The sequence below is a fragment of the Pholcus phalangioides genome, unplaced genomic scaffold (assembly GCF_987345545.1).
Source record: "Pholcus phalangioides strain wild (caught in Gottingen) unplaced genomic scaffold, Ppha-v1.0 ptg000007l_1, whole genome shotgun sequence".
Classification (NCBI taxonomy): domain Eukaryota; kingdom Metazoa; phylum Arthropoda; class Arachnida; order Araneae; family Pholcidae; genus Pholcus; species Pholcus phalangioides.
The window spans coordinates 53874928-54019106 of NW_028301600.1; the positions used below are offsets into that span (position 1 = coordinate 53874928).

General features: G+C 35.2%; 2 protein-coding genes across 2 annotated transcripts; both read right to left on the minus strand.

The window, feature by feature from the left end:
• Positions 1-4666: 4666 nt before the first annotated feature.
• Positions 4667-59637, minus strand: LOC149085494 (Y+L amino acid transporter 2-like). Its single transcript, XM_089233525.1, has 11 exons — positions 58668-59637; positions 31175-31300; positions 25675-25768; positions 18380-18424; positions 17623-17746; positions 15352-15455; positions 14539-14635; positions 7562-7711; positions 7142-7226; positions 6548-6640; positions 4667-6410 (listed from the first exon to the last, which is right to left on the minus strand). Exons 1-11 carry the CDS (start codon positions 59188-59190, stop codon positions 6349-6351), a joined length of 1503 nt encoding a protein of 500 aa, XP_089089651.1. The 5' UTR covers positions 59191-59637; the 3' UTR covers positions 4667-6348.
• Positions 59638-74654: 15017 nt separating this feature from the next.
• On the minus strand, positions 74655-88734 carry LOC149085495 (uncharacterized). Its single transcript, XM_089233526.1, has 7 exons — positions 87979-88734; positions 87770-87830; positions 83324-83396; positions 82732-82927; positions 79069-79239; positions 76767-76909; positions 74655-76409 (listed from the first exon to the last, which is right to left on the minus strand). Exons 1-7 carry the CDS (start codon positions 88669-88671, stop codon positions 76205-76207), a joined length of 1542 nt encoding a protein of 513 aa, XP_089089652.1. The 5' UTR covers positions 88672-88734; the 3' UTR covers positions 74655-76204.
• Positions 88735-144179: the final 55445 nt, after the last annotated feature.

The following is a 144179-nucleotide window of genomic DNA, read 5'->3' on the forward strand; positions in this document are numbered from 1 at the left end:
AATATGGCCAATTTCTAAGTCTTTAGGCTGGAATCTAATCAGCCACTCAGTGGGAGGAGGGGAGCATGCATAAAGATATTGCAGAGGGCCACAAAATGCCAAAGCCCATTCGTAGTTATAATACCATTGGTTTGTTTTTCAGTTACTTATTACCTAAAAACGAACTTTCATAGCATAATAACACATAACACCATTGCTGCTATGGTAATCTTGTAAGGGTAGTGAGAGCTCGGACTCAGCCACTTGTTGAAATACTGTGTGAGAGAGAGAGAGAGAGAGAGAGAGATTTTGTGTGATATTCACATTTATTAATTTCCACGTACCAAAAACAATCAATGAGACGCAGTTGAGCCTAAAAAACACCGATATGCTATATTTGTGACCAGTTTTAGAAAAAGGTGTACTTGCTCTGAGGTCAGGAAATAAAAAAAAGGAATAAGGGAATTTGAAGCCATGGTAACTTGTTCGTATGTGTAGATGTCCAAACAATTGCTGCATTGATGAAATAAAAATAAAATAACGAGGTTTCCAAATGTGGTTTTTCCGTGTTATTTTTTTACGTGTCTATAGAATAGGTCTCAGTGTTTTACTTCCTCAATACTGACGGGGTTTGCGACATTTATCGACAGGTAAAAAAAATAATGAAGCCAATTCTCTAAATGACCAAAACAAACGATGGCACCAAAGACCCAAAAAGCCATTTTTTTACATTGCCTTAGCATAAATAAATAAAAAGAGGAAAGTTATCGTCACAAGGAACGGAATAAGAAGGATCGATTCCACGTTCGTATTTCGGAAAAAATATAATCTGACAGGTAACAATTTAATCTTCATGACACGCACCACTTGATGTAGAAAATTTTTTTTTTTTTTTCAGTTTTTAAATAGAAATGAATGACTTGACAATGTTTACATCTTTTTTTCTTTTCCTCTGAGTTATAAAAACCAATGAAAAAATAAATAATTTTTGAAAGAAAAACTGACATTGTGTGTACATAGAAATAAGGTTTGTATATTTTCGATTATACTCAACTTATATTATTATTATAAAATAAAGGTTACGTAAATAGAGACTTTGAAGAAAATTTCCTGATTAAAGGTGATTTGTATAACTTTACGAAGATTAAGAGAAAACAATAGCTATATATATAATGAAGTTATTATACATGTAAATGGCTTACAATAACAGACGTGTTCAGAAAGGAATGCAATTTTAATTGAGGGAAAAATCGAAAAACTATCTATTCTTATATGTGTTACTGCTAAAGCTCCAAATTGACCATTTCGCGAATTGGCCGGCCTACTTGAATATCCGAATTTCGGGCTTTCGCCAGCTCCTATATATCGATCCGTATGATTCGGGGTCATCACCACGTTGGCGTATTTTTTGTGGTAATTACGGCCATTTGTAATTATGGTTAGCCATGACAACCTAACGATCAAAGGAATCGGAATAGTGATCTTTTAGGGATCGATATATAGGGATATATAGGAATATATAGAGGGGCCGGCGAAAGCCCGAAATTCGGACACATTGGTCGTACCAATTAGGCCGGCGAACTGGCCAATTTCGGGCTTTGGCAGTCAATATATACAACCTGCCCACAAAGTTCTTGCCTAGTTCTTACCCAAGTCATAATTTCTTCTAAATCATAGATTATATTTTCAATTGCTAAAATGTTTCAAATGAACTTAATATTCATGTTATTGTACTTTTTCACGTAGACAAACTAATTTTGTTACCAAGTTACCAAATCAAAATTTTAAAATTTTCTTCCTAGTTCCTATAATTATATTAGGAAAAGTTTGGTCTTTCAGAAACATGCAAGACAAAAGTAGTTCAATTACCATATTACAACTGAACAACAAAATACACTGCTCAAAACAATTAGGGGAGCACATGGTTTTAACAAAATTACGCAAAGATGTATACCGATAAGTAACATAAAATGAATCATCCATAATTTAAAGCCTAGCAAGAAACGGAAGAAGAAAACTTCATATGCAAATCAAAGTTCATGACGTCAAAAACCAGAAAAAGGAGATAAGGGCAGAAATCGGGATGTTGCAGAAACGTCTGTTTTACTGCCGTAACTGTGAAATTCGATTGCGCAGTATTTTTTTTTGAGACAGGGTGACTTGGGGATGTCTCAACAACGTGATTTACAGGAATCCATGGCATGGCTTGTTATAGGCAGACACATCCGGGCAAACACAATGTAGTGTCGCGGACGCTGTTGAAGTCGCCAGAAGTGTTGTTGCAAGGCTGTGGAATCGATTCCAAGAAACAGGAAATGTTAGACGTCGACCAGGGCAAGGTCGGCCACGCGCCACTACAGCAACTGATGACCGGTATATACGGTTAACAGCCCGTCGAAACAGAACAGAGAATGCTACGCAGCTGCAAAGACGGTTGCTCTTGGCAACAGGACGAAGGGTGTCCAGCCAAACAGTACGTAATCGGCTTCATGAGGGAGGGCTCTATGCACGTAGGCCAATGGTCTGCATTCCGTTGACCCCACGCCACCGTGCGGCCCGAAGAAGATGGGCTGCTGAACATCGAGATTGGGAGCAACATGATTGGAGCCAAGTGCTGTTTACAGACGAGTCCCGATTCAGTCTGGAGTGTGACACCCGACGTGTTCTGGTATGGAGGGACAGGGGCACTCGAAATAACCGCGCATTCGTTCGTGAAAGGTCACAATACAGACGAGCTGGTTGGATGGTATGGGGTGGAATCATCATAGGCGGGCGTACGGACCTGCATATCATTCGGAATGGCACTTTGACGGCCCGAAGGTATGCCTCGCGAGCACCGTTATTACTCAACATCAGAAGAAGAGCTTCCGTGGAATTGCAACCTCCCCTCCCACCCTTTGGAAACTCATTATACTTTTTTCCTTCCAAAATTTTAAATAAAAAATAATTTTATTTCCCAAAAAAAAAAAAAAAAAGACTAAACATACCTGTGCTATAGAGAAAGACGTCCTCTCCACTTGTCAATGCAATATATAAGGAAAACTGACTGTATGGAGAGACATTGATGTATGAAAAATTCATCCTCAATTTCGAGGGCAGAGATGAATTTTCCTTTCCTAAACATGAATATCTCTTCATATTGCCAGTTTTTCGTATATATTGTATATTGACAAGTAGGGGGGACATCTTTCTCTACATATACGTCGCCATCTGGTGGCCTTGATGTCATTTGCGAGCTATCAGCGGAATGTTGCCACTGTCCATCGCACGAAGCCATTCACCATATCGCACTTTATAGTGAAAACCTCGTACAAACATCAAAAACTCTGTTTTGGCGCAGTTTGACCTAATTGGTCCTTGCGCCAATAAATAGAAAATCCAATCCAGCATCAAAAACTTCCAACTTTACAGGAAGAGGAAAAAAAAGGATGAAAAGTCCCAATAACAGACAAAAGGGGTGCATTTTTTTCTCTATACAGGATGATTCTAAATGGTGATGGGACAAAATTTAAAAGGTGATATAAGACATCTAAACAAGCCCCTAAACAAGCATTTTTTCATTCATAGAATGTGATGTGCGGTCGAATCGCAATAGGAAAGGAAGAGTAAAGAGTACACATCAGCGCTTCATCAAAAATAAATGCACTTATTTTTCCGACAGATTTGCTGCGATACATTTGCTCTACCAACATAGGTATAATATAACTAACCACGTACCTAACCACGTGACGAATGGGTACTTTTACGAGTGGAAAGACGAAATTCTTTGTTATTCCAATATTCACTCCTTGGTTGGATCACTTGAATGCTTAAAAAATCTTCCGAAACGACAAAGTACCAATGTGTTATTGAAAGCAATTACAGATTTATCAAAGGTGGCAACAATACCTTGCATATGAATGACTCATTTTGCATTTTTTTCGAATAAATATTAATTTTTAGTCAATTAAATTTTTTTTATTGAAAAAAAACTATTTCACTCTTCGCTCGATATTTTGTTTCTAAAAGAGTACGTTCTTTGCCTTTTTTTTAATGACTAGAAATGCAAATTCATGCAAATTAGAATCTTCACCATCATTGTGCTTCATTTCAAATGAACATAATTACGATTGATATTTTTAAAATTGATTATTTGGAATTCTTAGACTAAATATGATTTTAGCGTCAATTAGCTATATTTTTCACGCCCTGTTTTCGGAATGTAAAATGTCCAACTCATGCACTTTCAAAAAATAATTTGATGAAAAATACTTTTGTAAACATTTAATAAAATTTTGCACCATTTTTGCGTTTGCTGTGAGTTTTTGACTTTTCAATATTCTCCTAGTATTGTTATAATTTGTTATAATTTTTGTGCTAATAGTACAGTTTTATTGCGTAGTACATCGGGAGCTAATTTTGTGCTGTAAAAAGTTCCCTCCCGAATTTTCAGTACGTTCATGAATCAATGCCGAGCAAATTATAATTACATATTTTTTGCGATAAAGCGTGGATTTATATATTATAGGTATTATTGTAGTACAATTTGTGCTAAAGGTGTTAGATACTAAATATTAAGTGTGAAAAAATGATGTTCATGGATGATTAAAAATTATTATATGAAAGAATTACTAGTTATTTTTTTCATATGTAATCAACCAATATTGACACCATGATGTAAAAAAGCATCAATAATTAAAAAAGAAAATTCTAACACAACACACAAAAATTTATTTCTTAAAACTTCACCGGCGACAAAAAAAAATTACATTTCAAAAAATATAATTGATTATATTTCATTTCAAAATCAGTCGGGTATGTATATGTTATAACAATACACTTACGCAATAATGCATTTGTTGTACATAAAAAAACACATTAATTCAGTCTTTGCAAAGAGAAGAGAGAGAGAAAAAAGAAGCAACAAATAAACAAAGAATAATTCGTACAGTCATTGAAGCTCATGCGAGATCTTGTCATATATATTCGATCGAATATGAGTTCATTGTAAAACTACTAAGCTCTTCTCACCACAACAATGTAATATCATAGTAGGAACAAATATAAAGTCGCTACGTAAAATTGTCAACAAATAGCAAAAAATAAAGATTAGATACGTAAGGAAGGATGTGAATATATGTCTTTTAAAACAAACAAATTCATTTGCATGCCTCTAATTCTTCAAAACAAATAAGCTGCCGATATTTCCTATTGTTTAACCTTTAACATAGAATCACCGTGGTGCAATAAACGTGTATCTCACGTGGTGTTAAATTATAATGAAATCTATATTCCGCAGCTACCAAAAAGACCGAAAAATGCTCAAGGCTTTCATGTTAATTTTAAAGATATTTATAATTTTTTTAATTTTATATGCTGTTAACCCTGCATGAGTGAAATTAAATATTTTTAAAATTGAACACAGACATACATTTTATTAAAAAAAAAAGAGAGAAAATGAAACCAAAAGTATTCATAATGTAAAAATAAGCGAATCAAGCTCTCACTCTCAGTGTAAAAATGAAGCATAAAAATAACAGAAGAGAGACAATAATATAAGCTTTCTATCAAGTTTTCTAATAAGTGTAAACACTATACATCATTAATAAAAATATTCATACTGATTGGAATATGACCTATCCAGGCAAAAGAATACAAATTAAAATAAAATCGAATGAGTTTTACTGATCCCATAATATATTATGCTTTATTTATAAATTTTGTAAAGACACGCGGTGAAGACCCTCATAGTAACAATCATTCTTCATCGCTATTTAGCATTAAAAACAATTATTTTTGTTTATTAGATTTTATACTTGTTTATGTTCTTTATATTCAGACTTGTTCAAAATAAGTGTTTAGCAACAGATGTTGAAAATTATTGCAATACTGATTGGTCTAGGAGATGTGTCTTAATAGCAGTGTTTTCTTAAAAAAATGGCTATATATTCCCATATTAGTAGGTAAGTAGCAATGTATAAAAAACATGACACATATTGATCATCTAATGTATACACATACAATAGACCGTTTGAGCACAAAAAGATTTTCCTCGAAAATTAAAAAAAAAACAAACAAAAATTTTTTAGAGCATGTAAAAATGTAAGTGTAATAAGAAAAATTGTAATTTGAACGATTTTTGAAAAATCACTCATGTAATTAATCTTATATGTACACGCAATTGGATGAAAGATGGGAAGAACCGCAGATTCATACTATTGTATTGTTTTTCTAAATGGGTAGAACTGATAATAACAATGCAGTTCCGTAGGACTGCTGCTAAAGCTTTGTAAAAAAAATGTTTGTGAATTGGAACGCATGTGGTGACAAAACATGTGTCTGTATAGTTTGCAAAGCAAAGGCACTGTATCCATGTATTAGTGGAATCAGCTAAGACGACTTCTCTGCAGCAACAACTACGAAAAGTTTCTGGAGAAACACTGTCATTCCATCTAAATTGGAGAAAAAAAAAATGTCATTCAAAATTTTAAGTATTGTATATAATTGATACATGATAGTTTTCACAGACGATTTATCGTACTGAAATGTCAAAATTAAAAGTAATTTTTAGTGAATGAATAACACTTACTAATAGCTTTAAGAACAGGTTTAGGTTTCCTTTCCCAATATACGAAAATGAAATAAACGGGAACACCAGTTAATACGATTAGAGCTCCAAATCCTGAAACAAAACGATCAATTAGTTATTCCAATATTATTAATGCAGTGTTAGCTTATCGAAATAGTGTGTTATTTCAGGCTCGATTTAATTTTCCCTCTGGCATTGCGAGATACCTCGCTCTCCTAAAAGCCTTCTATTTTAGCAATGGCAAGTCCAGATATTTTGTAAACCCGATTTCTCAATGTGAAACAAATTTTCTCTTCCCCTTTACTTTGCACCTAATGAAAATTGAAAGAAACCTTTCTTCATAAAAGACGTTATTTTACAGGGACGTTTAGTGATTTCTGCTATGTCACACACATTTAATGGGTTAAAGAACAAATCAATTATTTCAATCATCATGGTGATATAGTGGCTCTGTAAATCTACGAGTGCAACGAAACACTCGATAACACTATGTTGAAAACTACGGTATCACTATGAACAACGAAGTTTTGTTAGCGTACAAAAGAGCTCTACTTGTCGATAATAGTCAGATAGTGATATATAGCAATGACTTACCTGTCGATACGGGATCCGCTAACATTGGCATGACTGTTATGAAAACCGAAGCTAATAAGTATATAATAGGGAATATCAAATTGACCTGAAAAATGAAAGAATGGTGATGAGTCTGAGAAATTTTGCACAAGCAGAAAATTTTCGTTATGAATAAAATAAATTCATTTAGATGGTGATAGAAAATGACGGGTCAAATGATTTAGCAAAGGCATATTTAAAACTGTTTAATAAGCTGTTTAATAATATTACTGTAAGTACAATATTTTAATTCATTATAGTTGGCGTCAGATTAGGCATGAAGTTGATAATACCATCAATCATATCGAATATTAAATAGTAACATTATTATGAAATAGATTTATTCAACAATTTGTTGAGTGGGAATAAATATGAAAAAAACCATAAATGCAGTTAATTTACTTTGATTGGCCTTGGAAGATTGGGCTGTTTCCAGCGAAGATAGGGCAGACAAAGCACAGCCAAACCTATTGCCAACCAAGTAGCGAATCCCACATAGTTTATCAACGCATAAATGTCAGTTGAGAACAGATAGAGGATCGAAAGAATAGCCTGTAAAAAAAATGTATAACATTTTCATAACAAACTGTTAAACACCTACAGTAAAGAAACTACTTTTTAACAAAAAACAAACATTTTGGTCCGGGCATGTATGTACGGATTTCATAACTTTAATCAAGACCATAATTTTTGCTAAATAAAGACATATATGAGTTGTGGCTCCAGAAATATAATAGTTTTGTAATGCATTAATACTTTTTTGGAAAAAGTACATTTCAGTCAAGTAGTTTTAACGGAAAAAGTTCTTATTTAGGCCTATGTTACGGTAAATGTGAAAAATGCGGTTATTATACATACTTACGAAGCATTTTGGTAAGTTTGATAAATTTCCCTAAATTTATCACTTTTACCGGCAATTATGCATAGTACCCAAGCGTTGTTGGTAACATGATGAATCGTACTAAATTTGTCACATTTGCCGGTTATTATACCTAATCGCCATTTCGTATTGGTAAATATGATAAATAATCGGTCTCGTTGCTGTGATAAGATTGAGATGCCCGTATATTAATGAGCCAGAACCTGAACCGGACGTGATGAACTCTGATTCAACGAATTTTTTCGAAGATCCAGAAGTAACTCCTATTACCGATAACAGTGATCTCTCATTTGGCAAATTTCACGATCATACCCCGATATAATGAACTCTCATCTAACAAATTCTTTGATTTGACGATTTTTTACAAGTTTATGTGTGTATACAATAAGACACCAATGTAACAAACCTCTATTTGACGAATTCTACAATCGGTCCTCGATATAACGAACTCCTATTCAACAAATTTTATGATTTTCCTTATATTCCCGATATAAGGAACTGTCATTCAACGAATTATGCGATCATACTCCGATATAACGCACTCTCGTTCAACAAATTCTTTGATTTAACGATTTTTTTACAAGTTCATGTGCGTATGTAATCATGTTCCAATATAACAAACTTCTATTTGACGAATTATACAATCGGACCCCTATATAACGAACTCCTATTTAAGAACAGCGGGAAATAGTAAAAATTTAAACGTTATATCTATAAAAAAGTTAACATAATCGACATAGGAATGGAGGCTGAACCACGAAAATACGTGTACTAAGCGCAAAACGTTCTAAAAGGCAACGTCACAAAGAGGTCAACTATGATAAGGGAAGGGTGGGTGATAAATAAGGGGAGAGCCACTCAACTCATGTTTTCGTCTTTACTACCTAAATGTTGAAAATATGTTGACTATTTTCAAAATACCTCGATTTAACGAATCAGACAAAACTACAATTTTTATTCCCAAAATATTTTGGAACCAATTTTTACAAAATAATATTTTTATTCCAAAGTGCCCCCTGGTGGACGGTAAAATGGCCTGGGCTACGAGTATAATATAGGATCCTATGGGTTCGTTTGAGTCGGGGGGCGATGAGAGAAAAATATTTCTGAAGAAGGGGACGGTGGAACAAAAAAAAAGTTTGGGAAACTATGCCTTAGTCGATAAAAATCATTATATATGTTTACATTATTTGTTATAGGATTTTGTTTAATCGGGGTCCAATTATATTTATCAAATATACTGGACTCATTTTGAAAATTTTCCATCTTTATTAAATTCACCAATTACACCAGGGTATTATGCATAATAACCGGTAAAAGTCACACACACACACACACACACACACACACACACACACACACACACACACACACATATATATATATATATATATATATATATATATATATATATATATATATATATATATATATATATATATATAAATTTCAAATTCAGTAGAATCTCGATAATTTGGCGTTGTTTTGGCGGGTTTTCTTGGCTTAGAAGAGGAGAACATGTCACTGCGCAGAAGTTTATACAGTGAAACTTCGAAATACAGAACAGCATCGATTATCAGAAACAATTGAGGACTGGAGGTGTTCGTATAATTGATTATTCGGATAACCGATTATTCACGGAATAAAATTGTACCAGTGTCGTAGGAGTAATATGAAACAAAGAAACAGTGATATTAAACATAAAACTGTATATATTTTTGTATCACTTTGGGGAATATATTCCTTATATCATTTAGGGAAAGCACTAGCGGAATTTCTACATGGCACGCAAATTTGAATTTGCCAACTGGAACGCTTTTTGGTACCGATGTTTCAGTTGATCGGTATTCGGATAATCGATGCTCTACTGCAGCGGTTCCCAACCTTTTTCAGTCCGCGTACAGCTGGCCTGGTTCCTGCGTACTCCTATCCTCGAATCCTTCAGGCATCCCTCCTCAATCTGTTTCACCCATTATAGATTCCGAAAACTTCTAATAAAAAGCACACTTTCAATGAAATTAAGTGGTCTATTTTTTCGTAATATAGTTTTTATTTTTGAAGTAAGCAAAAAAATTAATACAAAGATTAGAGAAAAGAAAAATTAATGTGATATTTGGGACTGTATATTGAATTACAAAGTTTTGAAAAATTAGGCTCAAAAGAGGATAAATACAATCTCAAATCCGGAGCTGCATTCAATTTGCTTCTATATTTATTTTTTATATAAGTACACGAAGAAAACGCCCGTTCAACAAGCTTTGTGCTAGCAAACGGCAACAAAAACATTATGGTTTTTCTAGAAAGTTCAGTATATTCGTCACCGCGACGAGCCCAAAAACTGACTAGGTTCACCATTCCGCCATTGAAGAGATTCTTCAGAGTGGTAGCTGATGCGAGCTCTAGCAATCTCTCCTCTTCTGGAAAAAAGAATGAAGCCGGTTCAAAATACCCTCCTTTGAGAGACTTAGATATACAGTTACATCGGACATCAACCCAGGTCTGTCAAAGGATGACTTACTGCTACCCCCGAGGGGATTGGTTGAAGCGTAAAAAAGGCTTCCATCACACTCCGGAGCCTCAGACACCTGCATGGGCAACGCCCCTCCTAGCATCTGATTCCTCAGACCATTCCATCAGGGTAACCAAGTGGGTCTCTGCTAACCTCTCGGCTGGACCGGCTTAGATATACACCGATCACCCACATTTCCGGCTCTGAAAAATATTTTTCAAATGAGGATTTTTTAATCCTTCCGAGTGCCTCAATTATCTTATCACTGACTGTGTTAAATTTAGCTCGGCTTGTCGCAAGAAGTGTTTCAAACACTTCAGGCAGTTCTTTTTTGATGGACTTGGCCCATGAATTCAATTTTGTCGACAGCTTGAAAAATGCTACAATTTTTTTTTTGAAGCAGAGGATTGAGTTTATATACACTGAAGAGCCAAAAAAAACTGGTACCCCTGCCTAATATCGTGTAGGGCCCCCGCGAGCCCGCAGAAGTGCCGCAACACGACGTGGCATGGACTCGACTAATATCTGAAGTAGTGCTGAAGGTAATTGACACAATGAATCCTGCAGGGTTGTTCATAAATCCGTAGGAGTAAGAGGGGGTGGAGATCTCTTCTGAACAGCACGTTGCAAGGCATTCCAGGTATGTTCAATAATGTTCATGTCTGGGGATTTAGGGGGCCAGCGGAAGTGTCTAAAGTCAGGAGAGTGTTCCTGGAGCCACTTTGTAGCAATTCTGGACGTGTGGGGTGTCGCATTGTCCTGCTGAAATTGTCCAAGTCCGTCGGAATGCACGATGGACATGAATGGGTGCAGGTGATCAGACAGGATGCTTACGTACCTGTCACCTGTTAGAGTCGTATCTAGACGTATCAGGGGTCCCATATCACGCCAACTGCACACGCCCCATACCATCACAGAGCCTCCACCAGCTTGAACAGTCCCCTGTTGACATGTAGGGTCCATGGATTCATGAGGTTGTCTCCATACCCGTACACGTTCATCAGCTCGAAGCAATTGGAACCAAGGCTCGTCAGACCAGGCAACGTGTTTCCAGTCCTCAACAGTCCAATGTCGGTGTTGTCGGGCCCAGGCGAGGTGTAAAGCTTTGTGTTGCGCAGTCATCAAGGGTACACGAGTGGACCTTTGGCTCCGAAAGCCAATATCGATGATGTTTCGTTGAATGGTTCGCACGCTGACACTTGTTGACGGCCCAGCATTGAAATCTGCAGCAATTTGCGGAAGGGTGGCACGTCTGTCACGTTTAATGATTCTCGCCAGTCATCGTTGGTCCCGTTCTTGCAGCATGATCTTTTTCCGGCCGCAGCGATGTCGTAGATTTAATTTTTTACCGGATTCCCGATATTCACGGTACACTCGTGAAATGGTCGTACGTGAAAATCCAAATTTCATCGCTACCTCGGAGATGCTATGTCCCATCTCTCGTGCGCCGACTATAACACCACGTTCAAACTCACTTAAATCTCGATAACCTGCCATTGTAGCAGCAGTAACCGATCTAACAACTACGCCAGACACTTGTTGTGTTATATAGGCGTTTCCGTCCGCAGCGCCGTACTCTGATTGGTTCCATATCTCTTTATTTGCATACGCATGCCTGTACCAGTTTTTTTGGCTCTTCAGTTTATATTAATCTGGTGGAAAATATCACTCAGGTATGCAAGGCTTTGTAGCCATTCAAAATCCAGTCAACTTCCGCTTCCGCACGGATCCAGTTTTTAGCCACTTATCCATAGCGTAAATCACGTGAATAGTAGGTAGTTGGCAGAAACATTGACGTAAAGAAGGATTGTAGGAATAACACGCACACGCCTCAATGCTAACGCCCACAAAAAAAGTTAAACACAACACGAATTAATTAATTTTTTGTTTTTTATGCACCGCCCGGCATGCGTGAAGAATCAAATCTAAAACACCAAGGAAGAGTGAGTCGCGAGGAAAGAGAGCGCCAATCCTGATCGGAGGTGAGGCGCGAGCGGGAGGAGGCAGACCAATCCTTCCAGCGGGCGCAACCAACGCCATCTATAGCTAGAACTGTAGTTATAGGAGGTGTTGACACAACCCCCCCTCTTTCATCGAAGATTTTATTAATAGGGAGGTCAATATATTACAACTGACAATATTAGTAAAAACCTCTACCTAGTTTTTAAAATTCTTTTTAATCGTTTTTAATTATTTTGTTCTTTTTCTAGCTGGGTGGCCGCCATTACAATTTTCTTTTCGCGTACCCTTTAACGGCCTCTCTCGTACCCCCTGGGTTAAGCGTAACCCCGGTTGGAAACCGCTGCTCTACTGTAACGATATTCTGTGGAAAAAATAAAAATATCGTTGTAGACGGATTATCGTTATAACGAGAGGCAGCAGTATAGACATTTCCAAAAGAAACTTGAAAAAATATCGTTGTAGAGGGATTTATAGTTATATCGAGTATCGTTCTAGCGAGGTTTCACTGTATTATTTAGATGGGCTTTTTCAATTGACTTCCAGTAATCCGGCGATTTCGGCGAGTCTTCTGTATTTATCAAATTAACCAGGTACGTTTGGGTAGCATATGTTACGGTAGGTAACGGTATATAGCCAACGGTGTATAAAACATATAAAGAGTATGTTGCGGTAAATGGGTAAATGGGATAAATGCGGTCATTATGCATAGTACCCAAGCGTCGTTGGTAAATTTGATCGATTTCCCTAACTTTATCACTTTTACTGGCTGTTATGCATAATACCCAGCGTTCCGTCATTGGTAAACATGATAAATCGTACTATATGATATAGGCCTGCTAAACATGATAACTCACACACGTATTGTATTATTATATAGGGGTAAAATCACAAAATTTGCTATCATTATATCGGCCTCCGACTATATTCAACATACTAAACTCATTTGGAATTTTTTTCATATTTATCAAATTCACCAATTACGCTTAGATATTATGAATAGTAGATAAAGGCGATAAATTTCAAGTATTTATCAAATTTACCAAGGTCAGGATTTTTGGCAGTTGTTTAAAAAAAAATTCATCACGGTTTCCCGTGCTACATTCATGTCAGCCTCCCATGTGCGGGAGGGGCGGGGGAGGGGGGGTTGTGAAAAAAATAGGTGACATATTCGGAAAAATTTAAAGAAAACTATATCTATATACAGGGTGCATAGCAGACACAGGGGGTATGACATTTTATACTTCCAATTGGAAGCATACCTCTAGACTTAACGGTTCGCCAGTAAAATGTCATTCCCCGTTTGCTTGCACCCCGTATAAAAAGGGGAGTGTCCGTTTGTATGTGTGTGTGCTTGTGTAATTCATACACAGATTTATTCTGATCTTGATGAAATTGTCATAATTGACCTGCAAAAGAAGAGGGAGGCTACATAAGATTTCCTCCCCGTAGGGTTACCAGATTCGAAAACTGAGAAAGAACGACTGCGCGTGCAACCTTAGTGACGTCACTTTCCCAATTTGCACAACAGATGGCGCCACTATTCCGACAGATAAAACCCGCGGCCACAACAATAATTTTTCCCGACTAAAACAGAACCACAAAAAAAAAATCTGTTGATTTTGACGGATATTGGTGAATGGAAAAAAACCAGAAAAACACTCATGTTAATGAAGATATATGTTTCAAAATAGGGAAAAAAAGAACAGTAATTCCGGAAAAGGCAGACAAAAGGGGGAACTTCCGAAACGTAGGAGGACGCTTGAAATGACATCAAAAAGGAGGACATGTCCTCGTACAGGAGGACGTCTGGTAACCCTACCCTCACGCTGTCCACACTCAGGGCGTTTATATTAGAACGTTGTGCCCACGACACTCATCTTGCATACACGTCACCCATCTTAGGTTCACGTCACCCGTAAAGCTCCGGCAACGCCGGGTACTTCAGCCGCTTGTTTACCGATAACAATGAAACTGGAAATGATTAAAATGTATTTTCTGCAAAGAAATTTAAATGTCGAAAGGTATTACCATAAATATGACAGCCGGCGCCGGAGTAAGGTGAGACACTTGAATCATACACAAGACTGATGGCATCTGCCCTTGCTGAGCACCAGCGTAAAACAACCTAAAAAAGTTCCATTTTAATTAGTAAATTTCAATATTTTGAATACATAAATTATGTATGCAGGATACATAATTAACATCTCGCGCAGCATTTTACTGGTGAACAGTTGATCTTAGAGACATACTTCCAATTAGGAAAAGTATCCAAATAACGTATGGATCTTAGGTACGACATTCATATGACAAGGGGTTGTATAGTTATTAAAAAAATAATAACTCTTTATACAGACACCCTGTGCTTTTTAACCCAATTAGAAAGTTGTTTCGTTGTCTCTACTGAGGCGAACCAAAAAAAAAAAAAAAAAATTCACGCGTATTGAGTGCAATATTCGCTGAGATACTTGAATTTAAATTGGAGAAAAGTTGGGGGAAAAAAACAGCATAAATGAAGGAAAAACACGTTTTAACCTCATTAATGCAACATAATGCGCACAGGCTTTTAGCAACATATTTGAACGGTAAAATTCGATTCTCGCTAGGTTACCAATAAAGTGCCTCGATAAAGGAAAAAACAGAGAGGTGTAATACATTTCTTCCATCTATTCTTGGCCGAGATATCTCACTCTTGTACGGGAAGAGGTGAAAGAGAAGCCTAATAACACTTTTTTTCTAAACATTTCCATATACAGTATATGTTTAAGCACCGTAATGATTTTATTAGAAGCAATGATCCCAATTAAAATCAAGCAATAATACGTTGCATGTGGATAACTTTACCTAGAAGACGTGAAAAGTATTCCATTGACCCCACCAAAAGTTGACATGGCCACAAAAACAGGCACTATCCACGCCATAACTCCATAGAGACGGTCAGCGAACGTCTGAAAAGATATTCATAAAGAAGTTCTTTTAAATTTATAACTTAATCTTAATTAAAACTTCATTCATAAATATAAAACTTCATTCATAAATATAAAACTTCATTCATAAATATAAAACTTCATTCATAAATATAAAACTTCATTCATAAATATAAAACATAATATTTATTCTATATATTGAATATATGATTTGAATTCAAAACGAGTCTAACGCGAAACCGTGATAAGGCAATTATTTCGCATAAACTTAATTTCAAGTTGCGCAGTCAATTAGAAAAAAAAAAAAATTGAATCGTTGAACATGCGCAAGAAAGAAATACAGTAGAATGAACTTCGTGTTAAGTGTATAAATTACCATAGTTATTGATCAATTGTTACATTACAACGAAATCAGACGTATGTTTTTGCGTGAAACGTCGTTAACGCTGTAATATGGTCAGGGCATTAACTTTCGGCTGAGCAGATCTCGAGTTGAACCCCACGCTAGGGCCGCCCTTACCAGACGCAGAGCCCGGTGCAAAAATAATAGCGGTTCTTCTTAGCCCCGATTTTTTTCTTCTGTGAGAAAGGTGGAATCGCAAAAATTCAGAAAATGAAAATCATAAAAATTCAGAATAAATGAGAAAAAATAATTCCAGAATGCGAAAAAATTCAGAATAAAAGAAAGAAATAATTCTCTAGAATTGGGGAAAATTTAGAATAAATGAAAGAAATAGTTTCAGATTGATGGAAATTTAGAATAAATGAAAGAAATACTTTCAGAATTGATGAAAATTTTCAGAATTCCACAACTGATAAAAATTTTCAGAGTTCCACAGTTGATTGAAAATTTTAAGAATTCCACAATGCGTAAAAATTGTGTGAATTCCATAATAGATGCATTTATTAAAAAAACTGTTCCAGATATGGTGAAAAATTAAGAATTTATGAAAGATACAATTCCAGAATTTTTTCTCCTTCTAGATAAAAATCAGCGATCCAGAATTATTTTTTTCCAGATGAAAATGCAGAGTTCCAGAATTGATGAAAGTTCAGAATTTATGAAAAAGATATTGTTACCGTAAAAATGCGAGGCTCCCCAAACACGGGGCCCGGTACGACCGCACCTGTCGCGTGCCCGTAAGTGCGGTTCTGCCCCTCACAGAGCGTTGATGACTATGGTGTGTGTGCTCCACCCAGCAGTCGAAGGCTTTGTACGCACTACAGTTTTTCGTTAATGTTCCAGGCTCTGGTCAGGGTCGTATCTACACCATCATGGTGCCTCCGAGAAAAGTGTTGTCTCAGGTTTTTCTTACCAGCCTAACAATTTGCACACTTAGTATCGGAAACCATAGTGCAAAATCACATTATGGGGGAGGGGAGGCTGTGCACCTAACACCCCTAGGCCGTTTCTAGATAGGGCCCATGCATTCAGAGTCACCCTCACGAGACGCAAAACTAACAGCGAGGACACTTTCGAAGGAAGAGTAACGTTCGATATTTTGTTGTTATTTAGATTTTCATAAACAATTTAATTGTTGAAGCGCAGACATCTTGTTTTACGATTAAAAAATATACTTATACTGTAGATACATATATAATCTATTTTTTCTCCGTTCTATATTACCATGTATTACACTGGGCCCCTCTTAAGCGCGGGGTCCAGTGTGACCGCATCTGTCGTACACCCCTATGTAAGAGCTCTGTGTGCGCTAAGGTAGCCCTGCCTCTAGTTCGACAACTCGGTCCAAATCTTGGTGGGATGCATAGGTCACTGCCCGGAAGCATGGAATGCATTAGGAGCCCTCGTGATAATGACTGTAGTATAATTTTGTACAATAATTTCTGAGAGTGAGTATGTAAATTGATAGGTAGAAACTTCGAGCTAGGTAGGGTCTCCAGAACATCATTTTGCTCGGAGGCCCATGGTACTATACGGCTCCTAGTAGACTTGACGATACGTCCTAGATACTACGTAATATAAGCCTTTTAAGAGGTATTGACCTGGATCAACTGCATCTGAAAGTCATCCACATTTGAACGTCTGATTTCGAATGGCTATGTTTTCATACTTTTCAAAGTTTGCACACTACCCAGCAACTAGTTACTATAATAGATGAAAATGTTTGCTCCAATTATTAAAATGATTAATTATCTTAACAAAATTTAATTTAAAAAAATTCTTTACCACAGCAACAGCTTCTGCACCAAGTACTTCAGGAACGGACAATGTAGTATGGAACGCAACTACAGTCAACGTGTACACAACGGTTACCAAAATGCAAGATATGAAAATAGCTTTTGGCAAGTTTCTGAAATAGTAAAATGCGATCAAAATATTTCATAACTATGGTATTTTAGGTATTTTATGATAAAATGATATTTCTTATGAAATATAATATTAGTGCTTTGAGTGGCCACTTTGTTATGACCACCAAACAGGCCTTCGGCTTCCGTAGCTGTGGTGTATGGGAAACAGTGCATTCAAAGATCATTTAAGACGATCATTGATTGAAACTTGTGGTAATTTGCTGCACTATTAGTTCTCTTTTATAAGTCTCTCTCCGTTTCTCTTGACTATTCACTAGTCGGTGACGACCACAAGTTGCACGTTGAGACCTGACAGTCCAGTTTTTAACCACTTTAACAACAGCTGCTCTTAATTATTTCACAAATTCGACCGTTTCGCTGATACTCGCTCCATGGCTTCAAGCTCTTACAGCCATCCCGCGTTCTAAGTCCGTCAAATCCCGTTTTTCTCCATATCTTCACTAACAATTCACCTATACTACTATCTCAGGAACTAAGCTTTCCTTTTCATACTAGCCTAGCCCTCTAGTGGCAACAGTGTGATGCCATAGCTCATTTGCTCAAAATTGGTGGTCATAATAAAATGGCCACTCATTGTATAGCACAATGAAACCATATAGGAGTTTCACGCTTACCTGTGCGGATCTTTTAACTCTTCAATTACGAAATTTAGGTAGTTCCTGAGAGAAAAAGACAAAAATATGTATAAGAATATCAAGAAATAAGTATTTCATGAAATTTTTCAACATCTAAATTCATGTAATTTGTTTTAAACACCACTCAAATAGCACACTGCTGCCAACTACTAACGAGCATGAATGAATGCACACTAGAACTCTGCCACCGGACTTAGCCGGTGCCGAGATTTCTTCCAGCCCAGCATCACAAACGAGAAGCGTCTCATTCGACGATCTTAAGGCAAAAGTTTTTCTAACGAAAAGTGTTAAGTTTTTTTTGGATAGACTGCCCATATTTCACCGAGAAAAATACAGCAAATAGAGATGAAAATTCGCGTCATCGTTAATTATTGCCAAAAAAGCTGCCAAACGTTGTAAAACCTGCCAGTTTTGATAAAACTGCTGGAAAATTTCCAACTGACGGGTAATAACGGCTACTATAAAGCAGTGAAATAAAATGTATTTTACGAAAAAAATATTGAACAGAAATATATGTGTCATTTATAGTCATGACCCGTATTTTACGGGACATCCAAATACAAATACAAATACAAATACAACGCCACAACAGGCAAATTGCCCAACGAGGCGGCTGACCTAAGAACATCATGGATCCCCGAGCCATTTTTTGGAGGCCCTACCTACTACTACTACACCACACCCCCTTCCCGCGCCCGCACCCCCCCTTCCCCACGGAACCCCCAACGAATCGGTGCATGCGGGAATGTGCGTGTACGTGTAGTGAAACCTGACGTGAAGTTAAGTACTTCACGGAGATCGAATTTGTAAACATAACTGAAATTGTGGCTGAAGATAATTTTTATTACTTATACGTTATATATATATGTATTAAAATAACTATGACTATAAATACATAATTATTACTGTATATTATCACAAAAAATGCCAGAATTTCCTCGTTAATGATGGAAGAAACACACCACCTATTTCGTCAGAAAAAAAAAAAAAAATGACACATTCACTTTAGTTGATGAGACTGATGTCAATGTCACTGAGTTATTCAATTTTATGAATTCTATTGACCCACATATTGAATTCACCTATGAAATGGAAAAAAATAATATACTGCCTTTTCTCGACGTGCTCATTAAAAAGACAGACACTGAATTTCATACATCTGTGTACCGTAAGCCATTCGCTATCTCCATGCCACCTCATGCAAAATCCTTTCATCCTCCCAATCAGAAACTTTCGGCATTTTCTTCTTTTGTTCATCGAGCAAAAAAACTTTGCAGTGATTCAGCCTCCCTCCAGAATGAACTCAATATCCTTCGTGACATCGCTTCTAATCGGGGTTTTTCACCTTCTATCATCGACAAGGTCCTCAGAAAAATGACCCAGACATGCACCACGAACCTGCTCCCAGCTGACTCAAAACAGTTTTCTAATACCGTTGTTCTTCCATTCGTTTCTTCAAGTTTCATGATCTCTTCTATCTTCAAGAAATTTGACTTCCATACAATATTCCAGCCAACAAATATACTCACCTTTTCCCATCTGAAAGATCCTATCCCACCCTCCAAAGAATCTGGTATCTACTTCATCCCATGCAAGAATTGTGAAAATGGATATATTGGCCAAACTAGAAGAAATCTAAATATTCGAGTTCTCGAACACCGAAAGCATGTTGAGAAGGGACGGACGGATAATTCGGCTATTGCCCAACACTGCTGGCAACATTCACATCATTTTGATTTTGACAAAGCATTTGTTTTTAAAAAAGCAACACACAATTCGGAATTGAATTTTCTCGAGGGATATTTCATCAGAACATGCCAGAATTTCCTCGTTAATGATGGAAGAAACACACCACCTATTTCGTCAGCTTGGACAGGCTTTATTAACCTCAGTCGTGAAAAAACTTTCAACACTTTACAACAGATGGCTCCCCAATTCGCATCCAAAGACCACTCGGACGCAGCAAATACAAAGGCGAACTCTTCGGACGACCAGACGTAAACATCACTCTTCATTCGTGTGAGTTCTGACCACGAGGTCCTGATGACGGCTCTCCATTGAAGAGCCGAAACGCGTCGACCATTCGACCAGTGTGATTTATTTGTCTTAAAAACGTGGTAATTTTTGTGTAAATATATTACTGTATAATATTATTTTATAAGTGATAATAGGCCTATGGCCATTCATCTCACATGTTGGTAATATTGAAGTTTTCTTTTCGTGAAATACAATTTAATTCTTTACGATTTGCAATAGACCTCTTTTTCTATTTGGGAATTTCTTCAGCGATTCCAGTGACAGTTGAAACTTTTTTGGTGAGAATTGGCAGTGTGCTGTATTTTTTGGTATTTAGAAACCCCGCGTTTCCGTATTTTTCTCAATGAAATACGGTCAGCCTATTTATAGTGATAATTATCATAAAATAATTAGTATGAAAAAATTCAAGGTATGGAAATAATCTTCATCCTCATTTCAACAAAGAATAAAAAATCAAGTAGGTGTGATTGAAAAACTGGAGAGCCAAAAAATACGGGTCATATGGTCACCTTATCTGCAGATGTTGAAGTAGTGTTTAGCATTTAATTTTCTAAAGAATTAAAAAAGAATAAAGCTGAGAAATATATATATATGCGGTGCTCTCTCGTGCAGGCAGTTTTATGCATGAAGACCATTGATTAGCATTCTGATATCAAGGACTGATGTGAGATATACCATTTCTCTCAAGACCCGGGACATCTATCTCCTGATGATACCAACCACTGGATTTGGAGAAAAGTTGGGGAAACAACTCAAACACAAAATGGCCGCGAAAAGCTTATCAGATAATTGGTAAGTTAATTGGTAGTCTTTGAGAACCCTGGCGCCGAACCCTGCTTTGAAAGCCGAGGGAAACAGTATATTAATATAGAGAGAAGTATAAAAATAACATAAGGAGTTTTCAATGGTTAGAACCAAAACAAATTTTTAAAAGCTTATTTTTAACGAGGACTTGTCCAATCTTATCGTTGGTGCCGTGTTTTGAGGCGACTCGTGCTCTGTGCGACCAAATTCTTCTACGTTCTTCACTCGGACAAATTTTTCTTGGGATATTTTTTCGATAACAGAGAAATCTTGTGAGATTTGTGTATCCTCCATCCCGTATCAAAAGCAGAATTTTTACGGTTCACAACTCTTAATTTAATTTTGAATACCAAATGCCATTGAAGACTTTCCGCTGCAAGGCAGCATGATCCCTAGGCACATTGAAGTGCCACACGACACACCATTGAAAATTACAGGCTTAATTGGTAATTTTAATGCAATGTTATTCTCAAAATGTCCTGTGGCATATCTATCCGGTTAATCTCGTAGCACCCTCAGATGCAGCGGCACACTTATTTGTAAATCCTTGGGCTAGACGCTTATTGACTATAATTAGTTGGATGTCCCAGTTTTCACCTCACACAATGAACTACAGTTGGCGTTTTAAATTCGAATTTCGGACGTAGAAATAATTTGACTTACAGAAATTATGTCGGCGAGTGGCTATGCACACATATACAGTATAGCGGAAAAAGATTAGGAAAGAAAATACTTGGCAATATAGGAATTTACAATTGAAAACGCGAACTAAAAAGTTCGTGTGTTCAATTGTAATCAGGTAAAACTGATAATTACTGACAATTATAATATCATCTCATAAGGGCCGGTCCTTTAATATCGAAGTGAACAATAGAAAAGGATTTGGTCGCTCAGAGCACGACGATATTTATTTTGGTCGCACAGAGCTCGTTGTTTCCTTGGTCAATCAGAGCACGGTCGCACAGAGCACGCAACCTTTCGTTACACTATAGTTATTTTCTCAACCGTTAGTCTTAGAAATAAAAAAAAAAAATTCAAAATTTGTCACACTCTATCCCAGAAGCCTAAAAATTACAAAATTTATTTTTTTGTACGGTCACACACACACACACACACACTGGGTGAAACTCGTGAAAAAAATTTCATTCTCTGAATTTGAAGCATTTCATTTTGTTGTGAGAAATGGGAATCATCTACAAAATAATTTTAGAGACAAATAATTTTGACTAATTTAATTTATTCATCAGGAGCTACCATTCTAACAACTAATTATGTTGTCATTCTGTGAAATCTTAAGAAAATAATATTAAATATATATTGGATATATGAATTTTTATACGGTCCCGTAAAACTTGACCGGAATAATTCATATTCTAATGAAAAAAAAACGAAATTTAACACAAGCAGTGGTGAAAGAATGAGTTTTTTAGTCCACGTGGTACATCGGTTATTTTTACTGGAAATTATAATTTTACTTATAAGAGACCGTAAAAAATTAAATTTCATAACTTTATCAAAAATTTGTTTTTGTGACTTGAACGGCTTTTAGGAGGATAAGAGTGAGCACGTTGTATATTGAAGCCCCGAACACTTTTAATTAAAAACTTAATCACATCCGGAATTAATTAACCAAAACTATTGGTTGAAATCGTTAGAAATCAGATTTAGAAAGAACGTACAGTGTCAGTAGATAACTACGGACGGAAAAGCTGTATACATAATGTGCACTCCTCAAAAAAATAAATAGAAAAATTATTGTTGCATAAGAAATGTTAGAGAGTACACCGAAGTTCTGAACCCTCACCCTCCCCAGGGAATTTTTTCTACAATAATTATATATAGTAAATTTAAGATATTATTATTTCTAGTTATTTATTTATTTTTCTCGCGAAGAGTGTCTGCTATTTAGAGTAATTTAGAGACATAACCATCGCCTAAATAGACAGCAACGGCAGTCTGCCTGTCTGTAATTACCATTTTTGTGGAATGCACACACAGACGTCAGGCAGTTTTTTTTTATGTCTAGTGTCTGAACCATTTGTAAAAACGATTCGGAAGCAATTTATCAAAGGCCAATCCGTTTTGTTTCCTTTAACGGGTAATCTTCCTGCAACGTCTAGCGTTCGTCTTATATAATTTCCTCATGACAAATGATCGACTGCATTCAACTTATTATTGTACAGAGGTAATTTTTACCTTTTATGATTATTTTGGTTGTGTTTTTTCCCCCAATTTTCCCGCTATGGATTTTCCATATGTTTAGCATTTGCTAGAAATGATTTCGGAATAAGACTCATACACTGAAGTGCCAGAAAAACCGGTACACCTAACTAATATATTTTAGGTTCCTTTCAAGCACTCAAAACTGCTGCAATACGACGTGGCATGGACTCCACTAATGTGTGAAGGTATCCTGAAGGCAATTCACACATGATTCTCTCAGGACAGTTCACAATTCCATAACGATGCGAGGTGATTTTGTACAGCACGTTGCGAGATATCCTATATGTGCTCAATAATGTTCACGTCTAAGGATTTAGGTGACCAACGGAGGATGCTGAAGTCAGAAGAGAGTACACTGAAGCCACTCGGTAGCAACTTTCGACGTGCGTGGTGTCGCATTGTCCTATTGTATTTGTCCAAGCCCATCGGAATGCATATAGGACATAAATGGGTGTAAGTGATCGGAAAGAATGTTTTTACATATTGGTCACCATTCAGAGTCGTGTGTAGTCTTATCAGGGTCCCGTATCATGCCGACTACATACGTCCCATACCATGACAGATCCTCTACCAGCTCGAACAGACTCCTGTTGACATGCGGGGTCGGTGGTTATATTTCTCCGTACCCGTACACGTCCATCAGCCCGATGCAACTGAGAACGCGACTCGTTACATCGGGCAACGTGTTTCCAGTCGTCAACAGTCAAATGGCGCTGCTGGCGAGCCCAAGCGAGGCGTATAGTTTTGTGTGGGCTTTCGGCTCCGAAATGGTACAAAAACTTTCAGAAAGAATAGGTAAGTTAGAAAGAAAGGCATATCTACAGAAAAACTCCGAGGGGAACTTGAGCTAATCGGGATCGAGTTATAGTAATTCTGATGATAATTTGTGCTGAAATTCAGCTAACGACGCGACTGTTTTACGTTAATGCGTGCATTAACGTAAAACAGTTCGTTAGTTGAGGTATTACTGTATTTACATCTGGTTACCTTTGCTCACGGGTACATGCAATGCATCGAAAAATTAAAGGTTTTTTTGTGTAAATTATTTCATCCCACACATTCATAGTCTCGTTGTTACAGAAAAAAAAAAAATTATAAATTTTTCTGCCAATTTTTTTTATGACCGCACGGGTGGCTGCGTGACACTACAGCCACTCATATCTGACTGCGGTTGCTGCGTTTATGCAAAATAATACTTCTCTACACGTGACTAAAAAAAAACGTCTTAGCTGGTAAGTAATGGACGAAATAAAACGATATATACATCCTCAACTTCAACAATGATTCATTCACCAATAATGCTCCGGCTGTGTTGTAGGGCAGGGTTTTTCACCGGTGCCGTGAGAGAAACGTAGGTGTGTCACAAAAATTTCTAAAGAAAATCAACTGAATTATTGTTTAAAGAAGTCCAAATATAACAGGTAAAAATTTCACAAGTGTACAAACCAAAATAACACTCTTATGTACGTCTTATACGAGTAAGATATACATATAACAAGCTGGTGGTATATTTCAAATGACTTGCACTCAGTAATACTAAAGAGAACCACCCTACAGTCAGGTTTTTTGACTCTGTGACTTTCATTTATTTGGCCCCTTCTCCATAGAAAGAATATAAAAGAACACAGAAAACACACCGTAAAAAACTGATCTGGAGGGGATCGTGAAAGATTGGTTGCTCTCACAGCCGAAGAACCTGAATGAAAAGGACACATACGTACTGACAAGTCAGTTACTTTTGACTGATACGTATATTCCATCGCAGAAACTGCCATCACATTTCAATTCGATCAGTCTATATTTGAATTTCAAGAGTTTATTCCTTCTTTTATTCAGTTTTCTTCCGAAAAAAATTGAAAGGAAGTTAGAAAAAATAATCATAAATATCTAAGATTAGGATGAAAATTCTAAGAACTAATTAATCTCATAGAGAAAAAGAGATTAAAGAAATTGAACTTATCTGTGCGTGTGTGTGATTGCCCTAATTCTTGAAGAAAGAAATTATCGCTTGTATCTCGAAGTCGTTAACAAGATGAAAACTAGAATTACCCTTCAAATATTGACGCTCACAATCAGATTATAATTCGTTTTGAATATAAAATATACGGCTCTTGTTTGTTTTTTACGACAATTGTATAGACATGAAACTACAAATATATTCAATTCATTGTAATAATAATAATAAATTAATTATTTCTTTAAATAATTACCATCCATTATAAGCGAATAAACCAGCATAGAATGACAACGCTATTCTTGTGACATCACCCTGGGAACCTTCAAAAGTGAAATGTTCAGTGTGACCTGGAAATAACAAGATAATGCCTTTTAATCAGATAAAATAAAAGATGATCCATTCCTGAGAGGCTTAACTAAATATTTGAAGGGTTTAATATAGCTTAACCTAAACCGGAAATTCCTTGGTATAAAAAAAGTACGATTGAAAAACCATTACCCTAGAAACTCGATAGCAAATCTAAATACCATATTTCTTGGCTTACCGTCAGACGGCATACGTTTTTTAAAAACATAATTTTTGATTCTGCGGCGCTTACACTCATGCGACACTTACGCTAATATGAACAAAAGAGGGCGATTATATGACCTATATTTTACGGGTCCTTCCAGTAACTTTGGTCGTCTAGACTTTTCATAAAATGTTCCGTTTTTTCCTTGTTTTCAACAAGGTGAACTTGAATTTTTGAAATCAACAGTTAAGATTATTTTCATGACTTGAGAATTGATATTTTTGGCAATTTTTTGGATGTAATTGGCAACTTCACTTGCTTTTGACATTTTTTGCGATAATTGGCGTATCACGTATGGATCCCGATTTCCCGTATGTTTATGAAGGAAATATAGTCAGATAAGCAGACATTTACCGTGCTGTGTATATTGATACTTTTCTACAGGAACACCTTTCGCGGGCAGGATGGAACCCTTTTGCATTCGGCCCACGGGCCGGAAGTTGTGCCCCACGATCTAAACAAATCAAATATCGTTCTTCATGAGAGTGGGCATCATAATACAATATATATAGAGAGAGATCTTATTTTTCTCTCATGGTTACATGTTTATAAGTCTCCCTCCCTCATATTTTTGAAGATACTGTATATATTCAGTGCCCCATTCCCCGTTGATAGCTAACAACGGCATCCTTGAATTTTTCCGTTTGTGAAATGCCTGCTGATATCACTGACGAATATTTATCCTCGGTGGCATCTTGAGCAGACTACTCTGTCTCCGGGGTATCGTTTATATAAAAAAAGTCTTTTCTGTCAGCGGTTGAATAATTAAATAAATAAAACATATATGCATTAAATACAAACAGTATATCAAAAAAGAGGAGAAAAAAAAAAACCAAGTTTACAGTTAAAGCAATTATCCATCAGACCCAGATTTCTATCCCAACACCAAAGAACAAGAAACAGCACAAAGAAGAGAGTCTTGAAAAGAGATAAAAGAAAGGGAGAAAGCAAGAATATATACCCGATCTGTTTAAAGACTGTTATGTCTAAGAATGCGATAGAACGTCCAAGAAAGAAATTATCTTACAGAACTAGAATTGCTGGTTGAAAATTATATAATCATTCAAAGTTAGTATATGTGGGCATACAATGTGTTTTTCTTCTATAACTTCTTGTCTGATTGGATTTCCAACTTACTCCTAAAGTACGGACGCCGACAGTTGACCACATCTGTTTGCGATGAAAGCGGGAGATCAAACCAATTTTTGGCGATGGTGCCAATAATCATTTTTATCATCTGTAGTTTTATTCTCCAATTACCAGATTGGACAACGGAACGTCAACTGGTAAAACTCTTACCGTAAGAGGGCCTGTTTTGTTGAAGGGAGAATTCTCCAGAGTTGTTAGTACACGATTTTGGTGTTTGATATTTTAAGGCTGTTCGTCTAAATGAAGGCTACTACGAGCGCAAACAAGTCGCGTATATGCGATTATTCTACTCTCTCGCTTTCGACGTGTGTGTATTCGCGTATATTCAATTCCAGAATGATCGTCCACTGGTAGTGATTACGAGCGATAAACAAGTCAAGTGCATTCGTCCGTAGGCACAAGACTGAAGATTTAATATTTTTCTGTACATTTTTCCCCAATGCACAGAAAGTGAGCGAGCCTCTTCTTATGCAAACGACGTCAAGCGAAGAAAATTGGGGGAACTGCAAGGGCGACGAGTGACTAACCCCACAGCAATGGGATTTTAAGCGTCTTGCTGCTTCTGCCCAGGTGTAGTGTGGTTTTTAGTTTAGTGATTATAAGAAGCTACAAAGTTTGTGTTTCCTCCGAGCCGTATCCGAACAAAAATTTTGTGGGATATGAAAGGCACGAATTATTGCCATTCTTGTAATATTCAGTGAAAACTGAGTTTACATATTATGGATTTATAATTACACCGAAGTTGCGATACTTTATATTTTCTGATGACATACTCTAATAATGTAATTGTCTAGTTCGTATTCACAAAAATTCTCGCTCCTATTTCTGCACAGTACGAAGTACAGTCACGACTGAATAGCGTATTTAGAGTCAACCTTATTGGCCTCTAGTCGTCCAACTAAACGTCTGCTGTAATCGTTCATATTTTTTGTCACGTGTAGTCGTCTTCAGTGGACGACCAACCTAAACAATTTTATAGGATGCCAAATCAGCCGTGAAAACGCTGAACGAGAAAGATCGGATGAGCAGAGCAAACCTGGTTCTTGAGAGCGCTATACCTGAAAAAGGAATAGAATCGTGCGATGTATCTTGATTCTCATCCGTTGAGGACCATATCATGATTAGAACAAACAAAATTACGTCAAACAAAAAGGTAACCAATTTGGGACCCAAAACAGGATGAATGACATATCTAGATACCAAGTCGGGGCTGGGGGGGGGGGGGGTCGCGCCCGCGGTGCTGTCCTGGCTTTGTCGAGCGGTGGTGTGCCCTGGGATTGGGGGCTTGAGTGTGGGGGTGTGGTTGTGCTGCTTGGGGGGTTGGCGCGATGTTGACCCGAACCAGGTGTGCTTTCCCGGTCGGCTTGCAGGTTTGAGTTTTTCCGGCGCGCCCACGATCTTACGATCAATGACTTTATATCGCAAAAGTGACAGAGCCTGGGCGTGCTCGGTTCTATATTATACTATACTATTTAGATACCAATATCACATCCTCTCCTTATTTTACTGAGTACGGTAACCCAGGTCAATAAGATACTCGCCTGAAGTGCCAAAGGATGTTTAGAGGTTTCGAGTTCGATTCCCGAATTGTCCTTGTCAGAAGCTTTCCCGACGCGAAAGGTATAACAAAAACGGTGACGAAATTACCACAGAAAAAGATTACTATCGCACAGTCCTCATCCTCCAAAACAAATCATGGCCCGCCGCACAAGCAGGTGGTCCAAGAAGACGTGGGTCATGCTGGAAAATGTGCGTGTACCGAATGTGTTGTGAACCTAACGTGAAGTTTATTTCTGTGTAATGTTTATTATAGAGAGTGCTGCCATCTTCCATAAATTTTTTCTAACTGTGAGTGAAGTGTAATGATTGAATAATTATACCGTTAAAGGCCTGTTGCTCTCTTCGGAGAGACCTTTTTAACGGGGAGATCAGTTCGCATTCACACCTCGAAGTTGGGAACCACAGAAAACCAATTTCAGCCGACCACAACTGTGGCGCCGGTGGGGATCATAGGGAGTCCCCCACCGAGGGGTTAGCACATCAACCTCTCGGTGAGATATGTAAAAATGGCAAAATGCCGAACGCTGTCGTTCGGAATCGGCAATAAATTGTAGGTCCCGATATAATTAGCCCTCGTGTGCGGAAAATGACCGTATTGCGACAAAATTGATGAAAATAATCCTTTATTTTACTTTCAGTTAGACGATATTGTAACTTAGCTTTCAATCACAATTTGTTTCTCATCTGAAATCGATTGATGATGTTTTCAAAAATGCGTTTACTTCACTTATTTTGATAAAGTTTAAAGATACAGATTGTCCGTACTATAATTTATAGTATTTTTTACGTATTTTAAGGGAATGTCAATAAAATGATGTAAGCACTACATAGAAACATTAGACACTCGGAATTAGTTTTCGGCAAAAAATGATCTTCCGTGTTTTTTTGGCAAATTAATTACATTGTAAATTAGTATGATGGTGTGTTTGCGCACACACGCCTCATATAGATTTTATGCAACGACTTTGACGTTGCACGTGTCATGTTTACGTAAACGACAACAAAACATATATCTAACGTGGTTTCAATGAATCAATTAACTTAATTGTGGGGAATCGGATAGAACATGAGTGACCTTGTGGATGACGGATTTGAATTTGTCAGTGATTCAATATGGGTAGCCATGAATAAAACGAAGACTTGGTTGAATTATAGGTTTTTGACGTGACATTTCCTTTTTCTGTGCGTAAGAGACGTATAAATATTTTCATATAAATAGTAAGGGCCATGCAAAAAATAGAAAAAAAAAGCAGAAAAAAATACACACAAAACATGTCAAAAACCTTTAATTGAGTGACATGTATTTATTGAGTTGGTATTTCTCTTGCTACACATATTTTTGAAATTAATTTCATGTGTATGCAGTCTATTTCTAGTATTTATATATACTAAGCATGGAATTGTTTTCCAAGCGAATACTTAAATAAATCATAACTTCCGGTGAAAAGTCATGCATGCGGTTCCAAGACAATGATTATTGCTAGAACAGAACTTGGCTAATTGGAATTTTGGATAATTCGAACTTTTATAAATTGCCCTTGAATTTTCTTTCTAATTTAATGTTAAAATTTCTTGTCTAATTTGAACTTTTTTGAATTTTTTAAATAATTCGAAGTCTGAGGAAAAAATCATGGTTTTTGTATCAGCTAATTCAGTATGAAAAAACTCTACACAAGTCAACTTTGCTTTTCTCGATCAAGTTGTTAAACAACAATTTTTTAAAAACTAATAAAATTTTGAAAATTCTGTTTTTCCTCTATTTTAATTTTTTTTGGAAATTTAATGCCTATTTTAACTTTGTTCAGTGTGAATCCGAATCTTTTTTATCGTCATTTAAGAGTAGCCTATGCAAAGTATTGGAGATTAAAAATTTTGTAATGCGTGTGTTAGTGAAAGCATATTTCTTTGATAGCATAAGAATAATAAGCAAAATTTGGGAGTTTCATAAAGGATACTCGTGAACTGTTTCGTAAATGAGGCTTTGAACATGGTCAAGAAATTCTGCAACGATGCTGATTCCATAACAGTGGAATAACGTAGCAGTTAAGACCAATTATTATAATTATTATAAATTATCAAAATTTGGGAAATAGTTTCGTAATCGATGGTAAAATTTTAATAATTGTTAATTATTATCCTATGCGAATGCCGATGATTAAGTTGCAATTAATAGTAATTTTACACATCCATGATAGATTAATTGGATAATTGGGATTTTAGATAATTCGAACTTTTTTCCACTGACTTTGGACTTCAAATTAACCAAGTTCGACTGTAATTACTATAGATTCCTGAATAATATTGTAATTCCGATAGCCTTTGGTTACTGTGATAATAATTCTGCCCGTAATAATAAATTTAGGTAATTCAGTTTAAATATAATGATATACATACAGAGCTGTGGAATATCCAGTTTATCTTGCGAAAATATGGTGCAAATATGAGAAAAAAATTACAATAAATCATTTCTTACCATAGGCAAGTTGAACGAGACCAGTTCCAATAATGATTGTCAAAGCAAAAAGTTTTCCGAAGGTGAAGAGATCTTGGACACGAGTTGACCATTTGACGTCCCAACAATTTACAAATGTCAGAAGACCTATAAAGTGTTGTTGTAATTAGAGAAGCATAGATACAAAAATTTCTAAATATAAATACAACTACAAACACAAAGACCACAACAGGGGAATTGCCCAGCGAGGTGGCTGAAAGATGTCCATAAAAAATATGGATGTCACATTTGATACATGCCTTTATATTGGGTTGCTGTATTTTGATTGTATTTAATATATATATATAATCATATAATCAAAATACAGCAACCTGATATAAAGGCATATATCACGAAAAAAAAAAAAAAAACCCGAATAGTTAATAGTATATAAAATGGACATTGCCCACAAAAAGATCATGGTTTGGTATGTCTAAGTATGGATAGCTTCTCGATTTATCGCACCATGTTTATCGTACTTCTTTTTAAACGTATCAATTGTGTTAGACTTCACGACCCCCGGAGATAAGTTATTCCATTTATTAACAACCCTGTTAGAGAAAAACTCCCTGTTGTGCCCAGTGAAACCCAATTAGAAAGTTGCTGCCCTGTCTCTCCTGAGCCAAACAAAAAAAGTATAATGTTCACTGAGATATTTGAACTGAAAAATGCGTAAAAGAACAGCATAAACTAATGGTAATGCTTCTTTTCCTCGTTTATGCTGTACTTTCCCACCTTTTCTCAGATTTTTGAATTCAAATATTTCAGCGAATGCTGCGTTTGAAAACGTGGAATTTTTTTTCGTTGGGCTCAGGAGAGACAGGGCAACAACTTTCTAATTTATTGAAAGACTGGTTATTTGTGGAGATGAAGATTACACGAGGAAGAAAATTCATCACTGCCCCAACGGGGACACGAACCCCGGTCTCTCGCTTGCCGGACGAGTGCTTTTTCTTCCTTCTGTAAGGGGTCGTTCAAGTATTACGTCATCATCGATGGGGAGGGTGTTTCCGATTTGCTGACTTTTGATGACAAGGGGGAAGGGGGTTTGGATAATGCTTGCGTCATCAACCACCCTTTATGAAAATATGAGTTAGGATTCAGAGGGGCAGAGCTGATGACGAAATTTTGCTGACGGGGGGGGGGGGGGGGGGTCAAAAATGGCTAAAAAATTTGCTTACGTAATACTTGAACGGCCCCTAATCTGCATCTCCACAAATAACCAGTCTTTCAATGTATCTTGTATTAACAAGTTTAGAGGACTTTCTAATTTGTGTTTTAGGACGGAGTGTTCGTATAAAAAGTCAATTTCTTTATTTCAATAAGATAAATAATTTAATAATAAATTGTGTATGTGTGTGAATTAATTTTTTCATTTCAATAATCACATTCGATAATATTTTCAATAACTTGATTCAGTTAATTTTTTTTTTATTTAAAAAAATAATCAATTTTATTTTAATTAGTTTAGTTTAGTTTTTAATGAACCCCTTGCACTATGAATGGCGTATCTGAGTTCTACACGTTATTTGGATACTTTTTCTCACTGGAAGTATGCGGATTTATTACAATAGATAAAAGGGCGAAACCATCATCGAACACTAAATCAACATTTCGTATATATCTTCACACCAATAAATGATGAAAACGTCTGCAGTTCATCATGGAAACCAAATATACCTTGAAGCAACTCGTGTTACCCGACACTGAAAAATATTATTCCAAAAGAATCAAATTTCTGTGCTTATGAATATATTTATAGGTTCTGAAAATCGACAACACGTATAACCTTGACCTTCATTGGAAGTTGAGACAAAAAATAAAATAAAAGGAAAAGAAGCAAAAGAGAGAGAGATAGAGACAAGCATGCTATCTGTTCTCTTAATTTTTTGAAAATTACTCTGTGGGAGAGTAAAATAAAAAAGAGAAGGGCTGTTCTCACATGAGATAAAGGGAAGGCACAAATTGAAACGCGTGCAGCATACGCAAGTGGGCCAACACTAGCTGTAGTATAGCTGGTGTTGACCAGATCCGAGCGCGATGACGTCAACACGCTCCACGCGTAGCGAGTAGATCAAAGCCTTCTAGATAGAAATTTTGAAGTCAAAAGTGTACAAAGATGTATTTTGGTTAAGCTTGTGAAAAAATGTCTCGAATTTTTTAGGAGAGATAGACGTTTTACAAATTTGAAACTAATACTAAAAGAAAATCTATCCCATCGATTATTTATAATTAACATTCTTCACGTAAAATGTGTTATTTATACGTATTTTGTTGATGACTCATAATTTAAAATTAGAAACAAAAATGTATTTTATGAAAATTTTCTATAAATGCGTATAAGGCCGGAATTGTACTATAAAAATTTGATAAAAGATCTTTTACAAAATTTAAAAAAAAACAAAAAACAACCTATTAGCTTTTTGAATATATTCGCTCGAATGTAACCGTTAAACTTATTGGTTGCATTTTTCAAGTTTTATAAAAGAACTTTTCTAAAACTTTTATAGTGTAATCTTTTCCTGATAATATAACAAACAGGACTTTTCATAATCCGTAATATTGCAAGAGACTATCCTGGACAATTACCTAATGCCCAAATTATTAATTATGAAATTAAAATTATCCAAATATCGTGTATAACTCAGATGCGTCATTCATGTTCCAAGGGGTTGTATAGTTATTTAAAAACAAACTTTTTATGCGGACATCTTGGCCTCAAAAACCCAATTAGAAAGTTGTTGCTCTATCTCTCTTGAGGCCAACAAAAAAATTCCACGTTTCTAAGTGCAATATTTGCAGAGACATTTGAATTCAAAAATTAGAGAGAAGGTGGGAAAGAGCGACACAAAACCTAACGGACAACGCTTTTTGCTTCGTTTATGCCGTTCTGTTCCAACTTTTCTCCGATTTTGAATTCAAATATCCCAGAGAAATATCAATTCATTCAAATATATCTTCCACTTGTAAACGTGGAAGCTTTTTTTCGTTGGCCTCTGAAAAGAAGTTTTTGAGGACAGGGTGCCGCATAAAAAGTTAGTTTTTTTATTTTGATAACTATACAACCCCTTACAATATGAATGATGTATCTGAGTTCTACACGTTATTTGGATAATTTTTCTAATTGGAAGTATGCTTCTAAGATTAACGATTCGTCAGTGAAATGCGGCAGTGGGATTTAAGTAATCACCCTGTATATGTATACTAGACAGTAGCCTAATTATCGGACCAAAAATGTGAACTGTTATGTTTTGGTCGTTCTCTTACACATTAATAAACTGGAATATTTAAAGAATCCTATCTGATAATATGTTTAGAGCAGCAACCAATTTCCCTTTGAATTAGATTGATAATATGAACGCAATTCAGTTAAAATTTAAAAAAAAAAAGATGAATGACAATATTTTTTTCTTTGAAGGATGTTCAACTTGATCATGACCAAAATTAATTCTGGTTGTTTTAGCCCAGTTTCTAGTTGTTTTCGATGAAGAATCTCGTTGGAAAATTTTTTGACTGTTCACAACACTGGAGCGTGCTGCCCTGCGTCAAGTCGTGGCTCAATTCGCGCCTTCTCAAAGAGAGAGTAGGCATTTTTGTGATGTTTTTGTTTTTGCTTATTTCATCCGGAGGCGGCTCCATCGTCAAACTTCCGGCCGTCATCCACAAAAGAGGAAGATTTAACGCGTTTTCACTCATCCTCAAATCGAATCCGGAAGAGACACAGCGTCAGTTCGTTACTAAACAATATAACACGCAAAGGAAACGTCAAGCATTGGCCATTTTAATTTCGAATTAGCCTCTAAAGCTCATTGCAAACAAACACGGCAGCGGAAAAGAAATAAACAGAAAAGATGATAGCAGTATATCCGTTGCCGGCCGGTCATTTGCGTGGTTAAGGTCAATGTCAGGTATATAATGAAGATCAATGTACAGGGTGGTCATAAAAATAACTTTGCCAATATACGAGCCAAAGGGTGCTCAATATATTCGAGAGTGCGGGCCACTTCATTGGCTTGGAAATGGGTCACGGGCTGCTTTAAGTGATCTGTAAATGTGCCGTGGGTTACTTATAATTTATCTGGAAATGTGCCACGAGTCACTTGAGGGATCTAGAAATATATCGCGGGCTGCTTAAATGATTTGAAGCAGTGCCACGAGTACAGGCGCCTTGAGCAAGGGTGCAAGGAGTGCTGAGCACCCGGGCGGCAGCCTAAGCATTTGTTTAGACACGTAAATTTTTAAAATTTCGAAAAATAAAAATTCATAGACACCAGTGCTCTCGATTTTTCGAGCCGTATCTTGACAACGAAGATTTTGGGGAAACTTACGGGAACAGACAAGGCTCGGGCCGTAATACCAGAAACAAGAATGGGCTGCATCACAAAAGACAAGTGTGTAGTTTGGTGCGCCCACCCAGTGATTTTTCAGGATCGGTCAAATAAAAGTAAAGAAAGAATTCGGGTTTTCTCATTTGCCCAGGGTCTAGGATACCTGAACCCTCTCTCACTCCTCTAATTTCTGCCCTGGGAACCTTGTAGTAGGTAAATTTTGGCGATAAGGGTGGATGCACATATACAGGCACTCATTGTGTCGTGTCACACACGGCAAACATTGTTTAACATAAAATGTCTGTCTGCGCCTGTGCAACCACGATAAGATAGATATGAATACGTTCATTGGTTTTACGTCAAAGAATGTTTGCTGTGCCTGGCACGACGCACGACACGGTGAGTATCTATGAATCCACCCTAACACGGTTCGACTAATTCCATGGTGGAGATTAGAAAAAAAAAATTTAAAATTTCAACACAAAAAAAGGAAAATATGATGGCTCATCATTGAGAGGTGCAATATGGCATAATAAGGAATAATTAAGAACAGTGGGACCAAACACTTTGGACCAAAAAATGGGAGTTTCTTTAAAAGCGGGACGTACGGTCAAGAGCATCTAGGTGGGTAAACAACGGTGTGCGGCTTTGGGCGGATAAAAAAAAACAGGTTTATCTCGGAGTCTATCGAACTAAACCCTACTCAGCCTCCCACCAGGTTCATCTTTAGGGGCGTCACATGAGGCTTCGCACCCGGGTGGCAGGTGAGCTCCAGCCGCCCCCGGTCACGTGCCACATAAATGATCTAGAAAAATGTGCCGAAAACTATTTAATTGAAGTAAGAATACGCGGGCTACTAAAGTGATCGGGAACAGCGCATCAGGTCATTTAAGTGATCTTTGAATGTGCACCGCGAGTCACAAAAGTATCTGAAAATTTTAATACTAGTACTCTACCCCGTTTTATACCCAGAACTTATTTATCTTTACCATATTTTTCTAATAAAAGACTCATTTATTATGCAGTCAGTTCAACTCTTCAAGTTAAAAAAAATATTTATACTAAGCTATATATATAGGGTCTCCGTTTTTTGATCTAGGGCTCTAATTAACATGGTATATTCATAAAAAGAAGTTTCGAAAAAGGACGATATCTCGAAGCTTCTCATAAAGATAATGCAATAATTAAAACTACTATATAATGAGGTGATTTGAGCCCACTCTTCATAGAGTGATTATTATTTACAGTCTGTGGGCTCGATTCTCTTACGCATTCACGTGTACCGCCAGCAAGAGTGAGTCCCTAGGCCCTACCCTTCTGACGTAACTGAACAAACAGGTTATTTTTATTCAGCCTAAAGCCATGTTCCGCGAAAAAAAGGAGATAGTACTTTCTCTCTTGAAATTATTTCGATAGTGCCCATTTATAGGGGTGAGGCACGCACTGAAAAACAGAAGGATACAACAAGACGCTCATCTATGGCCTTTCTGGCAGTATTTTTCAACCTTTCTGAATCCGAGGACCATTAAAATGTCTGAAACAACTCGACGGACCACTTATGACCCGTATTTTTTGATTACTCTGATTTTGTTTACATTTATCTCGTTGTTCTCAACGATGCTTATTTGAATTTGTAAGATTTACTAAAATCGTTAATAAAGAGAGTTTTTCATAACTTTATAAATGTTTTATGATAATTATGGCTATAAATATAAATATTCATCTCACAAATTTTCCTTTCCATACACAAAGGAAAGAATAATGCTTGTATATATATATACGACTTATATGGCAAAGTTTTTGGGGCGATGTCCCGTATTTAAGATCCCGGTGTCCTGTATTCTCAATGAAATATGGTCACCTTTCCATTTTAATGGTTTTTTTTCCGTGGAATTAATAGTGGTTAGCTTGCGATTTGCAGCATAACCCCCCCCCCCCCCCATGAATTTTAGCAGTATTTAGAAAATTTCTCGTAAATTACATATTTTAAATATCTCGTATTTAGGATCGCAATTTCCCCTTCAGTTTTCTCGATGGGGTATGGTCATAGGCGTACGTAGAATTTTCTCAAGGGGGGGGGGGGTTTCAATTTCTTTTCTTCTCAGGGAGGGGGGCGGTTTACGTTTTTTGCTGCAAAATAACTCTATAATCTCGGCATGACGGGGGTAAGAACCCCAAACCCCCCTATGCGTACGCCAATGGGTATGGTAAACCTTATTATGGAGGTATAACTTTTATTTGAACCTACATGGATGTTACTAATATCAAGTTGAACATCTGAATAATTTTTCATTCGATTAGAATCGAATTATCTAGTCTGACTGAGGACCACCTATGCCAGCGGTTCTCAACCTTTTTAACTCGCGGAGCACTTTTTAGTATATAATTTCTGTGGCGGAGCCTTGTTTGACTCGAGGAGCCCTTTTTTGTACATAATTTTTATGGCGGAACCTTGTAGGCCTCTCTTATTTACTTATCTGTCAAATTTACTGATTCATTTTATTTTCCTCGAGTCACCGCGCAGCCCGGTTGAGAGCACCGGTTTTGTTTATGCTTTACTCTATAACTTACAAATGATTTTGACGAGGTTTATTAAATGCCTACGGATTCCTAACTAAATCAAAGTGCACTTTTTTATATGAGCGAATAATCTTAACCAATAAAAAAATTATAAGCATTTTCAGAAAATACAAATAAAAATTTTTTGGATTTCTTAACTATTTAAAAAAAAAAGTTATCAAATCATACTATATAAAGTGATTAATAAATTCCCCTTGCCGTGTTTTATATTGGCAAACCGTTGATTCTACAGCATACTTGCGAACTACTACGGAATGTCCACAGTTTCTACGGATTTCTACCATAAAATACGGAATTACGGTGAATCGCGTAAAAACTACGGAATTCGGTTTTATTCCAAAGTATTTGTTGCTGATTAGAGATTTCTCTGTATGCTATAATCCTATCGAGTACAAAATGATGTTACGCAAAGACCGCATCTCCAAGGAATGAATATCGAGCTAAATTTGAAATGGAGTGAAGCAACCTTGTTGTTGAGTCATTGTAAAGGTTTGCTTTCTATGGCTGACTTCACATCCGCAAGTTGGGATGTCGATGATGACGAAGCTGTGATAGCGACCTGATCCAAAAAATCAAAAACCTTTCGTTGATTTCGTGAGGAATATTCACGGCAAACGCAGCCCCAAACTTAAACAAAAGTCTACTAAAACCCAAATAGAAAACTGTTGCTCTGTCTCTCTTGAGGCCAACAAAAAAATTCCACGTCTCTAAGTGCAATATTTGCAGACATTTTTGAATTAAAAAAAAAATGGAGAAAAATTGGGGAAAAAACAGTATATAAATTGGAGGGGGACATTTTCCGTTAATTTACGCTGTTTTTCCCCAATTTTTCTCCATTTTTTTATTTAAATATCTCAGCGAATATTACACTTAGAAACGTGTAATTTTTTTTCTTGGCCTCAAGACAGACAGAGCAACAACTTTTTAATTGAGATTTGAGGACAGGGTGCCAGTATAAAATGTTATTTTTTTATTTTGATAATTTACATCCCCTTGCAACATGAATGACGTAACTGAGTTCTAGACGCTATTTGGATACTTTTTCTGACTGTAAGTACCTCTATGATCAACGGTTCGCCAGTAAAATGTGGATAGGGGAATTAAGTAATCATCCTGTGTTTTAATTATAGATGATTAGATAAATATAACTCATGATTTCGAAAGAATTCAACTGTAAGGACTAGGCCATTCAAAAAATCCATCATTCGTGAAATAATGTGCATAGAAAAATCCATGTAAAATTCTATTTATTATTTTTATAATTTTATCCGTTGAGAGTATTTAAGAGAACATTCTATTATATTCTAGACAATTTTTTGTAAGAACTTACGTCAAATAATATCTATCTCATTTGAATAACGTGACAGTGGAAACCAATATTTGACCCTAATCTGCATAATCTAGTAATTATAAATGAATGATTAACCTATTTAAATATTTTAACATCAATTAAGCGTCCACATTTTAATATTTCCTATAAAAAGAAGAAGAAAAACCAAGGTAATGGATTGGGATTATGAACTCAAAATAGTGGATGTGAGATGAATGAAAAATGAATCATTTTTTTCAAGTCATTTGTCGTCAAAGTGACTTCTTTGAATAAAATTAAAACACTTACTGTAAATTCACGTGAATCTCGAACAGAAAAATTTTATACAAGTATATTTTTTTTTATTTTGCTGAAAAAAATTTTAAAAATTAGAAATACAATTATTTAAATAATTATTAAGTTCGTTTTGGCTGCTACAGTGCTTGAGTGCGTTCGTCAGATCCGGACTTTGTCATTTAAAGGCCAGATGCGAGAACAGTTTTGCGGCCTTCAGAATAATACGAGAGTTATGTGATAGGGGTTAGGTATAGAGATTAACCAGCACCTCCTAGAGATAGGGCTCCGCACGGGTTGCCAAGTTCATCTGTAACGTCATTAAGACTACCTAGCAAGTTTGCCGCATTTTGAACCACAGCATCCTATTTCATTTCTTTTTATTTTGGCGTATAATCTTCCTGGTCGGCTCACAAATACCGCATGGTGATTGGATATGGGGCATAGAAATCGCCAATTCTGAGCCCGATCATTTCTTTAAGTTATAAGGCCAAATTGTACAGTTGCAAAATGGAAAGAATATTAGTCACCAAATATTTAACGAAAAAGAATTAATGATTATAAAAGTTCTGAACTACCCATAACACTAATGGAATGAAAATAAATATGTGTGAATTTTAAGGCAAAAATTCACTGAAATATGAAAACTAAAAAAAACTGACGTTTATGGTATTTATAGATTAAGGGACCGCTAAACTTATACGGGAAAGAAGACCCAAATCTCTGCTCCTCACAATAATTCAAAAATATTCGAGAGCTATAAATATATTTTAACAAAAGAAGTGAATTCAAATTATAATCAATAATATTCTAACTTGTTACAATGTGGATGAAAAAAACTTTATTGAATTAAAAAAATTTATCACACACGAAATATTTCTCTCGTAGGTTTTAATTAGTATTAACAATGTTGCAATTCGTAACTAGTTGTTTCCAATTCAAAGTTGAACGAAATAGTCATTTTTTTATCCTGACACACGATTCCAAGTTGGCATTAATCAATGCCACGATTCAAGTTGGCTCCTCAATTCAAATTTAATGAAATTCATAGAAAACGAATATTTTTTCACTTGAAGATGTAGGACTGGAAGATGTTGAAGACGCCAAGAAAATTTTTTTTTCATCTCACGAGTTCGGAATTCATAGTATTTTGAAAATCATTGAGACTGCCTTTTGTACGTCTTTTACAGTAGTCTGCTTGTATTGTGAAATCAGATTATATATTGGTTTTTTTTTTTCAGTTTTTCAATTTCAGTACCAAGATGGATAATTTTGAGTCCTATAAGTATTTTGGGCGTGGTAGCCCAGGTCGATAAAATACTCGCCTAAAGTACCAAAGGATGCTTAGAGGTATCGCGAGTTCGATGCCCGGTTCGTGCTTGTCAGAAAACTTTCCTGACACAGGAGCACAACAGAAAAGGCACCATGACCACAGAAAAGATTGCTACCGCAGGGAGTCCCACATCGGGGGGTTATAGCACCAACCTCTCGATGAGTATAAAAAACAAGCCTGCCGTTCGGAATCGGCAATAAATTGTAGGTCCCGGTCTAAAATTAGCCCTCGTATGCAGAAAATGACTGTGGTGTGGCAAAATTGATCAAATGACCCTAAATATTTCCGTGTCAAGTCCAGCAATTACGAAAATTAAAATTTAATAAATAATGTAAACAACACTGTGATAGTGTTATACTTTAGAATTTACTTCAGAAATATTTGTATATTTTTGTATAATATATATAATATTTTGTCATGCATATATAGTTTGTAGTTTCCGTGGTTGCATTTATAATTGGGTTGCTTATTTTTGAAATATACGACATCGATATTTGTTATGGGCTTCTTTTTCTCAGCCACCTCGTTGGGCATTTTGCCTGTTGTGGCCTTGTATTTGTATCAATACACATTCATTCCCAAGAAACCTCAATTTGCAGACCTCTGCTCTAGATATAACGAGAATATACGTCTGTGACAGAAGCATTTTTCATGTTTTTACCTGTGATACCTTTGATATCCTCAGAAGTACCGAAACACGTCGGGTACTTTTAATGTTTAAACTTCTGTAAATATTTGTCTCGAATTTGTTTATAGTTTAATTTATTGAAAGGAAAGGGACATGATAAATGTATTTAAAGACATTTTACGCTCAAAATTAAAGTGTAGTGTACAGGCATCAACTCTGAGAAGTGGTAAGGGATTCGAGATGCAGTTTTATGGTTTCGCACCGAATGATTGGACTATTTAATGATGAAGAAAAACATACAAAATTACAAATCCGAATAACGGAAAAAACCAAAAACTGATTTGCAATCAATAAGGAAATGACATTACTGCTTCAAAATGCATGTTATTAAGTGTATATGTTACGGTAAGTGAGATAAATAAACTATATGCATAATCGCCGACCATTTTGGTAAGTTTGATAAATTTACTAGCAGTTATTCATAATACCCAAGCGTCGTTGGTAAATCTAATAAATACTAAAAAAATTATCACTTTTAGTGGTGATTATGCATATTACCCAAGCGTCATTGGTAAAAATGATAAATCTCATACTAAATTCATCATATTTGACGGTTATTATGCATAATCACCATTTCATATTGGTAAATATAATAAATCGGTCCCATTGCTCTGATAAGATTCATTCTTTAGATCAGCGGTTCTCAACCGGTGCTCCGTGTGCACTTCCCAGGGGCTCCGCGGCCACTCGAGAATAATAAAATAAGTCAATAAATTAGATAAACAAACAAAAAAAGAGGCCTAAAGGGTACCACCATATAAATAATACACTAAAAAAGGCTCCTCGAGTTACACAGGGCCCGGCCAGAGAAATTATTCACTGAAAAGGGCTCCCGAGTCAGAAAAGGTTGAGAACCGCTGCTTTAGATGACTGTACTTGTGAATCAGAGTATGAACCGGATATAACGAACACTGATTTAACGAATTTTTCCAAACGTCCTCGAACTAACTCCTATTTGACGAATTCTGAAAATTCTGATCAGTCCGCCATATAACGAACTCCTATTTAACAAATTTTATTATCGTGCCCCTGATATAACAAACTCTCGTGCAACAAATTCTTTGATTTATCGGTTTTTTACAAGTTTTAGTGCGTATACAATCAGACCGCAATATAACAAACTCCAATGCCTGCAGTCGAATTTCGGCATAACTTTTCAGCACTAAATCTTATTAGACAAATTTCACGATTATACCACGACATAATGAGCTCTCATTTAACAAACTTAACTATAAACAACGACGCTTTTTTGGATGTTAAGAATAATCACAGGTAAAAGTGATAAATTTATCAGACTTACTGAGATGATTGACAAAATTTATAACCGATTTATTACATTTACTGTAACATATTCACAGTGAAACTTGGTTATAACAACCTCAGTTTCAACGATAGCTCAGTTATAACGTCAATAATTGGTGGTGCAGACTGATTCCCTTAGAGAATAATGTTAATGAACCTTGCTTATAACGTCGATGAAAAGCACCCATCTCGGATATGACAATTTTAACATATAATGACAAATTTTTCGTCACACTCGTTTTGGTTTGAGGGAATGACGTTTCCCAAGAAATTTCCGAAATTAAGAGCTGATCAGTGCCGTCTTAACGCATGGGCCCAACCGGGTATGGCCCAGGGGCTTCAAGTGCAGAGGGGACTTAATGAAAATGAGATCTGATTAAAAATATTGAGAGTATAAGTAAGCATTTATAAATTCGTAGGCAAGCATTTTAGCCAGATGGGGGGGGGGAACTAAGGAAAATTACTTCGCCCGGGACCCATGATACCTCTTAAGACGGCCCTCTAGTTGGTTATATCAAAGAAATGTTTGTCCTTTGTTCAGTTTATACCTGATGTAGAGTTATTGCATGTTTGACGTTCCGACTGCTATACATGCCTACATTCCCGTATTTTGCCCATCCCGACTATTTTTTATATAAAATGTCTCGTAAATTCCCAATCTTTACTAAAATCAGGATTGAAGGTAATTTGCATAATTTATAAATTGTGATATAATGAATATGACTATAAATATTTATCTCACATATTTGCCAAGTTTCATTTTTTCCCGTGAAATACATTTTCACAGACTTGCTGTAGCAAATTTTTTCTCGCCAAAGGGTTATTGATAAACAATATTTAGCAGTTTCGTCGTCACATTTGGCAACGTGTCTGGCAAGAATCGGTGTGACCCGTATTAATTAACCCCATTTACCGTATTTTTCTCGATAAAATTGGTCATACTAGTCATAGAGATATAAAAACTCTACGATGTAATGGATTGCCTCTGATTATATTTTTCGCAAAAAAAAAGATCATGAAAACGTCAACCTTGGTTGTAACAACACCTCGGTTGAAACGACGAAATTTCATTAAACCTTCGATGTCGTTAAAACCGAGTTTGATTGTAGATTCAATGCGATGTATAAAAATTTTCTAGACTTATGGGGGGATAATTATTTTATGCCAAAGTCATCCAAAATCATTAAAATATTTTTTAGTCTAAAACTCATATAAATGAGAACATCTTTCAATCAAAAAAATATTTATTTCCAACTCGATTTCACCGAAAAAAAAAAGATCAATGTTTTTTTTCTGTTCTCCTTATTGATGGTGGACCACACCTGATTGGAATTCCAAGAAGGTAACCTGTCTGATCGGGAAGTTGTCACGAAGAAATAATACTCCAATAAGCTTTGATTAATTTCCGTTCAGACGAGTAGAAGAAAAAGATAAATATTTACGAAGAATAAAAACAAATCTATCTTCCTCGTTCATTACGTATAGAATTCGAGCTAAATTATTTCGAGATTAGGAAAAATAAAAATAAAGAATTCGTCATTTTGTGTGTGTGTGCAGCAGAAGTTTACGTATTTATTCCTAGAGAAAAGTTTTATTTCTTAAGGATCTTAGACCAGTATTGCAAACAGTCAAAACATTTTTGAACTAGATCCTTCAGCAAAAACAACTAAAGGTTGGGTTTAAACAACCAGGATTAGTTTTAGTCAATATTGATGTGATCATACGTCCCGTATTTTTCTAGACACAGAATTATTTACAGTGAAACCTCTCAACAACAGCTTGTAAAATTATAGTAACCCATGCTATAATTAATTATGGAAAGATGTTTTGTAGCACAAGACATTTATTTTTCATTGAAGATGCGTGAATTTTTCATGAAGAACGTTATTTGTTATTTTTTATTGAATATCATTCAAAAATTTCATGAAGAAAAATGCGTTCAGAGCTACGCCGTAATATCCTTGTTTCCTGGAACATGCGTTCTTTAAATTCAGATTCGTTTTCCGATGCAATCAGCTGTTTTTCGTTGTTATCTAGAGCAGTATTTTCAGTTAGTACTTACCTGACTCTTTGGCCTATGGCATAGCTACATGCAAATCCTAACCCTAATTTCTGCTTTGTTCTTTCAGAAACGTGTCTAGCGCAGCCATTAGCATCTACTTGAGGAACCACCGGGGTCCGCGAACCACATTTTGTAAACTACTGACGTATGAAAGAACCCAAAGTTATTTTTATATTCGAAGGGCTCAAGAAAGGAAAAACTCCTTCAAAAGAAAATCTTGAGGGTCATTTTTCTTGTGTGATAAAATGCATCATTTTTCTTTCATTTTATTTCCCAAAAGTGGTAGTTATTCAGTTATTGGTCACCCTAGCCATTATTGAAATTAGTGAAATTTATATAATATGTTAATATTGATAAACAAATTGGTAAAATATTACACAAAAGAAAATATTTAGCAAATTTTCATTAATATCTAATGACCTGACAATTTGATTACAGCCGCTGAAATTCAATGGAATGTTTGCGTTGCCTCGGCTTTTCCATTTTTTTTTCAGGATCGATGCAGGAAGTTCACCAAATCCTCCTGTGTAGATCAGCATGAATTCAAAAACAGAATCATCCACCATGTGTGTGTACTGATTCTGTTTTTAGATTTTATATTAATAAGATTTAACTAATTGAAAAGTATGACATTCTGCGTACAACCAAATTAGAAGACCTTGGTATTGCAAGCTATGCATTTAAAGGAACCCTGGAATTCCTAACATAACTCTTAATTTCATTTAATTTTTAATTTGCTGTAAAATGGAAATTTATCGGAGTAGTTTTTTTAATGGAATTTTCATATGCATAATAGAATTTAAAAGGACCATCATTATAGTAAGAAAACCAAACTAGATAACAACTACAGCAGTCTCAGAAATCCGAGCCCCGAAAGTTCGAGTTTCCGGATAATCCGAGCATTGAAAAATTTCGAATTTCTCTCCTTGAGAGAGAGAGAGACCATCTTCCTCTCTCTTTCTTTTTTCATCCAAGAACCCAACTTCTTTTTTTCCAGGACTACTACGTAGTACGTGAGTATTTTAGTACAGTAATTATCAGTTTGAAAGGGACTAGGCAGCCCCCCCCCCCCAGCCCCATAATGGTTAACTGGTGTAATAAAATATTAGACTCCCTTGAATGGACGTAGACCAATGTTTCTCAACCTTTCTGAAAAAAAAGGACCAGTAAAGTGTCTGAAACCATTTGACGGACCATTTGTGTCCCGTATTACGGGACATTCATGTAACATATACACACACACACAGCATTTTAATAATATAAATATTATATTATGATAATTGTGGCAATTCACACATATTTGTCAGGTTTAACGTTTTGTCTTCAATATTTTTGGAATTTTATTGGCACAATCACCAATTACGTTTGGTGATTGTGCCTACTTTTGACAATGTTTTTGATGACAATTGGCGTCCTCCGGTATTATATAAAATCCCAGTTTACCGTACTTTTCTCAATGAAGTATGATCATCAGATCCTTTGAATCTTTTTTCCGTGAAATAAATTGTTGTAATTGTTGTTTACTGCGATTTGTAGCAGCTTTATTTCCACGCCTTCAGCAATTTTAGCAGCAATTAGCAAATTACATTTAAAGCAGTGAATTGCATTTTATTTTGCAAATTTTAGTGATATCCCGTATTTAGGATCGCAATTTTCTACATTCTCCTCGATGGTGTATGTATGGCGTATTTATTGTGAACCCAAGTGTGAAAATATAATTTAATTTGAATCCATATGGGTATTGCTAATTATCAATTGCAACGAGTGAATAATTTTATCAAGTCTGAATGCGGACCACCTATGCCATCGCCGCAGACCATAGGTTGAGAAACGCTGACGTAGACCATTTTAACTTTCGGGAGGGGAGTCGCTAAGAAAGAGGAGCAAGTTTGACCGTTTTCCTCGTAATGGTGTACAATGGCATTGTCTCCTAATTACTTACGTAAAATCATTGGAAAGACAGTTGAAAGCTATCAGTGTCTCATCGTCGTTCACTAAATCCCATCCCCAACTCTTCTCGATCACTATTATCTTTGCTCCCTTTTCAGATTCTTCATTTTTTGAAACATCATATGGCTGTATCTTATTCAAGAAATTAAAAATACAGTAAGTATGCTAGTACTGCTTTTAACCCTTTAAGCGGCAATGGCGAAATATCTCGCCCCCATAAAAGCAAACACAGAAAACTTTTCCCTATACCCCTGATTTCTAACTGCCGCTTTAAGAATTAATTGTCGTTTTCTTTTCAAGTAAAACCAACATTTAAAACATTTTTTATTGTTTTTTGGATGATTCGAGTTTTTCGACCGATGGCGGCCTTGGTCCATCCAACTCGAATTATCGAGACTCTATACAGGAAAATAGAAAAACAACCAGCTAGCAAAAAAACTAGATGGTATTTTTACCAACTAAATGGCTTGAAAAAAGACCACATCTAGTTGGAAAATAACTAAGTTGGCAACACTGTCTCAGACGTACCCCGAAAAGTAAATGCAAAGGTAAACTAAAGGAGAGCCACACTAAGAATTCTCAAGGGTCGGGTATGAATATTTTTCTTTTCTTTCGAGACTTTCTAAGGTTCTTTTGAGCCATTTTTTTCTGAAAGCTTCCCCAAGTAGAAAAGGTAAAGAAATGTTTCGCGCACCTGCGAATAGCGTAGTCTCTTTTATTAGAATTATTATGTCTGGATTCTCCGCTGTTATTTGCGAGACAGCAAAAAAAAAAACCGGGTTTTGAAAAGAAAAAGATATTTTTCCACCATTCAAGTAAGTAAAGGTAGTGAAATACTTTGTTTTGTTTCTGAAAGATTTATATTTTTACATTTTTGAAAATTTTTTGGTGAAAAAACAAGCTTGATAGTCTTATAGGAAATATTCGAATGATTTTAGGTACGTGCTTACGATCAACACTTTGGAATTTTTAGAAATCGAAGCTGAAAATAAAAATCACAAGGAAGTAAGGAATGTGATACAAATTTTGATGATACAGTGTACTGGTATTTTTTTGCATGGTAATGAGCAGCTGCGTAAGCTGGAAATAGAGGCACTACCGTGATTCATAGAAAAGCTTTTTGTGTTTGACTGCAAATCTTCTTTGAGGAAAAAATAATAATAACATACCGTGATTACACATACTGTGTATAAGTATGCACGCGATGCTATTATCTAGAACATAATATTTATATGCATATATATATATATATATTCAGAATGTAGGAAATGTAATACGTAACAGACAACCCATGAATTTAATTTAAAGAGGCCATCAACCTCGGAACCACCAAAATGGTTAGTTTTCTTGGCAATTTTAAAATCAAAATTTCAAAATCAAAAGAAAAGATCAAAGACGTCATCTGAGTTTTCTAGTTACCATATGGGCAAATAAAAGATATTATACGGAATGGAACGGGTCATCATTGAGAACACCTTAATTCTTTTTCATCGCAAAGAAATTTTTTTCGAAGAAACTCCATGTGTCAGAGTAGGTATGGTAAACACACCAATTTCATCGAGTAGTATCAGCGAAATGATATACATGTATACCTATAGAAAAGATGTAAGAAACAGGTTTTCTTCAGTGTTTTAAGTGCTCCAGAAAAGAAACACAAAAGCAGTGGACCGTAATCAGTGCAGCGTCGTTTTGATTCCTTGTACCAAATAATAATAAAAAATGAAGACAGTGAGTCCAAAGGAAGTCTCAATATAGATTGATAGGCTCATATTTATTCACGTCATCACTACTTGGTAACCAGTCGGTTGGCAAGTTCCGGCCTTTCATACATATTCAGAAAATTAAGTAAAACGAGACAAAAAATTTTTCATCCTTGACTTATTTGGGGGTCATATGCCAGGCAAAGATTTTCATCGGATAACCAAAAAAAAAGAACAAAAAAAAACACACGTTTCAAGTACTTCGACTTGAAAAATTTATCATTTCGATTGAGTAACTGTAAATCGCTCCCCATGATCAGTCAGATAGCTGTTGTTAAAGTAGTAACTGTAAGATATATATAGCACAGGATTCAAATTATCGAGATTTCAACTTTACAGATGCAAAAAAAAAAACAAAAAAATGATCTTTAGCATTTCAATGTACTGGACCACATCAAAAGTCCATGATCAGAAACGGAATACGTCACTGAAATATTGCAGAGAGTGTTATTCCACCGATAAAAGATTTATTTATTTGAATCATAGTGTCGGATCTTTCTTAATAACAATAAATAAAGTTAAACACAAAAAAATCGCCGCTCCAGTTTATCAAGATTGGAAACCCATCAACATAACCCTAGAAAGTTTTTTTTTTCCATTATCATTGTTACTGTTATCAATCGTTGAAATGACCAAAACACACGATTATTTGGAAATTCGGTATCGCTTGTGAGTCAGGAACCAATTAACAGTCGATTGACGTTGATAATTGACGGATGTTCAGCTTATCTAAAAAATTCTAAATTCTCAAGTGGTCGTATATCTATGCGAACAAACTTTTTCTTTCGATACGTAGGAGTAACATTATCACGTTCGATTTCTAGATCTTTAGAGTCTGAGACGTTCTAGTTGAGACTATCTTAATTTAAATCTTTAACGGATAGAAATCGAAAATTCGAAAAGTACTCATAAACTCAATCTGAAAAATATATATACAATCGAATTCCATTATAAGAGACTAGAGAAATCACTTCGTTTTAACGAAATTTCGTTATAAAGGAATTCCGGGTTTTTGCATTTTGTTACTATGTAAACTTATCTGGGGAATTGAAAAAGTTTTCGTTAAAACGAAATTTTCGCTATAACGGTATCCGTTAAAACGGAATTCAACTGTGTATATAATTTCGAGTTATTTTTTTACAAAACGATTCACTGAAATCTTTTTCTAGCGTTTTCTAATAGGCGTATTGAAGTTTATCAGATAAGCTATCCAAAAATTAATAACGTCTCTCTCTCGTTAAGCTCCTACTTTCTAAAGTGTCTTATGAAAAAAATTCCTTTGATTAACATATAAAAAGCAACATTGATCACGTTCAAGAGCATGTTCCTGAAAATTATCTTAGAGCTATTGAATTATAGATAACCGATTGAGATGAGATGAAATACAAAAAGTTCACCGAAAGTATAAGAGAACTTGACTATTCCTCAAGACTTTTTCTGTTTGAATTTTGGACTTCGGTGGAATCCTTAATGCTGAAGATAAAGTACTTGATCAGATGACAGATTTGGCTTTTGAGCCAGCCCGTTTTATTTTATATATAAGGAGCTATTTGTCCAATTTTTCATGCGTAACTCCACCGGAATTAAAATTAAGATTGTATCTTAAGATAATACAGTGAAACTTTGCTATAAGAATAATGGTTTTTGAACTCCCACTTGAAGGGTTCTTATAGGTCAGTGTTTCTTAACCTTTCTAAATCCAAGAACCAGTAAAATGTCTAACATTTTGATGAACCACCAACTTATACAGCATGAGTTTCGCGACCATGTGACCCGTATACTACGGACATTCATGTATTTTGTTTTCGATGTTCCGACTGTTTGATTTTACATAATTGTCCCGTTTTCCAATGAAGCTTATTTAAATTCTAAAATCATATAAAATCATAAACGATGATCATTTTCATAACTTATGAATTATATAAGGATTAGTGTGGCTATATATAAATATAAATAATCATCTAACATATCTGTAACGTTCTCTGTTAGTTTTTGTGAACCGCATTTCAATTCACTGATTTTCCAATAGCCCTGTATTCCCGCTCATTGTTAATTTTTCAAACTGTGTAACTTATCCAATCCAATTTATCGCCATGTTTTCGTGACAATTGGCGATGTGATTGGTGTTTTGTCGTAAGATTCCAAATTTCTAGTATTTTTGCATTTTGAAAATATAGTCACCTAGTCATGTGAACTTTAGCAGTTATTAACGAATTTGAAAAAAATTGAATTTTTTTACCTACAATATGCGAATCCCGTATTTAAGATTGAAATTTTTTGTGTATTTGTCGATGAAATATATATACCTTAAGTTATATATGAAAGTGTAGCTTTCTATTTGAACCTGCAATCATATTATTAATAGGCAAATCAATTGCAACAACTGGATAGTTGTTTTACATACACACAATAAATAGTTTTACATCCAATAAGAATTAACTTATCAAGTCTGCCGGCAGATCTCCCCCCCCCCCATTGTTTCGGACCATAGGCCGAGATTGCACTATAAAAATTCGATAAAAGTCCTTTTATAAAACTTAGGGAAAACAACCAATAATCGTATCAATTACATTCGCTCCAATGTAACCAATGCGCTTATTGGGGGCATTTTTCAAGTTTTATAAAAGAACCTTTATCAAACTTTTATAGTGTAATCCCGGCCTTAGATTGAGAAACGCTATTATAGGTCATGCACTTGAAGCGAAAATCTTTTTCCATTTTTTTTATATAATGTTACATTGCAGAAACGAGAATAAATTTGAGAAGGTTATTGTACATTTGAAGAAAAAGTCGATTAAATTTCTGATTGCGTTTCGTACAGTAAGAGCTGTTATAAATGGATGTTTCTCGGTACGCACATAGATAACTTGAAATTATCATTCGTTTTTAAGGGTTCCGTTATAAATGTTTTCCAACGTTGAAGCTTATTAAAAGGACTTTCACCTGAAGAGGGGCGTATGGATATACAAACAGAAAACAAAACCGGTTTCTAGTCCTCACCATAAAAAATAAATGCTGAAAAGAAAACAAAAAGTATATATACCAAGCTTTGCGATCACATTTTAATTTATCACAGATTATTCACCGTGCAAGTTCGTTCCATGTACTAAAAAATGCATTGCTTTTTTAATATTAAAACAAGGATGGATAACAATCAGAGAAGAATAAAGTGCTCTTCATCTTTATAAAAAAAAATAATATATTTTAGTGAAAGGCGTTCTTACTTCAAGCTAGTCATAAAAAATAATTAAGAAGCATCTTAATATGAAATGAAATTCTGGAAATTGTTAAAATATTCATTAAAATTATAATTACATTGGAGTTGTAGGACTTGAACGGAAAATAAGGACGAAACTCTCACGTTTCTGGTTAAGATATCCGACTACATTTAAAACGTCATTTTGCAAGAAAATATAGATTTTTATTTTTTATGAAGGCCCATTTCTTTTGATTCCGAAACAGGCATTGTTTTGTTTATATGACACTTAGGCCGGTATTACACTATAAAAGTTTTGTAAAAGCTATTTGATAAAATTTGAAAAATTCAACCAATAAAATCACCGGTTGCATTTGCTCGAATGTAACCGATGCGCTCATTTGTTAAATTTTTCAAGTTTTATAAAATAACTTTTATCAAATTTATAGTGTAATCCCGGCCTTAGAACCGAAGTTACAACCATGTTATTGTTGCATTTTTACATACAAGAAATCCGTGAATAAAAGTTTAAAATGCGATTCACGAAGAATGCCATTTTTGACATTTTACTTGAGTTTGAAACATGATTTCTACAAATCTATTGATTGTATCGTTACAAAATTTTACCGATACTTTGCAATATATAATTTTTGAGTTTATGAATCAAAGTCTAAGGTCTGTCACATGCATTTGTCTATAATTACAGTGCTTTACACACTATATGTTATGTGAAATTTCAAAAAATTTATACGTGCGTCAACACATTTGGGTGTAACTTATGAGCGTACCGTACGATCCTTTAAATTTTCGTTCATAACCTGCACCATCACTGTCTAAATATACTGCGAATGTAACCAAGATTTCGTCGATAGAATTTTTGCAATCGCGTTTCAAATATTACATGAATTTATCTTAAAATTTGACATAAAATGCTTTTCATAGAAAATGGCATAGGTAGTGCAAAATATACCAAATTTTCATCATTTTGAGATACTTTCTATCAAAAAATTTTATTTAAGTTCTCACTCTAGTACCATTTAATAGAAAAAGTTACGAGAAAGGAAGCCGGATAACTTAAAATATTCATTAAAATTTCAATTACATAGACGTTGTAGGAGTTGCAGGAAATAAAGACGAAACTCTCACGTTTCTGGTTAACAGTGCCATTTAATAATGCCAATAATAATGATTAATCGATTATCATTATTATTGTAGTTGTTATTTTTGAAAAAGAATGAGAAGAGAACGCGTCGCATTTGTGACCATCGACGCGTGTTACTACATGCGTTCGCTTCCCACCTGCGCCGTTTCAAAGAAGACGTTTGCTGATGCAAGCGGCAGCTGTCTTTACAACATAATGATAAATATACAGGTATACAATAAAAATTACCCTCATCGGCTTTAGGATTTAGATCTCTAAATGAAAATTCTTGTTGAAGTACATTATTTTCGATCCAAAAAGACAAAAAAAGTCAAACTCGGTTATAACGACGAAGATTCAGCGAAATTTTGTCGTTATAAACCGAGGTTGACGTTTTTAAGACACAAATTTGGTGAAAAATACAATCAGATACTATTAAAGCAACCAAATACTGTGCATGAAGTTTTTATTTCTCTATGGTTAGGGTTACCATATTTGATCGAGGAAAATACAGAAACTGGGTTTATTAATACGGGACATCGTGATTCTCACCAAACATGTTGCTAAGTATCGGTGAAAGGGCCAAATATTACTTATAAATAATCCTTGGCGAGTAATACAGTGCTACAGCAAGTCTGCAAAAATGTTTTTCATGGAAAAAAATGAGCTTGGCAAATATGTGAGACATAAATATATATATATATATTAAGTCATATTCACATCACAAATATTATGCAACTTACTTTCACTCCTGATTCTGGTAAAGCTTAGACATTAAAGCGAGCTTCGTGGAAAAAACGCGACATTTTTGTAATAAAAAGTTAGGAAGGGAAAAATATATAGGAATGTGTGTGTGTGTTTTGTATAGTGATCATGTCAATAAGCAAGTTGGACCATCAAAAAGACGTGTAATAATTTTTTTTTCAACGTTAAAGTAGAACAACAGGCGAATATTCCCTGGATATGATAGCCCTAATCTTGGAAATTTATTGGGGGAAACGCCATTTTTTAAACCAGAAATAAAACTGACGAAAAATTTGTCATTATATCAGAGGTGGTTGCTTTTCATTAACGTTGTAAGCAAAGTTCATTAACACTATTCTCTATGGGAATCAGTCTGGACGCCAATTAGTGACGTTATAGCGGAGGTATCGTTGTAACCGAGTTTAACTGTATTCCAAGGAATTCGTGGAAAAAAAATTATTCTGGTAAATACCAAAGTATACAAGCTGGTGAGAAACTATTTGCAAAACAAAAATTACTGCATTGAAATATATTTAAACTTACATTTTTATTCCAAAATACAGTTGAACGTCTATCGGAAGTGGGGGGGGGGGGGGTTGCTCACCACTCCTCAGAAAATCGGACGTTCAGAAAGGTGGCTTCTTGTAGTTCAAGGGTTCATAACCTTTTTCGGCCGCGACCAAAAATAAACAAGATTAGCTTTGCGACCCATGGGACTGTTTGTTCTTCGAAATTAGTAAAATCAGTGACGCAATAAGTGCATTTATAACAGGACTGCAAGTGGATTCGTATGACTCATTTAGGGAGACCCAGCGAATCGAGATTGGGTCATGAGTCATGACCCATAGCTCAAGAATTCCTTGCTGTAAGTGGATTTTAATGAGCCATCTCGCAAGCCCTTGATAATCAAGTTTCGGTCGTGACCATAGCTCAAAAACCTTTGGCTTTAAGTAAATTTGTACGACCGTTCTCGGAAACCCCCTGCGAATCAGAACGCACGGGACCCATAGCTCAAGATCCCCTGGCGGTTAATGGACTAGTACGACTCATCTAGGAAGCCCCTGTGAATCAAGTTTGGGTCATGACCAAGAATCACGCTCAAGAATCCATGGCTGTGAGTGGATTTTAGCGAGACATATCACAAGGCCTTGCGAATCAAGTTTGGATCGTGAGCCATACCTCATAAACCCTCGACTGCAAACAGATTCGTACGACCCTTCTCGAAGGACCTCTGCGAATCAGGAGGGGCGGGACCCATAGCTCAAGATTCCTCGGCTGTTAGTGGATGTGAACGATCCATCTCGGAAGCTCCTGCGACCCAATTTTGGATCGCGACCCATAGGTCAAGAACCCCTGTTGTAGTTAGTCAATGAAAAATGATCACGTTTCCGACTATAATTGTACAGAAATAAAATAATTTCCATATTTGTATGCGATATATGATGTCCTCGTAGCGTTGAAGAAATAATGAAATGCCTATTGGTGTAAAAATGTATTTAGAAATCTGAAATTATTTTTCTAAATCTGACGGAGCTTTGATCTGATCACTGATTTTTTTTTTTGAATAAATTTTAAAACTCACAGTCGTTTATTCATTGAAAAATGTATAATCTTTGCCGTTAAAAAATTATAAGTTCATCTTACTCCTGTTGGTGGTCTTATTTTTTGCAATTGTTTCAGTTTATGACAAATCGACGGCCTAGTTCAAAAATGCAAAAATTCAGAATTCTATGGTTTGATTATATATCTGCATTTCAAAGATGTACTTTGAATGGAAATGAATGGGAATCACACTGCTCAGATTTAATTGAAGTAGGGAGCAAGTAAGCAGAGTTGGGAGCTTTTGCTTTTTTGCTGCATGTAGAGTCGCATTTCACTGTTCTCATGGCGTGCATAACTCAAAAAATACAATTTTCTTAGTTGTTTCTTTTTGAACTGGGCCGTCGAAATTATCATATTCAGGTAATTTAGCGGTTAAGCTGCCTTTATTTGATAGCTGGGTCGCTTAAACTCCCTGATACAATTCTTGGGCTATTTCTGGGTACATTACTTTGACACATACTGGAAAAACTCACAATAGTTTTTATTTGACACTGTTTCCTGCATATTTTATCTATTGAATGCCATCAAGTACATTGATGGATTTCACATTTCAATCGCCACATCTGCTCTTAACCCTTGAATGCATGATTTGATTTTTCCCGAGCGGATAATTTTTTCATAGTTGCTGACTTGTATAGAAAGCCTGAAAAATCATTTGTCCCTTTAAGTAGCAATTAGAGATCATTAAAGTCCCCTTCAAAATGCCATATCTTTTTTAATGAAGTAGGCATACTTCCGATTTTCAGTAGGTGCAAACGAATGGGTATAGGGAAAATATTTCCATTGATAAATCATTTTTACAAAATATCTGGGCTTGTCAATGCTAAAATAAGAGGCTTTTATAGAGGTGAGATATCTCGTCATTGCCACTTAAAGGGTTAAGTTTACTTAACCCTATAAGGGTTACAAACCATAACTTAAAGGGTTAAAATCTATCTCGAATTGTACTGTTTTCATAGGGCCGTATAGAGCCTCAAAAATTGCCCGTAAAATAAATGTACAGAAGTAATATCACATTCCAAATATAAAACTACTTTCTTTGTAATTGAAACTATAATAAGAAAAAAATTCAGGTTTGAAATTTCAAGGCAAAAAAAAGAAATGCGAATAAAACACTTTAAAAAATTAGCGAAATCACACAGCATTGTTAATTGGGACATTCACTAGACAATTCAAAATATAAAATGGAAATAAAATTACCTCAGCTTATGTGCAAAGGCGATTCTGAATTTTTAGGTTCAAACTGGCTGCAGTAATGAAAGTTCAAAGGACCTTTTGCATATATGCAAAACAATGCATTTGAAGAAATGCACTATATGAACTATATAATGAGCGAATCCAATTACCATTTATATTTGAGAAAAAAGCTACAAATACATGTATGGGTAACTGTTTACTGGGCAAATGTGAGCACAAACTAAAGAAAAGAATTGGAAGCTGTTCTGGAAGATGTTTGGCGGTCAACATGTGGCTTTTTAATGGAAGGAAAATTAACGCTTAGTCTGCGAGATAAACATTACAGACTAAAATTGTCTCCAAGAGAGATGACCACTAAATAAACACAGTTCACCGGAGATGTTTCACTGTATTTCAATAGTTTATCGAACACAAATCTCTTTTCTGTAAGTTCCTGTAAAACACGCTTTCCACTTAAACTTGAGTCCGTTGACGCTGCTCAACTAATTTACCGTCGTCGCTTGAATTGAAGTGTTGTGGAATTTTTTTTTTTATTTAAACTGAATAAAAACGAGATAAAGCAGTGAAGAAAATCCAGGAAGAGTTTAGTCTGATCTGTGTGTATATTTTCAACAATTAAGTCTTTCTTCTTTGAGAGCGGATAATCGTAACATCTATTTTCGGATCAACCGAAGTGCGAATAGACAAAACACATTTTGTTTTGAAGATGAGCTTAGTTTTTTAAAGTAGCGATGTCCGGAAGAATGTCTGGTTCAGGTGAATAGCTAATTATAAAGAATTCGGCTCTTGTATAAATTAACAATGCAGGAGATTTTAAATGAAGTGTTAGAAGAACATGATGGCATTCTTCTTGTTCTGATAGAGATTTTATATTCTCTATCAGAACTAATAATAAAGTTTCCTCGCAATTTTTCCACCATGTATAAAAACCGATAGTTTTTTAAATTCTAATTTAGAACAAAGCGAAATTTTTATTTCCCTATACACATTTTTTAATAATATACTATATGATTTATTTCGTTTATGGAAAAATAATTACGTTACTTAATTACGAAAAAATAATTAAGAGGCTGTATTTTTGTATGCCCATATATAGCTTGTAAACCTACATGGAAGTACAGTAAAACTCTTTTTAACGGACACCCCTCAGATGCGGTCACCCTTCTTTTACGGCCAAATAACAATTTCCCCTTATACAATAAAAGTATGCATTTTAAACCCCTGATTAACGGTCACCCCTCTTTTACGGATGAATTTTTTTGTCCCACCGGTGTCCGCAAAAGTGAGGTTTTGCTGTACATTAATTATGAAGTTATATTAGAAAGTTAAGTCAAAAATTTATTTTTTCTGTTAACTATCACGTACTCCTAATATTAAGATTAAATTCGTTCTAAAATATAAGGCCTGGAATACACATGCTAACACAAACATTTTCTCAAATGTCACCAATAAGCTCATTGATTGCAATGTGCTTGAAATTGGCATGCCCTCGTCCTACTTAGCAGCACGTGTATTCCAAGCGTATCACAACTACATGTAATTATTTTACATTACTAAATGTAATAATATTTCTGTGCAGTTAGTGCTTCGAGCTCATTATCATCATTATTACATTATTATTAGCCGTAATCATGAATAATAATTACACAGTAATTATAAACATGTATAAGGCATCACAAATTTTCGTGCGTCATAGAAAGTAATATTTTTACCAATCAAAAAAATGATTCGTTTGTGAATGTTAATTTTCACGTGAAGAATACTTTTCTCCAAAAAAATTACTTTATAGATAATTATGTATTTATTAAGCAAATAATGTAATCTTTTATGTTTTCCCAAGAGATCTCTGCGGGAACTGTTCATGGAATTTATTAACTATGAATATTATGAAAAATTCCTTCTACTTTTAATTTCATTATGTTTATTCAATTTGGTCAAAGTGATACATATACCCATAGATATGTGAGAAAATAGAAATTTTTTACTTACATATGCAAAGAAAAGCCAACAACCTCACAGATGTGTCAGGTGGATCACAGTCAGTGAAGATGGGCCTGAGCACGTAGAAAGAGAACGTCAGAGCAACTACAGCCTGAGAGCAAGGCCGGACAATGATGCATTCCACCCAGAGCCTAAGAAATGCGACAAACGGACCAAACGATTCCATGATATACGCATAATCAGCACCTGTTTTAGTGATCATGCAACCAAGCTCAGCGTAACAATAGGCACCGATCATGGAAAAAACGCCCGACGTAATCCATACAACAATCGACAGTCCGACGCTTCCAGTATTTTCCAGCACTCCTTTCGGACTTACAAAGATACCAGAACCGATGATACTGCCAACAATAACCGTAATACCATTCAGCAGACCCATCTTCGGTTTAAGACATATAGTATCGTCGTCCTTCTTCCGAGCCGGTACATCATTGTCATTTCTCGGTATTGTTGCGTCATCCTTCGGTACCACTCTGTATTTAGATTTCTCCGTTTCTCCTACGGCAGGCATCTTCAAAATATTTCTCGAGAGAGAGAGATATCAATTTCTTTTTCGAAGGCGAGACAATTTCTCTCAATTCTTATATATTATAGTTTGGAAAAGAAGCCAAAAAAAATCAGAAATGCCGGTTCGTTTTTTCTTTTAACTTTTACGAATCTCTCGAGTTAAAAGAGCACGTTTTTCTTCGGGACTGTTCGAGATGAGGATGGTGCTTGTTTTCTACGAAGCAGCCGAGACACTCGCGTAAAGAAGAGAGAGAGACTGTGAGAGCCGGCGCTTTCGGGAGTTGGAAAAGCGCACGCGCTGTTTCGGCGAGGGTCTTTATTGGTAGTGCGTACAATATACCAAAAAAACCGGATGCCACGTCAGGTTTTCGATTTGGTCTCTCGAAGCGGCAGCTGCTGCTCCACTTCCTTGCTTCTTCTCCCTTCTTGCGACAAAAAAACATTCTTCTCTACATTCAATTATTTCATTCTTCTTTTCGATTTTTCGAATGGCGCGAAAACACGAAAAATGCAAAAGCGAAAATTTTTTTTAAAAAAAACAGAAATATAAATCGCAGTGGTACATTTATAGAACTTTGTTAATTGGAATTTTGGAAAATTCGAACTTACGAACTCCCCTTGACTTTTCTATCTAATTTCATGTTGAAATTTCTTATTTAATTCGAACTTTATTCGATATCTTTGGATAAGTTGGCGGGAAAAAAATCATGATTTTTTTTTGTATGAGACAATTTAGTTTGGAAAGTTTTTTCTCGATCGATCAAATAAATTTAAGACTAATAAAATTTTGAAATTTTTATTTGTCTGGAAGTTTTTTTCAGTGTTTTTCTCTACTCTTTTTCTTTTTTTTGTTAATTTAATGACCGTTTTAACATTTTTCAGCTGGAGTGCATCGAGACTGTGTACTATTTAAGGAGTCTGCTGCGAAAACTTTCTTGTTCAGAAATATTATTAAAAATGTTATTTTCCATTCATTTATTTCAAAATTTTACCACATATATTTGATTGTATATGCTATCCTATGTCTGTACAAAATTTTACATATCTCTAATACTTACTTTTTTACAAATTCGCAAAAAAAATGCATTAAAAACAGTTTGCGCACATGATGAAATTGTATGAAATCAATGTAATTCAATAAAAAATGATTCAAAATAAAGAAAACTGTTCAGTTCATAAAATGATAAAAGGTATTGAGATATTATCAACTCAAACTTATTCAAAATTATATTTTAAAGTTTACAAATTTTGAATTTATAGACATTATTTATAACACAAGTATTTATGAATGCATCTCAAATCTTTTTTGCCATTTTATGAACTGAAAAGTTTCCTTTACTTTGAATCAATTTTTATTCAATTTCATTGATGTCATGTTATTTTGTAATGTGCGCAAGCTGTTTTAAATACTTTTTTTTTTAATTTGTGGAAAGTTAAGCATTGAAGATACATATAATTTTGCACTGGCATAAGATAGCATACACAATCAAATATATGTGGTAAAAATTTGAAATAAATTAATGGAAATATTATTTTGAATGATATTCCTACATAAGAAAGCTTTTTATTATGTTAAAAAGTAGAAGACCACTTAATACCGATTATGCTTTTGAATCTATGGTGCTATGGTGTACATTCAAAATCTGAATCTTTTTACCGTCATTAAGAGCATGGAAAGTATCGGAAAGTATAAATTTTGTGATACGTTAATGAAAGTATATTTCCTTTATAGCAATAAGAATGATAAGCAAAACTTAGAAAACATTTTTCGTAACAGATAATCATAAACTGTTTCCGTATATCCGGCTTTGAGCATGGTCAAGAAGTCCTGCAGTGATGCTGATTCCAGAACAGTGGAATAATGTAGCAGCAAAGATCAATTGAAGACTGGAATTAAAAAAGGCTATAAGTGGCAAAATGTAAATTTCGTGGAAAATCGATGTAAAGGCAAAACCGATGTATTGGGAGATACTATCACGCCCTACCTGGAGGGAGCTACAACAAACTAACCAATCGTCAAGGAACTTTCGGCGTAATTTCATTGCATTGGCGTTGGAACTTGCATTCTTTTATGCGGGGACATTTTTTTTTAAATTGGCACTTGCAGCCTTTTCTTAATTCTAGTTTACAATATTATATACAGGGTGATTCAAAACTCAACGTACAAACGTTTAGGGGAACTAGAAAACACAAAACCAAAACAGAATCGCATAGGAATGATATATATATATATATTTTTTTTTTGTGCATTACTGTGGATGGTAAGAACTTTGAGCACTTGTGAAACTTAATGTGTACATGTGCTGTCCTCGTGTAAAGTATCGCTAAATAAAGAGTTTTTCCACCCATTATTGGCTTGTCATTTCCAGGGCCGTCTTAAGAGCATCATAGGCCTCCGAACCAAGTGATTTTTCTGAGGCTCTACCTGGCAAGTTATTGAAAATTTGAACCGGTTCTCATTTTTGTGAGGCCCCTCTCTTCTTGTGGCACGGGTGGGATATATCAAATATATACTATAAAAATATATAAAAACTATCAAAAATATTATATGAAACCCGGCATATTCGTAATTTACTGACTTTCAGATTTATTTTCCTCGCATAACACGCATTCCCATTACTTTTGAGTAATTAAATATTGAATTCATTAAAAATATCAAAATCGAACAGTTAAATCATAGCTCCTTTTTGGAACAAAACTTTTTGTTCCATCGTCTCCTTTCTTCAAGATTTTTCTTTCTCATCGCCCCCAACTCAAGAAAACTATTACGAAAGATGCGATATTATGCTCATAGCTTCTACCGTCCCTCGGACCATTCCATCGCTGCCCAGGAAGCAATACAGTCAAACCTCGTTAGTGCGTCACCCGGTTAACACGTCACTCCGCTTACCGGGTCAGTTTTTGGAAGTCCCAAGTTCTAGTTTCCCGATAATCCAAGACACTGAAAAATTTTCGAATTTTCTTCCTCTTTCTCTCTATTTTTTCCCTCCGAGAACCCATCTTCTTAATTTTTTTACCAGGAATACTACGTGGTACGTACGTATTATACAGCAATTTCAGTCTGAAAGGGACTAAGCAGCCGTATGGGTAACTGGTGTAATATAAAATTATTAGACGCCCTTGATTGGACGTTGACGGTTTTAACTTTCGGGGTTCGCTGAGAAAGGAGAAAATTTGACCGTTTTCTTCGTAATTGTGGACTAGTATTGTCTTCTAATTACTTACGCAAAACCATTGGAAAAGCAGCTGAAAGCTCTCAGTGTCTCAGCTTTGTCCACAATCAATCCCATCCAAAACTCTTCTGAAACACTCTCTCATTTTAACGCCCTTTTCACATTCTTCATTTTTTGAAACATCTTCATGGCTCCCACATCCTGGAACGGGGCTTCTAAGCTGGGATCTTTCACGGGCCCCTTTATGGTGAATTCATAGGATGAAAAAACAAAAAGTAATAAGAATGGCCCCAGGGCTGGAGTCCTTTCAGCCCCAGTCTCGTGGGGGCCATGCACATCGCATGGTATTTATATCTCATTCAAGAATAAAATATACAATGCTAGTACTGCTTTTTTGCTTGCCTTTTTTTTTTTTAGTAAAACCAACATTTAAAGCATTTTTTTGTTTTCCGGATAATTCGAGATTTCCGATAATCTGAGGAGACTTCGTCCCGTCCACCTCGGATTATCAAGACTCTGCTGCAGGAATCTTCAACCTTTCAGATACGATGGGCCAAATTGACACTTCCCACGAAGCCCACGGGGCCACAAACATGTAATTTGGTGACATCTTAATATAAGGGGGCCAATGGGGCCTCGAGTTGAACAGGGACATAAATACTTGAAGATTTTTATTTATTCTGAAATTATTTCTTTTATGAATTATCAATTTTGAATAGATCTGAAATAATTTTTTCACCAATTCTGAAAAAGTTTTTGATTAATAACTAATTAAATATTAATTAATTGCAAGATTAATTTTAATCTGAAATCACTTTAAATGATTCCTTAATTATTTATTTCGATAATACCGAAATTATTTTTCTCAATATATCTTGAAATCATTTCTTTCAATAATAATGCAATTATTCTTTTTATTTATTTATTCAAAGACAAACTACAGGCAAAAGCCCAGTTACAGTTTGCATATATGAACACAAGAAAAAGATAAAAACATATGTATATATAAAATAAAAGATAAGATTAAAATTTAAAAATATACATCATCAATATCTTTAATCTTTGAAAAAGTTTGTACTCTCAATATCTGATATAGAAAATTGCTACTGAACCAGGGAATTCATTCACTACCTTCTATGCATACGTACGCATGTGTACCAGGAAAACTGTGTATGGTTTTTTTTTCCTTCCTTCTTTCTTTGCATGCATGTGTAGATATATGTGTGTGTGTGTATTTATGCATATTTGATTTCTCTCAAAATAAGCACCTCGACGACTGAAAATATTTAAATATTTATTTACACTACGATCTGACACTTCTGTTCGCCACCAACATGTATTTACGAAATTAGAACTAATCTTTCCTTTTTTTTTGTTCTTGATTCACTCTACCTTAACATTCAATCAGACTACACTTTGTATTATACGTATTTCATTTTTGTGTATAATTTGTAATTTTTTTAGTTTATTTGTTTGTTTGTTTTTTGTTTAATATTGATATGTCACAATGAATAAATTTTTGTAAGCGCCAACGTGGTCCATGTGATTCTTGGTGTTTCGAGCACTTGATGATGTGTAATTATGTCATAAAAAAAAAATAAAATAAAAAATAAAATAAAATATTACTGCATCTTAGAAACCGGTGCAATGGAGAATTTTTCAAAACATTAGAACGATATGGAGGAACATAAAAAAGATTACGGCATCTAAGGTTGATTCGTGGGCAATAAAAAGTAACGAGGTTAAGAATATCAGGTGCATCAATATCAAAGTGAAGAATTTTTACAAAAAACCTAGTTAGGGCCCTGAGACGGCGAGTTTCAAGTGAATCGTAACTGAACGATGAGCGAAGTATTTCGTTTGATAAGCAATGATTATATGACTGATGTTTCTAAAATATACATAGCGTAAAAACCTGTTTTGAACACCTTCAATTTTAACTATATTAAATAAGCAATGTGGATTCCAAATGATGCTACAGTATTCCAAAACAGATCGAACATAGGAACTGAAAAGTAACAAGATAGTTTTAACATTGTGAAAAAGCTTACTATTACGAATTATAAAACCAAGACTTCTGGATGCTTTAGACATAATATAATTAATATGTTGCTTAAACGAAAAAGAACTGTGAAATATTACACCTAAATCCTTCACACAATCAACCCGTGGAAGTAATTGACCCTCAATACTGTAATCATATATAAGTGGAGAATGCCTCCTACTATAGGTAATAAATTTACACTTATCAATGTTTAAATACAACTTATTATTTACACGCCATAAATTAAGTTTGTTAATAGATTCTTGTAATTTAGCAGCGTCATCGACATTATTAATAACATGAAAAATTTTTACATCATCAGCAAACATTAAGCATTTAGTATCAATACAATCAGGTAAATAATTTATAACTAAAATGAAAAAATAAGGGACCCAAAATCGACCCCTGGGGAACACCAGAATAACATGCGTAATAAGAGGATTTACAACCATTAAAAATTACTCTCTGAGATCTCCCACTCCCAGTAAGGTATGACTCAACCCATTTGAGCAGATGTCCAGAAAAGCCCCAACCCTTGAGAAGAAGAATATGATTGATTGAATCGAAAGCTTTTGAGAAATCAGTATAAACAACATCAATTTGCTGCATATTATCTATAGTTTGTGCTGTAACTTGAGAAAATTCGACTAGATTAGTTAATGAAGATCTTTGTCAATAAAACCAGGAAAACCCTGACAACTAGAACACCAGGAACGAACGTGACCATAAATTCTTTCATGGATGATACCTTACAAATAGAATTCATTTTAACTATAGGTTGATAATTTAAAACATCTGATTTATCACCATTTTTGAAGACAGGCAACACTGAGCAAGTCTTCCAAATTGTAGGAAAGACACCTGAACTAGTAGAGATATTAAAAATGATAGACAGAGAGGGACAGCTAAATATGACCCTTAACCAGGGCCGTCTTAAGAGCATCATGGGCCCCTGGGCAAAGATATTTTTACTGAGGCTCTGCCTGGTAAATTCTAGAATATTTCAACCGAATCTCATTTTTGTGAGGCCCCCCCTCTTCACTTGAGGCCCCCGGGTCATGCCCGGATGGGCCCATGCGTTAAGACAGCATTGCCCTTAACTATGTATGGGAGAATACAATCATCGCCTCAGACTTTACGACTTTTGAGTTTTTTATAGCAGACAAAACATGTTCAGTAATGGAACCAAAAAACAACTGTTCGCAAAATCATAACTTGTTAGTTCAGTCGCAGACAAGTTGTTGGAGCTACGAAACACTGAACTGAAATTTTTTTTAAAAATTCGGGAATAACAGGAAAATCAGATGATGATCTGCCACAATAAGACATGACACTGGGAAATCAATTAATGGATCTTAAATTTCGACAGAAAGACCAAAATTTATTAGGGTTGTGATTAATATCATTTTCAACTAAAGAAATATAATCATTATACTGAAGAAGTATTTTACTCTTAATTTCAGCCCTGACCCTGCGCAAATTACCAATAGATTCAGAGTGACCATTCCGATATGAATAAAGTATCTTTCTTTTGATCAATCTAATGATATCAGAGGAGAACCATGGAATTTCAGAGAGTGGGAATTTACTTTTTTTAGTCCTGAACTTAGAAATACACTTACTAAATGTCGTAAATCTCACCGTAAAAACCATGCAAAGCTTCATCAACATTGGAAAATTTTAACAAAAAATTCCAATTGACAGAACGTTATAAATCAGTTAAAGCAAAAAAATCAGCTTTCTTGAAATTATATCTCAAATCAAAATTAAAATTAGAATTAGAGTTGACTGTGTAATACGTCTAGGTAAAGTTAAATGAGTTGAAGTCTCTAATGCTTTTATATTGATTGTAAAATAATTTATATCAGAAATTACGAAATTATTTCCTTATTGATTTCTAAGTTATAGTTTTCACCAATAATGAAATTATTTCTTTCGAAAATTCTAAAACTATTTCTCTCAGTAATTTTGAATTCTGGAATTATTTCTTTCATTCTAGAACTATTATTATTTCAGAATAAATGAATCAATAAATAAAAAATGGTAAATGAATGAATGAATTGATAAATGAAGAATAAATGAATAAAATTACAATTTTTTATAATAAATGAATAAAATTACAATTTTTTTAGAATAAATGAATAAAATTACAATTTTTTAGAATAAATGAATAAAATTACAATTTTTTAGAATAAATGAATAAAATTACAATTTTTTTAGAATAAATGAATAAAATTACAATTTTTTAGAATAAATGAATAAAATTACAGTTTTAGAATAAATGTAAGGTATAATTATTTCAATTCTAGAATTATTTCCTTATCAATTCCGGAATTACTTCTTTAATTAATTCTAGAATGAATCGTTTTTTTGAAAAATTTTCTGAAAATGATCGGCTGCAGGGGCGGCTCGAGCTTACCTGCTGAGCGGAGTCTCATATGCCGCCCCTAATGGCGACCCTGGCAAGAGGCTGACAGGGCTTCAGTGAAGGGGACCTCGAGATAAACCTGATTTTTTTTCAGAAGAAAGCCGCAAATCATTGTTTACCGTGTAAAATATGCGTGTCCCACTTTTGATTTTGCTGTTTTTTTTGTTTCAGAAATATTTGACCATTTTTAATATAATGCCAGATACATTAATCACTTACATCACTTACTTTTGTGAGCCATCATCACTTATCCTGTAAATATGATATATATAACGAGGTTATTTTTATTAAGAAATTTTTTTCAAAGGTGTTTCTGGTACTCCAGGGACCAGACAAGTGAGAAGCCGATTTTTTCCTTTGCTTTCATTTGACTATTCTGGAACAAATTCTGGGTGAGGGCATGCCCCCTCCTAGAGCAGGGCCCTAGGATGGGATTATTTGCACCCTCCCCCCCCCCTCGTCAGTCAGACGTCTCCAGCGCTAGAGCCCCGTCAGCCCCACCCTTTGAGGGGCTATGAGGGACATAACCAAAATGCACACTTGCCCATTGTGATAGAGTACAGAGGCGGCGATTGTGCATGCGACCCATTGCGGCCGCACGGGACGCCGTTCAAGAGGGGTGCTAAATCCGAGATAAATGGGTAAGAAAGTTCCACTGGCTGAAAAAAATCAAAGAAAATTTTCTGTCTGACCTGGAGGGGCGTAAAACCCGCGATGAAAAAGCAAAAGAATTTTTTTTGTTAGGAACTGTTTTGACAAGTCGTGAAAAAAGGGCATGACCTCCAAAGGTAGGGCTGACAGGGCTTCAGCTTGGGACTAAATCCTTATAATTTTTTTCACACTGTAAATTAACTGTAACCCCCCATGGAAAATCTGGCTTGGGTCCCGCGAAAGATTCCAGCCTAAGGGCCCTGACGCACTATGTAAGAGCTATAGGAGGGGGCAATAGACAGGAGGCGCAATAAATATGTTCCGCACGGGTACAAATTTTGTCTCGAGCCTCAATTTTTTGTCCTCAAGGGAGACGGAGCAACAACTTTCTAATTGCGTTTTTGAGGACAGGGTGTGCGTTTAAAAAAGTTATTTTTTTTATTTTATTTTAATAACTATACAACTCCTTACAATATGAATGACGTATCTCAGGCCCACTCGTTATTTGGATAACTTTTCTAATTGGAAGTATGCCCCTCTCTCTCTCTCTCTGGAATCAACTGTTTGCCATCACCCCTCCACGACTCATTCGTGTGAATTCTGACCACGAGGTCTTGATGACGGCTCTCCATTGAAGAGCCGAAACGCGTCGACCATTCGACCAACCAAATTTTATTTGTCTTGAAAACGTGGCAATTTTTGTATAAATTGTTAAACACTTTTACAATTGTTACTGCAACAAAACATGTTCCACATGATGGCCATCATTTTCAGATACCATGAAATCGTAAGATGGCATGTTCCACAACTGACCAAAGTGTGTGCGGGTAAATGTTCAGCAGGTGGCGTGAAATGCTGCCTTTAAGGACAGGTAAAGTTCTTGGACTGTTACGGCTTACCAGACGTTTCAAATTCCTCCAAAGCCAAAATTGGCATGGATTAAGGTATCGGGGAGGCCATAGATTAGGGAAGTGCCGGCTGACGATACGTTATGTGTTTTAAGAATATTCTTAAAACACACTGCAATGTGTGGAGCAGCTCCTTCTTGCATAAAAATTGTGTCTGCAAGGCAGTGATGTGCTTGCAGAGCCAGAACAATTTCGTTCTGTAACAGCAATGCATATCGCTTCCCGGTGATCGAGCATGTCACTGGACCTGTAGAACGTAGCTTCTCGTAGAAGTAGGGACGGAGAATAAATGATGCAGTAAATCCACACCATACCGTCACTTTTTGTGAATGCAACGGAACCTCCAAGATAGCGTGCGGATTTTCTGGTTCCCAAATTCGGCAGTTATGAGTATTGACTGCACCATCCAAATGAAAATGCGCTTCGTCTGTCCAGAGGATATTCCAAGTCCATTCTGAATCGACCTCAACGCGAGCTAGAAACTGCAGTGAGAACTGGAGTCGATCATGTGGAAGCAACCGCTGCACAAGTGAAAGTTTGTACGGATAATGTCGGAGGATATTCCGCATGATCTTATGGACAGTTGAACGCCTGTGCTACACGCCTGACACTGCCACGAGAATTTGAAGCTCTGTCCTCTTCCACCTGAAGCGAAACCTCCTGTACTACTGCGTCCATAGAAACGGGTTTTCTTTCTCTTCCAGGACGAACAGCGAACGATCCTATGGTTTCAAATTTCGTTATCATACTCCGAAGGTTTTTAACATTCACTGCACTTTTTCGAATCCTCTTTCAATTCCGATATTTCCGTAAAGCAGTTACTGCGGAATTGCTGTTTTTGTAAAACAATTTGACCAAGAAAGCGTGATCTCGTAAATTATCGTCATTGTGAGCAGCAAACACATTGAGAAACAAGATCTCCGCGAATGTTTCTAGGTTTTATAATAGTCGCTGCGTGACATCACATAAATTTACATGTTTACAACGCCCTCTGGTGGCGACATGTGCAACTAATTTTCCCCCCTGAAACAAATTCCCATCACTTCATGAAGTCCTCCACAAAATTTCACACTTTTCTGACGACTGGTTTCACCTGTAGGCTACTTTAAAATAGGGTCTTTTAATTATGGACACCCCGTATATCACGATATTTTTAATGCACACATTGCGTTTCAGTCTCTTGAGAAAATCTCTCTCTAGAAAATAAAATTGAAACTGGTCAACTGAAATTAAACTGAAGGAAAGGGCTTTATTTGTCATTTTTCTTCAGTACAGGAAGTCCATTGCAAAAGTAGCTCCACGCGTACATGGATCATAGCGAATACTACTGACTGGTTACGACAAAACGTACAGAAATGTTTGTCAACAAAGGAGGGGAGAGGACACCTTCTATAGCCCTCCTTATGTTCTTACAGCCTGATAACAATAACTCACAAGAAAAATAACTGGTTAAACCTTTTAGCTTCAGAATGCGTAAAAAAAATTTATGATGGAAAATAATTGAAGTCCCCATGAGTAAAAACTAATTTTTCCCCATGTTATATGACATTACTCCATTCCGTTCTTTGGAAAAATTATAAAAATATCCGAATGATAACATTATCCGTGCTTTTAATATATATATAAGCGGCGTCGACTGTATAAACTTTACTAATATTACCAACTGCGTTAAACACATTTAAATTATTACTACTTAAAAATCAGCAAATGCGGTGTAAAACGCTTTCCGTCAAGCTTGTAAAAGCGTATCACCGTATTTTTCTGCAAAAGATCTTCGCTGCGGGATGGGTCGTGCATCAACCATTCCAAGACGCACGTGGTTCTGTTTTGACTATTAAATGCGGAACTACTGCACACTACATTTCCGTGTCGATGGATTTGGCGCGGTAGGCTATTGCCTAGCTCCCATGATTTGCTAATCTGTCCAGTCTCGACTCCAGTTTCAGCGAGCTATGGCATGGAATCCGTCTCATTCAATCACCAAAGACTTGGCATCCCCAGAATTGGCGTCACTGCTGCAGTTGAGCTCGAAACGCCTGGAATCTTCCGACATGAGCGCGATTCACTCACTTTGTCGATATTGTGTAGGATACATTACGGTCGGCGGCTGATCCTTTCAGCTATTCCAATATATATCCAACTTCATCAACAATTCGTTTTGCATATTTTGTGCAGAGCCGCAGTTAATAAGGGAGCAGGTGCGTTTGGTGCGCGGACCATAAAGGATGCCGAATCTATCCCCTTCAACCACTCCTTCTGAACGACACGGGGACGCCAAAATGCGCGCTGACTCTATTTAATTGCGACCCTGGTTTGCGTTACCTTCTATGCTTTTTCACTGCATTTGCGAGTAAACATTTTACATCCGACTGCACATTCTTTAACCAAAAATGCTTATTTTGATGATTTTCAACTCCTCTTTGAAGTTTCGTAACTCTTTTTTTTTTTTTTTTGCGATGTTGAATGAAAAATTTTAGCACTCCTTTATATCTAACTACTACTTTACCGCATACCACAACTCCGGTAATATTGCCATACATCAATTTATAACCGACCGAGTTAGGTCGGAAATGAAGGTGGTATACGACACCTTCATGGTGGTAGACGAGCATCTTACCAGTGCGCCACTTGGGCGCTCATATATACTTTTTTTTTATCTAGTCCTAATGAGGATAATAGTGTTTTAATTTTATATAAATGGTAAAGGCCCCCCTCTTCTCCATTTGTAAAAACAACTGAATGTCCAGGGCTGTTGTGTTGAATAAATCATTCTTCAATCTCCTTTATATCGTAGTCCTACCTTATTTAAAACGGGCTGATGCGTCTCAGAGACGTATTTATTCGTTACCTTTCAGCATTTAAGCATTGCCGCTGTGGTGGTCGAGTGGTCACAATGACGGACTCATATCGCGAGGACCCAAGCTCAAACCCAACCGGCGCACAGTGGTGCGTTTTGCGAAAATCGTGGCCGAAACTCCAAAAAAAACTTTTGCCGTTCCACCCTGATTTTTTCACAGATGAAAAGTGAATAACCCCCGGCTTCTGACGTACATTTTTTTTCGTTCACCACCTCTTAGTTTTTGCCCAGAATGAGCTCCAATGTGGTGATTCAAGTAGCAGTATACCGCACATCAATCTAAACCTTTTACAAAGCCGCTCTCGTTCAGAAATTTCGTAGCTCTCCGGGGAATTTTTTTGATCCTCCCCTTAAAAAGTCAGTTATTGCCCCTTTCTATGAGCTGGGGAGCAGCTGTATTTATAATTTTTTAGTAATTTCTTATGCCGTTAAGCGATCGTGTGGGTATCACAATGAATTCACGTTGCTGAAGGCTGGTTTCGATCCCCTTAGGCGGCACAGTGTAATCAGCTGATGCTTTCTATTGTTTTTAAATCTTTGAGACTCGGATGGATTGTACGCGGTCTTTCCACAGCGAGCAATTGGTACTACGCCTCGAAAAATTCAATACAATCAATCAGAGCCGCAACTACACTGCTCAAAACAATTAGGGGAGCAAGCAAAAAAGTGAAGAAAACCGTGCGAGACAGCCACGTATTGGCATACAATGGATAGTACACGCGTATCAATGCGCAATACAGAAAGAAGACGTAAACAAATTTGGAATTAAGCTTTAATTCTTTTAAAATATGGAAAAAACATGAAAAGATGATTTAGGGCAACAATTTGGTTACATGTAAACGATAAAAAAAAGTACTGTTTAGACATGACGCATGAGTTTAAATAGGGCGTGTGGTCTCCTCGAACAGCTAAGACTGCTGCACACCTGTTTGCCATGGATGCGATGAGGTTATCGATCAGACTTTGGGGAATACTGTTCCACTCCTCAAGAAGTGCAATCTGCAAGTCTCGGACAGTAACAGGCGGCCTTGGTCGCGCAGCAATGCGTCGTCCAAACATGCTCGATTGGATTCAGGTCAGGAGAGCACGCTGGCCATTCCATACGCTGTATTGTTTCAGCTTCAAGCATGTTCTCCACCAGACGAGCTCTATGCGGTCGGGCATTATCATCCTGGAAAACAAAGGAATCTCCAATGGCTCCAACGTAAGGGATGACATTAGGTCGCAGTATCTCGTCTGTATACCTTCGGGCCGTCAAAGTGCCATTCCGAATGATATGCAGGTCCGTACGTCCACCTATGCTGATTCCACCCCATACCATCCAACCAGCTCGTCTGTATTGTGAGCTTTCACGAACGAATGCGGGGTTATTTCGAGTGCCCCTGTCCCTCCATACCAGAACACGTCGGGTGTCACACTCCAGACTGAATCGGGACTCGTCTGTAAACAGCACTTGGCTCCAATCATGTTGCTCCCAATCTCGATGTTCAGCAGCCCATCTTCTTCGGGCCGCACGGTGGCCGGGGGTCAACGGAATGCAGACCATTGGCCTACGTGCATAGAGCCCTCCCTCATGAAGCCGATTACGTACTGTTTGGCTGGACACCCTTCGTCCTGTTGCCAAGAGCAACCGTCTTTGCAGCTGCGTAGCATTCTCTGTTCTGTTTCGACGGGCTGTTAACCGTACATACCGGTCATCAGTTGCTGTAGTGGTGCGTGGCCGACCTTGCCCTGGTCGACGTCTAATATTTCCTGTTTCTTGGAATCGATTCCACAGCCTTGCAACAACACTTCTGGCAACTCCAACAGCGTCCGCGACACTACGTTGTGTTTGCCCGGATTCCAGTCTGCCTATAACACGCCATGCCATGGATTCCGGTAAATCACGTTGTTGAGACATCCTCAAGTCACCTTGTCTCAAAAAAAAAATACTGCGCAATCGAATTTCACAGTTACGGCAGTAAAACAGACGTTTCTGCAACATCCCGATTTCTGCCCTTTTCTCCTTTTTCTGGTTTTTGACGTCATGAACTTTGATTTGCATATGAAGTTTTCTTCTTCCGTTTCCTGCTAGGCTTTAAATTATGGATGATTCATTTTATGTTACTTATCGGTATACATCTTTGCGTAATTTTGTTAAAACCATGTGCTCCCCTAATTGTTTTGAGCAGTGTAGATGCTTGGTCAGCCGGGGTAAGCGTGCATTTTGACGCCCCCTTGTAATGTTGAAAGGGAGGTTTGAGAATGAAATTTGCGCCCCCTCAGGTCTAGCGCCCGGGGTACGAGACCCGCCTGCTCCCCCTTAGTTGCGGCCCTGCAATCAATCACCACTACTACTAAACCACGAATATAGCTTGTCCATATTCCTCTGCGAAACTTGTAACCAATTGGTACATGTTGGAATGTGTGTTTCCACGTTGTGAACCTAACGTGAAGCTTGTTTCCGTGTAATGCTTGTTATAGTGCTGCCATCTACCACATATTTTTTGAACTATGAATGAAGTGTAATGTTTGATGATTTTTACCATTGTAGGCCTGTTGCTCTCTGCGGCAAGACTTTAATGGGGAGATTGGCTTGCTTTCGCACTTCAAAGTTGGGAAAGAATCAATAACCAGCAAAATGGGCACTTTGGAATTTGGAAGGTAGATGGTAGGACTTTAAATGTGTAACATACATTACCTCATACAGACATGTTCACCCCATCCCCTCCCAATATTTTTTCATATCTTTACACATATAGTTAATGTTTTGAAAATGTTTTCGAATTTCCACATCCATATCAAGAACACAATAAAAAAAATCTCATCACCTTTGTCTATTATTAATATCCCAATCTATATATATGTTTATTCAATTTTTTTAGCTCAAATGCATTTTATAAATTTTCTTTCTAATTACTAAACAGTTGTAATAAAGAGTAACATCCATGCTTGAAAACAAAAGAAAATATCCCTCATAAGATATATATGTAGGAAACGCATCACAGATGATGAACTGCTTTCCAGCGGCAGAAATTATGATCAAATGATACTGAAACTTTATCATATAATATACATGATAGTTTCAAACAGAAAATATATGTATATTTTCACATTTTAGTGAAGTTAATATCGGAAAAGAAAATTGTGGTACTATAAACATTACGTTTAAACACACATGGCTATTAGTCAATTTATGTTTTCGAAAAACTCATGTAATAATACATCACATAATATAATAATAGTATCTAATAAATACATATAAATATATAATAATATTTAATAAATATATATAAATATATATTAATATTTAATAAATATATAATAATATTTAATAAATATATAATAATATTTAATAAATATATAATAATATTTAATAAATATATAATAATATTTAATAAATATATAATATAATAATACATCATAATGCAAAAAACATCCCTATAGTAGGAACTGATCTGAAATAAAAAGTAAATGAGAGATACAATATGATATAGTGTTATTTGTTTTTGCTTGAATACAGCAAAACCCCAAAAAAGTGTTCACTAGACAATTTAACTTTTTTTCTTTTTTTGGGAGCAGGCCCCTCCATCATAGATGCCAATGCAATCAAATCAGTGTTTTATCTCTGATTTCAATGCCATATCCTTATGGAAAGTGTTGATGAGAAACAGAGGCGGGGATTAAGGTAAGTTGAGGCTCCAGGTGTAGAAGACAATATTGGGCCCCTTAAATTAGGAAAAAGCTTTAAAAAATTTTCGACACTCCTCAGAAGTCAAGCCAAGGGCAAGCGCCTTTAAATTAGCCTCTGATAAGGAATGAATGGAATGATGACGAAATACTGTACTTGAATATGTTTTCTCGCTAACTCAAAATATTTAAGTTGAAAGAAATATTTAGAATATACATTTGTTGAAGAAACATAAAAAAATATGAAAATGGCAGCAACAAACTGTATCCACAACCTAATATATGAATTTCAAGCTTTATTAGAGTTTTAAAAGTGATTTGATAACATCATGTCCCCAGTTAAAGATATTAAAAATTTAGAACATTGAATATTTTGAGGAAAAAAAATGAATTGCATGGATCAATGTTTTCTTTGCAAAAATTGGATAACCCATTTAGTGGCATGTTATATTTATGCATACCTTACAGTAGTGAGAATTTTCACAGAAAACTAAGTTATAACTTTCATACAAAACTGATTCAATTACAGTTAAGTATCTATATCACAGAGGTTTCTGTTAATTAACAATAAATACTATGCACATATATATATATAATATAAAAAAATGCTGGCCATAAAATTAATTTTTCTTCTCATTAAAAAATAAAGTTACATTTTTATATCAAAAAATGTCTATAGATTTCATCATTTTGAGGTGTCTTATTAGATATTTGAAGCATCCAGCCTTTTGAAATGAAATTTTTCTCGAATCCTTTGTGAATGGAAGTGAATATACTTAATTATACCATTGAATCATTTTTTTAATGCATGGATTTTTAAAAACATGTCAGTGTGCTTGATTCTAAACAATGTCAAATTGCAGACTTTTGCAGACTGAATGCAAGCATGCACAATATTTGCTAAAATTATAGTCACAATTTTCTGCTTTTAAATATGCAAACAAAAATTTATGAAATTTCAGCAATTTTGTTACATTAAACAAAAATAAGCATAAATTATTAAATACACACATTAATTTTTTAAATGCATTTGAAAAATTATGTCAAAATTAAATCATATTTATATAATAAACTCCTTATCATTTCATTCATTATTTATAGCGAGTAGTCTGTATTTATTGCACGAGACCTCATTAATATTGAAAATTAGCAAATATAAACTAATTAAGCAGACATGAGTATATACAACAACAAAAAACAAAAAAATATCAAAAACAAAAATCAAACACACCAACCACCCAATTCAGCCTGATATTCATGAAATAACAAAAACGAATAAATAACATAACTATCCAGGTGGATTCCATGGGGGCTTGAGTTTTTTTAAGTTATGTTTTTTGATGTTATTTTCTTTCTCAAGCAGCCACTGTTCATATGCTTCTTGAGCTTCTTTATCTCTTTCTGCTTTTTCTAAATCTTTCTGCTTCTGTTGCTCGATCTGGAAAACACTCATTTCCTTCCTTTTATCATAAAACCTTTGCTTGTTTTCTTTCCTGAAATTTCAGAAAGTTTGAATTTAATTGAAAAAAAAAAGTGATCATTCCAAGTGATCATTCTCAATGATATGAGCACAGACTAATTTTTTTCCCTTAGATGATATTCAAACATATGAACTTTTTTTTTACTTTTTCAGATTAATCTACATCTTTTTCATATGAGTCAAACAGAAGAAACGTATGCAACAAAATGAAATAAACAATACCTTAACTTTAACTTACAAGTTTTGTAAGTTAAATCAGCATTCTAAACTTTTTGTATGCATATATCATAACACATCAAGAAATAATAAAGTATGCATATTTGCTTTGAATTAAAATAAAAATTAACAAAGAAGAAATTTATCATTATACCATGCAATAAAAGCTGAAGCTGCTTCCTGTTTATGAAGCTCTTTTTCTTCTAGCTTACTGATTTCTTCTGCTTTTTGCATTTTAAGTGTTGCTTGTAATTGTTTGTGTTCTTCATCTTTTCTCTGTTTCCATGAGTTATATACCTGTAATAGTAGTTATATATAACTAATTTCATAAATAATGCAACCATCATTGATTTCACGTGTAAATTTTCATTACACAGTATCTCTTGGCAATAGTCCTATATAGCATCAGAATCTTGATATTTCTGTTGAAAAATTTATATATTTTTCCTCTGGAAGGGAAAAAAAACCAAGACATTTAGTGTCTCCTCTTTCTTTATTGCTAAATACACAACTGCCCATAATTTTCATTATTTTCCCGCAAGGAAAGAGAGAGTGGGAAGGGATGGTATTCTAAATTGTCTGTTTTGAATGCTGAGAATGAAACAGTCTGGTAGACTGTATTATGAGACTAAAGCTTCCACTTTTAATCACTCAGCAAATTGTTCACAATGCCTTGTTATATAAAATGAGATACCATAACAGAGCAAGTCAGGAAAGTGTTTTTCTCTTCCATTTTCTGTACAACTGTTGCATGCAAGAACATATACTTATTACATTATGTATGGTAATATACTAACTACATTATACATAGTAATATACTTATTGCATATTGAACTATATCAGTTACTGTTCACTGACTAGCAGCAAAGAAAATCATTTGCTTGACTTTTGTTTGTACTTGTTTTGGTCATGGGGAAAATTGACTTCTGCTATTTCTATTCAATTCTAGCTTTTATTTGTGGTCTCCAACAGGACCGTCATTTCAACATTTTCACCCATTTTAGGGGGTGGGCTAAAAACATGTACTCAATGTATTTATAATTATATATATATACACCATTTTTAGTGTATTTTCAAAAGTTGGGGGGAGGGGGCAACGGCCCCCCCCCGACCCCCCAAATGATGGGCTTGGTCTCCAACTCCAGTTGCATCCTTAGTAAAAAGTACAAATGACAAATATTTGACCTTCCATATGAAATATTTTATCAGTCATAATCCAATGTCCAAATGATGATCAACTATCACAGTACTTGAAGTGTCTTCAAACATTATCCTACAACTGTGTTTAATTCAAAACTGCTTACATTAGAGAAGTAACATAAACATACAATATTGCCTAAAGGCTTCAACAAAAACTGGTATTACTTTCACTGAGACTGCACTGTCCACTCTCAAGCGGTGCTGTCTTACCGCATGGGCCCAACCAGGCACGGCCTGGTGGCCTCAAGAGAAGAAGGGCCTTGGCAAAATCACTTGGCCTGGGGGCCCACGATTCTGTTAAGACAGCTGTACTCTAAAGTTGGAACAATTGTCGCCTGTGTTAAGGATCGATGAGGCACTTTGTGGTTCATGCAAAATGGAGCCCAACCAAACTGTACCACTGTGACTATTTTCTTTGGGAAAAATTGAAAGCCACTCTTTTAAAGAACAATCCCGCAACACTGGATGAGCTTCAAGACTTGGTTTGTGAGGGATGTGCATCCATTTTCTTTGAGACACTACAGAGGGTGATTGAAAATTTTATTCTTTGTTTGCACCCTCTCTGTGCTGTGAAAGGAGCACATTTTTAATCAATTGTGATTTGATTGCAACGACTGCTTGTGAAGGAAATGTTATAGTATATTTCTCGGACACCATAATGCGGCTAGAGCATATAGCACTAGCTAGTGGCAACATTTTGTAACTAATGTAAAACTTCTATATCAGATTTCTACGGATTTCAAAATGAATATACCACTTGTTTTATTCTTCTATAAATCACTGTTTCCGAGTTATTTCATTTTAAAATCAGGGAGTCTTTGTGGGACACCCCGTAGATGTGTGTGTTGGGGGAACTCACTCCTTTCAAAACATCTTTAAAAACATGCACCTCTCCCTTTTTCACATCACCATACTTTTTTGCAGGAGATGTTTCATTACATTTTGTCACAAAAAGGAAAACTGTTTTGACCATTTCATTTATTTACTTTTTTTAAACAAACTTTGATATCTTTAAAGTATCACATCTTTGAAGTTGTGTCCAGCTTAACACATGTGCAGAATTTTAATAAGATTAGATGAGAAAATTGCAGACATTTTTTGGAAGGAAAATTTAACAATGATGAGAAACAGAATATTTTTATTTGATTTTTAAAAATCTAAATAGAATAAAATTTTCAAGTGTGCTTAGGACCCCATGCGCCATATTTGAAGGCCATGGGTTGAGAAATGATGCTTTAATGTATCAATTATATTACCATGATTCTCTCCTCTTCATCAGTTTTCTGAGGCTGAAGTGAAAGAGTAGATTCATTTGGTTTCAGTTGTTTGCCAAGAAGCTTCCGTTTTCTTTGCCTCATAGAGAGCTCTTTCTTCTGTTTCCAGGCAATGAAAGCCGTCTCGATTTTCTCTGTACTGTTTTCTTTTTTCTAAAAAAAAAAATAATAATTTAATTCCATGAAGATTTTCATCAAGAAAAGCACTTTGTAATGATGAAAAGCAGGAGCTTAATTCATAAAATTGTGTATAGAGACATCACTACTACAGAAACACTATTTTCATAAAATGGAAGTTGCAGTGAGGCTCCTGTATCTGTAGGTAACTGGTTCTAGGAGTAATCACGGATAGCAGAGAACAGCCCTTGTCACTTCAAGTACTGGGAATACAAAATACATGGGTATACAAACTCTAGTCTTAAGTTTTATTTTGCTCGCAAAATAATTTATAAAATGTTTCAATCTTTCAAAATATGACACAGGATATGAAGTTAAACATAACATTCTAAGAATAAAAAATAACATTAGGTTACAGACAATGATCAACGTTCATAAGTATCTCTGCATCAATTATAAAAAAATGATTATATCTATTTTATCCGCATTGTTCATTCTTATTCTGTCCACAAAAATGTTATATATCTTCTATAAGGCTTACAAAAGTAATCACGGGTAAAATATGGCTCAAAAGCAAAAACATTTATGCACCCGGTGGTATTATAACAGAGAAAATAGGATGAGAGAAAAATAAAAAAACTTATTTTTATCAATAAAAAACCATTGTGTTATAAATAGTTTATTCATCTTATCAGCCTAAATATGTTGTGAGAAACAATATTGATTCGCCCAACTCAGCAATTTATATAGTATATGACAAGATATTACACCCACACATATGAACTATGTGGATATGGAAGGCTCTAGCAGAGTGATTCCCAACGTGGGCGATGGAGAGTTCCAGGGGACGGTAGAAGCTACGAGTATAACATAGGATCCTATGGGTTAGGTTGTGTTGGGGGCGATGGGAGAATAATATTTCTGAAGGGGATGATGGGACAAAAAAAAGGTTGGGAAACTATGCTCCAGCAAATGACCATCACTTTTTTTTCTAGTTCATCGTAGTCATACAATTTTAACAAGCAAAATGTACTAGATCTCTCTTGACTAATGCAGGGGTGCAAGTGCCCCTCATCCATTTCGGAGCAGCAAATTTAATTTTTGGAGCAGAAATTTTGGAAAATGGAGCAGAACCAAACACGAACTATATCTGCAATATAAGCAGTAATTTTTTTGTGAAATGACAAAAGTTTTGCCAAAAATAGTTGGAACAAATAATTCTAAATAAATTTCCTTTACAAATTATAATCCATTTAAATTTTTTCTGAATTATCTTATCTGTCACTAATAAAACGTGTACTACTGAAATGACGAATAAAAATTATTAGACTCTTTTCAAATTAAGCAACATGAATACTAAAAACCTAGGCAGCAAGAATTTCTGCTGCTTGAACACCGAAATCTTATTCCTCTTGATATAGCAAAAAAGTGTGTGCAGAATATAATAAGAGTTTCAGTGAAAAAAAAAATTGGCTTCTCACAGAATTTAAAGGAATTATTAAATTTAAAAGCAAAATACAAAAAACGAGAAAAATATAAATACCTTATTTACTTAAAGAATTTCTCAATCTAATAGCATGATAATAGATTACGAATCCCGAGTCGACAATTTTTTTTCAATTTTTTATGCCCTTGAACATAAGATTTTGCATGTCTTATTCCATTAAAGCATTGGATGTACAGATTTGTCAATGTTCTAACAGACTTTTATTTATTTGTTAACAATGAACTCTCTTTCACTGTATGCGTTACCATGTGCTGAAGATAAAAAAGCCTTCACCAAAACTAGCAAAATTTTGAACTTTGGGCTGCTTTCAAAGTTACAAAGTTTGGATGTGTGTGTGCCCAATATCTATCTATCTATTCTCTGAACTGAATTCACTTCTTGTAAATTCTTTGGATTGTAGTGCAACCCATTCATCACACGTAATCAATAGTTCTGTTGGTGATACAATCTTAAACAACATCCCAGCAATATGTGAGGGAGTAATGTACCATCCCAGCAATGCACGAGAGGGAGTGCGAAAAACAAGAAAGGGTGCAAACATTTCATTCTCTCCAACAACATGTTTTGGAAAGGTAGGACATTAATATATAATAGGTATCCCACAGAAGTTATGTAAAATGAGCACATGCTCCTAGTACAAACTTCTTCCTCTGACTATTGTTAAGAGCAGGGTTGGTAAAAAAACTGTTTTTTTTGGTTTAAACCAGGTTTTTTTTGGTTTAAACTGGTTTTTTTGTTTTAAATAGTATTAACATTAAAACAATGAAATTTCTGAAAAATCATTCAAACTTCTAATAATTAACTAAAATAAAATGTTTATTAATGTAATTAACACTATTCCCATGCTAATTAATCAATAAATATTTATTAAATTTTAACAAAAATCTTATTTTTTATCTTATTTTTTGCTTAACTCAATGGATTACTGTGTGTTTGAAAATTCTTTTAATGTTATTATTAATCATATAATATATAAAGGTTTTTCTCCAGTTACTTTCAGTATACTTAATTATGAAGCTATTTTGCAAAAAGTAATAAAAATTAGGTGAATATAATGTATTCAATGAAGCATAAATAATGCAGATCAATTAGCAATGATTTACGATATACAGGGTGATTATAACTAAGGTTCTGATTTCGAAACACTGTAAAAAAAGAACGATTGTCAGAATGACTTGAAAATTGACATGAATATTCCTGAAAAAATGCAATTTTATTTGGTAAAGGGGAAAAAATACTTAAAAGTGTAAAATTAATGACATCATCCAACACGTGGGAAATTTGCTCTCAGAATGGAAACGATAGCTAGTCATGGCAGAATGATACCTTAATTATAGCATTTCACGATTTCATAATTTATGGAAACATCACAAAAAACGAAGTAATTGATCAAATAACTACAACTTACTTAAGAAATATTAAATATGTTGTCCACCGCGTGTTCTGGCTATGAGGTTGAAAGCACAAAAATTCTTGTTCAACAACAGAAGCGGAGTATGCCATGGTCATAATGTGGATGTGCTTGCAATTCGGCTTTATTAAACCAAACGTGCCTCCCCCCCCCCCCCCCCCGTTAATATTCCTGAGGAACTTCTAACATATAGGGAATGTGCTGGAGATTGCAATTCACCAAACTTTGCAATCTGGCCCTGTTTATAACATTTTGAGGTACCCCCACAGCCAGAAGTTGCAAGGGTTAAGGTGCATCCTGTCAAAATGGGTCTTCAGCAGCTGCTTTGCTGGTATTGCAATGTGCATCTTGATAGAAGTTCTATCCACACACTGATGCTGTGGAAGTGCCGAAATGATGTGGTTGCACAGAATAGATTATACTGCTGGCCAAGTACAGCATCATCTACTTGCACATTTTGCACTCCTTCAGGATCAAATGGTTTTATTTTGTTTCATTAATAATGAAACAAAATAAAACCATTTGATCCTGAAGGAGGTGCTTGAAGTTATGTATAGTCATTTGAACAAAGTCAGTGGAAATTTAGACAAAAATTTGAAAGAATACTAACATTTTTTGTTTTCACCAAAGATGTTTCTTCATCTTTGCTTCTTGATGATGATTCATGTTGAGAGCTTTTCACTTTTTCCCATGCATGGAAGACATATTCCTTCAATTGCTTTGCAGATGGCGTGTTTCTCTGTTTCGTTTCTAAACTTGAATACAGTTGGAGAGTTTGTGAAGATCCAAGAGATTGATATAAATTTCTGAAAACAAATTAAAAAAAAATTAAATAGCATATCTAGGTATAGCCTATAAATCACTTAGGAAATGGAACACATTACATAGAACAACATATTCATCTTTATACACAGTGGATCTCACTAAATAAGTCCTCAGGATCATGCAATAAAAACATATTAAGCAAGGAAATTTTTAAATGGGAAATGTTTTTTTTTGATATGAGAAAAAGAATCAGGACTCCGGAAATAAAAAATATTTTTCTTTTAGTGGGAAAACATTTTAATTTAGGCGATTTTAAGTGAGATCCCTTATACAAATTAATTAAATATGGTGTAAAAGGTAATAAAAAGGTTTGAATGATTTAATAAAGAAAAATTTATATGTTCACTTAACACAAACCTAAAGATGTATCAACATACACATTTCTTCTTGATAGCATCCTGGTTTGATGTTCCAAGGGATTTTTAATTTGTTCTTTTAGTCCAGAAGAATCTGTAAAATTAGAAACATTAAATATCCAAGCTTTACAAAGAAATGTAAACACAAAATACCTATTGCATAAAAATTGTTCAAGTACTCCTCGCTTTACACGGTTTCACTATAATACAATTTTTAACGGTTGGTTTTAGGAATTCCTACTTTAATCCTGGAAATAGGCTTGCAATATTGAAGATGTAACATAGTTAAATCCTTTGACAGTGAAATATGTTGGATTTGATGATGTAAGCTAAGACAAATATGAGAGAAATTCTCAGATAAAACCTACCAGATCTCACCGATGAACAATGTTTGGTAGCACATTGACAATACCATGAGAAATTTAATAAAAAAAAAATGGTTCCAGTGAAACTAGAGTTTTCATATTTGGGAGAAATATGCAGAATTATCTGGTTTTGCTGCTAAAATTTTTATAAGGAGACAAAAAATGCTGCTTGTCAGCCAAATTTTGACTGTTTCATTAAAAAGAATTATAAGTTTATCTTATCAGGCTCTTCAGGAAAAAAAAAACCATCCCCACACTCATTATAATTAATCAGAAGTGGTGAAGACAGAAAAGTATTAATTTAATTACTACACATTGCCTAAATTCACACGATTGATTCATAAGTTTGATTAATTCATTAAAAAAGGTTCCTTTTGCTGTTGGGTTCAATTTTTTAATCCTTCTGAAGAAAAACAACACTCTATCCTTATCTCTTCCATGTTAAATTCAACTCATTTTAGGCGATTTCATCTGATGGAACCAATTATACCTGTAAAGCGAGGGATGCCTTTACGTGACTATAACTCTGTTACAGTGTCATTTGAGAAATATATTTTTATACCAGATTAAATCTGATAACACTTCTGAGCTCATTGAAAGGTTTACTTTTAATTCTTGATCAACAATTTTGGATTTGACTTTTGAAAAATGGCTTAAGATTCATGGTAAGTCTTTAAGATACCAGATTTTTCACTGTGGAATGTCCACCCTGTTACGTCATTATCATAAATAATTTTTTATTTCATCCATATCAACATCAAGTGATAGTACAGGGAGATATGCTTCAAAAATATAATAAAAGTTTTTATCAATCATTAAAATTTTTAATTAAAAAATTGTAATTTAGGCTATTTGTCTACTCTGTTACATGTTATAAAAACTCAAGCAATATAACAGAATGTTGAAGAACAGATTTAAAGTAAAGTTTCCTTATTTAAAAGATTTTGATGTCTTAAGTAAAATTTAATAAGTTATCTATTCAATTTAAACCCTTTACAGAATTCTCCATCACATTATTTTTTCAGTTAAATACTAAAGCTAAGAAGAACAGATAGTAGAAATCACTGCCGGGCACAGATCTAGGAATATGTATTTATTTTATGCATATTCCTAGACCTGTAGGGGGCATTTTAGTAAAAGTAAAGGTTTTTATATGAAAATACATCCTGTATTTTATGGCACAGAACTGTAAAATTCTCAAGAATAATCTTTCGGAAGGACTACTCTCTGGTTTCTCTGGTAGGACTACTATTATAAATAACTTGAGAATATTCTTATAAGTTCTTGATGAGAATATTCTTCAGTTACTGAAATCTTTCCAGAGAGTATTATCAAGAATATATGTAATAACATGTATTATAACAAATAACTTGAGAATAATTATTATTTTCGATAAGAATATTATCTAGTATAATTTATAATAGTAGTCCTTTGAGAGAATATTCTCAAGAATATTGAATATTCTCTGTCCCCGTCAAGAAGATGGGAGCATTGAAGTTTGTAGATCACAATATTAAAGTTTGAAAGCAAGAAAATTAAACCAACAGGGTTGAATTGCACAACTTTTAAAGAAATGTGAGTGATACAGAATTTAAGTGTATATGCATTGAAGAAAACAACAGTTCTGTATCTTCTTAGAATGAAAAAGAATAGCTTCCTTTATCTATCAACTTTGATTTAATTTCTTTTGTTGTGAACTTATTTCTGAAAATTTATCTAATTTTAAAGTAATGTTTTAAGGTTTTAATCTAAAGGTTTCTAAAATCTTTATAACCAAACTTAAAACCTCTCATCATGACCTGGAGAATATTCTGAGAATATTCTCGAACTAAAGTTGTCATTGGGGGGTGATTATACCAAAAATTGTTTTGTTGTAAATATTTCAGGCAATGAAAACTGATTTATATTTCACAAAATAAACGAAATTAGTAAAAAAATTTAAATTATTTAAAAGAAAAATGAATATTCTCGATTATTCTCCAAGTTTTACATCCAGGAGAATATTCTCACCTCACATCTCTACACAGAACCATTACTTTCCTATATTATTTTTGTTTCCAGGCTCTACCTCCCCCCCCCCCCCACAATCCATTCTGGATAACTAATGTGAGGGGCATAAACACAAGATTTATACCAACATCAAATTACTATTCAATTTATATCCTGGTTATATAATATACAAGTCCAGTATGCACTTTGATCAGATTTTCACCAGAACCAAAATTGAAACTACATGAGAAGGGGGGTGTTTTTGAATTTCCTTATGGCATGGACATTTTTCAAACGTTATAGAGGAGTTTCTGGGACACCTATCACATTTTGTATATAATTTATAATTGCAGAGAAAATAAAAGTATTTGTATAGCCGATTTAGAATGTTTGAGATATCTTTCTCTAGTTAAACATTTCTGTGCACTCTGTTACAATGGTGTTCACTCTGTTACGGGAAGCATTTTTGCAGTTCACAGGCAAAAAAATGAAAGAACACTTCAAACTAAGGTATTAAATTATGAATTACCAACCTGTCTGTCAGAAATAAAATTTTTTGATTCTAAGTAGTTAAATATACGTAAAAAAAATAAAATTTTTTTATCTGCTATTTTGAAGAAAATCTTGAAAAACCATCAAAATAACAAAAAAAGAAAGAAAAAAAAAGTTGATTTTTTTTAAAACTGCTTTTTTAGTATATGTGTAAGAAATAAGCTGATTTTAGTATTTTAAGAGATGAAAACAGCAGAAATAATAATATTTATTTTTTACAGCGATGTTTTCATAGCAGAGTGGACAAAATCCATGACTTGCAGTCATATAACCCAAAAAATAAATATTACAATAAAAAGAATTTATAAAATATTAAACTTAAAGTCATTGGCTATAATCTGAGAACAATTTCATTTTGAAAATTCAACTTTGAATTTTTGATTACAAAAATGTAGAATGTGCATTTTTTTGGGAATGACCCTTATACAGTATTGAAAAACAGCCTATTCACCAACATTAACCTTTCACAGTTCAAATTCAGATTTGGATTGTTTTTCATAATTTTTCCTTTCATTTCTCCTTATGATCCTTTTGTTTAGAGATATTAACCAAAAAAAAAATTTCTTACATATGTTTTCTGGACTGGCCCATGTCCATAGAAACAACATTACAATTAAAAACAAGGAAATTATAAATTTTATTTTTTCTTATGTATAGGTGATTAAAAAAAATTAATTTATCACAAAAGTGATGAAATGAATGAAATTGCTTTGTACATTAAGTTTGGAATCTTCCGCCTTAAGGGAGGGGGACGTGCTTTCACGAACAAAAAAAAATTTTTTAATTAATAAAATTGACATTCCCAATCGGGAGCATTGGCCATTAACCAGTCATCTGGCCAATTAATTTCTTTTCCCCCTTTTTGGAAGTTTCAAGCTAATAAAATATATTTTGATTAAAATTTTTTTATGAATACATTGGAACTGAGGAAACAGTTTTCTGGATATTATGCAGAGGTGAACTCAGAAAAAAAAAGTCATATGGTCTCTGCCACTACACGAACCCAGGCCCTGTTGAAAACCAGGCAAGGATGCTACCATCTACACTACTAGAGACATGATCCTGTCTTCCTTATTTCATGCACTGTGCAATGGGGCACTGAAGTAGAGGAATTAGTAGCCTCTCAACTTCAGCAAATGCCCCCCCCCAGGTAGGATGGTAGAGAGAGATAGACAGCTTTTTCTCAGCCCCAAGATATCGAGGAAACAGACATTTTATGGATATTATGCCGAGGTAATTTTGGAAAGAAAAGTACTGGTGGAGACCAGATGACTTTTCTTTCCGAGTTCACTTCAGCATAATATCCAGAAAATATTTGTTTCCTTGGGCCGAGAAAAAAGTAGCCTATCTCTCACATTGAAAGTGAGTTCATGTTTTTATCTGTTCTTCAAAATCATCAACAAAAACAAATTTAATAATTGAAGTAATTAATAATTAGTTTTCTAAATTATGGTGAAAATTGGCATAATGTGCTATTCCAGCATAGCCAGATGACTGGTTAAACGCATATGGAAAAACTCATGTGATGTTAATAAATTATCAAACTTAATTATATACTTGCCTTTTTTGACATCTTCAAGAGATACCACACAAACATGTAATTTTGGCTTTGGCAGCAATTCCTAAGGAGAAACAAAAAAAAAAAGAAAAAAAAAAGGCATATTACTCGTTTAAAAGTACAAGCACCAGATCAAAAAAATACAATTTTAAGGCACCACACACACAGCATTCTTTACATGAATGTTGCAAAAAAATTAATATTATTCTTACATTTTTTTTCTTTTTTAATGAATCATGTTTAGATGTGTTTAGTTTATGAAAATGATGCAAAGTTTTTCCTGATAGTTCATTTTTATTTTTTGCTAAAATTAAGGAATTAACAGATACATCTTCTACAGTACAAGTCGAAACAATTTCAGAAACATTTTGCAACTCTTCAGATGATACTTCTTTTGGGACTGACTCGAGTTCTTGTAGATGCAAATGTTCATCAGTTTGTGAATCCAACACTGGAGAATCATATATTTCAATTGTTTCGACATTATCAGATGTGACATCAACATTTGAATTTGCTTTAGAGTCACTCTCTAGCTCTTCCATTTGCTTTTCACTTGAATCGGATGAGTAATCATCAGATGAAACTGAATCAGAATCGTAGGTATTATCATACGAAAAATCAGAGTTTAAAACGCTGATAGCACTTTCTTTCTCCTCGGCGGTCAATTGATTTTTCAAAATTCCTTTTAGTTCTGCATGGGAATTTTTTTCCCTCGTGCTTGCTGATTCCTCATTTTCACTGACCGGATCATGAAAACGCACTTTTTTACCTTTGGTGGGAGATTCAAGCACTAATTCATTGATTCTTTCAGCAACTTCATCCAGCAAGGGCGATGATCGACCGAAATTTAAAGAGAATAAATGTCTGAGAGGATCACTGACATCTCTGTTTCGGATGTTTGACATTTTAAAAAAATATTTTATTCTTGATTTTCAATGAATCTTATATATTTTGAGACATGATTTTGTTAGTAAACAAATGCTTTACATAACGATGCCATTGATTGGAAACTAGTTCGTAAATATATATACAATTACCCCATGACCATACATACCATTTATTTATACCATTCTGTAGTATTTTCACATTCTGACCATATAACATTCATTAAATGCGTTATTTCTGTGTTTTTCGGTACTTTTTGATCGGACATTTTTTACATTTTTCACCTTGCCGCCCCTTGAGAAAGAAATGCACCTGGACCTAGGGCCGTCCTAAGAGTATCATGGGCCCCCGGGCCAAGTGATTTTTCCGAGGCCCTATCTGGCAAGTTTTTGAAATTTTCAATCAGTTCCCATTTTTGTGAGGCTTCCTCTTCTCTTGAGGCCCCCCTGGCCGTGCCCATGTAGGCCCATGCCGGCCCATGCGTTAAGACGGCACTGTCTGGACCATCTTATTTTCAGTACCTTTCTAGCTAATTGTTTATACATGTTTGACAAATTTATGATGTTTTTCTACTTTTTTCTTCCCTCTATATCATTGATCAAAGTTTCGTGGGGCCAAAATGACCCCCATCACGCCCACTGATCTATAAGGAAACTTTCCTTATACATAGCTCAGTGACCACGCCACTTGCGTAAGTCTGTTTTTGTCTGACGGCCGGAGTGTTCAAATCGAAAAGGCGTATCAGAAGAGTGCCAATTTTCTTGATAACGGTTTCAAATTAATGGTGAAACATCGGATAAGGATTGTGTTGTTAGTCAATTGTACGTGATATCTGTGTGATCAGTATGTCATGGTATTGTTTGCAAGCACTGCATTTTCAACATAGAATAAGACTAATTTTAGTGTTTCTGAAAATATAGTAAATATTTTAATTTGTAAATTTTATTTTCTGTGAGTATATTTTAATCATATCTGTTCATTTTTTAATCATGAAAATTGCGTTCAAAAATTTTAATATATAATTTAAAAAAATTCGAAGTCCCATATCCTTCCATTTGTTTCGAATGTGTGTCTTAATAAAAAACCATTTTTGAGAAAATAATTAAAGAAATTTGAATAATTATTTACTGAATTAATTTATAGATGAATGAAGTCACACACATGTGAAAAACCCATTGGTTTTTTATGAGAATTTCTTTTGTTGATTCCTAAAATTCATGAAATTCAAACTGACTACACGACGCCAGTTACGCACAAAATTTTCACAACGCCACTTAAGGGTTAAGGAGTGAAATTTGCGTCCCCATTGGTCCAGCGCCCTAGGCACCAGACCTTAGAGGGAGAAATAGAACCTCATATTTCTCTTCAATGCACCACAAACCCATCTGTACCCTCTTCCACTAGTTGCGACCCACGTAAATACGTAAAATATACAATTTATTTTCTGTATTTTTTATGAAGCCTACTTGAATTTTTCATTTTGACTGAGAGGAATAACAGAAGAAGAGATATAAGTTACATACAAATGAGTTGACCGTACATCCCGCATTTACCGGTAAATTCTTTTACAGTATATGGTATACTTCTACATATCCCCTAAGCATTCCTACATACGGAAAGACACAAAGGTGCCAACATATTTTGCCAAAAAACTCGCCAAAAATTTTTTCGAGAAGCTTTCTAACTCTTAGTTCGATCACCTAGTGGAAATCTCTTCCTATGATAGCACGAAAAACTGCATTCCCACGGCCGAAGAACTTTCTTCATATGCCTAGACCAATTCTTTTTTCCCGGACTGTAATTTAATGAAAATAAAATTTTCTTGTACGTAATTCCCCCCCCCCCCTCCAAATCGTTACTTTGCACGTGTAAATTATTCTAGAATTATTTAATGCTAGATACTGGACTTGATAAGACCCCTCTTTGAGTGGGGACAAGTGGGAATGACTTCGGATGCTAAAATTCAAATAATTAATTAAAAAAATTTGTAACATATTGTTACAATTAATAGGTGGGGGTATATTTAAATAAGAACATTCATCTCGCATATTTGTCTTGTTCAACGCTTTATTTCGCAGAATTCATTTCAATCTTCTGCAATTTGCAACAGTGCTTCATTGCTCGGCATTGGAGATTTCCGAGGGAATTTAGCTATAGTTGGCACTTTTGCTTACTTTTGGAATCATTCTTCGCGATAACTGGCTATGAAGTATTTGGAATCCCAATGTCTCGTATTTTTCTCGAGTGAATATGTTGATATATTTTAGAATTTAGTAATTTTTGTGTATGGGGTCATTCAAGTATTACGTCAGCATCGAGGGGGGGGGGGTTCGGATTTGCTGACTTTTGATGACAAGGGGGGAGGGGGGGGGGTTTGAAGGTTGTTTACATCATCAACCACCCTTTTTGAAGATATGAAATATTCTAAGCTGCTGACGAAATTTTGCTGACAGGGGTGGGGGGGGGGGAGGGGGGGTCAGTGTTTTGCTGACATTTGCTGAGAAGGGGGGGGAGGGGGTCAAAAATGGCTAGAAATCTGCTTACGTAATACTTGAATGGCCCCTATGAGATAAATTAGCTGTTCTCAACCGGTGCTCCGCGGTGCCCTTGAGGCGGCTCCATGCGCATTTCCCAGGGGCTCCGCTGTCGATCAAGAAAAAATAAATAAATAAAAACAGTAAATTTGAAAAAATGATCATAAGTATTTTTAAATAATAAATATAAATCAGTAACTTGGATGAAAAAATAATAAAAAATACGCCTACGGGGCTCCGCTATAGAAATTATATACCGAAAAGGGCTCCGCGACTCTAAAAAGGTTGAGAACCGCTGAGATAGATGATGATCCATGATTCTAATCTATCCATACTTCGAATCCGAAGTGTGTGTCATTGTTCCATCAGTCTATGGAAATTGTTAACAATGCAGAGAGCCTGTGAAGAATGAAAGTTTTTATGTTAAAAAGCTGTTTAACAAAGATATACCGTATTTTTGTTTTTCGGGAGAAAATTTCATCTTTTTGTTTGATTTTTTTCCTCTAACTCAATTTTTTGGAACGTCGATAGAATGAACTTAACGGGGTAGGTGCGCGCAAAATTTTGCAAAGTTTTCCAAAATTTACAATTTTTTTTTTAAATTTTGAAATACTATGAAATCTGCGTTTAACTGTGTTTAAGTTTTGATGCGTCATGCACTAGAATTTCTGCCTGTACTAGAAATATTTTTTAAATATTTTAGCATAAACTGCTGGCAGGCATTATATATACTAATGTTTTCCACTATAAAATGATCTTTTCTCAAAATTAAGTTTTCTGTTAGATAAAGAACATTTTCTCGAACACCACTCATTCAAATGTCTTGAAACTCTGTGTATCTCTCAACACTATGGTGTTACATACTTTAACATGAGGATTTTTTATTAAAATTATTTAAAAAAAACTTTATGGCACAAAATATGGGTAAATTATGGTGATTTTTGAAAAAGTTGCATGTTGTTGAAGTTAAAGTTCGAGAAGAAAAATAAACAAAAATTGAAATCCTAAATGCTCATGTCAAATTGTATAAAAATATTCATAGTATTTGAGAAATTAAAATTGAGTGTGTTAAAATGTTCCTTAAAGGAAGGAGATTTTTCCCTTTCGAAAGCATGGGAAGCCAAGATCGCCTTCCAACCAACCCGCTTAAACCAGCGATGGCGTTTTAGTTTGCAAAAGAACAGAAGAAAAAATATTTCTTCGTTCACACAACGATGTTTGCGAAAACCTTATCAGCTAACTAAAGCTGTTTGTTTTTCCCACAACGGATCTCAAAGAAGAAGAAAAGCCATGTGATCCGAAAAGCCTCGAAAGAGGTCGAACGAATCAGTATGTAAATTTAAGTTTTAACATACCAGCTTTCGGTTCAACAGGCCTGGGTTCGAATCCTAGAGGGGAATGAATGTCTTTTAGAATCTGCTCTAATCTCTGTGTGTGTGTATAGGTCTCTTTATAATTTCTCATGGTAGCAAGAGATAAGAGCCACATAAACTTATAACAAGTATTGCAACTATTTTAGATATCTGTAGTTAAACATTTTAAAATTTGTACAATTAGAGACATAAGATTAAATAAATTTCACAACAATTTCTCAATTTAATAAATATCAATTGATCAAATATTTTTGCAAAAGTATTTTTGTTTTAGGGGCATAAACATGCATTGCATTTCATCAACATGTATGTTTGATCTGTCAATATTGATTTCCTTGTAAATATACAGAAGCAGTATTTTCCAGTGGAGAGTTCAGATCATTCGCTTTTTGGAACTTTCTATTACTATTTTAAATTATGTATTTCTCTTGGATTATTCAGCAGGATTGAAAAGACAATTTTGGTTATTTCGAGAAGGATTTATTACAGAAAATCAACACAAGCGGAATGTTGAATAAATGGAAATCTGTTGAAAAAACTGTTGTATCATAGAGCCAATGCTTTGACATATGCTTTTCAGCATATATAAAAAGTTTTAGAGCTTTATTTTAAGTTCACCGACTTACGAAATAGATTAGTGCTGTCATATCTTGTTAAGTCTTTACGAAAGACTTTCCAATTCGAATTAATACCAACATTTGTAGATTCAGTCGAATGAATTTTGAAGACAAAGTCGAATATATAGCCTCTCATATTTAGAGTACTATATTATCGTTACACCGTAATGCATTTCTAAAAAAAGAGAAAATTTATTGGCATTGTAAAAACTTGTGTATGTTATACTTGGTTAGTAATCAACTGAATAATACAGCTCAAGTGAAAGAACAAAAATTCTGAAAAATCATTTCTCATGGATTATTAGCATTCTTTCTATACAATTAAAATTAAATATATTCCCTTTCAAATCTGATAGCAAAATACACGAAGTAATTAATCTGTACATGATGCATCAAAAACATCAGGGAATACAGATTCTTTTATATTTTACAATAGAAGTCACGACAAAAGAATTTTTTGCACCTTTTCAACTAACGAAATGGACTCAGAATAACGTTCTGCGATACCTATTCTGATCCTAATCCTTTTTATTTTAAATACATTGATGTATAAATACACAGATTTATGGTACGAATGAAAATCATTGATAATTTTTGTCGCACCACATTCATTTTCTGCACACGAGGGCTAATTAGACCGGGACCTATAATTTATTGCTGATTCCGAACGGCAGATTTTTTTTTATACTCACCGAGAGGTTGATGCGGATGAAAATAAAGGTATGTGTATCTTTGAATATTGACAAATTAGGACGAGAAAAGTTAAAAATACGGAAATTATACTTTACCGTTACATTTCATTCATTCAATTTATTTTGATTTCGGTAAACTTCAGGAAAATAACGAGTTATGAAAATACTATAATAGAATGCCAAAACCCAATAAAGAGTAGATGTTTCTAAACACACACGTGTGTTTGAGTTTGTTGAGTATTGAACTCCGATTCCTTTCAATTCAACATTACCATAATTTCATTTCATTGCTATTGGTTACGTGGTTTTTGAATAATGTTTTTCATTTCCTTTGAAATTTTTTAAAAACGCTGTTGTTCGAAAACACAAAAGTATTATTTACTGTAAATTTCATTACAAAGAACGAAGAAAGAAAAAAATAGTGAATAATATTTTCTTTTGTTAGGTTGTGTTTAACTGAAAAGAAGAAAGCTTCTGTTTCAAAAGAATCGGGATTTTTTTTTTTTTGCTTCGAAAGGGGGAAATGTATTTCTGAAAAACTACCACGTTAGACAATAAGCTTTTTTACTCAAATAAATGGTGTTTTTTTAGGAGAAGGAATAACTTTCAAGGGGAGTGTTTCCATGTCATTAAGAGGGATATAAAAAGTGAATTTATATTAATCAAATGAATACACTACTACTACTAAACCAGACATGCACCTCGTCCAGAAATGAATGCACTAGTTTTTCAAAACAAAGTAAATAAAAATCAATAAATTTCCTTTTTTTCATTTATGAAATATGGAAAATGCTTATTTCAATTTATTGGTGCAATTCGATCTCTCCATTAGGGAATCTAGACTAATAAGTTCGATTAAACATTTTTTCTATGTAAAACGGAAATCGAAAATTTTAAATATATATATTTCATAGCCATTCCATTTATCATTTTTTTAAATCTATCAAATGGTATCTTATTAACTCTAAAGGTAAATTGATACTCACGTCAATTATCAAGCTTACTTTTCTTTGAAAAATGTAGAAATATATTTCTTTATAATTATGATGGAATTCTCTTTCTGAATTTCTTTTGGGCAGCTCATGGACTGTTTGGATCAAAGATGTACAGTGAAATCCCAATATAATGATACTTTGTAGATCAAGAAATATTATCGTTGTAGAACAGTGGTTCTCAACCTCGGAGCCGTTTTTGGTATATAGTTCCTATGGCGGAGACCTGTAGGCCCATTTTTTATTTATTCATCAAAGTTACTGATTTATTTTTATTATTTTAAAAAATATATAGTCGTAATTATTTTTATTATTTATAATTAATATTTTTTAAATGTACTGTTTTTTTTATTTTCTTCGAGTGGCCGCGGAGCCCCTGAGGAGTGCATACGGAGCCCTGAAGGCTCCGTGGAGCACCGGTTGAGAACCACTGTTGTAGAGGGATCATCGTTGCATGGGGAGCAGCATTATTATCACGCACCATCAAATGTATGTTGCTCTTGACATATCTCCCAAATCGGCGTTGTCAGTACCACCACCAGAAAATGGATTAATAAGTGTTTTATTATTATAAGTATTTATTCACCGAAAAAATGTTTTTTTCACTAATTATTTGGTTGAATGTTTTATCCCTGTAAAAGTTTACCGCATAACACTTTTGCGTACTACTTAGAAAGTAGCAATACAGGCAAGCTGATTAACACTGTCGGCTCGGTGTTCAAATGGTGCAAAATACCGATATTACCAGACGCCCTCAGATGAACAAAAACAGTGATGAGTTTAAAAATATGTGAAGATAATTTTGTGCGAAAAATAAAAAAAAAATATCTTGCATATAGGTTTCGAAATATCTTCAGAAAATATCGTTGTTGAGGGATTTATCCTAGTAAAGGATATCGTTTTATCGCGATGAGTTTTATATCAGACTATGGGCAATTCAAACAAGATTTGAAAAAAAAATATTGTTGTAGAGGGGATTTATCGTTGTATTGACCATCGTTGTAGCGAGATTAGTATATAATAGCGTCAGAGAAATTCCCACACACTCCAGTGAATTTTAACGCTATTTCGTTGTATTTACGATGTGGCATTATGCCTGCATTATTACGATTTGTGGCCTTTGTATTTGTATACAGTGAAACCTCTCTACAACGATAGTCGATACAATGATAAATCCCCCTACAGCGATATTTTTACAACTCTTGTTTGGAATTGCCTATAGTCTGATGTTAAACACCTCTCGATACAACGATATCCTCTACTACGATACATCCCTCTATAACGGTATTTTTTAAAAGATTTTGAAAAACCGCCACAACGATATTTTTTTATATTTCGCCCAAAACCGCCTTCAATTCAATTCTAACTTCGTCACTTGTTTTCATTCTTCCAAGAGCGTCTAATAACATCGGTGCTTTGCACCACGTGATCACCGAAAATGTTGATAAAGCTGTTGATATTGTCATTTTCTCTGTAAAGTGCAATACACACACACATTAAACTTCTATACAAGGGCAATGCATCTGAATGAATTCCATTAATCAACTAATTAATTAGTTTTCGTGATGCATAAATACCTGAAAGTGTGTTTTCTTATGGTACTAACAACGCAGATTTAGAAAAGATGCCAACAACACCATAAATCTGGTGGCACGTGCTGCCAATGTTGCCTTTCGATATAACGATAATCCCTCTAAAACGATATAGTTTTCTTGCCACTGAATATAGCTATATCGAGATTTTACTATATTAAAATAAATTTTTCTTTAAGAAAATGCATAGCTTAGATGGATATCTGCGATGCCAAAAAGGAACGGGAGACAAGTTCATGTTTTTCTTTACCGCATTAATAAGGTTTTTAGCATCAATCGATGATTTTCGTTTGATACTTCGTACAAACAACTACGAAAAGTCACACACAACGGGGAAAAAATAAACTGCATATATATATAAAGCAACAGAGATTTTAGTCAGTCGTGCGAGTGGATTAATCTCTGTTATTTGTTGTAGGTCTGATATCAAGCGAGAGCGATAAGATCTGTTTCTTTAATCCATAGAACAGAAATAGAAACCCATCAGCTGTGGATGAAGAGGGAGAAAAAAAAATTAGGAAAAAAGTGGAACGGGAACAAGAAATAAAAGAGAAGTGAAAAAAAAAATGAGAGAGAAACCTTTTATATAAGGATAGAGAATAGGAGGAAAAACTAGTGGGTAAACAGGAATAATCCCAACATACAGCGTTTGGATTAGATCTGTCAAAATAACACCACGCTTCATGGACTTCATTATAGTTCATGACTTCATTTACTTGTACAATGCCTGAGAGAGACCGAGAACGCATAGCCTCTGATGAACACTGACAAGTAAGATGGAGCGTAAATGAAGACTCTTGCTTGATATATGTACGTTTTTGCTCTGTACTTTTTTTTTTATCACTTATGTAAGCAAAATATTTTTAAAACTCAAAAATATCTTAAGTTCATTCATACGTTATTAATGACTTTTTAATTACGGTTAAATAAGGTCAATGAATTTGCGGAAAATAAAAAAAATATATATATATATTTAGCATGCCTTAAATCTAAAAAACCATAACGTCGTTCGAAAGCACGCATGAAGCTAGACGAGAATATCAGGAAAAGAAGTACGGGAGACATATAATTACCGTATTAATAAGGTTCATTAATGATGTAAAAACGAAAACAAATTACGACTAATTAACAACAATTCGTGATGTTTACAAAGGTAACACGCTTTGTTAATTTATGTATCGCACGCCGCTTAATGTGGTCACACGAGTACTCGGAGATTATGATAACAATAACCGATTGATAACTGTATCCGAAAAATATCGGTTATAAGCACGATGACTATGTGTCCTATTTGGTCGAACGGGAAGTACGGAAACGAGATAACTCCGTTTTTCTTTCCAACATAACAGGCTTCAAAAACAGAACTTTCTCACCCTTTTAGCTAAAATCCTTTTTCATCAGGAAATTGTGAGGAATTACAATGGAACTGTCTAAATGTGTATTACAAATTAGTCCTTTTTACGGTAGATTCCATCGATTCCCTTGTGAAAGAGTCTCCATGCCGAGGAACTCATTCCTCATGCCTTACACATTCCTTCACTATAGGAAAGCCATTGCGAAAGCAACGCTACATGTACATGGATCATAGTGCGTATTGCGGCCCGATTATTCGGATTTGGAGTATTCCGAACTGAGTACTGAAATTTTTGTCAATAGGGGAGCCTTGCAACCTCCTACATAGTCTAGCACAGCGGTTCTCAACCAGTGCTCCGCGGAGCCCCAAGGGCTCCGTGTGCATTTCCCAGGGGCTTCGCGGCGACTCGAGGAAAATAATATATGTAGGGAGACCGGGATAATTGCGGTTACTTAAGGATAATCGCATGCTACAAAGGTAAATTATTAATTTTTCGACTGAAACTCGTGATAATTAATGAGGCACAACTTCTCTATGCAAAGAACCTAATCGGATTTACTCAAAGTTGTATATTTTTTTTCCCAAGAACAATTCAATTAAAAATCAGAGTTGACCGGCATTACCCCTAGACCAGTGCCATCTTAACGCATGGGCTCACCTGGGCACCTCAAGAGAAGAGGGGCCTCACAAAAACGAAATTTGGTTAAAAATTTCTAGAATTTACCTGGTAGGGTAGAAAAACCACTTGGCCCGGGGGGCCCATGATGCTCTTAAGACGGCTCTGCCCTAGACTGGGGTAATAATGGCAGTCAGTCATCATTTAAAAATCATACGAAATTTGGGAAAATAACACACAAAACACCAGTTTTTATGAGAAGGAATGCAATATTTAATCAAATAATATTAAGAAAGTAAATACATAATAGTGAACAAACATGATAACTAGCTTTTATTACAGAAGTCACAAATGCCCTCTGCCCTCTGCAGTCCCCTATCTTGAACACTTTTGATGAGCCCATTTTTCACAGCTAGTACAGCGGAATCACATCTTTCCATCTATATCGAATTCTTCACCGATTTTTTTCACCTGTATTTCCCATGTTTTCATCATGGGATGAATCTTGCAGAATCATTTCTTCGTTTGAAACTCCGTATCGGACTCAAAAAGTTTACATCGTAGTATGTAACTTTGTTTTGTAATTTGGGGATTGTGCTTGGAAATGTGTCGTTTAGCCGTGTATTTTTCTTTTTTCCACTTGAGTGTCTCTTTGTAATTCTCTCTCTCATCTTTTTTCTTTTATTCTTCAAATTTCTCTTTCAGTGATTATGATGTCAGAATTTCCGAGTCGTTTTGGCCTAGATTCTGTTGTAGGCCTTTAATTTGGTCATTCACAGCAGCTTGGCACTCTACTTACCGCCATTCCCCAATGGACTGACTGCAATTTCCCCAAGAGCACGCGCCTAGTCACAAAACGGAAAAATAAAAGAATGGCTTCATAAACTGCTGAGTGAATAGCATCATTGAATAGGGCAGATATTGTAGTATCATGTAAGATATAAGTTATACGGCGAATAAACAAAAATGAGTTCACTTACTCAGTGCCGTCTTAACGCATGGGCCCACCCGGGCATGGCTCGGGGGGGCCTCAGAAAAATGAAAAGTAATTGAATTTTTCCAGAATTTGCCAGGTAGGACCTCAGAAAAATCACTTGGCCCGGCGGCCCATGGTGCTCTTAAGACGGCCCTGCACTTACTACCATCAAAAACAGTGAATTCTTACAACGTACGACGTCAAGGAACACATTCCAGTTCAGCAGCCAAACAAATGCTAACAAGATGGTAATAGTTGCGTCAGTAAAAGTTCCCTACGCGGTTGCAAGACTGTAGTAGCACTTGTCAGGGCTACTCTATGGCATTGCGTATTAGAGAAATACTGGTGATCGCGATTTTACCCGTGACCGGCATAACCCCTGTCTCTCTTATGTGTATAACTGCTTGTTTTGAAAAATTTCTTTCCCAATATTTCCTTTGGGATTCTTAACACGTCATGCTTCTATTTTTTGAAGTTTTGCCTGAATCAATCTATTGGTCTTGTTTTCGGAGTTGACACCATCGAGTTTCATTGGATTTTATTCTCATCAAACAGATTCCGTTTCAAAGTTTCCTTTAGGTTTAGAAATGAGAGAAAGTCCTTTGGGTATAGATGGAAAGAAAACGTAGATTTGTTTTGAAGGAATGTACTCTAACCCTCGGTCCCATGTGAAACCAAAGCGCAAAAGGTTTTTGTCGTAAAAGTGTCTCCTGTTTTCATTCACCGTTGAAATAATACTGAGAAACGGCTGACAAAATAAAGTTTTTAAACTCTTTTTTACAGTTATCAAATAATTTTATCTATAGTTGATGTCGTAAATGTAGATTCTCATAAGCCCCAGCATAGTACTAAAGTTTTACATCCACTGAACTTTATTATTACAATCGGCACGAAAATCATATTAACATTATAAGGTATACATATACTACTTGGTTTAATAGGAACGGAGGTAGTAAGAAGTTCGATTCACGCAATCTATCATAAAATAGACAAAGGGGCAACATATCTGGATAAAAGAGAGAGAGAGAGAGAGAGAGAGAGAGAGAGAGAAAGATTTATATACTCATATAAATAGAAAAATGTGAAAGTAATTTTTGTAGTTTGAAAAATTTTGTGATAAAACAAGACACCAAAAGAAGTTTATTATTACAAGCTTTGATATTTCCATATTTCGAGAAAAATAACAGGAAATTGGGATGACAAATACGGAGAATTGCAAATTGTCGTTAAAAATGATACCAAAGGTTAGATATGTGAGATGAATATTCATATTTATAGTCATAATTATCATAATACAATTTCTAAGCTGAGAAATATTAACCCTTGTGATTTCAGTATAGAATAAAAATTCAAGTAGGTTTCATTAAACATACGGGAAATAACGGTATATTTTTACACAAAAGTCGAGATGGCCAAAATTACGTAAAAATACGGGAATGTTCTGGGAAATCTGTGTCATATGTGTGGTCACCCTAATTTGTTATAAACATAAAGTTAATTTTTTCCTTTCAAAACTTCTCCTGCATGATTCAAAATATTTCCATTTTGCATAGTTTCTTTCGGATAGGTCAACGCCATTAACGTTATATATATATCTGGGCTGGCCCCCAGTGTATATATAATATAATATTCTCCAATTTATATAAAACCAATAATACGTTACATTTAAAAATTTTAAAAATAACCAAGAATTTCTCTTGTTAAGATGTGCATGTGTGAGAGGGAATTTCTTCCAACAAAGTTTTTGTGTTTACTGATGTTATTTATTTGCTATCTTCAAATAATCGTTTTAATCAACAAATTTTCAACGTTTGTTAACTAACTTACTTTAAATATGGGAAAATTAAGTTATTGCTTGTTAGTTCGAACGACAGATGGCGCACAAAATATGATATAATATGCAATCTAAAATATGTTTATTCAGTTTGTCAGAGTTTCCACCAAGAGATTTCAAAGGATAATCGAAAAACAACAAATATTTTACTTCTCAAAGTTCCATGATAAGAGTTTTAATTAAGGTTGATCATTATTCGTTAAGGTATACTCAAAAATAAAGGCACAAAGGGAGCTAGGGTACAATCGAAACTGCACTTGAGGGAAAAAATTTTAATTTCATACTATTTTGACCTACGTCGATTCGTACATGTAAAAAAATATATCATGATGAAAAAATTGAAAATCACATATGATAGCATTATTCAAGTTATCATGTCTTTTCACCACTTATTGTTTTAATGTAGGCCTACTAATATTTGAAAGAGTAATTGAAATCAGTAAATTTTGACACAGGGGAAAAAGTTTGACTTTTCATTACCTTTTCCTTGCAAATAGGGCACAGATTTTGTACGAAAATTTCAATTGTTAAGAATACCCTATGAATCCCTCTTATACATGGAATTATATCTAATCATTGAATTTTTCTATAGTATAAGATAAGAAAAAGTTGAAGAAAAATGCCCATTGAACTTAGTCAAGAACACCAATGAATTTTCAATTAAAAACAATGTTTGAAGACTAATAAGGGGCCGTTCAAGTATTACGTCATCATCGATGGGGAATACAATTCTTTCATGACCTTTGCAATTTCAGAAAATGAAGCAGTAAAAGCGTTAGATTTTGGCGACTCAAAATGTCTCCGAGCAAGTTAAAAATAAAAGCTCTAATTTTAAAAAGAAAAAAATAAAAATTCTTAAATTCGTAGATAATAACCACAGTCACCACCAGTTGCAACATTTGCAGAAACAATTAATAGACTGGAAACTTTCCGATATTTTGTGGAAAGGCAAGAAAACATGCCATGTGATGTTATTCAGATTTTACGGAAACTTGATTATTATGGTTTAACTTTAGCAAGAGTAAAAAAAAACTCAATCATCTATGATGGAACCCAGGTTCAAAGATGCATTGTACATCAATCAAAATGTAAAGACTTTTTTTTCTATTTCTTGTTTTTTTTCTTGCACAACTATATCCCGTATTATAATACATAAACACTCATTGCCATAAAAATTTGCGCACCAAGAAATAATTGTGGGATCGAAACGAAAGTTGGCCTGAAGGTACATGTCGGGCAGATATGCAAATGATTAGAAATGCAGCGTGATTGCACATTGCGTAATGCCACTAGAGGGCGTTGAACTTCGTTCTCCTTGGAGTATAAAACAGGTAAGCAGAGCTTGCTGGAGTGTATTTAATCATTTGCAAAGGAAATGCTGAGGTAGACATGCCGTTACGCCGCCGTCGAAGACCATATGAGCAGTTGTCAGAGTTCGATAGGGGAAGAATCATCGGGATGATGGAAGCTGGGTTCTGATTTTACTGTGAGGAGGTGTTGAGACCAGTGGACAGAAGAGACGTCATTTACATGTCGACCAGGTTCAGGACTCCCTCGACAGACCAGTCGTCGAGAAGACCGTCACATCATCCGAAACGCACACGTAGAGCCAACTGCCTCATTGGCCACTATCCAGACACAGGCAGCAGCTTCACTACGGGCCCCTGTGTCTTCCCGAACCATCGCAAGGCGCCTGGCTGAAGGACATCTGGTATCGCGGCGCCCATTACGTGTGCTGCCAATGACACCCACCCACCAACGCCTCCGTTTGGAGTGGTGTCGAGCACGACGGGATTGGACTGCAACGGAATGGAACCAGGTCGTCTTCAGCGACGAATCGAGATTCAACTTGAGCAGTGATGACAATCGTGTTCGTGTGTGGAGGCTCCGTGGTGAACGCTTCAATCCTGCCTTCGCTTTACAGCGACACACCACTCCCACAGCTGGTGTCATGGTATGGGGTGCCATTGCTTACGATACACGGTCACCCCTAATATTGATCCATGGCACAATGACAGCCCAGCAGTACGTCCATAACATCCTTCAGCCACATGTGTTGCCACTTATGGCAGGGCTCCCAGGAGCCATTTTTCAACAAGGCAATGCTAGGCTACACACAGCAAGGATGTCACAAGACTGCCTCCGCCACATTACCACCCTTCCCTGGCCTGCTCTATCCCCAGATTTGCCACGAATCGAGCATATCTGGGATCATTTGGGACGGCAAGTTGGACACCAGGAGGTTGGCGCATTTACAGCAACTGTGGAACGAGATGTCTCAGGACATCATACGGAACTTGTATGCCTCAATGTCCGCTCGTATCGCATCGTGTATTCGCGCTAGAGGGGGTCCAACAGAGTACTAAAACTTCTGTTCATCTGTACTTTTTTCTGCAATAAATGATCCATTTTCTTGGATTTTCTAATCACTTACTTATATCAACGTAGTACTTACATGTGTAAAATTTCGTTTCATTTTGACGACTTCTTCTGGGTGCGCAAATTTTTATGGCAATGAGTGTAAATAGTTAATGGAATAACAAATAATTACTTCTTATTAAATCTTTATGTACCGTAATGTTTGTTAATAAATTAAAAACGACGTAAAAAAGCTATGGTCGGTTTAAAACTGTCTTATAATTCTTATAGCATTTCCCACTTAAAAAACGTTTTCTCACACATAACGTTTTTAGTTTCGGTTTCTTGAAAAACGTTATAAGCGGAATTGACTGCATATATGAATTGACATCATCATCATCATCATGCCCCAGCTTTCATTATCGTGCCCCCACCAGCCTTTCCTGTCTACTCCCGCCTGTGAATTAAATGACATGATGTGCGTTTCGCAACTCTGGGTGCCGTTATCAAAGTTAAAAAGGCAGGAGTGCCGAAACGCGTCAGATCATTCATTTTCTTTTATTATTTGTCTTCAAACGTTGTCTTTAATTGAAAATTTGTTAAAAAAGTCTTGTAAAAAAAGAGATGAATAAAATTTGCAAAAAAAAAAAGATGTGGACATACAATGTAAGCGATGTCCGTTGATGGATGATAGAGACGGGGTTCGGAAACTACAGTCGAACCCAAATTTAACGAATCAGATATAAAACCGACATCTTTGTTCGTTAAATCGAAGGGAATCGTTTTTTCGAGGTTGAGATTAACACAAAAATATACGCAAACTAATTTTTAAAAAACTACTACAGTAGTTATAAAGGGGTTTTTTATATCAAGGTCTGACTGTACATTCTATTAGAATTTTCAGTTTCACACTGAATCACACTCTACGTACATTATAATGATTTTACTAGAACCCGGAAATTTAAGGAAACTGGAAAACAAAAGAAATTGAAAGCTATGCAATTGAATTTCCGAAAATTGTTTTCAGCTAAAAGCAATCATATCATCATTCTGTATACGCAATTAGTTTGTGTGATGATAAATCACTTTGGAAAACAAAAGATGAATTATGATAATGAATCGGAAGTTCAGGCAAAAAAAAAAAAATGTATTTTTTTGCCTATTTTCAAACTTTTCTCGTAAAAATGCCTTTTTTTAACTTTTCCTGCCGTAAATGCATATTTTAATATAGTTTTAAGTTTATTAGTGAATTTCAGAATCATAATATGCAAAAATTTGATATTTTGAGCATTGAAAACAAAAGAATTGGACTTCTTTAAAATTTTCCAACTCTCAGTATTGATTATCATCAGAAAGCCCCTCTTCCTTTAAAGCCCCCATTTAAACTCGAATAAGTAATCTGAGAGATAGATAACGTGGTGTTGCTGACATTGCTTTGACCGGATGGCGTTAGACGTGAATGATTTTGTTTCAGATGAACACAGTCCACGCTAGAAAAGCAGAGAAAAATTAGAAATTTGCTTCTCCACATGCTTCACATAACATGTCTCGCTCAGGCATTAAACAACATTGTATATTTATAGCTAAATAACATCTTATTTTGGGTTTGAAATCAATATAACTTGGATAATAATGCAGTTATTTTAAACTATAATTAAAACAGTACACGGATTAAGTGCAACCAATTTTTCAGGTAGTGTTTGGACCCTCTTAATACCTTAGTTTTTAGCTATACTTCCGTCCTTCCATAAATTATAAATGCCTTTTTTTAGTGCCTATTACGACCATTTTTAGTGCCTGAACTTCCGGGCTCTAATGATGAAATACCAATTATAAATAAATTGATACATGTACAGTAATATTGATATCTTAATACTTTGGTTTGTATATAAGCATATACAAACCCATCATCATAATTCATCTCTTGTTTTCCAAAGTGATGTAATTAAGAAAGCATTCTTTTATTGCTTCCTATTCTTCCATTTATAATATTTCCCTTAAATAATTTTTTTTTTTGTCATTCTTTGGGGATAACTAATAACAATATGTCCGAGAAACAATTTTTTTATTGACTTACTTAACCGACCAGTATAACAAGCAGGTGCACTAACATTTGTTATAGTTACTTTCCCAGATATAATGGTCCTATTCATTATTATTTTTTCATGTGAGAGTGTATGGGATCTCCGTGGAATAGCGATGCACACGGCTATGATGCTTCAGGTCTCTTGTTTTTTGCATCACTTTACAAATGAAGTAAAAATGTTTCCTTCTTTTTATCTGTTGCAAAAAAAAAGCACAAAATATATATTTCATGCTTTTGTTATACGTGCACGTTTTATTAGATATCTCAGAAGATAAGGGTAATTTTTGTGTTTCTAATTTGAGATGATTAGTCACATATTCAATTTTCTCATACGGAAAAAATCATATTATATCTTCAATCTTCGGCTTTCTCAACAGTTTATTTTTTTGACAACCAAATTGGATTTCGAAACACTTCTCGTAAAGAAAATGCATTTTGTTGCAAAAATAAACGGAGGAGAATTCTCACTGGCCACTAGTACACTTGTTGTGAACGCAACTCCCACCTTAACCCTTTAAGCGGTGTTAAAATGTTCCTGATCCCCATGATAACTACCATAGTGAAAATCACTAAGCTTTCTAAAAAATGCCACCTATATTTTCACGAAGAATTTTTTTTTCTGATTGCGAGCTGATAAATGCTTTCTCCCAAAAATAAAATGATAATAATAAAACAAGGAAGAGAAAAAACTATAGTTTTCTGTTATATTTATGCTGTACACAATAATACCTAACTCGAAGGGAAATGAAGAACATCGTTTTTCTCCCCTTCTGTTATCGCATTTTGAACAAAAGCTGACTCCGCCCACTGGCGGTTGATTGATAGGACGGGGGGGGGGGGAAAGGAAAACATGTTGTCAGGGGATAAAAACTTCCAACGGTATGTGGGATCGGGTTTGCCGTTTTGAAAGAGGAAAAACCCGAGATATATCGGGATTGCCACTGCAAGGGTAAAAATATTCAAACTAAAAGTAAACCACTTGACGATCGTATAGTCACTTCAAATATATTAACGTGACACAACAGAAATCAGAGAGAAGCCCAGTACAAAATGCCATATCTTTTTTGTTAAAGTGGGTTTTCTTCAAATTTTCAGCAAATGCAAAGGTAGGGACACATGGGAAAGTATTCGATTGAGAAGTCAACTTTACAAAATATCTGTGCTTGTCGATGCTAAAATAAGAGGCCTTTAAGGAAGCGAGATACCTCGTCAATGGAGCTTAAAGGGTTAATCGGAGAATAACACATTCCTAAATTCTTTCTCACGTATCTCGACTGCGACGCAATACTTTTGCCTACACGAGACATACACTGTCGCGTCACAACATACTTTATTTTATATATCTCTGGAGTCATAGAGACCGGAGAAGTTCACAGTCGAAATTCGCGCCTATATCCATAACGATCTTCCACTCATACTCGAAACCTACTCAGGAAGTATTTTTCTTGATATATCTCAGCCCAAAGCGCTTGAAGAGCGCTTGAAGGAGACGCTTGATATATCTCTGCAAGCGCTTTGTCTCAGCCTGTCTTCTTCGATTCAATCACGAGTTTTCATGAGCGAATCAGAGGAGTTTTCCCTCTCAACAAAGAAACCTAAAGTATTTGAATGATGTGAGACGCGCACACACTTGCTAGGGGCTACAGGGATGAACATCTAATTTTTGTGTTCACAAAGGTTCCAAAGAGTGAGGTCCTCCCCCTCCCTTTCGGATTTTGAAGACATAGAAATCGTGATGGTGGTTTGTCTGATCCTGTCTAATTTTTTGTCATTTTGTGGGTGTTATATTTTATGACGATGTGATTATTGGCTGAATAATATAAACAATTTAACTGCATTGTCCTGATTTATCAATATATAACACCATATAGCAACATATAACATTAGTATATAAGCTAAATAGTAAAAATTCGTTTTTCTTAGTTCGATTTTGCGTAGAGTGTGTGCGTGATCTAAAACTAATTTATACTAGACTTCCTCGGACACAATCTAAAATATGCTATGATTCCCTCTCCGTATGCACTTTCGGATTCGTAGCACACTGATTTAGCGCAAAATCACCAAGTCATCGCCACCGTGTCTTCAGTGTCGTTCTGCTTTGGCTCTTTGGTCAATTTCATAATACTTTACAGGTATTCGCTATGACGCGATTTTTAAAAATTGATTTTAGGAATTCCAACCTGAAAAATTCGGCTTGAAGTTTATCTATTCTGGAGAGGGGCTTGTAAATTGAAGGTATATACTTTAAACATAGTTATATCCTTTGATGACAAAATACGTTGGATTTGATGATGTAGCCGAGACAAATGTGAGAGAAATTGTCTGATACAACTCACCAGATGATTAACAACGTTTGATAACACATTGAAAATCCCATGCGAAATTTAATTGAAACAAGTGGTTCTAGTAAAACGAGAATTTTCATATTTTCGAGAAATATGCGGAATTCTCTGGCTTTGCTACAAAAGTTTTTTATAGCAAAAGAGTTATCAGCAATCATACCAGGATCTCCAAGAAAGAAACCATCCACACGCGCTAGAATTAATCAGAAGTAGTGAAGACAGAAAAAGTATTAATTTAATTCATTTCTATTGCCTAAATTCATGGGATTTATTCATATATAAGTTTGAATAATTAATTCATTAAAAAAATCCTTTTGCTGTTGGGTTCAATTTTTTTAATCCTTCTGAAAAAAAAAACAACTAACCCTTTTTATCCTTATCTTTCCCATGTTGAACTCAACTCACTTTACGCGACTATTTTGTGGAATTAATCGCTTAAAGTGAAGGAAGTCGTCCTTCGTCTTAAAGTGAAGGACGAAGAAGTTAAGAGAGAAGCAGTTCTAATTTACTTTAAAAAAACGGATATTGGGGGTATTAGTTATGTGATGGGACGCATCACAGAGTCCTTTCCCATCCTTGAAGAACAATAACTTGATCGATACTTTCTGAAGCAACATGCACTTTACATGAAAGCCTATCAATATTAAAGTACTGTGGAATGTTGCACAGCAGATTTCCCAGGCCATGTTCCATGTTTTGCAAGCTTTATCATAAGAATTTTTCCACCAAATATTCATTTTACTGAAATGTGATGGATTTAAGTTCAATTTCTTTATGTAATAAAATATATTTGTTTTTTATGGGCAGCGAATTAGCTTTACTCAATTTTTTAGGCCTTTGCTATTATTCTAAATTTTGGGTTTCTGTATTTAGGTTCTGTGTGTGTAGACATTCACATTTTACTTATATACAGGCGTCCCTTGCTTTACGCGACTAATTGGTTCCGCAAAATAGTCGCGTAAAGTGAGTAAAAATCAATCATTTGATCATTTTTGTCGCACCACGGTCATTTTCTGCACACGAGGGATAACTAGACCGGGACTTACAATTTATTGCCGATTCCGAACGGCAGCCTTTTTTTTATACTCAACGAGAGATTGATGCTCTAACCCCTCGATGTGGGACTCGTTGAGGTAGCAATCTTTTTCTGTGGTGATGTCACCGTTTCTGTTATACTTCTGCCTTTGGTACTTTAGACGAGTATCTTATCGACCTAGGCTACCGCGCCCGTAAAGTGAGTTGAGTTCAACATAGGAAAGACAGAGATAAAGGGTTGGTTTTATTCAGAAGGATGAAAAAAATTGAGCTCAACAGTAAAGGAACTTTTTTTAATGAATTAATTATTCAAACTTATATATGAATAAATCCCATGAATTTAGGCAATATATATGAATGAATTAAATTAATAGTTTTTCTTTCTTCACTACTTCTGATTGATTCTAGCGAGTGTGGGTGTTTTCTTTCCTGAAGATCCTGATATGATAGGCTGATATATCTTTTTAATGAAACAGTCGAGGTTAGGCTGAAAAAAAGCAGCATTTTTCGTCTCCTTACAAAAACTTCTGTGGCAAAGCCAGAGAATTCTGCAGATTTCTCGAAAATATGAAAATTCTAGTTTCACTGGAACCGCTTTTTTCTATTAAATTTCTCATGTCAATTTCAATGTGTTACCAAACGTTGTTCATCAGTGAGATCTGGTGAATTGTATCAGACAATTTCTCGCACATTTGTCGTACATCATGAAATCCAACGGATTTCGTTATCGAAGGATTTAACTATGTTATGTCTTCAATTCGTTAGCCAATTTCCAGGAATTAAGTTAAACTCCAAACCAAAATTTTCAGCTTGGAATTTCTAAAGTCAGTTTTTAAAATCGCGTAAAGCAAAGGATACCTGTATATTATTTTTATATATTTTTTTATTGATTAGTTTAGTTCTTTTTCCATCCATCTAGTTGCAGCTTAGTTTTTGAATTTGTATTTGAAATTTAAAATTTCATTCAACGTACGCAAAAAAAGTTTTAGTTATATATATATATATACTATATATAAGTTATATGTAAAGCAGATAATTTCGTTATACAACTTCATCTAGATTATATTTATCATGCCGGCGTATAGCTTTACTACCTTTTTATATTTAAAAAAAACGAAATAAAATTTATAGAAGCGTGCATCTTGATACTTCGCACTTGAAATTCGGGTGACTGATTCTTCCCGACCTTGTTGATTGCGAAGTTAATCAAATTTTTTTACATAGGTTTGAGTTCAAAAGAAAAAAGACGGAGAGAAACTTTGAACAGCAACATATAACTTCTAAGCACATAACATTCTTGAATAAAAATAATTTAAATATGAATAATATATATATATATATATATATATTTGACTCTCATTGCGATTTTCTAAACAAAAAGAAGTTTTCAATGAGATTTGCTCTTTCTTTTATGTTTCTATGATAAGAGATTCGCTGCATTTTTATTTAGATTATATATTTTTTTCTCGAGGTTGCATTTCAAGAGACCTGCAACATACCCATATAGCACTCAGATTGTTCAATTCCTTGAAGTTTACTTCATTTCTTCGCGTGCTTTTGGTCATTTTCGAGTGTTCAAATGTTATACTTCAGTTATATTGTAACACAACATGCAAAATTTGTCCTTTGTGGTTTAACGAAGAAATTTTTTTTTAAATAGTATATATATATATATAGTTTTTATACTATTCTTTTACTCATAATAGATAGTGTTTCAAAAAGAATCACCCGATTTGAAAATTACGAAAAATTACGAAAGTTATTGAACATAGACACTTAAGATTACTTTTATATTACATGGCTAATCAAAGTTTTTTACAACCCAAATTAAAAGTGCTCAATATGTCCACCTTTGGATGCACGGCATATGTCTATACGGTAGTCAAATTCGTCTCAAACTTTTGCGGGCATGTTTGCATCCACGACTGCTGTTATGCGTATCTTCAGTTCGGCTAATGTAGCTGGAAGGGGAGGCATATAAACGTAGTCTTTTATAAACCCCCAAAACAAGAAATCGCACCTGTGAGGTCCGGCGATATTGGAGGCCAGTGATGTTTAACTGAATCGCCAGGTCTCGTACGGTCGATCAATCGTTTAGGAATGTGATTGTTCAAAAATTTTCGAGTGTCCAAGCTCCAGTGTGGTGGTGCCCCGTACTGCTGGAAAATGAAGTCATCCGAATCGGTACCTAACTGTGGGAAAAGCCAATCTTGACAAACACTGAAGTGGCCGCCGAAGGAAGAGCGTTAACGCTACCTGTCGGCAACTGCGTGAAACTCGAGATTTCCCTCTTTCTACCTATATATTATTCGATCAAAACGGATTAAAAGCTGAATAGTTATGCTTTTTTTTAAAAATCGGGTGATTCTTTTTGAAACACCCTGTATTATTTTCACTATTGCATTAAACAATAATATTTGAGTATTATTAGTTGGCTTTGTTCCTATTGACTTTAAGTTTGGCAGTTAGTTAATTTATACACCCATTTAAATAATTTATGAAATTCACTATCATGAAAACTTGGAATTAGTTGTTTCAAAATACGCAGTACATGGGCAGTGCACATTAAAAAAAATCGTAAAATTTATTCAATTATTGATGCTTCCTCCCTCCCCGTTCCATATAATTTTCCAATACAACGAGAAGAAAATTTCTCGGAAATACACAATTTCGTGATCATTGTTCAAAACCCATTATAAATGTGTAAGACAGGATGATGATTTATTCGTAGATCCTTAAAATCCCATTTTCTTAGGAGACGTGATCTTGAAGATTGAGGAAACTTTATACTTTAGATTTATTACTGCCGAGTACTTTCTGTGACAAGAATAACGATGGCATTTTAAAGCATATGTTCATCGCGAGAATCTGAAGCAAAATCAATTTAGTCTTCGCCGCACTTTTAAATCTCCTACACATATATGAGAAGTGAAATTAGATATTACATATCTTTCCACAGGGCGAATTTTCAGAGCAGGATTTACATTTCATCAATTGGGAGCATTATTCTGCATAAAAAGTCTGCATAAAAATGTAATTCATGTTATTTCTTTTAAAAATATAAAATGTATAAAGCCCTTGAAAGAATTTAGGACATTATAAGTAACCATGCGTCAGTTGAAAACATGTAATTAACTCCTTTACGATCACGGTCGAAATATTGTGAAAGAAATTGCTCCCAAGTGGTGTGATGGTAAGATGCTCGTCTACCACCGTGAAGGTTGCCGTCAAGTCTCAAGCTCGAACCGGAAGAAGAATTTAGATAAAAAAAATATCTTCCCTAACGAGCTTGAGGCAATCACCGATAGATGGCACCTTCATTTCTAATAAAACTCGTTAATGGCAGTGAACTGCAATATAAAGATATGGCTGGAGTTGGTGATGTAGTGGAAGAAATTAGATATCAATACAGTTCTCTGTGTTTTCTCTTTCCTCTGTCCTCATCTTTATTGTATCCCTATAAACCAAAGTTTTTTCCCCTCCGTTCTTACTATACACTATTATCGTTAATGTTTTTTTCCACATGTAATGTATATTTCTACAAAAACGTGTAAGGGCGAAAGAGAACACGTAGGATGAAAGAGAAATCTCTACTGTAATCTCGCTTTTTCTCTGTCTTATCTGCTATACTGTTTTTGCTCTTCTATTTATTTATTTATTTTCTTTTTTTCTTTCCACTTCTTCCTTTTCTAAAACGAGTAAACAAGGTCACCAATTTTATCGACGATGCATCAAATAGAGATCCTCCAACTTTGTTGTTAAAAGCGTATACGTGAAGGGGTTAAAAGTACGTTTCATAAACTCAACGGATAGGCAGAGATAACAGTCTGTATACCAACTTCAATGAAAAGTATTGACATTTATGAATGCACGTTGTTTCCTCACGGTTGTTACGCCATGGTTCAGAATTTAAAATACAATCACACAAGTTTTGTCTACAACTGCGATAGGAATAGTTTCTGGGTGAAATGTGGATGCATCAATACTTTTCTGCCTCTTGTTTCAAGATTAGAATACGTCGATTGTTTTTCTTCTCTGATTTTGCGGAAAGCAAGATGCATAGTTGCATTTAAAATATGTGTGTCCTTAAAATATATTATATATGTTTGGAATTATAACAAATAATTCCAAACTATTATGATGTTTGTAAATCTGTGAGAGAGTAGGAGTCCATTTCTAATATCTCACTGGTTGTTGCGGATTCCTTATTCTAAAGGTTTGGTCTGTCACTGCAGTATTTCTGGATCACAGTACAATAACACACAAGAAATATAGTAAACTTTGAAACAGAAACAGTGAATAGTGAGACATCTGCGTTTTTTTTCTTAATTATAACAAATAATTCTTATTTTTAGAGTTAGAAAACAAGGAAGAGAAAAATGAAATTCTCTTTATGAATGTTTTTAGTGCTTTCAATGAAAATAAAATTTCTTCAACAAATAAAGACGAGGGAAAGTCTAATATATTTTTCTCTTAAATAAATATATTTAAATAAAACCAGATTAGTTTGTGGTAGTTTCTTTGAATGAAACAAAATTGTTCTTGCGAATAGAATAGAATCTTGTGCTAATAAAAATCTAAAATATTCGTAATAGTTTCTGCCGATTTTACTCGTATACTTTGTTGTAAAAGCGCTTCATAGTATTTTATATTACTCGTATATTTTTTCCTTTATTCAAAAAATTGTTTCTACTATCCAAAGTCACAATATAATTGTCTAAGGAGAAATACTTTCGTAGGGGTTTTTGACGATAATGAAAGTACGAGTAAGAGAAATCGCCATTTGAACTGTTTCATTTATTTATTTATTTTGCAAAAACAACACACACAACAGAAAAAATACAAGAAAAAAAGTAAATGAAACACAGGAGAAAGACTACAAAATAACAATGAAACATGAATTATGCAGCTCTTAGGGATCTACTCGGCCCTTCCTAGAGCTTAATGAACGCTTCCATGTACAATTTGCGCAACAGCACATTCTATAAACACATTTCTGGTTTTTTAAACTATTATTACAGATTTTGCTTTGGTTACCTATTTATATTTTCGATGAATGTTTAAAAATTTGATATGGAATTTGCAAATGCGAAAATTTCTTGCTTGAGATGTTTATTCATTATTCCATCGGATAATTTTTTTTCTAAATTTGTTATAAATGGTTGGTCCGAGGAAGCTTATATTTTTTTGAATTAGAGGTATTTATTTGTTTTTGGAGTTGAAATAGAGCTGAATAAAAAAAGTTGTATCTATTTTAGGTTCAGTCGTTATTATTCACTGGAAATAAATTGTGATTTTTTTGCCATGGAAATAATCAATATGTACACGATTTGCCTTAGATCAAGTATTAAAATTTCTCGTTTAACCGGTTTTTAAAATTTTCCTGATCCGCATTACAACTGCCACATTTGAAATTGCGAAACCTTCCCGAATTTTAAGAAGAATTTTTTCCGATTGCGAGCAGATAATAGCTTTTCCCCCCAACAAGAAAATTACTCTGCTCATCGCTTTCATTTCCCTGACTATGATACAAAAAACCTACCATGTGTTGTGGCTTTTTAGGAATAGAAATATTATTTTTTGTGTCATTTATATAATACTGAGCGCATATTTTTTTTCTCGCTCCTTCTTCTTATCTAAGGTTGAACAAGAGCTGACTCCGCTCACTGCAGTTGATCGGTTGGAGGGGGGAATAGAAAACATGTTTTATTGTAAAAACAGCTTCATTGTGTATTTAGAAAACGAAATATCTAGGAGTGACAGAAATAAAACAGATCAAGTTTGACGAGATATCTCGGAATTGCCGCTGAAAGGGTTAAGTAGGTTTGAATTATTAGATAGTATTTTACATTTTATACGATTTTAGGTGTTAATTAAATCCTTGATGTTATCGTGGGGCACCACGCCATACTGTTATAGCGTAAATTACTCTTGAATGGATCCATGCATGGGAAAACTGTTTTAAGGAGTTCCGGACTTATGTTTCTCAATGTATATAATGCTGCAATTTGTATTCTTATTTCATTATAAATTTTGTTTGAGTGACTATTCCATTTCAGATCATCTCGTATATTCCCTTACTCGTTCTACAATTTATGATTCAATTACTTCTGTTATTATCAAACTAGTTTAATTTTTACCATTTTTTTACTGTGTGTTTTCTGGTATCATTTCATGAGAATATTCATTTATTAATTGAACAAAAATGAATTTTCTTCCGCCAAAATCTTGAGAATCTCAAAGTTTAGTTGAACTAGAAGTATTGTTGTTTAGATTTGCAATAAAATGTGTAAAAAATCATAGGCAAAAAAAGTTTTCTAGTTTTTTCTTCGTAAAAAAAAAATTTTTTTGAGATTTTCGTAGAAAGCAGTCATACAAAGAATTTGCATCGACGAAAGGTATTCTTGTGAGCTGTGATAATGAGCTATCTGCGTTACAAAAAATTTTGCGGTTTACAGAGATAAAATTTCGCATCAAAAATCAAAATATAACGCAAAACGCTTTTCTTTTTTTTCAGGAAATGAAGATATACTCAGAAAAGAAAAAAAATATTGTCAGGGAAAAAAAAGAATCATTACGCTTTTGCTAGACGGAATCGAGAATATCTGCGATCTACGCTGTCAGAATATTTGCCTTGATATATGGAGGAATAAAGTACAGAGAAAGGGAGAAAAATCTTTCAAACTGAGAATGTTAGACAGGAGTACTCGAAACCTTTACATATTCCGTGCTTACCTTGCTGAAACATTTTTTTTTGTACAAAAACTTTTTAGTCCAATTCAAATATTATTTTTAGCTGGAAGTTAGCACCAGTAAGTAACAAGATTTATGATGGAGCCACAAGTTCGAAAATCTTAATTGACTGTCAAAAAAGTTACACGCATAAATCGATTAATTTAGTTCATGTTCAGTTTCTTTTCCAGTAAACTTTTGTCTTCATCCATCCCGGGTATTGAAAATTAACGAGCACGTACTGTGCTGAACAGTACCAAAGATTCAAAGGTTCAATATATTAGCACAGTTTCAATTATTCTTTCTACGGAATGAGATAAGGTACGTAATGATTCGAAGTTGCATTTGACACGGTAACACGAAATGACAGAATGAAATATGAGCGTCATAGAGGCGCGGAATCAACAATTTTCCTTTTTTACTGTCGTTGGAGATTCTTTATATTATAATTTTATCATTTCAGAGAGAGAGAGAGAGAGAGAGAGAGAGAGATCATCAAAGTTTTCTCCGTTTAGTCAAGGAATTATTTTTGCCCATAAATTGTTCAATGGAATGAAGACTAAAAGTGGTAAACAATGGAAGTGCCAAAAAAAAAGAAAAAAGAATTCAAACATGGTTTTGCACGTTAAAGTGTCACATAAGCAATGCTTTTAGTATGGTGAACGTGAAAAAGTATGGTAGTCCTGTAAGTAGTTCAAAAAAGATAAACAGGTCGCTAGTGTAAATGTATAGATATGTGCAAAAACAGCTTTTTTTGCGATTTCCCAACATTTTCGATTTTACCTCTTACCACGTATACCACTTATAATCCTCAAACATAGATATGAAAAGCAGTGGCGTATTAACAGAAAGGGGGGGGGGCTTAGCGGGCTATAACCCAAGGTGGCAAGTTCAGAGGGGTGGCAAATTTGAGGAATGAATGGCCAAGAAAATTAGCGGAATGGGTGAAGGGCAGCAAAATTTGTGTGTATAATCCCCAATAAATCACCTTCTGCCCAGAGAGCAAGGAACTAGACCAGTGAGTGACCAAAAGAGTGATCTAGAGAGTGAGCAAACATGAATGACCAAACGAGTGATCTAGAGAGTGAGCAAACATGAATGACCAAACGAGTGATCTAGAGAGTGAGCAAACATGAATGACCAAACGAGTGATCTAGAGAGTGAGCAAACATGAATGACCAAACGAGTGATCTAGAGAGTGAGCAAACATGAATGACCAAACGAGTTACCTACATAGCGAGAAACTATGTCAGTGGGTGACCAAAACAGTGACCTAGAGCGTGTGTAAGCATGTGATTGACCAAAGTCAAAACAGTGTGCAAGCACGTGAGTGACCAAAGTCAAAACAGTGTGCAAGCACGTGAGTGACCAAAGTCAAAACAGTGTGCAAGCACGTGAGTGACTAAAGTCAAAACAGTGTGCAAGCACGCGAGTGACCAAAGTCAAACAGTGTGAAAGCATGTGAGTGACTAAAACAGCGTGCAAGCACGTGAGTGACCAACACAGTGTGCAAGCATGTGAGTGACTAAAACAGTGTGCAAGCTGCAAGCATGGGAATGACTAAAATGAATGACATGGGAGGGACTTAGAAACACAGGTGCACTTGCAAGAGTGGGGGAGACCAAGCAGGTTAAAGTCTTTAATATGTTAACTGGTGGGGTTTTTGGCTCACCAGCTTTTCTATTTGGCCCACCAGTAAAGAGAAAAAAATGTTCACTCATTATCTTTTGTCAGTTTGTGACCCCGATACACTGGTGGATGCCCTTTCTTGAAAGTGACCCAAAAATTTGAATTTCTTATAAAATGGCCTGGGTTGCATCACAGGGTGGTGAATTCGAGGAAAGATTAGTGAAGAACATTAGACTAGAATCAATACCACCTTTACAAGAAGTCCTCCGCACGAAGATTGTGATGTCACTGAAGAAAACTCCATCTCACCTATCAAAAATACTACAAGAAAGGGTAAAGATGGCGCATGTGATCATTTGATTATATTTGTTGCACCACGGTCATTTTCTGTACACGAGGGCTAATTAGACCGGGATTTACAATTTATTGAAGATTCCGAACGGCAGGCTTGTTTTTATACTCATCGAGAGGTTGGTGCGCTAAACCCTCGATGGGGAACACCACATGTCACCGTTTCTGTCGTACCCCTGTGTCAGGAAAGCGTTCTGACAAGGACTAACCGGGTATCGAACTCGCGACACCTCTAAACATCCTTTGGTACCTTAGGAGAGTACCTTATCGCCCTGGGCTACCGCGCCCATGTCGCATGTGTAGGCCTGCTATGTCCAATGGCTATAGGTGAGATGGCCTTCTTCAGTAACTTCACGAGTTTCGTGCAGAGGCCTTCCTCTATAGGTGGGTGGTATTGCTAGAATGGGAGAAGGGCAGCATAAACCATAAATGCGCCTCTGGTGAAAACACCATTTATACTTCAACTATTTTGTGGATAGAATTTCAAGGATAACGCTGGTCAAAAGTGGATATTGTTGAGTGATCATGTATAGGTATGTTTATTTTTACTGAATAAAACTATTAGAGAAATACAGCATAAAAAATTGCCCATACACAGTGTCTCATAAATTTGGACGGATTTAAAAAAAAATCACAGAAAATCTACAAATTGACTTGAAATTGACAAGGAATTGGTTTCTTATTAATGATCTGGAAATTAATATTGAAAAGAGCAAATACATGAAATTTTCCCTACGAGATAATTCTCCTGACCCTATTCAATTGATATACCATACTAACCAATGTAATCTCACTTCATGTTCATGTAACTGTCTTGAAGCTGTCGAGTATTAAATATCTCGGCCTCTATTTCGATAATAATTTAAAATGGAAATCACACGTAAACTTTCTACATAATAAATTGAGGTACATGATTTTCAAGTTTTTTCATCTCAGAAGTCAGGTTAATAAAGTGTTCATCAGAAATTTGTATTTTTCGTGGTTTCAATCACACATATATTACGGTCTTTGTATATATGGTGGAGATTACAATAGTAATATTCGTTCTATAATTAATCTACAAAAAAAAGTAATTCTACTAATATATAATGACTATAACACCCAGTCTAATATTCTTTTCCGTAATGCTGACGCCTTAACTGTTCGTCAGCTGTACTTGCTAAAAGTTGCAATTAATCTGTACAAAAAAACAATACCATTTGCTCATGAGCACTACAGTAAATCCACGTAGACTAAATTGTATTTTTTCTATTCCACATGCACACAAAGATATTTTGCAAAAACACTTCATTTTCATAGCGCCAAGGTTCTTCAATTCAATACCTTATGGAATGCAAACAAATACAAATCTGCCTCATTTCAAAAGAAAACTTAAAGAATATCTTCACTCAATAAATGATATTGAAATTTATTTTCACATAGTTCCATAACTGCAAATCTTATTAATCCCTTTTAATGTCTAATTGAAGTAGCACTCCGAAAGCCAGCCACAATATGTACATGTATGTACACACACACATTTCTTCCCCCCCCCCCCACTTTTTTTCTTTTTTACTTCAACATGAACACTTCTTTAATGAACACATTATAAATATTTACTAATTAATTTCAAAATACTTGTACTACTAATTAACTTGATTTTGTATTTATGATTATTTGTGTGTTTGAATTTATGTATATATATTTTTTTTCCCATGAAACGTTTGTATCAGTTTTAAATTTTTTTTCATGATCATAACCCCAGTATTGGCAGCCATATGCCTCTTGGGTAGCGTTATTTTTGCGAATGTAACTGTTATTTAATAAAATAAATTGAAATTGAAATTGACTCATCTGGTTGCAGTTGGTGTACAGCCTTTAGACTTGTCAGAGTCGTATTTCTCTGACGTAAGGAAAAGAAATAATTCAAATTCTACCGATAGGTAGCGCTACGTTAACTGAAAACATGAAATACATCTGGATTATGTAGCAAACAAATTTTTACTTGAGAATGTAAAAACAGCACGAATGTTCGTTGTGTACACCACTATGTGCGAGAAAATCATTAGACTTGCGTACAACATGTTGGTAGCCCATAGCCGAGATATAACGGAGTATGGAATCCTTCAGTTCAGAGGAATAAAGTTCATCCACCTTGTCTGAGCTGAAAGATGTCATACACTGCGAGATCTCTGCTATCGACTACGACATGCTGAACGCAAGTGTAAATGGTTACCTCACGCGATGTTTTGCAGGATTTTCTTGCATATGGTGGTGGACCTATCGAACAATTGTGTTGTTTTACATTTGTTGTTAGTTAACGTTCTCAAATGAAAACGAATGCTTGCTGCATAATCTAGATTCATTTCATATATTTTGTCTCAGTGGTCTTACCCATGGTCCCCACAAGGATGGGGCTGATGGGGCCCTAGTCCCGGAATCCGGGACAATATTACTATCATTTTTTGTTATTTCATGCTATAAACTCACTATAGATGGGCCCGTGAAAAGTCTGGTTTGGGAGTCCGATAAATTAAAAAAATCCGTCCAAATTTATGGGAAACTCTGTATGTTATGGATTCAAAAGCCAAAATAAACACTCAATAAGAAACATCTCGAAACTCCTTTTTTTTATATTATGTTAAAGCTATAAAACGAGTTATTTTCATATTTTATACACTGTAGTCAATACAGTATCATGCTTTGTGGCTGTAGTTAAATAACAATACTCGTTATTATTCGTAACATACGAGAACTTATAGATATTTAATAAGCGATGAAAATGGAAATAAATATTTTATTTTGTTAAAATTATATGATTGATGTCTTGATAACTTTCACTGAATACTATTTCTTGTTTGGTGCTTGAATTGGCGTTGTATTTGTATTTGAATTATATATACGGAATTCAAGATCACATTAGTCATCTGCTATGAAAAATATCGTAACTAAAACGGAAAAAACATCAACTGAATAAAAAATCGGATTAAACATGCATTTTAAAATACAATTGGAAGCGTTGAATCTTTGATAATTTGTGATGCTGTAAGGACATGTTTTAATTTAATGAACAGAAGTGCGTGACGTACATACAGTATGTGAATCGAAAAAATAGTTTCAAGATTTTAAAGATGAATGGAGAAGGGTTTCGGTGAAATAAAGTATTGCATATTTAATTACTTCTTTAAATGATAAATACTTCACGTCACCGGCAATTGCAAATATTCTTTAAAGAGTAAATGTATAGTGGATACTTCTCAAAAGTCAAAGTTTGTTTTCTCATTCGGAATAAAGATGTTTTGTCATAATAAATTCAACAATACACTCAAAGATCGTGTAAATTGGGTTCAGTTGATTTTCTTATACACGCACACACACATATACAATAGGCTGAAATTTCCATTCCATTTTCAAATACTATTGATAAGAATTGTTAAAGTAAGCGAGACATTTTATTGTTCTTACTCAAACGAAAAACAAAAAAAAACACACTTTACTAAAATGATGTTGCATTGAAACCAATCACAATTGTGTCATGTGTTGAAGAGAGAATTATGCTACCAAATATATTTATAAAATTATGAAGACATTCATTCTTTTGAAATTTTTATAGATCGAAGTTTCCATTCTCCTTTTTACTAAAAGCATTTTCGAGTGCAATTTTCTCTCTGCGTCGTGCTTTGCATAGTAAACATTTCGAGTGAAAGAGATAACATATCCTCTATTAGAGGATATAGTAAAAAAAAGTGCGAAGTCCAAATTTTATTCGAAAACATTTTCATTCGTTGTATTTGGAGTCGTGATCCTCTTGCTGATGTTCCAAACACAATATTTCGAAGTGTTTTTTTTTTCTCAATACGAATTACTAAAATGATTTTCGTAGCAAGATTTCCAGCCAAAAAATTGGATTTATTTTCAGATATCTTGTTTAGAAGATTTTATTCTTTGCAATTGAGAAACAAAAAATATATATTTTTTTTTCATTAATGTAACATTTTTACGACGTCTGTGACATTTATTAGATCCATTTTTACAGTGTAAATTAATCTAAAACATATTAATTGAAAACATATATTCATACTCGTACACCATAAAAAAATATTACTTTTGAATGCGTCAATCAATCTGAAGCAGACGTTTAATTACATTGAAAAAACTATTGGTGATTGCTCACAACATCCACAGAGTTGAGCTGAACTAGTATTTACAGAGATTAGAAATTTTGAGTTCTGAGCTTCATTTCGGTAATTTGCTTAAATTTCGATCTGTAATCTTCATCGATTGCTTTTTGGAAGGACCTATTTTTCATATACTTTTATGACAAGTAATACATATGAAATTTGAGAATTTGTTTTTAGTCGAGACCACTTATAAAAGATAATTTATTTATTTACACACACCTCTCTCAACAGGCAAGTATTGCCCAATTATAGAGATGGACGAGAGAAGAGAAATACAATAAAATACAAATACAGTCAAACCTCGTTAATGAGTCACTCTTGGGAGAGCAAAATTATGACTTAGTAAGCGGAGTGACTCGTTAAACGGAGTAAGCCATAGCTGTGCCAATTCCTACCCGAGGACAATTGGGACTTCCAAAACGTGACCCGGTAAGCGGAGTGGTGTGTTAATCGGGTGACGCACTAACGAGGTTTGACTGTACATAAACAAACGGAACGATGATTAACACGATACGAGAATGAAATGATTTCAATATTAAAACACGAAACGTGTTTACACTGCGCGAATACTAATGATAATAAGCGCATTCAGTTATCACATTCGAGACTTTTGAGAAATTCTCTTACACTTGAATTAAACATATCGGGTTTCAGAGGTTTGCGGATACCCCGACATTTTGTTCCCGATATCTCGCTCCTACACGTTTCGTCCCCGGGCATTTTGCCCCCGACGATTCACCTGTCCAGGCCATATTAGTGAGTGACCACATGAGTGACCAATTGAGTGACCAAGTGAATTGGACATCTATCCCCTGACCATATGAGTGATCGTATGAATGATCAAGCAAGTTGGATATTAACCCCCCCCCCTGACATTTTTCCTGACCTGACCGTATGAGCGACAAAGTGAGTGACCCTATGAGTGATCAAGTGAATTGGATAATTGGATATTTACTTCCTGGCATTTCATCTGCCCTGACAGAATGAGTGGACATAGGAATAATGGTATGAGTGACGACGCGAGTGACCGTATGAATGATCAAGTATGTTGGGCATTTACCCCTGACATTTTGCATTCCCTGGCCGAATGAGTGACCGTATGAATAACTATATGAGTGAACATATGAGTTATGGTATGAGTGACTAAGTTGGTGACCATATGAGTGATCAAGTGAGTTGAACATTTACCCTGTGACATTTTGTCTGCCATGACCATATCAGCGACTGTATGAATGGTGTAAGAGTGAAAATGTGAATGATAGTATGATGGGGTCACTCATGTGGCCGAGCCCACAGTCACTCACTTGGTCTCTCATACGGTTAATCACTCAGTCACTCATATGATCAGTCACTCGGTCACTCACTTAGTCACTCATATGGTCAATAACTCAGTCACTCATATGGTCAGTCACTCGGCCACTCATTTGGTCACAATTACGGTCAGTCTCTCGGTCACTCATATGATCAATCACTCAGACACTCACTCAGCCACTCACTCAGTCACTCATATAGAGTCAATCACTCAATCATTCACTTGTATACTCATATGGTCACTCGCTTGGCCACTCATACGGTTAATCACTTGATCACTCACTCGGTCACTCATATGCACAATCACTCAGTCACTCAGACAGTCAATTACTCAGTCACTCACGTGCATGCTCATATGGTCACTCACTTGGTCACGCATATGGTCAATCACTCGGTGTCTCACTTGGTCGTTCATACCGTCACTCACTTGGTCATTCATACGGTCACTCACTTGGTCATTCATACGGTCACTCACTTGGCTATTCATACAATCACTCACTTAAGCATTTATAAGGTCACTCTTTTGGTCATTCATACGGTCACTCACTTGGGCATTTATAAAGTCACTCGATCACTCACGTAGTCAGTCACTCATACTTTCAGGGCAGGAGAAATGTCAGGGGCGAAACGTTCCAGGTGCGAAATGCCGGGGACGAAATGTCAGAGGCGAAATTTCCGGATCCCGGTTTCACAGGGATCCGATTATATACATAACAAGTATCAAAAATAGGAGACGGTCCCAAAGTATTTGTTCGAGGTTCAAGCAGGACAAAAGTCCACCGAACATACCTATTTCGACCTGGTACAGAAAACTGTACAAGTCGAAGAAGATCGCAATCATTAATTTATTACACTATTTGTAATTTTGTACAAAAAGGGAAGGCAACTTCTTCTTCTAATGACTGAAAGTGAAAAAAATATCGCAGTTCAGTAGTATTCGCCATTAATGTAAACGTGGAATTGCCTATTAAACATGTAACGCAGAAACCTGTTCTGGATTCGCTCTAGCATCAGTGCGTAAAGATTGTCATTGTGGACTCCATGTAATAGCGCAATATTCCAGTTTCGGGATCGCATAAAATCCTGAAAAGTGTCGTAATTGTTGCAATTGATTTGAATAAATCCCGAATTGAAACTGCTGTTGATCTTCATAAAAAGTCCTAACAATCCTAGATGCAGCGAACCACCGAGGAAGATCATTCACGATTATTAAGAAAAACAATAGTCCAAGATTCAAACCCTGGGGAACAACTATCCAACTGACATGCTTCGTTGAAACTGCGTTATGAAATACAACTTGGGATGTTCTCAAATTAAAGTAGCTGGTGAACCACAATAATCCATTACTAAAAGTGATTCTCCAATTTCACTACTTTTTCCATACTTTAAAAATTGGAAGTTTTGAATTACATTTTATTTATTCTGTCCGCTTTGCGATGGAAAACAAATGGATGTAATTTTTTTGTGCACTTAATTTACTTTTATCCACTGACTGCAATGTGATATTTCATATTTTGGTACCGCATTTTCGTCAGTCAGATAAAGATATCTTGCTATTTTCATTAATTGGGAGATGCTACTGCTTTTATCAAATATGGCAAAAGAGCTAATACTGAAAACTAATACAATCACAAAGGAAGCAATTATTTGAAATTTTTAATTTTCTGAAAAAATTATTCGAATAAATTAAATTAAAACTTTTCTTAAAACTTCACATTAATTCTCATTTTTTTAAATTGATTCCATTTAAGTAAGTAATCTCAGTCAAATTAGAAATTTATGTTTTTTTCACGTTTGATTTGTCATAAATGTGCATGCATTTTCAAAGACGTTTTAAAATTTAAACGTCTTCAGATTTACCTCTTATGAAGCTAATTTAAATTTCACATAAATATTTACATTTTTTGCTCATCACTCATATGAAAATCTAGTTAGATGGAATAAAAGATTTTTGAAGCACAAATGTGTATGATGGATAAGATTAAATGTGAAGCTATGTATTCTGCGAGCAATTAAAAAACATTTTCTCTCAAGAAACAACGTGTTTAAAATTTTGATTGAATTCTATTTATATCTTTTCACAGGGAGCGTAACTCTACGTTAGCTACTATAGAAATTCAAATACAAAGTCCACAACAGGCAAATTGCCCGATGAGGTGGCTGAAAAAAAAAAGATGCCCATAAAAAAATATGGGCGTTATATGTAAATATAATATAACCAAAATACAGCAACCCAATATAAAAGAATATATCACCAAAAAAAGTAATAATTAATAATATATAATACACTGCCCATAAAAAAGGTTACGCGGTGGTCTTATCTATAAGTATGGATAGCTTCTCGATTTATACCACTGTGTCTATCGTACTTCTTTTTAAACGTATCCCCTTTGTGTTAGAATTCACTACCCCCGGATGCTTTTCCATTTATAAACAACCCTATTAGTGAGACTCCCTGCGACACCACAACCTGGAATTGTCTCTTACTAAACGATACTGGTGTCGAAGTAATGACGGTGTATCAATAACTCATGGTCCATCCTATCCATCCCGTTGAAAATTGTAAACACTTCGGTCATATCCCTACGACACTTACATTCCTCCAATATAAACATATCAAAGAAATCAAGTCTTTCTTCAGAAGTAGGTGAGTTTTTCGAGAATTTGCCAGGTAGGGCCTCAGAAAAATCACTTGGCCCAAGGGCCCATGGTGGTCTTGAGACGGCCCTGAGTCTATGTTCCCCTGTAGGTATGGTTTCCAAAACTTTACGGCGTACTCTAGTGCAGGACGAACTAAACCTCGGAAAAGCGGAAGAATGAATTCCGAAGAGACCTTTTTAAGAATGAAACCGAGCATTCGATTCAACTTTTGATCAATACTGAACAATGTTCAGAAAATCTAAGCAGCTCATCAATGAGAATTCCCAAATCGGTGACCCTAATTACATGCGGTATAGTAATACCATTCAACTCGTAGGCGTAACACGGGCCTGTTCGAACTGAAATGAGCAACCATTGCACTTATCAAAACTAAAGGTCATGCTCCATTCATTAACCCATGCTGCAATCATATTCAAGTTCATTTGGTGCATCTCCTTATCGCTTGGATTCCGGACTAGACCCATTAGCTTCATGTCGTCTGCGAATTTGATAACAATCCCATCGATAACCGGATCGAGTTTATCGATAAAAAGTGAAAAAAGTATGAAGGGATGAACACTTCCTTGAGGGACTCCACTTTTGACACATTTCCTATCAGAAAATTCCCCATTCACCATTACCCGTTGTGGCTTACCTCTCAACCACGATTCTATCCAATTCAAGAAGTTGTATCTAATCCCAACCTCACATAAACGCTTCAAGAGTTTACACGTTAGACCTGATCGCATACCTTCTGGAAATCAAAATAAATTACGTCGACGTTTTTCCCATTTCCCAAAGCCGTAGTCACGTGATCATAGAAGCAAAGGAGGTTGATTACACGTGTCTTCCTCTTCCTGAACTCATGCTGGATTTCCGACGATTCATCATACTCTTCTATCCACTTCAAAAATTCGGCACGGTCTCTCTACTACCCTTTCTAAATATCGGAACCACATTAGCAAGCTTCCAATCCCCTGGAACAATACCCCCCAGCAACACTACTTCTGTAAATCAGTACAACTGGCCCCAACAGTTCATTAGCACATCCCTGAAGGACTCTACGATAAATATCATCTGTTCCTGGTGCTCTGCTAGCACATAAATTTTTTAGAAGTTTTAGGACTTCCACATCTTCCACCTGAATATCGTTGAAGGTTTTACCACCCCATGACACACCAGTACTTTGGATGTCATTTGCCCTATTAAAATCTGATTCGAAAAAGTCATTGAAAGCACTAAACATGCCTACATTGCTCTCTACCCTAGATGTTTCTATTGAGAGAAAGAGGAGCAACTTGCCCCCTTATACATCTATTGTTGACAATCTTGAAAAATGATTTTGGGTTATTTCCAATGTTATCTGCCAGCCTATATATAGAATTAACTTCTTTTTTACTTTGTCTAATCACCCTCTGCAACACCCATCTTTTTTCAGTAAATGTTGACAGGTCCCTTGTTCCACTTTTTATACTCTCGGAATGTCCTTCTCTTTTCAAGATAAAGATTACGCATTTTATCCGTGCACCAGGGTGTGATGAACAAACCCAAATTTTTATGCACAAAGGGTATCGGGGCTGGTGTTAGACTAGGGGGGGGGGGTATTCACCGACATGGTTTAATCTATAGTCACAATTTTTTGATAAGAGATCGACACGGATTGGTTAAATTCAGGGTTTTAACCAATCTATGTTGATCTCTTATCCAAAAATTGTAACTACAGGTTTAAACCATGTCGGTGAATACCGCCCTAAGTGGCGCCCTGTGCAAAACCAGCAGTCGGCGTCCTCCTCCCTCCCGCTGCTCGGGCGCTGATTCAAGGTGATGTGTCGGAGGGGGCAATTTATTGTTTTTTGTATATAGTCACTACTATTCCCTAAAATATGGGACTGATTTATGCTCCCACTCTTGGCGGGGGGAGGTCTCACCATCAATCCTTCCGGAGATTTGCGCCTACCCTTCTCTTCTTTCCTAGTTGACTAAATTAGAGAAGTAATAATTATGCATATAGAAACGTCCTCTCCACTTGTCAATACAAGATTCATTGAAAGACTGGTTATTTGTGGAGATGAAGATTAAAAGGAAGAAAATTCATCACTGTCCCCACGAGGACTCGAACCTCGGTCTCTCGCTTGCCGGAAGAGTGCACTACCACCTAAGCTATGGAAGCAGATAGAACATTTCAACCTTGGAGCGTATATATATGTTGAAAGGCACCGTACATGGACGGCGTCAACAATCAACTAATAGCTCGTGAATGACGAAGGCCAACCAGATGGCTATATGCATATAGAAACGTCCTCTCCACTTGTCAATACAAGATTCATCGAAAGACTGGTTATTTGTGGAGATGAAGATTACAAAGAAGAAAATTCATCACTGCCCCCACGGCATCTTTCGATGAATCTTGTATTGACAAGTGGAGAGGACGTTTCTATATGCATATGGCCATCTGGTTGGCCTTTGTCATTCACGAGCTATTAGTTGATTGTTGTTGCCATGTACGGTGTCTTTCAACATATATATACGCTCCAAGGTTAAAATATTTTATCTGCTTCCATAGCTTAGACGGTAGAGCACTCGTTCGGCAAGTGAGAGACCGGGGTTCGAGTCCCCGTGGGGGCAGTGATGAATTTTCTTCTTTGTAATCTTCATCTCCACAAATAACCAGTCTTTCGATGAATCTTGTATAAGTGATAATTACTCCAAATTAGAGAAGTTGGCTGAGTTAGTAAAGCGTTTTTTTTTCAGAGAGGTTTGATTAATTGTAATTGCTTTGGAAATTTGTTTACAACAAACAACTTTTTAAATATTTCTTGAAGGATATAGATGTAAATACAAAATTGATATTTCTTTGCCACAAAAACGTAGCAAACACACACTCGCCCCCATTCTGTAAAATCATTTTATTATTAATGCATGAAATTTTCTCATCGGGGTTGTACACTAGGGTGGGGTCAAAAAAATAAAATTCACATTTTTTAAAGGGCACAGCGGTAAAAAGGTGCTAAATGGTCACAAAGTAACACATGTGATTTTTTTTACATTTTGATTAGTGTAACTGCCTCCGGATTGATATTGATTTTTTGATTTTTTCGATATTTTTGATTTTTTTTCGATATTTTTGAATTTTTTTTAAGGTAGGTTTCAGTTAGGGTTTCGACCAATTATGTTACTTTCTGCAAACATAGACAATTCGTCCCGTTGTAGTTGTGAGGGGTGGCTGGGTGGGTAGACTTTAGGAAGACCCTACGCTTGCTCATGCGACGCCCATGTTTACCAGTATAACTCCGGCTGAAATAAGGCGAAGTTGTGTTGCGCTCGCTTGTGTCATTTTCATCATTGATCATACTCGTTCAAAGTGGAAATGTCTGTTATTTCGTGATTCAAATGACATTAAATTGCAATATATTACCAACCTACGAAGATGTTATGAAGTTCTATGAGTGAAACCGTCATAAGATAAAACGCGATAATGAAACTAATAAAGAGCCCACGTATAAAGAACTAGGACATTGTCGTGGAAAAAATTGAAGAAATATGGTCAAGAGCTTCCATTTCTTCTGTCCAACACAAATACAATACAAATACAAATACAAATACAACGCCACAACAGGCAAAATGCCCACCGAGGTGGCTGAGAAAAAGATGCCCATAAAAACATGGATGTCATACACCTCAAAAATACAGCAACCCAACCAAAAATGCAATTAACAAAAATTATAAACAAATATATCCACATGACAAAATATTATACAATGCCCACAAAGAATACTTATGGTTGTCTGATTCTAAGTATGGATAGCTTCCCGATTTACCCCAACATGTTTATCGTATTTCTTTTTGAACGTGTCAATTGTGTTACAATTTACTACCTCCGGGTGTAAGCTATTCCATTTATTAACAACCCTATTAGAGAAAAATTCCCGGCGACACCATAACCTTGCATTGTCCCTCACCAATCGATACTGGTGTCCCCTTGTAAAAGCAGTCGATTGGCGGTGTACTAAAAGTTCATGGTCCATCCTATCCATCCCATTGAAAATTTTGAACACTTTGATCATATCTCCTCGACACCTGCGTGCATCCAATGTAAACATATTCAAAAAATGAAGTCTCTCTTCATAACTCAAGCCCTGTGTGCCAATAACGACACGCGTAGCTCTTCTCTGCACCCCTTCAACCAAGTCTATGTCCCTGTGTAGGTATGGTCACCAAAACCTTACTGCGACACCATAACCTTGCATTGTCCCTCAACAATCGATACTGGTGTCCCCTTGTAAAAGCAGTCAAAAGACGTATAACACAAACAAGTGAAAGACGTATCATGTATGAAATACAAAAATCTTTTAAAATCACACCATAAAGTACCGAAGAAGCAATTGGAAATTTCGCCGTAAATTATTGTTTGACATTTATTTCATCCTGCAAGTGTAAGAACATCGAAGAGTGCATGCATTTGCCCCAAATACAAAAAAATACCTGTCAGAGAAAGAAAAGCTTTTAACGAATTACCCTTCCGACACTTGTTTCTACATATTGACGGCAGTACATCGGGACCCAAAACATTTTCAGTGAGAATTGGCAAAGATATAGAAATATGTGAAAAAAAAGTTGTGCTTCGTGTTTCAAGTTTTCTATTCAATGTATTAGCACAGACCAAACATATTTGTACAGAATAGTCTCAGCAGTTTCAAAAGGCCTAAGGATTTAGCAAACAAATCGCCAAGGGGCGCTGTAGCCCAGGTTGATAAGATACTCGCCTAAAAACCAAATAACGTTTAGGGGTGTCACGAGTTCAATACCTGGTTCGTCCTTGTCAGAGAACTTTCCTGACACAGGGGTACAACAAAAACAGCGATATGACGGCAGAAAAAGATTGCTACCGTAGGGAGTCCTCCATCAAGGGGTTAGCGCACCAACCTCTCGATGAGTATAAAAAACAAGCTTGAGATCCGGAATCTGCAATAAATTGTAAGTCCCGGTCTAATTAGCCCTCGTGTGCAGAGAAATGACCATGGTGCGAAAAAAATGATCAAAATGATCAACAAATCGCCAGGCAAAATGTCTCATGCCTGATGGCTAACTCGTGCTAATCGAATTCTACGTTTTGATGGAATCTCCTTCTGAAAATTTAATATTTCTAGCAACGTATGTCGTCAAGTTTTACGCTCCAACTTGGTTTGTTATGAAAACTCACCCTTCCTGTAAAGATGGAACACGGCACCTGTTCAATCTCATCGCTGCAATTAGGTATTTACCCGCAGAACTGAAAGGCAAAATATATCCCGTAATTCTCAAAGAAACACGTACTTCGCACACCCTGAAAATTCATTGATCGCAATGCTGACGGACTCTGAACCGCACATCCGTGAACCAGCAGCTCGCCGCATTCAGAAAAATATACTCCGACTGTTACAACTTCCTATTGTAAAATTTGATGTATCATCTTACATCGATTTCATTGACTGGCAGAAGTAGAATATATCTGATCCACTGTCATACTCTCTTTTACCTCGGCGGTGACCTATCGGTTAGAAATTCTTCGGAATATGGACCGGGTCGCCGGTCACTTTTTAAACTTTTTCCATATAATAAATAAATGTTACTCATGCGATTTGTATTTGTTTTATAGACACACATTAAAAAAATAAATTTAAAACCTTATATATATATATACATTGGAAAATCATCAAAAAAAATTTTTTTTTTCAAAATATGTATTCTTCAAAGTCAATCCGGAGGCAGAAGATGATAACCCATTCTTAAAAAAATTTATATGTGAGCTAAAGACATCATTTGGCACCCTTTTCGTTCTGTGCCGGATAGAAATTGAATTTTTTTTTTTTTACATAGAACCGTGACCCCCACCCTATTATACACCGCTGTGTGGACAATGTGATGTGTTTTTTTCTCTGAAACTAGCGAAGTTCAGTTCCCTAACCATAGAATCGCCGATAATTACACCCCTAACAGCGTCACCTTCTACCTAATCCTCAACCACCCAATCCCTTCAAAACTGTCGTTGCTCGTGAAATTTCTTCTTCGATGACAGGTGGCTCCGTTATACCCGGACCCTTCCGAAACCCTAACTCTCCCGTAACGCTTCTCCACGAGCTCTTGCCCTTTCCAAACAACCCTTACACTTGAAACTATTATCATTTCATATATATATATATATATATATATATACATATATATACTGTATATAAAGAATATAAGACACCCCTAAAAAACTTATTAGTATTAGCTAACTATCTTATTAATTAACACTAAAACAATTAGGCTCAAAGAAAAATAATAAAAATTACTCATGATACCCGGGAAAAAGTCTAGACTAACACTTACGTCCAAAAAACCCACTAAAAGTATATCAAAGAAGCGGGAAAAACACAAAAATAGCAGTAAACAAAGAACCAGATATTCCCTCGTATACGAGCACGTGAGCAAAAAAATTGACTATTGACAAAGAAACAACGTAAAACTTGACGAAAGTACAATGAGAATGAAATGAAAGCGAGAAAAAAATTTTTTTCAATCGATTGAAAAGACGCAATGAAAGTTAAAAAATAGAGAGTAATAAAAAACTCTTACCTCGCAAAACCAAAAATGTCTGTCCTAAAAATCCGATGGCGGAAACAAATAGAATGAAGAAATTTACAAAATGGCGCACCGACGCCACAGACAATACCACACTCGGTGACGGTCCTGGCTAGATGCCGACCAGGACTACGGCCGGCGAGAGAGCGAAGCGCGACAAAAACACGTCCTATCCTTTCCGTGGCCAAAATGAGAATGATTGAACTATTGTGAACTATTGGTATTTATGAGCTATTGGGAACTACTGGTATTTATGAACTATTGGTATTTATGAGCTATTGGGAACTACTGGTATTTATGAACTATTGGGAACTACTGGTATTTATGAACTATTGGGAACTACTGGTATTTATGAACTATTGGGAACTACTGGTATTTATGAACTATTGGTATTTATGAACTATTGGTATTTATGAACTATTGATATTTATGAACTATTGATATTTATGAACTATTGGGATTAAATGGCTCTTCAATATACGGTATCATTGTGAGACACGTATTAATGAAATGTTGCAATAAGTACAGTAATCTATCGGCTGGTTTTATGAATTGATTACCTGAGGGATTTCATTAATTGGTTCAAAGTTATATCTGAAGTAGAAATAATTATTTTGGTAGAAATCATTAATGCTTAAAAAATATAAAATTAATTCATAATTTATCATAGAACGTTTCTCATCTATGTTTTTTAATTTTTTCCTTTCAAATTTATATTTTATATGCTTGTTTACTCTACCACCAGGGGTATTTAACTTTTTTATTCACAAACCAAATTACCAAATTTTTTGAAGTGAACTCGACAGTCTGAAAAGAAACTTCTTCACCGTTAGTACAATCGGTACAAGTGCCGTATGCTACCAGGATAAACGTTAACTTCGATATAACTTTTTTCTAGAATTCAACATAAAAGTATTCGTTAGAGAATGATTGCTGAATGATCTGAGATGAGTCTGAATAGTTTAAATACAAATAAATTATATATATAATTTTCATTGTCAATTTCTTGACGATCGTTTTTTGAAACAAAAACTGAAATAGAAGCCGCATCAATGTAAGCTTCACAAGCCCCCAAAATTATGTTTTAAAAACTTGCGGATAGGCAAAAAAACAAAAAACAAAAAAACATCCAATAAATACAAATACAAATACAACGCCACAACAGGCAAAATGCCCAACGAGGTGGCTGAGAAAAAGATGCCCATAAAAATATGGATGCCATATATTTCAAAAATATAGCAACCCAATTAAAAATGCAATTAATAAAAATTATAACAATATATACACGTGATAAAATATTTCACAATGCCCATAAAGAATACCTATGGTTGTCTTATTCTAAGTATGGATAGCTTCTCGATTTATTATCTAACTTCATGTACCTTTTCGTATCCCGTATTATTCAACTACATATCACCCAAAATTACCTTTTGGGTGAGACAATATTAGTATTACATATTTATATGTATAATTTATTTGTTCATGGAAGAAAAATAAAAACAGGAAATGGATAATATACTCAAAAATGTGTGGAGTTCTCACAAATAATGCTTAATGCCTATCCTCTCCGTGTCGTGCGTATTTCGAGAAAGGTGTTGATAAGGAGTTGAACCATATTTATAACGAGAAAAAATATCAATGAAACCAATAAGAGCGAATTTATTCACTTTTATGTCGGTTATTTCTTTTAACAGTTCATGCATATATTAAATATAATTCACGCCCGAAGAATTCACAAGAACCTTCTAGTGAACAAGTGACTTGTCAAACTGATGGAAATACGAAAAACATTCTAGTTAAAGAATCGCTCGCTAGGCAAATTTTTAACGTCTAATACGCAACAGATTTACCGAATCAACTGTTGAGACAATGCTGAACGAAATGTAACTTACGTTAGTTTAAGTCAGCCGGTTGTAAACTAATTGAGAGAATCACTAATGAAGCGGCAATATTTAATATCTTTCCGACTAATGTGAAACTAGGAGAAAAAATGGCTCTTAAAGATTTTTCACGTAAAAGATCCAAGGAAATTTTCAGCAGTGATGTGAAAGAGAATGGCAATGAAGAAATATGGATGAGAACCCCGTTTCATATTTCTTCATCTCACGGCTAAGAAATCCAATTATCCTCGAAACAAATTATTGTGAGAACCTTATAAGAAAATGATTATCCGATCACGAAATCGTAACTACTATTGCAGTTCGAATGTAACAGCAGTTATTAAGTTTGATATTAAAGAGTAATTTGTACAAATGGGAATCATTGGATGCGAAAATAGTTAGCATTCAAAATCGGTACAAAATGGTCAACATATAATCATAATTATCGTATTTTGGCGTTGTAATGATACGAAATAATAAGCAAAATAAATCTACTTTTGCAAATTTTAATTAGTAGCATTCCCAATGGATTGTAAAAATACAGTATATTTCCATTCAAGCCAACATGTTAGTTTTGTAAGTTACATTCAGCTAAATTTGTGGAAACTGTTTTAATCCTTTATTCGATCGTGTTGCTCTCAAAAGCGACATGAGTTTCTTATATTTTTCAAATAAAGGCATTGTATATTTTGAGCTCATTTAGGCATTGACGATTCCAAGCAATTCCAAAACAATCGATTTATACTTGTGAGCTATTTTCATATAGTCTTCTTTCTATAATTACCAGCAGAATAATTCAAAGATGCACGTCTCCTATTTCTTGACAAGCCAAGCAAGAACAATTTTTAATCCTTGCATTTTGGAGGAAAATACATGTGTGGAGGTGACATACTGCTGTGCATTCCTTAACAATGACAGAAAAGTTAGTTGGTAAACAATAAATGACATTTTTATACTATTAAAATCTATGTAAATCATATATAAATACAGTGTGTTTTCTGAAGTGAAACATCCTATACTTTTTAAATATTGACAATAATTTTTTTTTATGTAATAGCATTCAGGGTACCTCATTTGCATTTGCTTAATCTAACCCCCAAAATTTTACTTCTCTGAATATATCAATGCTTACCAATTAAAGGGTTAAAATAACTCAAATAACACTTTTTAAACGTATCCTTTGTGTTAGAATTTACTAGCCCCGGAGGTAAGCTTTTCCATTTATAAACAATCCTATTAGTGAAAGACTCCCTGCGACACCACAGCCTGGAATTGTCCCTTACTAAACGATACTGGTGTCCTCTTTTCGAAGTAGTTGATCGACGGTGGTTCATCCTATCCATCCCGCTAAAAATTTTAAACACTTCGATCATATCCCCGATACTTGCGTTCCTTCAATGTAAATATATCAAAGAAATCAAGTTTTCCTTCATAGCTCCAGTCTTGTGTTCCAGCAAGAGTACGCGTAGCTCTTCTTTGCACCTCCTCAACCAAGTCTATGCATTGCCTTATGCATTTACCTTAACACATGGCCCGACCGGGGGCCGTAAGAAAACGCTTACAACTTTATGGCGAAAAAAATCTCAAGTTCGCATACACGAAACGCGAAGCACCATGTACTTGTAGTGCAGTTTTTACGCACGGATCCAAATGAATCGTGGAGAAATATATTTCAAGTAACACTATAAAACAGAAAAATCTATACTATATCAATCATATATTCAGTGGAGAATTAGATTAAACATCTCATATTCTTTAGTATCATGTGGCTCAAAACCCTATTAGAAACCCGTTGCCCTGTCTTTCCCGATGCCAACAAAAAAATTCCATGTTTATAAGTGCAGTTTCATTGAGATATTCGAATTCGAAAAACGGAGGAAAGTTGAGAAAATACAGCTCTAAATGTGGGAAAACCGGTTTGCCCGCATTTAACGCCGTTTTTCTTTTTACAAATTTCCCCTTTTTTTCGAGTTCGAATATCTCAATGAATATTGCACTTAGAAACATGGATTTTTTTGCTGGCATCAGGTGAGACAAGGCAATAATTTTCTAATTGCGTTTTGGGGCGTACGGCGTGTTTTATACTCACCGAGGGATTGGTGCGTTAACCCCTCGATGTGGGACTCCCTGCAGTAGCAATATTTTTCTGTGGTCATGCCGCCGTTTCTGTTATACCCGTGTGTCACATAGCCCCTGTTTGCTATGCACTCTGTATATATCCACCATTCATATATTTCAGTCATCTTTTTTCAGCCACCTAGTTGGGCATTTTGTCTGTTGTGGCTTTTGTATTTGTATAATATTTCGAGTATGATCAAATCGGGTGATTCTTTTTGAAGCACCTTGTATTTTGGTATAATCGCAACTTCTAATTGCCACATGTCCTTCAAGTAATTAGTTAAAATGGTACTTCCTTTTATATCAATTTTAAATACATAGCATTTTTACATGTATGTATAAAATTACCATAAACTAAAATCTTTTTGTACATTTTAACTTACATATATATTTATACTTAAAAATTACCATATATACACATAAAGAAAAGTTTTGATGCATTTGAAATTATCTGTTCATAATCATTATGAACGAAGAAGACTTTTTCTTGGATTTTTAAGAAACAGCATCTCAAACAATAGGTCGGTTTAGGGAAATTTCGGTTCTGACATTTCGCCCCTGACAGTTCACCTGCTCTGACAGTGTGAGTGACCATATGAGTGACCAAGTGAAAGGAAGCGTGACCATATGAGAGACCAATTGAAGGGGTGAGGTACTATGTGAATGTACAAGTGAGTGGGTGGGTGACTGTATCAGTGAGTGACAGTATGTGCCCGAATGAGAGACCAAGAGAGTGTGGTCACTCATATGGTAACTTCCTTGGTCACTCATACGGTCACTAACTGGATCACTGTCACCCAGTTGGTCACTCATACAGTCACTCACTTGGTCACTCATACAGTCATTCACAATTGCTCATACGATCACTCACTTGGTCACTCACAATTGCTCATACGATCACTCACTTGGTCACTCACAATTGCTCATACGATCACTCACTTGGTCACTCACATTCTAACTTGAATATTCATATGGTCACTCACACACTCACTTAGTCACTCATACGGTTATTCACTCATACACTCAATCGCGCATTCATTTCGTCACTTACTCAATTGGGAACTCATAGTCACTCATTCACTCATACGGTAACTCACCCACTTCCATGATCACTCATACGGTCACTCACCCACTTCCATGGTCACTCATACGGTCACTCACCCACTTCCATGGTCACTCATACGGCCACTCACCTAATCACTTCATTAAAATTTACTTATTATAATTTTTTCCCTGTAACATTTGTATTTTTTGGTCTTTGTAATTTTCAAGGTACAACAGTACATGTTTTAAGGTACAAGACCTTTTGTTGTACCTTAGAAAAGAGTTCTGCCTTTTCAAAAATCCATATTTCATGATTACAGAAGAAAAAGGTAATTTGAAATGTATATGTGATGTTTCATACAGTACACAACTACTAAAAATGAATTTAGTAAAATTTTACGGTAAAAATTGACTGGGAAAAAAAAGTTTTAAAAATAATGTGCCAAGGTTTAACAGTCTTCCCCCTATATTCCATTCGTATCCTTCTAAAGAACTTCCTATGTTGTTTCACATGTTTAACTAGCGGACACTCTTCAGTGTCATCACCAGTAAAGTTCCCCAGAAACTTAACCGTTGTTGACTGACTATCTAACGATGGAAAACGATATTTATCTACTTGTGATTCAGATGTCCAGTGAGCAAACAAGACGTCCAGCAAGTTTGTTGAGTTAGTTGGTTATTTGGTCGGTACTGAAATGCATCGCGGACATTTTATGAAAAACGGATCGTCTGTGTAATGTGGAGAATTCTATTTTCATGTATATTTCAATTTTTTAGCTAGGATTTAATTAAATAGACTTCCCATCACTAAACTTGCAACAATTGCGTTAACTTTTAAAAACAGACAATTATATTCACATATATTTTTTAAAACTAACCACCTGGCCACACCGACTATGAAATTTTAGATTTTTGTCTAAATGAAGAAGCTGAAGAATTTTGGGATACATCATACGAAATTAATGAAGGAGAAAATATACCGAAATACTTATCTCCAAACAGTTTATTGAAATATTTATTCTGATTATTTTAGTTTTCAATTATAAGAGAGTAAAACTGATTTTGCAAAGACCTGCAATTTTCGTGAAATATATATGATTAACGAAATTGCTGAAAAAATGAATAAATTCATTTTTCATTCCCGCATCGTAAAACTTACGATGCTACTACTATACGATGATTACTATACAATCGGTATACTTGAAAATAGGAAAACAGTAAAAGATAGCGTAAAGTATGGAATTTTCGTTTCATGACTAGACTTGAAAATTAAAAATTTTCTCTCATGCCTGTGAAATACCGGGAGGAAAAAAGTGCCAAAAATGTTTAAAACTTCCGACTGCTAGTCGGAAATGTTTACGTGTGAAAATGAAAACAAAAAGATCCAAAAATAAACCTTTTTAGTGAATATAATACGTAAACAATGCAGTTTTTTCATAACATAAGTAGGGGTTGATCTATACGGTTGAAAGGTTCATCAATCATTCGAAACACACTAAAAAGCCTTAAGTACTCTTTTACTCAATTATTATACGGATTTGTTCTGAATTTTTCATGATTCTTTCAACTCTCAGGTCTACGAGCGCACAAACCATTAGGAAAAATTAGGTTGGAAATGAGACGAAATTACTTCATTTCGACATAAGTGGATTTTTTTCCAATTTCAATTCAATTTATTCAAATAAAATTGCAGACACAATAAATTACAGATTACAGGCATTTATTATTTACAAGTAAGTGAATAATGAATGCAGAAATGATAGTTTATTCTGTGTGCAGGGTGTCCAGTAAGTACTACTGCGGCTTTTATCTCATCAACCGTACGTCGTAGAGGTATGATTTCAATTTAAGAAAGTCTCAAAAGGCTTTCAAAAATTACCTTGTACCAGTTTTCACAGTAAGAATACAGTGTATCACAGAATAATAAAGTCAAAATTTTTATACGGTCCCCTTGTCCTCTAACTTCCAATTCGAAAGTTGTTGCCCTGTCTTTTCTGAGCCCAACAAAAAATCCCATGTTTTTAACTGTGATATTCGTTGAGATATTTTAATTCAAAACCAAGAAAAGGTGGGAAATAATAGCAAAAACTAACGGAAAAAATGCGCCTTTCCTCATTTATGCTGTCCTTTTTAAACTTTTCTCCCATTTTTGAATTAGAATATTTCAGCGAATATTGCATTTAAAAACATAGGATCTCTTTTGTTGGACTCAGAAAAGACAGGGTAAGAGCTTTCTAATTATAGAAGTTATAGAAGAACCGTATGAAAATTTAGATTTTTTATTTTATGACGCACTGTATTTTCATTTTCAAAACTGGTACAGGGTAATTTTTGAATACATTTTGAGAATTTTTTAAATTGAAACAATATCTCTACGACAACTGTTGATGAGAGAAAGGCCGCATTAGCACTTACAGGACACTCTGCATATGATGAAAATCAATTTGCGCAATGACATTACCGGCACGATATTCTTGTCAGTGAAATCTATATTTTTGAAATAGGTAAAGAAGAAACTGTTGCATCTTATATTTTTCCTGAAATGTTTTTACACATGTGTTAAACCAAATGTCACGCTGAATGTTTTAACATAAACACAGTTATCCTTTTTGTAATATTACGAATTCATGCTAGGGCTTAAGGTTGTGTTTTGAGAGATTACGAGTCGTGTATCAAATATGTGTTTATACCTGAAGTAAGTATTCTTATCAAATGGATATCGAATGTGGATATGGAAGTATTTTGAGAACAGAAGCATTCTAAAGAAAATAAATATTTCTTTAGAATGCTTAGAATGCTAAATAAATAAAGCGGTTGAAGACCACTTCTATAGTGTATTGGAATCATTTTTAACACAATATAGCTTAGTTTAACAAACTCACACTTTGAGCCAAAAATCACGGAAATTCAGTTCCAGTGGCATATTTACAAAACTTACATTTTTTTTGATAACGGTAGGGAAGAAAATCCGTCTCGTGACTGGTCGCAATGGGTGACGAAGGGAGGCATCACGTCACTTCCAGAGGAGTACTTGGCGAAGTTCAAGATTGGAGGCACAATGGCAGTTTCTTTCTTTTTCCGCCTAGCATTCTGCTTTGTTGCGTGATTGCCAATACTTCCTTTTATTTTTGTCTTACTTTAAATTTCATGGAAAAGTAACGCCTGGTCATATATATTAACCTTTAATTACTAACCAGAATTTTATTTTATATTTTGATTTGGATAACCACTTATACATGCAATGCATGTTTTAACGCATGGGGTTTTCAAATAGTCCTCCAGAGCGTCACCACACGTGTGATTATCATAATTAGTTTCTCGGTAATATAGGTGTCGGCACGCAGTGTATATTTCATTAATCAAGCATCAAAGAAGCAACGATAAATAGCAATAGCTTATCATAACAATTAAAATAGGAGAAGAGCAGCACTTCAATGCTGAAAAGCGTAAATTTTGTTTCCAAGATTCATCCATGTTTGGAATAAATTTATGTATATAAAAACAAGATGATATCAATGACACATATAATCATGTGGGTACTTGTACTGTTTCTATTTATAATTTTTGCAGATGAAAAAGCTTCATTTTGAATCACAAAATACCATGTAGATATACCACGTGGAATGCTTTAGCGTCGTCTTTTAAAACCTCTGTAGCACCGCTGTGGTGAAAAATTCCTTCTCATAAATTAGAAAGTAAAAGGCAATGACTGCAGCTAAACGAAAAAGTGAAAATTATGATTGACAAAATCGTCATTCTGTCTTTCTTTCAACTCTTCGACATTTACGCATTCCCTTCATTGCCAAGAACTCCGCCAATAGCGACGTATTACCCTCGTCACTTATTGCGACCCAATCACGGGATCCTAAATTTTCGCGTTACTCGTATCAATGTAAAGAGTAAATATGCATCCAGGTGTTAGAAAATAGTCACTAACTGTTGAGCTTCTATGTTTTTTTTCTATTCCCGCAGCAACACACATTTCTTTTTATTTCGTCGAAAATGTCACATTCCTTTGTGAGTATTCTTATAGAAAATTTAAAGCCATATATCACAAATGGCTTCAACATCTGAAAAAGCAATACACGAGCTTCGATTGTGTACAATTTCAAAAACACTTTTTCAACACATACACACAAACACTTTTTTTCAAATTTGTGAATCTTGACCTTGAACGTCCGAAAAAAAAATCACGCAAAAAATTTCGGGAATAACGAACAAAAAGAGAAAATTTCTTACACGTAGACTCTAAACTACTGGGAAAAAATTATTGTAGTTTTATATAAGAAAAAAAAAAAACCCACGTGGAATATTTTGCACACTTCTGGTTCTTCATCTGTAATAGGGTATGCATTTCACGTCTAAAAAGGGAGAATAAGAAAATTGGTGAAATTATATCTATCCAGAAAATAAATCTAGCTAATATATATACTATATCAGAATATATTTTTTCATTCTCACGAGATTTAGAAATCAAATTTATTGTTAGTATGGAATGAGGAAACGTGGTACACGATGAACACTTTTCTTATTCACGTTCATGTTCATGTACGAACAGTATTAAGGAACACATACTTATTTTCAAAATTTTTCTTTCATCCTTGAAACATATTTTGCATAAGGACGCTATGGTCTGAAATTCTCACTTAATATTCTATTTGAATATAACTTGTGTAATATTCTAACATGTATTCCCAAAATGATTGATTGTTCAAGAAGGAAAAAAACGCATCTTTCTTCACCGGACAAAGAGAGACGGGAAAAAATTAATGTACTTTTTAGAAGCAGTTTAAATAATGAATTTTAAAGATAAGTTATTCATATATTCACTTTGTTGTCGGGTCATAGATAAAATATATTCATTATACGAAATGATACAATATGTAATAATATAATATAAAGACATGATGTTGACATTTTAGATCTATTATGCTTTTGTTAGATGAATGATGTTTTTTTGGAACTGATGAGACGGACACATTGGAGTAATAATTCTGTTTAGAATGCTGTGACGAGAAAAGATTACTATTCTATTATTCTGTTTATTTTACAAGCATGCTTGCTATGATTTCTTTTGAAAGAACTGTTGAGATAATTAAGTTACGGTTTGAACATATTTTTCATTCACTAACAAATAAATCTTAATGCTATTTAAAAATATGATCTTCAAGTGTATTGAGTTGAATGTTTTACGACAGGTACTGATGGAAAATGAAAGAAAATGAGTAAAATAGAATGATAAATGCTAATGACAATCAATGATCATTTGTATCAATGATCATATTCAAACAAAGTTTTGCAGAGAAAAAATGGATGTAAAAATGTATTACGGGTATTATGAGAAAACGGAAGTCTAAAGGATGGGCTATGAAGTAGTGAAAAGCCTATTGTCGTTTTCATATGGAACCAATCAAGATAAGTCGTTTCATGGAAAGTTAAAAACATACATCCATTAGTTTTAGCCGAAGCCGGGAGTTTGGGTAATAAGAATGATTTTTCAGAAACTATGATAGCTGTGGAAGGCCTAGACTTTGTAGCCATTACAGAATCTCCGGCAGAAGATGGGGGATGAATCATTCTTACACATTTCAAGATACCATACTTTTTCAAAAATAGGAAAGGGGTTGGAGTCTACGTGTAATCATGTTTAAAGGCTAGAGAGTGTAACGTACAGAGAGGTGATATTGAAACTATATGGGTTGAGCTTGAAAACAAAAAGCGCCATACGCTGATTTTAGGAGTTTACTATATAACCCACCGAATCGCGATCCAAACTTCATGGAGAAATTTCGTACTGTGTACACATAAGAGTGTAGTAATATTAGGGGATTTTAATTATCCGTGCAACGATTGGGATAACCTATCGGCTAGGGATCAATATGGGATCTTCCAACGATATCGAAGTGGTAGATGTGGAAGTACTAAAACTTTTCTAAAAAATGTATGTGCAAGCAAAGCACCAGGACTATATGATATTTATCCCAGGGTCTTTAGGGAATGTGCGAATGAATTGTTGAAGTCAGTTTTTTGCGCAGATTTACAGTGGTGTTGCTGAGGGCAGGGCCGTAAATAGGATTTTTGTAGCATCTTGCCGCATAGGGTAAACATGATTTTGCCGCCCCAACCAATTCAAAGTTCAATAATTTTGCAACGGTGTTCTATGCTTTCACCTAAAATTTGCTACCCTCTAAACTTTGCAGCCCAAGGTCCCTAGTTCCGTATCTGGCTGAGGGTATCGTTCCAGGGGATTGAAAGCTTGCTGATATAGTTCTGATATTTTAAAAGGGTAGTAGAGAGAAGCCATGTCGAATTATCTTCCACATTGAGTTTGACGAGCTCCCTCTCAAAAATTTTGGAAATCATTATCAAAAGGCTATTTTTGAAGTGGATAGAAGAGGATGACGAATTGTCGGAAATCCAGAATAGGTTCAGGAAGAGGAAGACACGTATAATCAACCTCCTTTGCTTCTATGATCACGTGACTACGGCTTTGGGAAATGGGAAAAACGTCATCGTAATTTATTTTGATTTCCAGAAGTATTCGATCAGGTCCAACCTGTAAACTCTTGAAGCGTTTATGTAAGGTTGGGATTGGAGGAAACTTCTTGAATTGGATAGAATCGTGGTTGAGAGGTAAGCCACAACTGGTTATGGTGAACGGA

Bases quoted from the DNA above. Each gene is read 5' to 3' on its own strand.
- LOC149085495 (XM_089233526.1), bottom strand. From the start codon at position 88,671: ATGTCAAACATCCGAAACAGAGATGTCAGTGATCCTCTCAGACATTTA. The intron at 82,928-83,323 runs GTATGTTGATAC...ATTTGTTTTCAG, and splicing joins ATGCTATCAAGAAGAAATGT to AAATTTATATCAATCTCTTG. The intron at 76,910-79,068 runs GTAATATAATTG...CTACTATTACAG, and splicing joins ATGAAGAGGAGAGAATCATG to GTATATAACTCATGGAAACA.
- LOC149085494 (XM_089233525.1), bottom strand. From the start codon at position 59,190: ATGCCTGCCGTAGGAGAAACGGAGAAATCTAAATACAGAGTGGTACCG. The intron at 31,301-58,667 runs GTAAGTAAAAAA...AACACTTTATAG, and splicing joins GTTGGCTTTTCTTTGCATAT to GTCTTCTGACATTTGTAAAT. The intron at 7,227-7,561 runs GTAAATTAACTG...TTCATTTTTCAG, and splicing joins ATCTTCCAAGGCCAATCAAA to GTCAATTTGATATTCCCTAT.